This window comes from Bicyclus anynana, chromosome 1 (genome assembly GCF_947172395.1).
Source record: "Bicyclus anynana chromosome 1, ilBicAnyn1.1, whole genome shotgun sequence".
Taxonomy (NCBI): Eukaryota; Metazoa; Arthropoda; class Insecta; order Lepidoptera; family Nymphalidae; genus Bicyclus; species Bicyclus anynana.
The window spans coordinates 18,171,826-18,275,353 of record NC_069083.1 but is presented as its reverse complement, the minus strand read 5'-3'; the positions used below and the strand labels follow the sequence as shown (position 1 = coordinate 18,275,353).

Genomic DNA, 103,528 nt, shown 5'->3' with positions numbered 1-103,528 from the left:
GATGAAGATTAATTTTATTTAGTTAATAATTATATAATATGAAATATGTATTATATTAAATCAAATATTGTTAATTTTTTTAATTTTGTGAACAAGATACGATAATAAACTTTACTTATCGATAATATGTCTTTCATTGTTACACCCTTCACTAGACGGCTCCATAAGACCCATAAGTGCAAGCGAGATAGATATAGAGAAATGATTTATGGCCCTAAGACTCAGTTGTTAATGCTATTAGTATAAATACCAATGAATGCCATTATGACATTTAGCGCCGCTTCTACGGACTTGTTTCGTGGCGCGGTGTATAAAAGTAAATGAGTCTTGCAACTTTGTAACATAGCTACTTAAATAAGTATTTTTTTCATAGAATTCTAAATACTTTATGTGATCTTTTCGGCAACTATTTCGACTAATTTGTTAATGTAGGTATTGTAGGGAAATTAAATGGAAACGCAAAATAATTTCTTAAACTTTATTTTCTATGCAACATAAAAAAATATTCACCGTAGTTACAATAAATTATCGTCACTTAATGCGAAATAAAGAGAGTAAATTAATTAATTCGTAACTCAATCGTTCCGCCGACGCCGTAAGTAGCGGATACCACTTACCATTTTGTCATGTTTCCGCTTTCAATGCAATCGAAGATAAACAGTTTTAGAAAATACTTCAAAAGTGGGCTATTTTTCATATTAAAGACACATTGTTGAAATGTTTAAGGTAAATAAATTAATTACTAAAACGAATGAAAAAGAATCATGACTATTTATCTACATAATTGTAAGGATGCCAACATATTGGTATAAGTCAAGTCAATTAAAAAGAGTGCTGAGGACATTGCGCTGCGCAAACTTATAACACTAAATTCGAAATAATACCAGCAATGTTTCTTTCTGAATATAATTATTAATTATTTTTTCAAAATAAACGTTATCTTTAAGAAAACACAAAATATTATCGGTGGGCAAATTTATTATCTTCTCACTTATGTCTTCTTCACGTAGGTGATTTTGCGTACCAAAAAATTATCTCGAATGAAATTAACTTTCATCTGGGCAGGTAGACTTCAGCGTTCTTTTTATGTGACATCACTTATACTAATCTAAATTTGATCTACTTAAATATGATCTCTGAATTATTATGCAATTTATTTTTGGAAGAAATATAAACATTAAAAGAATTTTGTTCAATTAATTTCATTTCTAAAACCCAAAATTTCAATACAACAAAGTGTCTTTATCACAATTCTCTATACAGACTTAATTACTTACTAAGAATTATTTTATTAATTGAGAATACACATTTCTAATGTTACTTATTTTGTTACATTTTAGAACAATTTACTTTAACTCTATTGAAAGTACACGTGAGGACAAATGAAAATATAAATCTTTTATTTTTCTATACTTTTATTTGACTTCAAGGATTAAACAGCGGTTTGTCATGTTCATAAATATTAATAAAAAAAAAATATTAATTCGGAATTTAAGAAATAATGCGGTACACCTTGTGACGTTCTATTCTGTAGATAAATGCATATATTATTTTAGTGTGCATTTGTTTACGAACAGTAAGTCTTTGTTAAATAAACGAAAATATCTCCTAAACTCAAATAAATATCATAATATAGAGGTCCTTTACAGATAATATATAAGGCAAGTTGACAAACTGTCAATTATCATAAACAGGGAAGTTAAATACGCAACGCGCTTGCAAATATGTAAGGAATTGAGCAATTACAATTTCAATGGATTAGAATTCAATTTGATTAGATACATACTCTCAACAAAGCAGTTACAATGAGATTAAATATTCCATTCTAAGTAAGAGAGAGATTTTTGTTCTAAGTTTTAGTTTAAATTCAGTCTAATCAGCAGTATTAAGAAGTTGTAGACGTAGAAATGATCGCAAGTGCGTTACGCATTTAAAAGATATAACTACAAAATGAACACAATAATATAGAAAAATCTCTAATTTATTCTTAGGGGAAAAGGCAGTGATCATGTATCACCGTAATTTTAGTGAATTTAACAATTAATTTTCAACGTTACTTCGCCATTTTGAATGTTAACAAATAGTCCAAGAGAGAGAATTTTCAATTATCAACAGCGCGGTATAAAAAAGCGACACAAAAACAGACGCGATTCGAACAAGGCTCTCCTACTATATCTATACTCGGCTCGATTATACTCTTTTCTGTTTGATCACTTTTTATGCACTTAGGTGTACCCATGTAATATTAATAACGATATTATTACAATAGTAATCGATATACCGATAACTATATCCAAATATTGTTTTGGCAGTATATTGTCGAACAGAAAGTAGTATAATGGAAAAAGTACAATTAAATATTACATAATATATATTAAATTCTTACTAGACAATATACATGATAAAGACTCCTTAACAAACAACTTAAAGGGGATATAATATAACAGTGCTATCCAAATATAATAATGCAATGTTAGAATACAAGGTACCGATGGTTACACACAGTAAGCTCAAATGAGAACAATATACATTATGTTAGCAATTCAATATTAAAAGTAGCAACTCGGGATCAGTATAAATATACCAAGGCTGAGGATATACTAGTGTTTTTGTCACTGTTACAAAATATAACAGTTATCGAAATATTTTTCTGTTAATTCATTAACAGTTAAACTATATCTTCACTAATATTTTTTGTCACAATGACTGAAAGTCACTAGAACTGTCCTCAAATTAAAAAAAAAAAGTAAATAAGTTTGAAACGCTGTCGTAAAGTGATTCTGGTATTTAGAAACGTTATTCAGATCTCATCTGCACGTTAACATATTATAATTTTTGCAAAATTAAAAGAACGGGAGATTTTCATCAAAAATCAACATGGTTTGACCGCGTGGAATGTATTATTTAGGACCCGACACCTTTCAGGCGTATAAATAAATAATGATAATAAATAGATTATTAATAAATAAGCTGTCGTGTGAATTATTAAAACTGTTGAACAAACTCAACTGTATCCAATATTTTATAGAACATTTTATAAACGTATCATGCATTTCTTTTATTAAAATATATTTTCATGGCTAAGGACATAAATTACGCTTTCATTTGCAAGTGATGTAGCTTTAGACTGAATATAAGTAACTTTATATTCAGTATATTGTATAAAAACTCCAATTACAATAACCAGTTAAGTTTGACCAACAGTGTACAAATAATGTACTAAGAAAAATGGTAAAATACAAATAATAAATACTTAGTTAAAGAGAGGTACATACAATAACTACATTAGAGCGACAAGCGAACGCCTTAGCTGCCTAACATTAGATAACACGAAACCCTTAACTCTAACACGAGATACAAGTGAGATACGCTGGAGCGAGACGGCGAGAAACGCGGCCACAGACTGAGACAAGACCGTGGGCCGGTATACTCCGCGCCATAAAACAAGTCCCGTAGACGCGGCGCTTATGTCTTAATGGCTCTCATTGTCATTAAGTAATGGCGGTTTTTTTTTATTTTGTATAAACAAGCGCTTAGCTGCAATCACGCCTGATGGTAAGCGATGATGCAGCATATGAAACGCGCTTGCCTAGAAGATGACTATTCACTCACTAGAACACCGATAGGTCTTATTGCCATTTGTGTAAGGAGCTGTCAATTTTAGTTCAGGTTTTAATCGCGAGACTTCTTTCGTGGCGCGGAGTCTAGTTTATAAACTCTGAGAAACAAAATCAATTCAATGGTAATAGATATAAACACTGATAGTCTATGGTTAAATCAACTAACTTCAAATTGAGTTTTTTAGAGCAAGTAAATCCATCACGTCCATCGCGTCTATGCCTACTCCATTCTAGACCGCGTTGCTCTATGCTTTGTGTATAACTGTATGGCAACACTGGTGTGACTCGTGTGTATCAAGTTAATCCCGATTTACACGTACACTAGTTGACTAACCAAGTGGCCATAAACGATTCAAGGACAATCTTGCTTCATTATTATTATACATGAGATATGTATAATAATAATATACTAATGAACGTGTAAAAGGGATTTTTAAGGATTTAAACTGGAAACATCAACTTGTCATAACTTAGTGAGGTGCATAATAAAGTTTAATAAACTGGGAGATACAAAAAATTGCTATAACTAGTGGGATATACAATTAGTTTTTTGTGTGATGAGAGAATGCGCTTCATTTTGACGTCAGTTTTATAGAAAATATCACATCCCAATGTAAGCGACAATAGCGCCGTTCAAGTAAAAGTTTCATTCTATTTTTAAATAACACCATAATGTCACTAAACCTTGTGCTATGTCGCTATGCTGACGTCAAAATGGGCACCATTAGAGTGGTAACATACTCTTAACGCCTCCCAGTATCGCATTACGGTGCGGTTTAAAAGTTTGTCACCACCATAAACCTCGTCAACGACACATAAAATTAAACGTCAAGTCTTAGCTAGCTACGTACAGACACAGTTAGCTGTGAATCGATAATATTCGAAGGTAGTTAGAGATTTTCTGATAATATCATTAATACATTAATGCCATATACAAAGGCGGCTTTCTCAGTTCCATCCAACACTTAACAAATAACCGGTGTTTGCGTACACATGGCCTAATATACTAATTTCTGGTTGAGGAAATGCATATTTAAGATTAGATTTACAGAATTAGATTACAAAATCTTCTCTTGTATTTAGTGGTATGTCCTACAACAAACATTTAAGTTACATCAATTTATTATACAAGAGATTTCTTGTTTCTGTATTGGAAGCTTTTGACCATAATTTGATCAAATGCCTACGATTTCAAGGAGAAAGTATTATATCAGGATAGTGTACCTTACAAAAGCTGAGCAGATAGCATCACCGGTGAACAGACAGACAAACAAACAGCACTAACTCTACGTAGTCACGACCACAACATCGAATACAAATCGCTCTCGACCACGTCCGCAAAGCACCAACATCGCCCGGTGGCCAAATCGCGCGCGCACATATAAAAATACTCAAATACTCCACCGCCCATACGAAAATAGATTCAATATGCAGTAATTGATATTAATTAACGCGTAAAATCCAAGCATTATCACCTTGTTAAGCCTGATTCACATAGGGAAAGTCAATGATACTCAACCTAATATAAATAAATGTACCTAAGTTATGAGTAGTATTGAACAATGTATAACTTATTTATTTAGTTATCTTTCGGAGGTAAATTGACATAAATCCCTTATATACACTTATTGTTGACTTGTTGTGGTGATGTTCAATTCAATAAAAACTTAACAATTATTCACTGTTCCTAGTGGTCTTCCGCAAAGTAACGCCTATTGAATAGTTTATATAGAAACAGCATAAGATAAATATGCACTGTATTTAAGTCAATACCACTCTATAAAAGTCAGCTTTATTAAGAGCGTGAAGTCATTATCTGTCTCAATGTAAATCAGACTTTATTTATATGAAACATTAAATCTCTTTGGAAAAATACTCGAAAAATTGTGTGCTATTAATACGAATGACATCATTTTAAAATATTATATAGATGCTAAAACTGAATACTAGATGTTAATAAGAGCTAAAGAGAAAAATTGATAATGCTAATAAGTAATTCTATAAATAAAAATAGTTATTTACTTTTGCCTACATAGAAGAATAGTTGTTAATTTTTTTTTATTTTAATTTAAATCTTAAATAGTCTTAAAAATAGAATTACTCTTCGTGGTCCTAAAGAATTTGTTAGTCGTAGAAAGATATGCATTTGATGTATAAAAATAAACGGTAGAATAGTGCCAGGTCATGTTATAAGGACCGTGACACGCACGTGTATGGCATGCCAGTCACTGACAGTACAACAACCCAAACTGATCAGTTTGGTCATGAACAAGCTCATGGTTAAGAGCCCAATTTTAAGTTATATTACTTCAGTATTATGGATGCACTTGAAGTCAATTATCATAAACATAATATACATACAGATATGCTCTGTATGCCAGTAATAAAAAAAAATGAGATTCAGATTGCGGGTCCTACTCAAAATGCACGGATCCAGAATGTGTCAGAAAAAGAGTAATGGTAGCCATGTTTGATCTGTTTTATGTACTGTGCATTTTGTACATACATATTAGCAAAATGTTAAAGATTAATTTTTTTTTTCATTTTTTTTATTGTAATGTGTGTAAACTACAAACGACACTGGCATGCTATACAGACATGTGTATCAGGCCTTGAATTATTATTATTATTTATTGTAGGTAATATGAAATAGTAAATATCGATTTGAATATCTTCTGTGATAAAACTATTGGCCTAATATCAACGCCACTTTGAGCTGCATTTTACATTCTATACAAGAAAGAGTAGAGTATTCTAGAAATTAAACGCGTCTGACCACCGGTATTAAGAGCAATCTTCACTTCATAGTGTAAGAGCCCAAACGGTATTTACTGAAGGAGACAAGCCTCATATGAAATTATCACGATTTACTTATATCATGTAATTGTACAAATTAACAGATTATATCTATTGTTTTCTCAAATGTTACCCTCAAGTGCCTGAGTTCCCCATTTGGTCTCTTAGGCTACGAGCTCCCAATAACTTAATTCTCTCTTTATTTTTTCTGTGACAAAAATAGCATTTCTTATACACCAAGACTTCGCGATCTTAACCGTATCCTTATTATTACAAGTAATTGATATCGAGCCGAAATCCGTCTCCTACGTTCTAAGCGAGCCCTCGCTAGCTACATATACAGGATGTGCAATAAATAGCAGACATAGTTTTACCAAAATAGTACAAGTTTCTTTCAATAAACATATGATTCTGTAATTAAAAAAGCCATGTATTACTGTTACTTTAATTCTGTATTATAATGCTCGTTGCTGAACATCCTATATATGCATACCACCTCCATTTGTAAGTCAAGAACACATGGTCCACAAACGAAATTTATAATTTTTCACGAAATTCATGAAATTCAACTGTCTGTTGTGCGTTCTAAATAATTTTCGTTATCATTACAATAGTTCCATAACTTTTATAAATGTTTACCATATGTTCTAAGCTTAGAAACATAATTGAAATTTTTAAACCACACATACAACGTGTCTAACTGGATAGCAAATTTAGACAGCCACTCTTAGAGTATTTATTCAACCCCTTTCGCAAGATGTTAGAAATAAAAATTATAAGGTGAATTTCAGGGGTACAGTAACTAGGTGCGGTTTGATGTATCATAAGATTTAAATATTCAAAAACGTAGTGCCAGGCTATGAGGAATATTTCATTATTTTACTTAAAATCAGTCTCGTAATCAAACAAATCCATTGACCCGAACAAATTAACTAGACACTTTGGGTTATATAAACCTTATGAAAGTTAAATTTTCATAGAATTTCCTCAAAATGCAAACAAGATAACTGTAAAAAGGATGACGGGGTCTGCTTATTGTTAATTTTCTTTTAAAAATATTTAGTATGACTAACATAACAAAGTATTTTCAAAAAGAAAATTATAAATCATCAAGTGCCTAGTTAACTTCATGTATTTCGTATGGGCATCTAACGTTTTCATGTATAAATGTATCAAACAATAATGTATTTTTACTTCAATCTAGCCATTTAGCCGTTACTGATACTCAAAATGATAAGAAATCATATCTTTACACTGGCGGCTCCGTTTCAACTAATATATTTAAACTAAACTCACTGAGATGATAATCTTGTTTATGAATTTATATTTAATATTACGATGAAATTAATGGCAGTAATATTTTTATAGATATTCAGTATATCCACGTTTAAAAAATAGTGAACCATAATGTTAAAAACTGTCAAATTATTATATTTAATTGTAATTTTAAATGAAGCAGATTCTGCGTAAGTAGCGCCAGATTAGTCAGATTTTGAACTACATATGTCGTTTATTGAATAATTTATTTCGTAAATTTCGAAATTAGTTTGTGTTACACCGCGTAGTACGAACAAAAGCTCATGACTAAGGGCTTGTTCTGGGATAATTTAATTTAACCGTTTTACCATTTCAATATATTTATGTAATTTACATTCAGCTCAGTCACTATTTTATAAACGTAGATAGAGACACACGTTTGCAATATCGAGATTCAAAGTGCACTCGTGTTTATTCATATCTGAGATTCAGTATTGAATTAAAACAATTTCCACCTTTAGTGATACATTTGAAATCGACCACTGATCACTTTGTTCTTTATCAAAACCATTTTTCATCAAGATTTTGGAAAATGATTTTGAATTGTACACTGAGACACTTAATAGGCCCGCAGGACTTCATCGAAGCAGTCCTAGATTAGCCCATAAGCTATTCAAGCAATTATTTATGACATCTCGTTTAGACCCCAAACGAGATGCCATGAGTAATTGCTTAAATAGACCGAGAAAAAAATCAGTACACGAAAGATTAGGCAAATACAAAATCAGATTATTTTTTCTTAAATTAAAACTTTGTACTTCGCTTATGGATACAAAGGCCTATAGGGAAAGATTGTTTAGGGCATTAAATTTTCATAATCCGGAACTGCATCGAAGCGTCGAAGCCAGTAGTGTATGTTGAATTAAAAGTCACCGACGATCAAATAGTTTGATTTTTTTTTTCATATTTGGCGAAGTCTTATAGAATCTCAGACCAATTATTGTATAGGACCTGTCTCGCTAGACGTTACTTTTCTGTCAAAGTTTATGATCAACGATCTAATGCTATTATAGAAACTGTCTCTATAGTGTCGATGTTAAATAGTTGTAATCGTGTTCGTCGATTAGAGAGCTCCGTAAAGATACTTCTAGTTTAGTATAAGACATATACCAAATCTAAGCTCGTTTTCTTTAGAAAATGACAGACAATTTTGTTCGTGACTATGAGTGCGATACAGGTCCTTCCATAATTGGTCTGAGTGTAGAATACATCCGTGTCCAGTGGTCGATGTGTCACTAGCTGCGGCGTGTCGTCTACACGTAGGTGGGCGGCTGCGCCAGGCCGGCGAGCGGCGTGGCGGGCGCGGGCGGCGCGGGCGGCGGCGGCAGCACGCGCGCGCCCGGCACGTACTGCCCGATGAACGAGCCGTCCTCTGTGAAGCGACCTGCGCGCGAACGAGATCATGTTACTGATCGTATCAAAACACTCTCTTCACTTGTTCAAAATATCCTATAGTGAGGATAACATTTTCATTCTACCCGCGGCAAATAAATCTTCTTTTTTATGTAACAGTAGAGTCAAATATTATAAAGAAGTAAAGTTCATGAGAAAATTCTTTTACCAATTTGCCACGTTATTTGTGAGTATCGTACACTATACTTATTCCCGTATTCCCACGAAATATAGAAATGAAATAGGCTCCATGTATTTAGATTCTCTCACAATCGAATTGTAACGATAGATAACTCGATTTCCGTTACTTTGTCGGTAATTACCTCGTATATAATTTTTTCATTTGATTCCCTTATATAACAAACTACTTTTATTCTCCCTCAATGTAATTAAATCTATTTTGGTCTTCTATTTTATTAACGAATGCCAACAAAGTCTGTTTTTATAACAAAGCTTCTTTTCAAAGTCTGACACGACCGAGGATTGCAACCAAGATCGGATATAAAACTGGAAGTTTAATTAGTCGTACATTTTTGCAGCTGCAATTAATAATATCAGTTCAATTAGACAAAGTAATGACGTAACTAAATAAAAAAATAAACATGATTGTAATGGGAGATGGAAATTTAAAAAAAAATGAAAATCCATAAAAAATAAATAGCAAAACAAAACAAAAATCATACCTTACAGAAAAACAAAATATAGCGGCTCGTGCAGGCAAAAAACAAAAGGATGTAAAGAGCGGGACGGATATATGGGTACATGTCTATCTATGCTACTCTAAACAATAATTATGTATAAATGCAAAACACAAAACAAAAACTCGTGCTCATATTGTATAATATATCGAATAGACTATATTATTATCATAAGAATAATAGAAACATTCACTGCACTTCAAACTGCATAAAATATCTTTTTTTTACAACCTAAACAACTTAATACCTAATGTGTACTTAAGAACTAACCTAAATGTTTTAAAGTCGACAGACATTGCCGGCGAGGCAATATATAAAGATCTAAGAAAGACGCATGTATAGCAGAAACAAACTAAATTAGTTGCAGAAATATGCATCTTATTCATAACCGAATAAAGTCGTTTATTATGAATTATCATAATTCATCGTCACTGCGCCGCCAATGAGAGTCGACGCTAAGTATAAAAGTACGCCTTTCCATACTCGGGACGTGTGAAACGGCCTTTATTACAACTATTTTTGAAATAGTAAAATAAAGACTATAACGCCCTCGTCGTCAATAATAAAATTAGCGAGAATTAACGAGATTCAAACACAACCAGATCGAATAATATAAAAAAAAAAACAAATTTTGTCGGACGACTTCACTTACGGACCAATCGGAACGTAGAATGTTACACGGACCAATCGGAACGTAGAATGTTTCACAAACCAATCGGAACGTAGAATATTTTACGGACCAATCAGAACGTAGAATGTTTTTTTCTGCGGCGATTGGGTCAATACATTTTTTTTTTGTGTTGCAATGGCACTGCGGTCACGTCGAGCTTAAAAAAACGTATAAAGCTGAGCGCGCATGACGGGTATAAGCGGCCATTTTTAACTATCCTTTTGTTAAAATAAAGCTGAATAAATTTTAAAAGTTGCCAAACATTTCTAACTTTTACACAATTACCACATTATTTTAATAAATATCGTCAAGCTAACAATATCAAATATCGCCATTCAAATAAAATCAATTAAATAGATAACATTGCCAAATAGTAGATCTTATTGAAGGATTTAGTAGTGTATTTCGTCATGTTTGAATATGCAATTACTTTTCAAGGTAGCGAAATAAAATAGAATTTTGTTCGCATTTTTCGAAAAACAAAGCTTTTCAAATTAGTGGGATGAAAAAATACTTTAATTTACCAACACGTAAATATATGTTTATGAAACAATAATGTGGCAACAAGTATAAAGTATTATGAGCACAATCAAAGCAGCATATAAGGGATGGTGAAGGGTACGGGGCATGGGTATGCGCGGGAGGGGCTCTAGACGAGCGTGGCGAAGGCCTGCGAGGCCGAGTCCTGCTGACCGGAGGCCGGGGGCCGCCGCTTGCGCCCGTACTGCCCGATGAACGAGCCGTCCTCGTTCATGCCCGCTGCAACGCATGCGTACACACGGATAAAAACATGCGGAAAATTAAAAAAAAAAAAAAAACATGAATTTAATGCAAACTGAAAACTGATTTAATAAGTTAAAGTTCTTTTCATTGTTCATTTTTCTTAAATTTCATTTGGCAAATTTTCGATATAAATTTTTTACTAATAACTCAATGTACTATTTAGGAATATAATAGATTACTACTTTTACTACTTTATAATCTTCATGGTAGTTTATAGTATGTATACAATTTTAAAGCAGTTAGTTGAAATTAATTGTAAAATACATAATGTAAAGAACTTTCACTTATATCTTACTACGCTGCAATTAAAAGCAACATTTTACCAAAAAAATAAAATAAGAAAATGAATGATTAATAGAAATTCAAAACTAAATTTTAAATGCATGTTACAATATTATTTTCATAACTACTTTAAGACCGATTTTACCACCTTCTTACAAATGTTGGACAGCTTTGTCTTTGTCACCTTTCAAATGTAAGTATTTGAGTCAAAGCGTGACAAAAATTACGTGTGGTATACAAATGTGGTAAAACCGTCTACACTAAGTAAAAATTGAGGAAGATTAAAAAAAAAACAAAGAATGATAATGGTGGTAAAGTAACTCAAACGTATGCATTACATGTAAAGTCCTTTTCATGAAAGAAAAAGTCCCCCCAGACGCGGCGCTAATGTCTTATTTGGTAATGGCAATCTTATTGACATTTGTGTGAGTGACAGGTTTTAGCCGCGGAACTTCTTTCATGAAAAGGACTCTACGTTGGTGGAACAACATACCAGTTTCGCCTTCGCCGTACTCCGCCATGGAGTCGGTGTCGCTCTCGGGCCCCGGCTTGGTGCCGCTGCTCATGGAGTGGCGGGACTTGTTGTCAAGTCTGGAAACAACAAAAACACCATGATTGTTTTGTTTTTTTTTTGTTACCCTGTTTATGCCTTGTGTTCAAAGCGAATTCGAAGTTTGACTTTTACTATACAATTACACGTTTTGCATTCTACTTAAATCCTAAACCCTACCATTTAATATTCGCATCAGAAGAGTGTATCAATAACTGAAATGGCATATTTGAGAATCCGCCATATTGAATCTAGAATGACGTCATTGGATCATGGCCAAGCATCATTTACGTACACACACACATACGTACACGTATAGTGTACGCATACTATTATCTGGCTATATAAAACTGATTTGAAACAGTAAGGCTAGCTAGCTGTGCAGAGGTATATAATCAATCTTATATGGTTAGTCTGTTTGGAGTTTAAATGTAGTGCGAACACAGACATGTATAGTAAAGCGCGTTTGTGGGTATAAACTAAAGAAGCCTAACGCTGCAGACAGTTTTACACAACAATCCACCTGTCAAATGCTTAACAGCCATAATGTCCTACAAATTGCGTGGTAACTCAGTTAGCTACCAGAATCAAGTATTTTCGTAAATAAAAAATTTGTTTGTCTCATCGAGATGAAACTACACTGAAAAATTAACATGATAGTAATCAGGGCGATGGAACGAGCTATGTTAGGAGTATCTCTGCGTGATTGAATCAGAAATGAGGAGATCCGCAGCAGAACCAAAGTCACCGACATAGCTCAACGAGTTGCGAAGCTGAAGTGGCAATGGGCAGGGCACATAGTTTGAAGAGCCGATGGACGTTGGGGTCCCAAAGTGCTGGAATGGCGACCCCGCACTTGTAAGCGCAGTATTGGTCGACCCCCACCAGGTGGACTGACGACATCAAGCGAGTCGCAGAGATTCGCTGGATGCAGGTGGCTCAGTATCGTGATATTTGGAAGTCCTTACAAAAGGCCTATGTCCTGCAGTGGACGTCCATCGGCTGATATTATGATGATAATGATGAGTAATCGGTTGTATAAATAATAAAATGTTGTACGGATCCCTGACTGTAAGTAGTGAAAGCATACTGACGGGTGCGTGTACTCGTGGAAGGCGGCGTCGGGGCAGTCGGCGCGGCCGTGCGCCAGCTCGCGGTCGTGCACGTCGTACTTGCCGCCACGGTTGCGGCGCGCCACGCACACCAGCACCAGCACCAGCAGCAGGAAGGCCAGCGCCACCATCACGCCGATGAACCAGCCCGCCGTCGCCGTGCTCTGCTCGCGCGGCCGCACGTGCGGCCCGTCTGCGACACACACTCGTTGCATACCACAGGAATACGCGGTAGTGTAGCTTCCCAACAGTGAAACTATTTCACAAATCGGTTCAGTCGTTTCGGAGCTTACTCAATGCAAACAAACAATGAAATCATTCTCATCTCTTTATCACGAGGATACCTTGCAATTTACACGTGCCGAAAGAAATCGCAAGTTAACCACAGAAAGTGATGAAATCAAAGAAAAACGAGTGTGCTTTAAACCGCACAATTCAAGTAAAACTTCTTTCAAAAGTAACAATAAAGCGCCATCTATGTGCCTAAGGCATAACTATTTCGCAACAGTTTCTTGAAATGCACGCGCAGGGACCCCCATTGAACCCGGCGCTGCCCCGACGCAGGATAGCGAGGAATCGCAGTCCGCGCGGGGCCAACGGGTCCAAAGCCCAATCCCTTAGGCTGAAAAGCCTCAACCCCGGGAGGGGTTGGAAGAAATTACCGGGGGAGAAAGTTCCCCCGCGACATGCCCGGGTAAGGAGGCATTGCCTCGAGGCCCGTACCCCCGCCCCGTGTACCACGGGTCGGAGAAGACCCGACATATATTGAAATGCACAAACAAGGATTGTATTCAAGTTCTCTAAGAACACCATCTATTGGTAGTTTAAAATAACAAACAGTATTTCACTATGTTTTTATATGACAGCACCCATCATAAAAGCCTCGCCCGATTACATTTTCGTCAAGAGTAAAGAAGTTTTAATGCATAATATAGTACATCGAGCACTAATAGTTTGACTCACCAATAGTAGTATCGACGAGCCGGACTTCGCTGTTGCTGAAGTACTCGCCGTCGTGCGCGGTCACCTTCACCTCGTACTCCTGCCCCGGCTCCAGCCCCGTCAGGATCACGTAGTCGTCCTCCGTCACTTCGTTGCTCTGCAGCCAGTCCGGGTGCCCCTTCAGTCGGTACCACGCCACGAAATGTGACCCCGCGTGGCCGTCCAAAGACGGGATCCATCTGACCAAAATATGAGCAGTCCCTTCCTTGGCGGGTAACGTACTAGTTTCAAACAGTGGCACGTCAGGAACGGCGTTGACCATCGCTTTGGTGGTCTGCTCCACGTAATACTTGTCTCCTTCACCGGCTTTCGTCTTTGCGCGAATCTCGATCCTGTACTTCGTGTTGGGCTCCAGTCCCGCCAGCTTTGCGCGGTCGAATTTTGGATCAATCTCCTTCTTCCTCTCTTGTAACGGCCCAATGTTAGTGCCTGTCACCTTCTGGTAGTAAATCTTGTAGCCGGTTAAAATGCCGTTTTCGTTCATGGGTTTGTCCCAACGCAACAGCATGGCGGACGATCCTATGGGGTACGCTTCGAAGGACCGCACGGTACCCGGTTTGCCTTCGGGAGTGACGAAGCTCAGGGTCTCGCTTGGCGGTCCGTTGTACCTTCCGTTGTAGACCAGAATCCTCGCGTTGTTCTTTCTGAACGGCTTGAACTTGGATACCAAAGCGCTGGAGGCGTCCGCTTTGATGAGGATCTCTTTGGGCCTGTCTTCTTCCCCGTCGACCCACGTCTGGATTTTGTAGCCCTTGAAGTGTCCCCGGACGGATTCAGGGGATACCGGGTTCCAGCTGAGCAGAGCGGTGGTGCCGGTGGTCACTTGCACGAGAGTGAAGTTGGAGGGTGCTTGCGTAGGCGTGTCTTCCCCGGACCATCCAATCACCTCGACCGGTGCGACGTTGGAAGTTCCCTTCGCATTGACGGCGATAACCTGTAAAAAAGCAAAGGGGATGATCGATCTGCAATTCGCGCACATTTTAAGGAATGAGATGGTCATTGTTTAGGGGTGATGATATCATACAACGAAGAGGTAGGTGGGTAAGTCTGGGGTACGTTCCCCCCTCACCTTGATCCGGTAGGGCTGGAAGGTGGGCGTGCTGAGCACCACGAACTCGGTCTGGCGCCAGTCGCGCACCTGCTGGTCGCTCCACGCCGCGCCCGAGATGTTGCGCCGCCACGACACGAAGTAGTAGAAGCCGGGGCCGTTGTGCTCGATTTGAGCCATTTTCTGATGGAATTTATATATACAACTTTTAGCAGATTCAGAAGTGGTTTACAAACAATAAGAAAGCCAGAAATAAAAGCTGCTAATGAAAATATAGCTATTTGAAACAAATTCACAACATTTGTCAGGACAACTTAATTAACAAATCAAACTGTAACCAAAATAAGACCCTAGAATGGCAGAGAATTGTCAAGGTGATGACCTTGAGTGGAGTCACGCACTTGTGAACGTTGTGTGTAGGATTAAAGGCGTCCTTTTCCACTCAAGTCACTCTCCCCGCCTATCCCAAGTAACCCATAAAGTGCAAGTAACTATTCATGAAAATAATATTCTTTAAAACTCGCTGTATGCAGGCGCAAAGCCTTTAAATTACAAACTACGAGTACATATGCTTTTTATTTTAATACTAACAACTTACCGTCCAAGAAATAACCATGTTGGTTGGATCGCGTCCCTTGCCCTCAACATTGTCCGGGTTCTTGTACGGAACGTCCGGTTGGGTGGTGCACATGTCGGAATGGCTCGACGGGGTGGAGGCGCCGATCTTGTTCCACGCTATGACCCTGAAGGTGTAGTTGGCCCAGGGGGTGAGCTCCAGCGCCCAGGAGGTGTCAATGGCGGGCACGGACTCCGCGGCCAGGTCCCAGGTGTCGGGGGTGAAGGTGGTGTTGTACTGGATGGAGAAGCGCAGGATGGGAGCTCGGTTGTCTCCCATGGAATGCCAGCGCAGGGTCGCCATCCTCTCGTGACACTCGATGCCCTCGAGCGCGGGTGGGTTCGGTTTGTCTGGGGAGAAAATTGAATTTATGATTGATTTGAGCTTTTAGTATGTAGCGAGGCGCTTCGTGTTCGAACCTCAGGTCCCTTGACTCGGGACAAAGATCGACAAAAATCGGCGAAACGATTCGATGGCGGTGCGGGCGATGTAAGTGTACTCGCCCGAGTACAGCTCGGTGGTGTCGAAGATGAGCAACTAGTGCAGTGAGGGTGTTACAGTGACACGTTCAGTCCTCAGTGAACGTAGCCTGCGCTCTGGCATCGTCGATGGCGGTTCGCGCGATGCAAGTGCACTCGCCCGAGTACAGCTCGGTAGTGTCGGAGATGAGCAGCGAGTATTGCATTGGGGGTGTTACAGTGACACGTTCAGTCCTCACCTTGCACAGTGAGCGTGGCCTGCGCCCTGGCCTCGTCGATGGCGGTGCGCGCGATGCAAGTGCACTCGCCCGAGTACAGCTCGGTAGTGTCGGAGATGAGCAGCGAGTATTGCATTGGGGGTGTTACAGTGACACGTTCAGTCCTCACCTTGCACAGTGAGCGTGGCCTGCGCCCTGGCCTCGTCGATGGCGGTGCGCGCGATGCACGTGTACTCGCCCGAGTCCAGCTCGGTGGTGTCGGAGATGAGCAGCGAGTAGTCGTTGGTCATGCGGAAGCGCGGCTGGTTGTCGAAGTCGATGGGCTGGCCGTCGTTGAGCCAGATGATCTCCAGCTTGAGCGAATCGTCCGCGTTGGCGTTGCAGCGGAATGTCGCCGACGAGCCCGCGGCCACCTCGTAGTGTTCCGGCTTGTCGGTGATCACCGTGCGTTCTGTAAACGAAAAAATTTATAAAATAAAGCTAGTCTGTAACTCCATTATAAAGGGACTAGATTCAAATTTAAAAGCTTCTGTTTGAATTTAAGTTACATTACTTAATTGAGTCCTCTGCCGCGCGGTACTGCGGCGTGGGGCCTACAATAACCAAGTTGAAGTAGTAGATATAGCGAAGTGCTTTGTGTTCAAACTTCAGATCGCAAAAAGTCTTTTGAATCGAACGAGTCAAGGCGGTTGCACGAAGCGAACCGAGGTTTGTTTAAATCATGACATAACTTGACTTTCAAAAGTGCTTGTAAAGTAAGCCTAATTGAAATAAATTAAATTCGAATTTGTTTCTACACCGTTGTATTCGATTAACTTTGATCAACTTGGCGTGTAAAGCGTAAACCCCTGACTTACTCTTGACGGTGAGTGATCCGAAGGCTGACTTCTCCCCGAACTTGTTCTTGGCGTAGCACTGGTAGGTGCCCACGTCGGTGTACGACACGTCGCGGATCACCAGGTCGCCGTCCGTCGTTATGTTGTACCTGATCAAGTACATCATAGAACATTCATTAATACAAAAATACTAAACGTGGAAACGGTACTTAGGCAGAACGAGAGGTAAATAGATATAAAGATTATAGATATTTATCTCTTGTTTTAATTTTACCTGGAAAAACAAATGTATGTATTTATATTTTTTATTTTATTTTTCATTTTATTAGGACACCAACATACTGAAATAAATAAATAAACATAAGGGTAGGGGTAGAGTAGTGTAGAGTAGAGTAGGGATAGGAAAGAAGTGCACCTAAGTCAAAACGAAGCTTGACCGGGTCAGCTATAGTACGCGCGTTAACAACTGAGTCTTAGGGCCATAAATCATTTCTCTATATCTATCTCGCTTGCACTTATGGGTCTTATGGAGCCGTCTAGTGAAGGGTGTAACAATGAAAGACATATTATCGATAAGTAAAGTTTATTATCGTATCTTGTTCACAAAATTAAAAAAATTAACAATATTTGATTTAATATAATACATATTTCATATTATATAATTATTAACTAAATAAAATTAATCTTCATCTGAGTCTTCATCATCAGAATCTTCGTCTTCTGCCAAATTTATTATAAGCGGCGCGTGATCTCTAATTAGAGCTTTTTGTAAATCTTTGTTTTGAAGTTCTTCGGCATGCCTAACACATTTGGCCCAGTCTTCTCGTGTGACATTTTCTATGGCTCGGTGGAGGTGATTTTCGACATCTGCTATCTTGAAGGTATTATTATTCTTCGCAACTTCTCCCTTTACTTGTGCCCAAATTAATTCTATTGGGTTATATTGACAGTGATATGGAGGGAGCCTTATTACTTCATGACCTCGTTCATTTGCCAGATGGTCTAAAGCGTAGACCTTCTGCGGGTTACTGGCTTTTACTTTTCTTATTAATTCTTCAATAATTTCGTTGCTGGAATATGGAATCTTTTTCTTTGTCAACCATTCTTGAATTTCAGCTTTCCTCGTGTTTCTTGTGGGTATCTTTTCCAACTGTATCGAATGATAGCTTGCGTTATCGACAATTATAACTGAGGGCTCTTCAAGTAGATTCAGGAATTCGGAAAACCATGCCATATATGTTTCGCCATCCATTTCTGTGTGGTAATCAGCATCCTTTGATTTCACCGCTTTAAATATTAGCTTCGCATCTGGAACGAAGCCAGTCCTTGCAGAACCCGCATGGCAAACTATTAATCTTTGGCCTTTTCCCACAGGCTGATTCTTGAAACCTCCTTCATCGTTGCTTCCAAGCCACATCCTCTTTCTTGCATGGTTTTGATTAATCCATGTTTCGTCTAGATAGAAACGTGGTCGCTGATCGTTAGTTCTTCTAAGTAAATCCAATTTCCTTAAAAAGTCCATTCTAGCACAAACAATATCAGTTCTTTCCATTAAATATTTACGTCCTTCGCTATTTTTCTTATACTGGAACCCAACCTCCTTCAGTAGTATTCTCATTGAAGTGTTGCCGCATTTAAAATCGGGTAATTGTTCACGGAATTTTTCTAAAATTTTCGCCACGGATGGATACTCTCCATTCTCATAAAATGAAGCTACAGTTCGCTTCAACACACTTTTATCAAAATCGTCAATATTAGTGACGGTTTGTGGTTTCTTAAAATTTGTTCTTGGTATACAGGTACTGCCTGATTGTGATACTTCCGTCTTGATTCGGTCCACTGTCGCTCTGCTCACACCACAAACAAATGCGGCCATTTCACGTGGTTTGTTGAAATTTAGAGAAGCCACTTTATTCGGATCACTTTTCAATTCATTGAGAAACAGGAATACGTTGTGAATCAGTGTTCGAGCTTGAGGGCTAATATCGCCATGTAATTTCTTCAGATCAACGTTAGAAAATAAAGTATCCATAGTGCGCAACGAGTAACACATGAATGTATTTATTTAATTGCAGTAAACACATTTATAGCAAAAAAAATACGCAATGCAATTACATTAGAAACCGACCAATCAGAATCGTCCAAATCATTATTGACTCATCATTAGCACGTGCGCAGGTAGCCGTTTATCGATAATTAGGGTGCGCAGGTAGGCGCGCTGCACATTCCTATCTTTTTTGACTTTTATGACCGGACGACTCAGATGATAACGCGCATACTATAGTCTAAACTAAATTATAAAGAGGTAAAGTGAGGTTGTAGGGGGTTGTTTCGGGATCTATTGAACCGATTTTGGAAATTCTCTTACCAATAGAAAGCCCCCGTTGTTATATTTTATCCCTGTATTCCCACGGGAACGGGAACTAAGCGGGTGAAACCGCGGGGCGCCTGCTAGTACAGTTACAACAAAAGGCCACTCACTTGCCGCCCGTGACGTCGACGTCGTCCCTCATCCACTTGACGATGGGCTTGGGCGCGCCGAACACTCTGCACTTGAGCACCGCCTCGCTGCCGTCCACTTTCGTCAAGTTGTCTGGACCTTCCTTGATCTCTGGCGGTATTGCTGGGAAAATACGTACATTTCACTAATAGGGAATGACCATCCCCGGCCCAGGCCTACCCTAACCACCCGGCAATTTACTTAAATCCATAATCTTGATAATTCTACTTCAATAATGAAATCAATAAGACTTTGCTACAACGTTTTACGACATTTTTAATTTATCTTTAATTTGTCCACAACCGGGACAAGCTAAGATTGTTGACTATACAGCCTGAGTTTTACGATATTTTTTGAAGAGTTATGATATGAGTTGTGAGTTATGATTGGTTTGTTTGTTAAGCTTGTTGGTAACAGAAAAAATAATACAGCTTCAAAAGTTATTCGCCGCTTTATTATTAATATTTTGCCCTAGAAGAGTGATAAAAAAATGTATTTTATTAAGCCAATAATTTGACCAGATTCTTATTTATACATCATATTATAATCTCCATATACGTTTATACGGGGTTTTAACTGGGTTCCCTGTGCCGAAGTTGTATGGGCCAGTGGCCTTAAGATTTTTTTAACCGACGCACATTGTTTTATTACTATTGGATATATTGAAAAAAAAAATCCGTGTCATAATAATGATGACACAGAACTTTTTTTCAGTATTATAATTGAATTTTATACTATTGAATTATTATTAAATGGCGTCAAGAATTAACTATTTACTCGTATATAGATCACACGCAACTAGTTTGGCCAGTTGGTTAGGTGCAAGAGGGGTGATTTATTTAAACCAAGGTTAAGTACAGAAACCTTAACAGAGATCGATTTTTAGCGATAAGGCCGCCTATTGTTCCTGTATAACTTATTTCATTTCATTTATTTTTTATGTATTCTTATTTCTTAATTCATAATTATGGTGTACAATAAAGTGTATTCTAATTTCATTTAATGTTATATTGGCACTGCGGCCAACTTGTTGCGCGGAGTCCATAATTACGAGTGCAAGGCTGTTATAATATTCCAAACAATTATTTTTACCAAATGGTCGTTTATCTAATAAAAAGTCGTACAAGCCACAGCGCAATTAATTCGTCCTTCATTTGTAATTATTCTGCTGATTGCTATATGTAACTTCTTTACACTAGATTATGATGAATGATCTAGTTTTGTGGACATTCTGCACTTAAGGCACGTACTCATGAGCGAGCTGTACCGTAACTGTAATCGAACAAATACTGTAACAAGCTCTAGTATGTACGCTTGAAACTATGTTCAAGTAACTTGAAAGTCTTACTATATTTTCTATAGTTATGAAATATCCTTTCTTCAAAAAAGTTGTCAGCAAAAATTCTCAGCCCAGACTTATGAAATTGGAAATGTGGGTGGGGTATGGACCTCGGCTTCCTTCCTCTTCTAAAAACAGGGAGACCCAACCCAGCAGTGGGTCCTTAAAATAGACTGATAACAATGATGAATGTACAATAGTTAAGCAGTTACAGCTCGCAAATGAATAAGCGCCTTTAAGTTGTTAAATGAATGCACTGAATTGCTTTAACTCGTTGTATATTATATAACATATTTGTTGTCGGAACTAACAATTTAAACTCGCCAAGAAAATCAAATCTTTTTTGTAAGCCAATAATAAAGTTCAATGTATATTTAATTACTATTACAAAACCCAGAGCCAAAAACAAAGCAACTAAGAATTGTAGCTACACACCAGTTTTCATCCAGCACAACCAACGATAAAATATTAAGAAATACAATAAAAGTCGATGTAAAAAAAATACATATATTACATCACGTAGCTTCGAATAAATAACAGGGGGGCAATAAGATAATAAGATACAAGAAAATTTTAAAAACATTTTATTAGAGTTACCAGAGAGATATTCATAACAAAATTTACGACAGAAAGATGCCATTTCTTTAAATATGCATAGCTAGGGTACAGTGAGACGGTAAAATAATGGCATCCGTTACATTTGGTAGATTGGGCAGTAGGCGTGCAGCTCTAGTCGGCCGCGCTCTACGGATGTGCTAATACATCTCGCATAAATCATTTAGGCTCAAGCACAATTACTAGGCCTACTTCTAAGGGTATTTAGTTTCACAAATGACAGAGGTAAGCACAACTAGAACTATTGTAAGCTCGTTACGAACGGTCTCCTTGGGATATAAATCATTTCCTTATGTATATAATCATACCAATAAAAGAAAAGTATCGTTTATAATAGTATCTTGTTTATAAACTTTAATAAAGTTTTGATATTAAAACATATGTTATATGTTCCATAAGAAGATTCTGGCAAAAACAATATCTGTTCTTTTCATTAAATATTTTCGATATTGGATACAAGCGGGCATTACTTTGCGGAAGTTCATCATGAATAGATAATATTTTATTTATTTTGCTGTCATCTGCGAATAGCCGACGAACCCATGCGACAACATCACCAAGGTCCCATAAAATACGATTTACCCTTTGCAATTGCACGTTTGTAGAGTCAACATCTCCTGATGATGCTCCGGATTCGGGGTGAAACGTACGTAGAGAGTATTTTGTCGGACCTGGGTGACGTAGTCGCAAGGGTTCGTCGGATTTTCGCGGACGATAGCAAAATAAATAAATTATTATCTATTCAATATAATATTTGGTAACACAACGTAAGTAAGGCGTTTACCAGTAATGATCACAAATTAGGGGGTAAAGCTGATTAGAAACGAAAGATTGGTCTCCAAAATTAATTATTAAAATCAATATTTATATTACGTTTATGAGTCACGCATGGCTCTACATATTTAACTTGTAAATAAACAATAACCCTGAATGGCAATAGCTTAGGCAAGTATGTACGTGAATCTATTCCATAATTCGATATTACCATACTATTAAAATTCTTGAATACACGTTATCTTGGATATCAATGTTGCTGCAAATATAACAAGCGCATAAATGACTCTATAAAGTTGCAGAAATTGCTAACCACTGCTATTATAAGTATATCTCATTTTATAGCAATGATATATAAAAGTTAAATATTAATTAAATATCATGTTTAATCTATCATCGGTCCTAATAAAGTGCATTTGTATTATAAAAAAATACATTTGTATCATTATTAATATATTATTTACAGCCAGTCACAGAACTTCCTGTTCTTTGGAAGTCGGTTAAAAAAGAAATTAATTAGGTCTGTGACTGTGAGATGACGATCTGGATAACAATTTTGGAGACTTTACTATAGCAGTTTTCTAAGGCATTTCATACCTAATTGGTTTAAAACTGTTTTTAGTTTAATTGCCAGCTTCATTCAATTCCAAATTCGTCAGTTATACATAGATATACTTTTATACTAACTAAAGAAACAAATATTAAACGAAAAAATGGCACACGAACATAATTATGTATTAAAAAACAAATAGCAATATCTCTAAAGTAAATATCAAAAGAGGCAAAGTTGGATCGAATCGATAAACTAACAAAGTTGACAGGGGTGGATGATCCCGCAGACAAAAAAAAAATTGAGCCCAGGGGGATGACCGCGCGCCGGAAAAAAAATCGCCTCAGGGTGAACTCGGGGGTTGTGTGATTCATCCATTGCAGGTATACACGCAATCACATTCGATACGGTAAGAATAAGTGCAGCTGGTTCGGAAGCAATGCGTTAAAAAAATAAACAGTAAAGAGGGTCATTTATTTATATATACGAGTAAGTGATAATCTAGAAATCTTGCAAAAAAAAAACGAACTTGCTTGTACCAATATATTTCTTTAAAATTAACTCTTTCTCTTCAATTATACGATGAAGATACGATAATAATATGGTAATACTACGAAGGACGCAGTTTGAACCCAGGAGTATGGTTCAGCCTTAGAGTAAGGACAAAAAAAAATGTGTTTATGGCACCTTTTTTATTTTCTCTTAAAAATATCTAAAACTAATTGGTATATAACAACTCCATACGTATTTAAAACGATAAAATTCTTTTATTTAATTTTGTTAAATTCAACCCAATAGCACAAAAACAAAAGATTAAAACTCAATTTATTAGAAACGTCATGAATTCCATGGACTACATGGTCGTGATAGCCCAGTGGATATAATCTCTGCCTTCGAATCGAAGGGCGTAGGTTCGAATCCGGCCCGGGGCATGCACCTCCAACTTTTCAGTTGTGTGCATTTTAAGAATTTAAATATCACGTGTCTCAAATGGTGAAGGAAAACATCGTGAGGAAACCTGCATAACTGAGAGTTTTTTTAATTCTCTAGGTGTGTGAAGTCTGCCAATCTACATTGAGCCAGCGTGATGGACTAAGGGCTAAACCCTCTCATCCTGAGAGGAGACTCGTGTTCAACAGTGAGCCAATTATGTCAGTCAGTTGTTAATGATGATGACATGTTTATTATCAACTTATTGAAGTAGACAACAAAGTGTCATCTACATATTAAATGGTATACACCGTAAGTACCGGATGACATTTGTAATTTGTATCATAAGTATGTGGATGACATTTTGACAATTGATTTGTTTTTTATTTTGATGGGTTGATAATAAAAACCAAAATAGGAAATAGTCCAGATGGTCGTATGTCTTTATAAAGTGCATTTAAAGACGACGGTTATTAAAGAAGTGTGGGTATAGAGAAGGTACTTACATTGCACATTGATGTAGACATCCTTGTAGACGAAGCCGTTGGAGTTGGTGGCGTTACAGCCGTAGTTGCCGGTGTCCTTCTTCACCAGGTCGGTGATGGTGATGGAGTTGGCGGCCACCACGCGGCGCGGGTTGTGCTCGGCCTGCTCGATGGGCTTGCCGTTGTGCACCCACGAGATCATGGGCTCGGGGGTGCCGCCCGCCTTGCAGTGGATGGTGGCCGTCTCGCCCTCGGCCAGGTTCTGGAACTGCGGCTCCTCGGTGAAGAACGGCGCGGCTACAGACAGACAAACTTGTGTTAGTTATATCTATACTAATATTATAAAGCTGTAGAGTTTTGTTTGATTGGTTGAACGCGCTAATCTTAGGAACTACTGGTATGGTCCGATTTGAAAAATTCTTTCTTAGATAGCCCATTTATCGAGGAAGGCCATAGGCTACATTATCCCCGTAACCCTACAGGAACGGGAACCACGCGGGTGCATCCGCGTGACGTCAGCTAGTGTAAAAATAAATCGTTTGTTAGTCTCGCTCAAAAACTGCTTGCTTGTTTTTATTTGTTTGGATGCTTGTTTTTATTTGTTTAGAATATGAGAGTGGTTTAAAAACCTACCCAAAGGAGCAAAACTTTTTTAGCGTTCCGATACGATGTCGTGTAGAAACCGAAAGGAGTGTGGATTTTCATCCTCCTCTTAACAAGTTAGCCCGCTTCCATCTTAGATTGCATCATCACTTACCATCAGGTGAGATTGTAGTCAAGGGCTAACTTGTAAATAATAAAAAAAAAACTTGTTCCTTTACAGTTCATGCGATGTATCATGGTGCGGGTGACAGTTCGTTTTACTCTTGAAAGTTGCCGCGGTTCACGATAATAGTACGTATAATGAACATCATGCAGGCAACTGTCAGCGCAATTAGTATAGTCATATCTTAACATAGTAAACAACAAAGCCGCTTATAACTTAACATCCGAAGAAGACTTATTAAGTTGCGTCGTATTGCTGTATAATTATACTATACTCTTCAACGGCTTTGCCTCTAGCTGACACGCGCATGGCAGCTAATTTTAGGACATGCCCTTAGCGAGTATATGTAGTCGAGCTGTAAATATTTCGCATAATACGAGTTGACGAGTAATAGAGACGAATGACATATTTTGTCGACCCCACTTAAGTGGGATGAGGGAAAGGAGATGATGATGATATTTAAATAATACTTTATTTTTTTTAATCCACCAAACTTTATATTTTGTTTTAGCTGTATATTTGTTAAGTTGCCGGCGTATTTTAAACTGTATAAAAATGAATACTGGTGACATTTAAGTTGCAACGTAATGCTTTTCTACCCCGCACTGTTTACGGCTTGCGGCCCATTCGTTTTATTGATAGGATCGCAACCCTCCGCCTCGCCGTGCATCGGATTATAAAATGTTGCGTTTTGTGCCGACACACGGTTGCGAAAATAATAAAAAATATACGAACCGAAACGGCTGTCAAATGTAGAGCTTCCAAATGTCGAGGGGATGTTTTTGAGGACATTATTAAATTGTACACGACCAGAAATATAACAACCCTTGTCCGGAGTGTCCCAATAACTTTTCATCGTAATTCTCAGTATGCTAGTTGACGAAATTACTTCTATTTTTTACGTATCGCAGTAATAATTTTATTGTTTTAGTCGGACTATGCGTTAAAACAGTCATGTTGTATTATATAAATATAACAAAATATTTTTGTGTCCGTTAGCCTCGCTAATACTCGAGCAGGTTGACGGTTGACCGGCTTGACAATTTTTGATTCTAATACAAGAGTGGCTTAGAAAACAATATTGGTAATATCAGTTGGTACGAACTTCACCGGGAAATGACTATGTCTTAGGCCACCACATCGCAACAATGTCGACGAAAATATTCAACAAGTGTCTGTTTATCATCGACAAGGCGTAAAATATCCGCGAATGTTTTGTTACACAATACGCGAATATTCACATTATCGCCATGTGTGTGGCCGAGGTATTACTGATTAAGACTTTTACTTGTTTATGTTTTCATCTGTTGTATCTTCCTCAGTATGTATATTATTGAACATATTATAAAATATACCTACCTACTAGTATAGCTTCTATCTATAGAATTGGTTTTTACTTTAAAAAATAACAGTTTAAGCACCTAATCTTCAGGAATACTTGAACATTTTAATGTTTACAAAACAACAGTTTTAGCGCCTAACCTATTGGGATACTTAAACATTTTAATAAATTACTTATTAACTATACCATAGTTATGTACTCGAACAACATAATTAACTTTTTATATTCAAGTAATTTATGGGTATCCCCTTCCTGAAACACGTAAATACATCTCAACTTTTCAAATAAAACCTTAACAACTCCAACGAACGTCCTCCAGTAGGCAGTAAACGAGCAAATATCGCGTGTTCTATACAACGCATGCGATCACAGGCGTCAGGCCCACACTATATCATGACAAGTTCATGTTAAAGATATTCCTTCATATATTTTAAGTCCCTTCAAATGTCTCATGATTCACATCCAAAGATTCGAAACACCGCAGTCATCAGTACACATAAGCGAAGAGATAACATAATACAATTTCGTCTATATAAATGCAATGTGACGAAAAGTAAAAGATATGTAGACAAAATGTTCTTATATCTCTTGTTACACATTTTAGGCCTGCTGAGCAGGAGTTTGCTTTGGAAGATAATGGTGGAAATAGAACCACAGGTTACAAAGTAACTTGCTAGTTACTTTTGGTTTTTTTATTCAACGCCAAGGTTACCCTTCACGAAGATCTCATCTGACGTTAAGTGACGATGCAGTCTAAGACAGAAGCGGTATTACTTGGAAGCGGCACAAGTTTATTACACCCTTTGTCTAAATATTTCTACGCGGAATCATACCGGATAATTTCATAAAATCTTTAATAGATTCTAGCTAGGAACCACACCCAGGACCTCTCCGTTGAACACCACAGAACGAACTGTGCCAAAGGCGTAGTCAAAACTACTAACACGTATGTACAACTAAATTAACTTGTTATATCCCAGTAGCCCCCTCCTGAAACACGTGAGGTACATATGAACTTTTCAAATAAAACCCTTACGACTCCAACTACCAGCTACAATCGCGTGCTCAAACAACGCATGCGTTTACAGACGTACAATACCGTCACACCTTCATGTTGTGAAAGATTTTCACCTTAATTACTTTCCCCCCTGTGGTTTTCACTGGGCTTTTCTTTAAACAAAGCTTATCTCGCTGGGGGATCTAAAATTCGTATACCCTCGCTTTATTTCTTTCATGTGTTTCTTTAATGCAATAATTGTAGCTTTTAGGATTTTTAATTATTATGACAGATATTGTGAAATCTAATGTGTGGTTTGTTAAGTAATTTCGTTTTCACGTATACAACTCTAAAATAGTTGTGTTGTAAATTAATTTAAGTTATACACTAAACCATATATAATTTAAATTATACATTGAATAAAGATTGGCAAGAGTGACAGGCTATTCATACAATAAACTCTAAAATTATTTAAGGAGTTATTTTCATAGAATTATATTCGAGTAATAAATTGCTTGTTTCAAAAATATTGAACGTAGGCAAAAAATATAAAGGTATAGAACGGAAGTGAAGAAGTGTGATAAAGACAAAGTGTCAATTACGGACCAGTTGTATAACAGGTGAACGACCTTTAAAGTGCTTCCACGGTGACCGTCTTTTGAAGAACACTTTATTAAATTAAAGCAACTTCTATACTGACACTACTTTTTCTTTATGGTAGTAATAAAAAATAATAGTAAAATAATAAAGAACTCTGAACGCCTGGCCCGACATGAATGTTTTTTTTCTTTTATAGTAGTCTAGAATAACACATAGGCATCGTTTATCTCCATATTCCTTCAGGGAAGTCACAGCAAGCCAATTTTCATCCTACTTTACTTTTCTGGTTGTGTAATTTTCGTAGGTTCTTTAATGAGACCTCAGCGGCGTCACTTAGGCTTCGGCGAGAGCAAAGCATCGTCTGCTATAATATACATCTAATGGAGGCAAGGTACCATAGTCTTAGATCCAACTTACTAACACAATGCCCTTTTAACTCAATCAGGAAACGCAGCAACTTACAAACGGTATCAAACGGCAAGTGGTCAATCAGATATTAATACATATAACAAGATTTACTCGCGTCACCCCCACTTGGTGCTACACTAAGTAGACACAATTTACACAGGAATGTGTTTATTTATGACAAACACAACACTTGCGGGCCAGTAATCCCTCAATTGTCGCATGCAATGCTTACTGGACAGGGTTGTCTGATGTTTTACGACAAAACGCAGAATTAGTTAACCATAAACTGACGATAAATATAAATATAATATACGATAAACGAGACCAGTTAACCATAAACTGGTCTCGTTTATCGTAACCAAAATTGAAAGAAAGTAGGTATAGGTAAAGTCTGAAATAAATGATTTTGTGAAATTGACATAATTATCTACAATAGCATTAAATGTGCTTAGTGAAATTATAATATTACTTAGATTTTCCCGTGTTGTAATACGATATTATGGCGATTATATCTAATCCATGGGATTATAATACCAGCCGTGAAGTATAATGTCAGAGTTTATAAACCTGGGACATTTATAAAAACATATTTACCCAAATTTACATAGGCAGGCAATTTATATTTGCAATGTGTTAAAACAAACAATTACTTAATGATTATGCTTCAAGAGCTTTTACAAGTGATGCCCCAAAAATTTCAATTTTAGAAGATGGAGCCTTTTATAATTTTTTAGTCCTATCTTAGTATTTAAGATCTAAGAACCCGAGTTACATAGTTACACTGATCCTAAAGTATTTTAAAAACCCTTAGAACGAGTGATTATGAAACTGAAGACGACTGATTGACGATATAACCTGAGTCTGAGTCTTTCTCCTTGTTTCCCGCAGGCCCACGGTGTCGGCGCGTATTGGTGTTGCCAGCCCTGCGGCGTATATTCGCGTGACACAATTACTGCAGCGTGGTGACGCGTAACGTTGCAAAGCACTAAACAATTGCTCTAACGAGATTATGCGGTTGCGGACCTCGTCATATGTTGTAGCTACACACATGCCGACAACCAACTCCGACTCAGGTTGGTAACTGACATTTTTATACAACTTCATGTTCTGATTCGATGTTCGGTACCAAATCAAAACAAGCCAAAAACGCGAGTTAAAGATTATCCGAGGTTAAAGTCAATCAGAATAGTTGCTTAGAAAACTGTTCAAAGCTAACAATGAGTATTTTCATTTATTATTTGATTGATAACCAAATATAAATAAAGATTTTCTAGAGTAAGTCAAATCAAATCGTCTATTTGCTGATTTTTACAGTAATTTATAAATATAAATATACACTAGTAGTTGACACCACATTCACCCGCGTAGTCCCCATTCCCGTGGTAATAATACAGGGATAAAATACAGCCTATGTTAATCAGGGATAGTGTACAATTCTAATTTTTCAAATCGGTTCATTAGTTTCATAGTCTAATGAATGCAGTTTTGACTTTGACCTGATAAAAATAAGTAAATAAGCCATCCTATTTACAGAAGGAAAGAAAAGCGAGATATGTTATAAGTTACTTTGTAGGCGTAATTAGAAAAGTAATCTATCTGCTTGTCCCGTATTAGTAGACAAAACAATGATTTACCACACCCAAAATGAACACTTTACAATCAATACAATTTCCATACACATTAAAAGTCAGCCCGACGGTTGGTCGGTCGTCAAGTTAAGTCGAGCAGTTTGCGTGGGGTGATATAGCCGATCGGACATTGTCTCTGCGATCGGCGAGATTCAATGAGTTTGCATCGCATAAGCGCGTTGCATAAATTCATTGATATCGATTATTATGGATGTTGACATATCGGCGGGACAGAGACCTTCCCACGGACGTATTGACCCTCCCTAAATTTGATACTTCATGTAGTTTAAGGGTGGGGCTGTGTGTGCTATGTACATTTAGTACATTTTTACATAGCTAACGATATATCCATCATTATGTCTCTATATACCGGTTTGTTTGTCTTAATTTACTTTAAGAACGAAGATGCCTGCCTGTTTGTTTTTTTATATTCATGTTCTGATACAGGCGAAGGTTTCCATCTTAAAATCAAAAATATAGTCTGCATTTTGTTTCAGCTATTCTTCTATTACTTTATGTAAGTGGTAAAGAGTGAATATATAGCTGTATAGTTTATAGCTGGCTTCTCAGGGACTAGTTATTTCCCTATGCATTTATTACATTTTTATACATTAGGGCTATTGAAAAAACTTTACAAATTCATTTTAGTATCTTCCATCGTATTTGCCACGAAAAACGAGCAAATCGGTGCGGGTATCTTCCCAATACCAGAGTAAAGATAAATACTCTCAGAGCACGATCCAGCTCCTTTGCATTAAAGTTCTAAATCTTATTTGTAGAGCGTTTTCAGAAATCGTTATACACTGTAAATGAGGCAACGTCTTATGGCTCCACATGATTTACATGTAATCTATACTAATATTATAAAGAGGAAAGATTTGTTCGTTTGTTTGTTTGGATTGAATATGCTCTGAAACTACAGAACCGATTTGGAAAATTCTTTCACTTTTGGGAAGCTACACTATCCCCGGGTACTATATGTTATATTATTTAATCCCCGTATTCCTAAGGGAACGGGAACCAAGCGGTTAAAACCACGCGGCGTCTGCTATAGAATATAATATCATGAACGAATACCATTTTTTTCGATAGATTAATGTAATACACTACAGCAATTTTTTTATACGTCGATTAAAACCGGGCATGAATAACTGCGTTCGCGCGATCCCGCGTAGTGTTGGAATGCCGCCGCAGTGACGTAATTTCCCGATACAAAAATGCGCCTCGGGCCACGTTCCTATTGTCCGAAATATTTGGGCCCTTATATAGGCGGCCATGTCCATCGCTCCGACTCAATTGGGGAGTATTATTAACGTCACATTTCCGGACAACAGCCAGTTTACTACGAGTCGGGAACTAACCTGTTGGCACGTCTATATGCATGCCTCTAGGTCCATACACATTGTTCTTAAAATTCTGTAGTCGTAGTTACAAGTACGACAATGAAGATACAGAGTGTCTCTATGTTGGACATAATTACCTACTCGTACTAAAAATTGAGAGGAAGAGGAATAATTGAAAGAGTAAAGAATAACATGACTATTATCAGTCAAGAAATTCAATAGCTAATTGTCTACAAATTTTTGTTTGCATCTTTAGATGATAAACATGTAAGAGAAAAGAGAATAATACCCTAATCAGTTAGTGAAACTAGTCGGTAAAGTCGACCAATCTGCCGACTAATCGGCCTCTTTGCAACCGACTACTCGGCTAGTCGGCAAAAGTCAGAGTCGGCGCATATCTAATATTTTAAGCAATTTTCAACAAATTGAACATGAATGAATATAAGCTGCTTTAAAAAAGTTATTGAAATACAAGTCACAAATTAGGGCCCTTAGATCACAAGTGCGCCAAGGGAAGGGTCACATCAATTGGAGCGTATAAACGTTTCTCTTCCGGACCACGAGTCCGCAGCGTCACAACTAAATGACCGCTGGAGGCGTTTAGTTCGAAATAGAGCGCTCGTCAGTCATCCATTAGCTTCACAGCCACTTAAGTGAACAATATAGTTATAAATGAGGTACGTGATCATTACAAACATTATTCCGGCTATTTAGGAAGGGTCTCTTATACGTAGGAATTATTATCTGTTAAGTTAGTTATTGGATCTTGTTGTTGTAATAACTACAATAGTTTGTGTGTTTGTTTGTATGTACGTATTTGCTTTGTTTGATTATCTGCTCTAATCTCTGCAACTACCAATCGAATTGTAAAAACTGAACTTCTTCAATGTAATGTTCAAACCCCTTTATAAGAAAATCAGGAGTGTGATTTTCTTTAAAAGGGGTGATTAAGTAAATAAGAAGTCAGGGTTACTGATTACATATACAGCATGCGTCTATATGTGACAAACGACGTTTATAAAATTAAATGTGACGAACTATCTAATGAAGGTTTTGTCAATGAAGCAACGTTCTTGGTGTTAGTAATAAACAAAGTCACATTTGGTACGACATTAGTTTAAGTACTACTCAACCTACCGCTAGATAAATAGTGTAGATTTAAGACAAGGAAGCCAGTTTATTATTAATCAGATCATTTATAGCTTTTGAAACATGTTCTATTTTATCAATAGAACCTTCAAATATAAATTTGACTGTTGGGAACATTCGGCCGTGGCTAGTTTACCCATAAGACGTACCAGCAAGCGATCAAGCGATTCAGCGTTCCGCTACAATGTCGTGTAGCGGTTTCTACTTGTTAGGGTGGGGATTTACAACCCCCCCCTAACAAGTTAACCCGCTTCTTCTTCTTATCTTAGATTACATCATAATTGTGCCATCAGAAGAGATTGTAGTCAACGGCTAACTTGTAAAGAATAAAAAAAAAAACAGTATAAATATATCTATAACTAACAACAGTTTTGGTTTCCGTCAACAGCACTACTAGGTACTCGTATCTTCTGGCTGAGGGAATCTACGAGTACTTCTGTGACAGCTATATGAATTATATTATGAAAAGTCTAGACAGGCGGGCTGTATGTAAGTGTAGAGCTGTAGAGCGAGCCCTTGCCGTTTAATCTTTCGTTTCCGTCATACGTTATAATTATACCGCTTAAAGGGCATTGAGGTTACCTCGCGCGGAAGATGTACAAACTCGGAGCTAAAAATACTCGGATTCAGAAGAAAATTTTCCACTTACAAGCAAACCTCCCGGGTGCGTATCATCGCGGATTTTCTGAGACTTGCCGATTTTGTCAACAAAATGTAATTTAAGTTTTTACTTATTTATTTTATTTATGTTCACGAGACTAAGCTGCATATGCATGCCTGTGTATCCTACCACTAAGGAGACGGGAACTTCTGGGCCCAAGTTGTAATAGGTTGAAAGATAGCTTAAAAAATCCGTTATTTTTTTCTACTAAATCATTTAAAAAATCAGCTCAATTCACAATCTGGAAGATGAGAAATGTAAAAAATAAGATAAGATCAAAAATAAAATAGGTAATCGATAATTTTAATCGATTTGTATGCATATCAATTTTACATAAAAATATAGAAGAGGCTAATGGGGATATAAATATAGTAACAATATTAAAAACTATTTAGTTCAATTAAATTAATCTACTGTGAATCAAGAGATATAAGTAATAAATAGAAATCTAAAAATCGATTCTCATTTACAAAATCGTTTCACGACTCTATTTTTATCTATGTTGACAGTGACATGACACTGACAGCAGTCCCGGCGACCGGCGTATGCGTTTAAAAAACTTTGTTTACACGTTTGACTTTGGCTCCTTAGTTTGGATTTATTTGCCGGCTTATCGATTGGAAATCGACATCATGGGTCTTTGTGTGAACTGTGGCATAGAAAAGAAAAAGGAAAAAGCAACTACTAGTTGTAATACCACAGGCAGACGAGTCTTGAATGACGAAATGATTCTCTTAGTGATTCGTCGATGGCGTACACCGCAGCCTGTAAGTACTCGCGTATTTATTAGCTAACTGGCATCTATCAATTTAACCTATAGTTTCCTTACAATGTTTACCATCAATGATTGATAACATTTAAATAGTAAAATCAGCTAAGTAACATCATTGCCCTACATTCTACTGCTGCACACAGGCCTCCCCTTTAGGAGACGGATTTACAGTGTAAGCCCACGACAAAGCAGGTTACAGGTGGGGCCAAGTATAGAGTAAACAGAATTTGTTGATATAAACAATTTTTTCAATATTTCAGGTAAACAACAGTGACTATATTTGCTAAGCTTGCTGGAACAAACATCAGCTATTGATCAACCAAGACAATTTGGCCACCGTAATGTTTGCCTCCGCTGTGGTCGCTCTGTTGCATCACAAGTCACTCATCTGCTTCCTACAGGCTCATCTTGTGAACTGAGAATTTATAAGGCCATAGAAGAATGTATTATGCCTCAAACTGTAAGTTAAACCAATGTACATTGTTATTTATGATTTTGAAATGATAATATTGCATGTTTGTGACAGCCTCATTGTTTAGTTAGTTATATATCAGTCTATAGCCTTCCTCGATAAATGGGCTAACATTGAAAGAATTTTTCAAATCAGACCAGTAGTTCCTGAGATTAGCACGTTCAATCAAACTCTTCAGCTTTATAATATTAGTATAGAAGAGTGTAGTATGAATACTATAATGAAGGTGATGTATGTTTGTTGTAGATAAAACAAGGAAGCCACATCTGCCATAATTGTTGGGTGGCTGCAGACAGGGCTGCTGTCCATATAGTCTCAGGCCCATCAACTTCTTCCCGAGTTCTAACTGAGCCTCCTGCTAGCCAGCCTGGAGAAGATAGAAACAACCAACCAGAACCTACTATTGTATTACCAGGATATATGAGAGCTGTTCCTCTTTTTAAAGTATTATGTTCCTGAGAATAATCGTCTATGTGATATTCATTTAGTTATTGAAGGCTGGGATGTAATGATAATTTAAATGTTTTTCCCCAGCTAACCCACAGTGAACTAATTCTCATACCATTAGGTATTTATCAAATTGTTTCAAAAATGTTGTTTGCTTTGTTAAAAAGCAGGCACGTTCATATTATGGAGAGAATGTAAGGGGTAACGATGGTTATTTAATAGAAGTGTGCAGGGAGGTCAGCAGTAGCCTACTTCGAGAGCTGTCGGCTTCAAATAGCTCATGGCTACTTCGGGGATATAAGTCGAAAAACTTATTTTGTTTATTGGTAGAGAAGCAATATTGAATGATTATTTCAATTGCATTGTAGGCAAAAGGGCTGTAGGCTTCTGCGCACATGTTATGTCAATAATATAGTACCTTAGTCGGGCTAGGTATCAAGAAAATATAGTACCCCCTGCACAATTCTTAGATGATATATTAATTATAATTGAAAATGAATAAAAATCAACTAAATAAAGTGTTTTATTTTATCACTCTTTACCCTTGATCCTTACTTACCTTACCCTCATTATTTGGCTCACTGCTGAGCTCGAGTCTACTCTCAGAATGAGAGGGGTTAGGCCAATAGTCCACCATGCTGGCCCAAAGCGTATTGGCAGACTTCACACACACAGAGAATTAAGAAAACTCTCTGGAATACAGGTTTCCTCATGGTGTTTTTCTTTCAACGTTAAGACCTTACCCTACTTACCATGATCTCATCGGTCATTTGAATTCTATCTTATCATTCATCCAATTCGAAAAGTAAATTAACAATGGTCTAAGTTTAATAATAAAATCAAACACTTGAAAAATTAGCTATTCATTATGTAGGTAATATCAGCTGTTATCTTAAATAACCTCACTTTTACTAAATCTCGTATATCTCTAATTCCAGATTGTCAAATTCTATAATATTTTCAGTGAAAGTTTAATAATATCTAAGCTATTCATTGACACTTATTTCATCCTTTTACATTCGTGGCCCAAATTGTATGAAAGAGTTTCAATCTCCTTTACTATTTTTGTTTTTCTATTTATTTCTATCTTGTCACGTCCGTGTGCACTTCGATTTATTTGGGAGAAAGATCATTTTTCCTTTCGTTTGATTCCAATAACACAAAGCCTAAATGTTTCTCGAAGATATTTAATATACATGTCTAAACTGCATGGATATCTATCTGTTTAAGTAGTTTGAAATAATAGTGAATACATACAGTGTATTTATAAATGGAATTTTATAGTCGTTTAGCAACCTATATTTTCATCAAAGTTCAATCTATCTCTATGCGAAAATACATTGAAACTAGTTTAGCGATTTATAGCGGTAAAAGTATAACGTATATACAGACACCCTTTTACTAGCCGATCCAACGAATCTTTCCGATGATTTATTGAGGGTTTCCCAATTTGATTTTAAGCCATTGGATTATTTGGACTGTAAACAAAACAATCGTATTTAGGCCAAGCCGTTTACGTTCTCTAAAACCTAGCAAGATTAATGAAGAACAATTAATTTACAAATTTACAAACGAGTATATGAATAAAGAATATTACGATGCTAAAGTTTGCCTATCTAAGTCCATCGATACAGGGGGTCATCCCACGAACTTTGACTGTAATTCTATATTTCCCGGATATCGGAGGAAACTCCCGGAAACGAGTCTCACATAGTTGGCGAGCCTACCGGGGTGTTCGACCCCCTGCCCCCCTGCAACATCGCAACCGAGTTATTCCGCGCTTTCAAGTCGTACCCCTCAAGCATCGTTATACCGGCTCGCTATTTATAGTGGTCCTAGGAATATCATATAATGTAGTCTGATTACATCCGCTGGGTATACAAATTAGAGGGCACACTTTCCTTTGGTCATTATTTTATTTAATGAAACAGGAGAATTACTTTTTTTTTACAAACAACCCATGCTACTACCAAGTAGCCATGGTTTTTGTTTTTTAAGTGTTGCTTGTTAGTCTGCACCCAGATTTCACAATTCGACTAACATGAAAACTGAAGAGTTAATGTTATTATACATGTGCTGCGGTTTTAACGCAATACAAGTTATTTTTTACGCTATGTATAGAAAGACCATACTCTATTCCTTGTTTTGTTTGCGACGAGCGAACCTTGACGAGTTTTATTGGAATAAATAACTTAGATAGCGTATTCCTACTGAAAAATCGATGCTCCTTATGTCTCGGATACGCAATTGGATAAGGTAGATAATTTGCAAATTCCTGTATACTTTTTTTTTTAAAGGAATATTTGTCATATTTTTATAATATGACCAATATTCCCATTCCCCTCCAACTAGTCGGAAAAGACTGTGCTAGGAGTGGGTACTACAATAGACCAACGGGGATCGAACCACCACCCCTCGGTGATGAGTACGACCGCTCTTACCGTTGAGCTATTGAAGCTTAAACATTCCTCAATAACTTTCGACTTCGTTGTTATCAACGTCTTGCCGTAGTTGTCCTGTGTCAGCATAGTGCGCCCGTCCTGCTCCCACACCACTCGGTGGAGCAGAGTGCGAACTGTCCAACACCAGTTGTCACAACTCACCCTCAACGTTGAGCTCTATGGAGTAGGTCTGCGCGGTGCCCACGCCGTTGCTGACCTCGCACGTGTAGGTGCCCTGGTCCTCGTAGCCGGCGCGCTTGATGACCAGCGTCTTGCCGTAGTTGTCCTGCGTCAGCCGCTGCGACGACAGCATCGTCCGTCCATCCTTCTTCCATACCACTTGAGGGAGCGGCCTGTACAAAAACGATCAGTTAGAGTACATACTTAAGGACGAATTCATGAGCTACCAGGTTGCAGTTGCCGCAGAAATTAAAATAATTTTTTAGTAGTTCAAGGGTAACCATAGCATGTAACGAAAGACAGCTGTCTTTTTTTAATTATGCCATGATTTTTAAACTCGTGCGAAGTATGGCAAACACCGACATGTTATACGAGTATTTTTTTTTATAATTTCGAATACATATATGCAATTATTTATTTGACTTCGAGTACTATTCCTCATATTTCATCAAGGAAACCTAAAAATCTGTGCTAGGAGACTAAGTAGGTACGACATTATTGTCGTACTTACAATCGTACGTACAATCGCCGTTTGAAAGCCAAACGGAAAACTAAAAGAGTAAAACTGTCAGCATTTATACAAACATCAAAAGACATTACTATTAATAGAGATAATTAGATGCATACTGCATCTATTGTGATTTGTGGTTTTACTAACTTAGTACCTGTATACATACAGATCAAACAATAAAAATCCCTCATTGAAAATAATAATACAATTTCAATTAAATCGCAATCAACATAACGATAAAACTAAAAATAACTAAACAATAGCAATAAATCATAACAGCGAACTAATATTAGGACGTGCCCCAGATTGCAGTTATCCAAGGCCCATAGAGTCACAGGATCGATGAATAATTTATTTATTATTGAAAAGCACCAGTCATAATGACGCATACTGAACTGCATAGTGCGATAGCGCCACTGTTGATTCATTGGTGATACTGAAGTACTGCTATGAAAATACCCGCGGGAAACAACAAAATGAAACTAACGTTGGCCTATTTGTAAAGCTTACAATTTTAGTTATATTATTAATTCGTATTTAATTTAGTTAAATAATTATTATATTGAATTAAGTAAAATATTGAATAGAAGAAGACAAATAATTAATCCTCGCGAAAAACCGACGACTTCGATCGACAACGTCACTCAGATCCGACAGATAATCCTCAAAACTGAAAAAGGGATGAAGTTTTCCTTGCAAGCCCGGTTCTGCATAAAACTACAATCCAAAATGTTTGTTTTGATACTCGTATGTTCAAACATGTCCACTAAACAAGTACTTTTGAAATAACAATTATGTTAGTATTGACTGGTTGCTCTTCTTGCAAAACATACACAATATTTTTCACTATTCATTTGCTTCTAAGCATCTTTGACATTAAGAAACATATCATTTAAATACAATGTCGCAAGTAATAAATTATTTAGACTATATATTGTGTTAAACTTAAAGTAATATAATTAAGTAACTTCGTTCAAAGGACCGACCGTTGGACCTTTCAGATTTTCAGACTCGACCGACCATAAGCTATTGAGGTTTACAATTTGTAGGCGGGTCAAAGTGCGATTTATGGAACCCATAAAACTTTTCATACAAAACCGTTATTTTGATATGAAATACTTTTTCGATGGGGGAAATGGCAAATCTTTAGATGTCTTTCAGATATTTATTTCTATAGATATACGCGAAGGAGAGGTGATTCAAGTAAATGCACTATTTATATTGAACATCCAAAATTGACGATAAGTACTTGATTTATTTATTTAAGAAAGCCCTTTAGTTTTAAAAAAGAAACGCTTAAAAACTTCAAATTATTTCTATGTTGCAAAAAAAATGTTTTTACAAATATAGTAGTTAGAAACTGGTTCCTAATTGATTAAGTGGCTTATCTTCTAAAAGGTGGAGGTTATCACTATAATGACAGTATTTTTCGGTAATAGTAGGATGTTATTGTTACGATAGTATAATCTATTGGGTGATACAAAAAGGAACTTTAATTAATTTACTTCAATTATTTTAAATACTTACAAGATAAATATTATCAAAACATAGCAGTAGCGCGACTCTGGAAAATTTTTCTGTGATCTGTGACTTATTTGGCGTCACATTAGCTTTGGTATTTTGAATATTTAAGTTTAACAGTAAAAATTGCACTTCACCTATAGTAATTATCTTTAATAAGCACTAATTTGCTAAGCAAGCCTATCGGTTTGGAATCAAAACCTTTGAAATTCGATCTATTTTTTTCGAAATTTGAAGTCTATTGTCGTACCCACTACACACAATAGCACAGACTTTCCCGACTAGTTGGAGGGGAATGGGAATATTGGTCATATTATAAAAAATATGGCAAATATTTTCTGTAGAGTTTCTTGTTCGACTCTTCTATAAGAATGATCGCGTCTGGAACCCCTTATTCATTACCCCATATTTGACTTTAGTACATTATGCATTCCCATTATTTAATGATGCAAAAATAATTTATTGACAAATTAAAAATATCTCTCTGAACTTTTCGTAAATTAAATTTTACCAAAAATATGTAAATAAACTGTTCCATTCAACTAAAGGTTGAATGACACAATAAAATTACGCCTGTAATATAAATCTGGTTTGCAAATACTAGAGCAGGGTAAGACGACCTATTTGGCACGCGCGCTGTTCTCACAAAGCCAAGAGGGTTGTTGTAAACTACACCATAAAAGCATTAGCCCAATTTTGTTTTCATAAATTTAAAAGCGGAAAACGTTTTATGGTTTTTTCTCCGAACGGAACTCTATTGTTCAGTTAATTAGGTCGCATGCGAAAATTCGCGTCGGAATATTTTTTTTTGTACTATGAAAAGACACGCATATGCCGATGTAAGAAACAATTCTATTTCGATTTTCATATTTTCCGACGTTGAATAAAATGTAAATCATTAACTACAAACATGCGATTAGCGTGGGTCAAATGGTCCGAGAAATTAATTTCATCTTGGACGTGATCACTCGTATGCCGTAAGAGAATTGATCAGACAAATCGAATGACGATTGCAAAGGCCTTTGGATAATTCGAATTCAGGCAGATTTTTTCATTTGACCGATCTATTTTTAGAATTGTCGCCATCTAACTTGGCGATTGGGTTAACTTAAGATTATTTTTTTGTGTTCTCAGAAGCACTTCACCACCAGTTTAGTCTCTACCTTGCCTAGTTAAGGTTCCTTTTTGGATGCACTTAGACCTGCTGTAGATTCTAATTATGCGATCCTTTGTGATATAAACATCGCATTTTGCGATATATTACTATCATTATCCTAAGAGATATAAATTCGCACACGCCGAGTGAAATAGAAAAGAAAATACTCACGTTCCGCCATAAATACAGTAGAGTTCAACTTTCTTTCCACGCCATGCCTTCTCCACCCTCCGAGTAGTGTACTGCCGGACTGGTTCGTGTTTGTTCTGCGTGGGCGACACGCCCGTGTGTTGCACTTGCAAATAAACTTTATTGCCGAGTTTGTACTCGTTCCTGAACACCGACTTGGCCGCACAAGTGTACGCGTAATCGACACTAGCATCGAAGCGAGTTACGTTCGAGAACCACAAGTTTCCCTCAGGGTCCAAAGTCATGCGGGAATTGTTGATAGTTTTCAGCTGCCCCTGTTCGCCTTGCAACATCCAGTAGACATTCGGACTTGGGTGACCGTCGGGGGGTTCGCAAGTGAGCTTGAACGGTAAACCTTCTTGAGCGGTAACCGTCTGTTGAGGGCCATCGGTTTCCTTGAAAGAGTTCAGTTCCGCTTTCCTCACAAAGACGGAGTTTGAAGTGGCGGTACCCCATTCGTTGTAAGCGAAGCATTGGTACTGGCCGAGATCCTCGTTCCTCGGTTGGCTGACAACCAGGGTACCCCGCCCAGGTTGCTGTGAGATCCGATTGTCGTAGCTGGTGTACTCGAAAGGCTTCCCGTTCTTGATCCACCGGTACCTGTTGACAAGAATAAGCGGTTGAGTGTGACGTCATCGTATAGCGAGACCGTTTAGTATAATTGATCTTGATGGAGTGCTGAGGTTACGTGCACTCTTTATGTACTGGACATGACACTGGGACATACTCCAATTGGACACAAAATTTGTTTTCCATGTATAGGTAAAGCTTAAGAATGCAGGATCATTACACAAACTATCCTAATATTCTAAAATTGAGATAAATAAGAAGATAATTGGTGTATATCGTAAGATGGGACGCCATTCTATTCGTATAATGAGCAAGAAAAATGTTTCAACGCTGGTACATTAATCACGAAAGCGAGGACGACAACGCCAATTTACTAGAGACCTTGTAGGTATTTCTTCTTCTATACGGAGAGAAGCGTGCCGTGGCCTAAAATAAGCTCATAATAATTCATTAGTTTCATAATATTTTCAGATGATATGGTAGATATTCAAATCACAGTTTCTATAAGCTATCGAGATGAGACGCGTGACCTAAATTTAACATTCGACCAGCGGGGTCATAATGGGTCTATCCAACAAGTCAATATCAGTAATAGAACAGTCGAGTCGGCAATTTCCATCGGCCTTCGGTAGTAGGTTAATGACATTTTTTACCCTCAATGCACTGAGACACTGCGGCGCTCGCTAGCGCCGGTCACTCATTAGCAATGGAAATTTACTTTTCCTTCTTCATATTAGTTAACTTTTGTTGCATTGGCTAAAATATTATAATCCCGTAACCGGATCCTTCCTATACTTATTTCTTTTTTAATTACAATTGGAATAACTCTGTCTGTCTGTCTGTTTATTACCCTTTTATGCTTAGACTACTCAACCGATCAACATGCAATTGCATACGCATTGTCAGGGGTACAGAAATAGACAGGATAAACGTTTAAGCATAGTTGGTGTGAATCAACTATTATAACCATGTATCATCTAATACTGTTCCGCGGAATATGAAATAACATCTCAATACGACGATCATGAATCATTACTTATACCATAATTGACGCCTGACGGCATATACTCTGGATTCCTTCTGACGCTCAATAACCAGCCTTAAATATCGATCAAATTAAAATCGAGCTCGTAATCAGAAATTACTCACCCAGCTAGGCTTCACACTGGTGCTTTAACTTTAGCATAGGACTCCCAAATGAGTTTTAGTCATGGCGTACAATATTTTTTTCACACTACCCAGATGCAAGGGATATACGCTGGAAATATTGTAAGAATGCGTGCGCAAACATAACTTTCTATTACCTCTCATAGCTCGATAGGACGACAGACTAACGTGAATGGATTGAAATCATACGCAGGATGGACGGCTTTATGGTGGACGGATAGATGGTCTCCCAGGCACGGGGAACCTACGCCACCAACCTCCTAACTCTAAAATCCTTTTTAGATTTTCTTTGAAAGATACCAATCACACGATTTTTTGTTCCCGGCACTCGAAACATGGACTTCATCGTTGGTAGCCGATCTACCGAATCACGAGACCGACGAGGAAGTAACAGACATTATAAATCACAACAGGTGACCTTAACAAATACTTCAAATATGAAGGAACATAACGTTATTAACGGTGACATAATATATCCGACGTCTGCTCTCGAGATGGCGACGTTGAGTCAGTACTGACTCATGAATAATTTAACAGGGCTCGTCTCAGCGCCGACTTTCGGCAGTACGTGTATGGTCCTAGTGTTCTTATTGTTCCCAACTTGCCACCTAACTGAAGTTCGTTTTGCATCCCCCACCTAACTTAAGTTTGTTTTGCATCCCCCACCTAACTAAAGTTGTTTTGCACCCTTCGTACCTTCGTGTCAGCGTAAACTTTCGAAGGATTGCGTTTGGTCTTAAAGTTCTTGTTGTTGCCTCGTAACGAAAGTTTGTATTGCATCCTACGTACTTTACGTACTCGTATAAGACGTCGCTTTACAATACTTCTGCAATGTACGTATAAGTATATGTATATTTTCCTTAGCAACAATTAAAAAAGTTCTTGTATCTAATCTGGTAACATCGCCAGACGTCAGAATGATTTAAAACACAATTACTTCTTTATTTATAATTATTATAGTAGCTAACGGAACACGTAGATGGCCGATGTGATCATTATAAGTGGAAATGGTTACGGCCCAGGCACAATCGCAGCAAACATTGTATTGTAGGCTTCTTATGCCTGTAATTTGGCCATTAAAACTGAAACACGGCTCATGCTGCTTGGCAGCTTATCAGCAAAGTGGCGATACTTTCAGAGAAACCCTCAATCATGAGTGAATAGACTTATTCTAAACCGTAAGCTGCTACTTCCCTTACTATCTTCAAGCTCAAGCATAGTTTGAAAAAAGAAGACACGCTTAAATTTATTTGTGAACCTCTGTTATAACAAGTTTCCTTTTCACATGAAACAAGATACATCGTCATTAATAGTGCAAAACCATTTCTCCTTCTAAAGTCAACAAACAGAGGGAGTTTCCTCTGGCTTTAGGTTAAGATAGTTGCTCTTAGTGCCCCGTTTCAAATTACTACCGTATAGACGGATATACGGATACATCTACACAAACACTGGAGTTCAATTCTACCCCTTCATCCTTTATAAACGCAAGATTGTCATACACTCGACAAAGTCGTTACAGACAAGAGTGTGCAAATAGGAGCTTTCGGGAGGGAAGCAAACTATCTAGGAGTGACTCTTGCGAGAAGGAGCTCTCAACCCTCACTGTAACGATTCTTTGGACTCGAGTATTGTTCTCTAAGCATGCATTTCTAAGTTACAGTTTGGAGAAATGTGCAAATAGATTTATCAATATTTCGTAACAGTAATCCTAACTAATACAAAATTATAAATGCGAATATGTCTATTTTTATATGGAAATAGCCATTGGGTATTAACTCTTCTTTTGTAGCATCTTATGGTATATTTTATATCAATTTATGGTATTTACAATGTTGACGTTGTGGACAATCAAACTTATCGTCAAATGAAAGATGTTCATCAAAAAATTTGACCGTTTGCGGCTTAGTTTGAACCGTTTCTAATGATAAAGTCTGACAAGCAAGTTTGTCAAACATGTTTGTTCGTTTAAAGCTTTTGTCAAACATTTATTAATGATAAAGTCATGTTTAACAAACTTGCTTGTCAGACTTTGATCGTTAACGGGCACCTTCACGAAGGGTATTGTTCGACGTGTCTTCTTGCCTGTCCTGCGATATATTGCTGTGTTACATCGGTTTTGATACTTAACATCATTCGCCAACTATAGAAGGATTTTGATTATTACCATGACCACGCTTCCACTAACCTTGTATGTCGTTAATACTAATAAATATGAACTATACAACATTGTAGAGCTCACACCCAGTGTTCAGTATGAGGTATTAGCAATTAGAGTCACATTCGGTACACGCGCTGTGTTTAATTTACTAATGCATAGTGTTACCAGTGCGCCGGGCTGTGTCGAACGCGCCCTACTGACCCACAAGGCAGACGCTTTAAATTATCCGTTTTTAAAAATACTGTAAACAATTTAAAATTAAAATGAAAATTCTCTAACAGTCATAAATTTAGCTGCGCCAGAAATTCTTTCCATCATAACAGAAATATGTCGATGTCTTCGGATTAGCTTATCGGTTATCATAGTATGTTCATCGTATTAAAGCCATAGACAAACATGCCACTATAAAGTGGTTCGAAGCTTCACCAGACGGAAAGAAAAAAAAAGAAGTAATTCAACGGAAAGAAAAAAAAGAAGTAATTCAAAAAGCAGGTCTACCAATAAATAAAACTATTTCATTTCTGAACATCGAATCAAAATAAATCAGCAAACGTAAATAAAACACTGTTAAAGAAAACGCTCCAACTTTCGCTTTTTACCGAAATGAATCACCGGAAATATCCCTTGCAAACGACGTCAAAAATACAGAAATAACAATGGCTATATCCGATACGAAAACAAAGCAAACAATGCTAAGCTTGGCTGTATAACGAACAGCCGAAACTTTTACAAATTGCGACAAAACCGATCAATAGCTATCGGTTTATTGCATTTTTCTGCTACAAACATAATTTTGTCGTGAGTAGGTGTATTGATGATAGCCTAAAGTAAGTAAATCACACTTGCCTAATATGCAGTGAAGGAATAAGAAACAGAAGCCCTGAAGTAACCAAAACAATAAAACATAATTTCGAAGATGTTTGAAAGTTTAGTAACTACAGTAAATTGAAACATCTACAACAATCGATTATGGCAAATACATCAAAATTATAGCTTTTTCAATATAATTAGCACTCATTTTATCCTTAAATGACAAACTTTTCGTATTTTTTAAATAATTAAAAACGTAGATAATGGCAAAGATCACAAATTCCTAAAGGGAAGGAAGTATTGACCCAAGGAGCTCGCTCTACTAGCTGAAAGCACTTGAGAAAATGTTCAAAGACCACAAAGTTCCTGTGTATAAATACCGTCAACAGACCAAGTCGAAGATTTACTAGAATGCATTGTGTGTATAAGCGAAGGTGCACAGGATGCCAGCACTTTGTCAGCCAGTGTGCGGAAACCGGCAAGTCATTTAGCAGACTACTCGCGACTAAAAGAATCAGGGCTTGCATATTATACTGTCTTATAAGTTTTTATAAGAGAGTTTTTGTGTGAAAGCAAAATACTTAGGAGCTAGGACAGGAAATCACAGTGGAAAGCTTAATATAATATTGGAATCAAGTAATAAACCTAATAATGATTTTTCGGGAAAGTATAATGAAAATAAAGGAGAAGGATGGGGGGGAACTCAGAAACTGACAAAAGACTGCGACGACGGTGGTAGGCTGAATAGCAAGTACACCAGCGTTCTGAAGGTCTTTAGCCCGTATGAATCCAGCCTTACCCAAACGGGTGTCCATGGGATTTTTGGTCCTACAGAAAAAAAATCTTTTATCTTTCGTTGCGATAGGACGATAATGAGGCGCGCATCCGTAGACCTAATAAAGATGTTAAAAAACAAATTCTACCATACATTTTAATTCTTGAGAAAAATGTCTGGAAAAATGAAGAAAATAGACGATATTGAAGAATATTTTCAACACATGCAAAGGAGTAACGACCGGACGTCAGGTTGCGGGAGCCGGGTACGGTTTCCAGGAAGTAAAGTGATTTAGCGAGTGCTCGCCCGTAAGAGGATTAGATTCTGCTTACGTCTTGCGTTTCTGTTGCATGTACGCAGTGACGCCCACAAGGAATAACTAGATGGGGTATGCACTATACGTACAAATTTTACAAAATGGATTTTTTTGTAATTATTCCTCAGGGTAGGGAGGGCATTTTTGCACCTGTGAAATAAACATTCGCTATCGGATTTTAAGCTGACGCATACGTCTATGCATAACGTATGCGTTTACACTATATGTCAACGTTATACATAACGTAGACTTATTCTCTGACAAATACTTTAAAATAAATACAATAAAAAACTTCAGTTTCTGAAGGAATTACCATTTTATATTTCTGTAAATTAAATACTATTTTTGTAAATAGCAATTTAAAAAGTGATGTTTGATGTTTTCGATTTTAGCTCGGAAACAGCTTAGGTATCTGTTTAAAGTGAAACTTACACTTAGTTAAAATACATTACACTTTCGCAACAACACAAATAACGAGATATTTAAAAAAAATACAGAAACTCGCAAATATACAAACTTTATTTTTATTAAGAAGAATAACCCATATCTACGAGTAATTTAAAAATGTCTGGCTTACAAAACTAAGGATAAGGTTAAACATAAATAGGTTATATTTGTTTAGATTCACCTACTAATTAAAGTACTATATAAATAAATAAATAAATATACTTAAACAATACACATCACTATCTAGCCCCAAAGTAAGCATACAGAGTAGCTTGTGTTATGGGTACTAAGATAGTTGATATTATAATATTCATATACATTTATATACTACATATAAATACTTATATAATGTATAAATACACACAGACACTGGAAAACATCTATGCTCATCACACAAATATTTTCCAGTTGTGGGAATCGAACCCAAATATGAAACTAAATATAGAACCATCTCATCATCATCATCATATCAGCCGATGGACGTCCACTGCAGGACCATAGAACCATCTATTAGGTATTAAATGTAATATCAGTTACGTCAGGTCAAACTTCCAAGTTCCAACGCTCCAATAACAAGTTTTCCACGGGGGGAAAATAATTTTCAAAACTACTCTACAAGTTTAATACAACCCGAGGCGGATACACGTCGCTCCAGTAACGTGTGTGCCCTATAGGAAATTATTTCTTGAGCGCTCCGGTTACAGTGTATATTTTATGTGTATATGTATTTACGTCATGTTCTGCTTTTTAGTATCTTATAAGTCGTTGCTGTATATCTTTTGACCAAATTCAACTCATCACTCATTCATCAACTCATATTCGGCTCACTATTGAGCACGAGTCTCCCTCAGAACGAGAGAGGTTAGGCCTTAGTGCACCACGCTGTCTCAATGCGAATTGGCAGATTTCACACACGAAGAGAATTTAATTTCTTAAAATGCACATAACTAAAAAGTTGGAGGTGCATGCCTCGGGCTGGAACCGAACCTACGCGCTCCGAATCGAAGGTAGAGGTCAAATCCACTGAGCTATCACGTGAACGTGCTGAGACATGATAGCCCAGCGGATATGACCTCTGCCTTCGGATGATTCAACTCATCACTGTCAATCTAATATAACACCCCAATACTGGGCCCAATAAAGGGCCCAAACAGGCCTCCTGCCACATAGGAGTAAGTGGTAATGCTAATGACTAGTGAACAACCTCGTTGCCTATAATTATGTGGCGTAGGTTCGAATCCTAGATCGGGCTATGAAGCTCACAAAATCTTTCTTTTTAGAAATTGTCAGAAAAAAATATCAGCCCGGAGTTGAAACATTATTGGTATTTCACGCCGTACTTTGGAAGGCACATTAAGTTTTAGATGCTGGTCATTATTATCACTAACCCGTGCTTTGGAGAGTACGTTGAGCTTTCGATACCGAAGATTATTATAATTAACATCAGTGGTCGTTGGGACAGTATGGTGGGTCTAAGCTCCATAATATCCTCTCTCCTAAAATGGAAGAGGCCCTATAGTTGGCCGGACCGTTAAAATAATGATAAACACTGAATAATGTAAACGTAATTAATTAATTGCACAGTTTTTTTCGGATATGTTTTCCTCTACATCTAATTAATTACTTAGATTTAATAAAATATTGACTTACTCATGTCTTCATTCCTGAATATCACTTGTTATGTAGTTAGTTTTAATCACTAGCGTCATTTATGTAGAACGCGGTTTTGGTGACGTATTTTCGTAGTCGTTTGTTTCAGTTAACCTATACAGTACCTCGAAATTGACGTCATCAATAAAAAAATAACCGATTTGACTCTCCTGCTGGCATATTCACTATTTTGGTCTATATTATAAACCTATTAAAATAAACATCAAATCAATTGACAAAATGTCATTTACCTACTGTGTGATATCTATCAGTAAGCACCGGATGACATTTTTTCATAGAATCTCAATTTCGTTTAAGTGAACTAGCATATAAATAGTCAAAGGCCTGCTGGTATACGATGTGGTAACAATTATAATAGAAGCTATAATATGGTAAAATATTATTGATTTTTGAAAAAAAAAATACAACTAAGTTTCTTTCTCTACTCATTATCGACATCTGATAGTATCTATAAACAAACTAAACTTTATAACAAAGACAAAAAGTGTGAATGAAAACCGGTCAAGTGCGATTCAGACACGCGCACGAAAGGTTCATTATAAAACCTATAAAACGGCAAAAAAACACGTTTGTTATTTGTAGTATGGGAGCACCCTTAACTAGTTATTTTATTCTGTTTTTTTATTATTCGTTCTTATAGCAGCAACAGAAATATATAATTCATAAGATACAGGTGACTGACGGACGGACAGCGAAATCTTTAGTAATAGGGTCCGTTTTACCCTTTGGATACGGAACCCTGAAAATATAATTCTTCTAAGCCTCATATATTCGTCGTGTTCCCGAAACTAGAACAAGCTAGTTATTGTTTCGTTTCTAAACAGCGTTGTTTGTATAAGTTTCCAGCTCCCTTATAACCCAGAGCTTGTTGTTGAATAACAAAATAACAAAAAGATGAACATACTCATTACTCATAGCCTATTTTCTGACTTATTTATGTTACCCAGTATAAGAGTTACGAAAACAACAGTGGTACTGATTCAATTGTATCAGTTTCTTAATTAAACTTTGTTATCCTTTTCACAAGTTCACAACAGAAAAGGATAGCAATACTTTTCTTTGATGGTACCTCAAGTTTTGGCAATTTGGAAACATACTTATTCTATTTTCGATTATAGGTAGGTAGGATAATTTTGTAAAGATCTTATGGTGAACTGAATTACTCAATATCCAATGCCGATATGAACTCGATTGCTGAATTAATCCTTCAGCTAGCGCGTTGTTTGAAGTTAATTAATTATTTTTATTTCTATAACACACTTTTGTATTGATATTGTTTGCGAATAACTGCGCTGTCATATAATTTTAAATGATGATGCAAACTTAAATGTGGCACTGCATTATAAATAAGGTAATATCTTCGACTGGCCTATCTGCTAGAACGATAAATCGCGTATTTATAGGTAGGGTAGTATACAGACACACCTAAAGCTTACCACACTAGATCTGAACCATTTTAAACGCTGGGAATCAAACCTAAGTCTGCATACGCTACGCCAGTGATCTCGTCAAAACCTCTCAGCTCAGTAAAGACAATAGCATGAAACACCTACCCGCAAGTAATTCAAGCCTTTTCAAGCGAGCCCCCAGGAGAGCGCCTGCGAGGCTCTTAAGTAAGGAAGCGCAAAATGAAAGCGTTCCCCATATTCTATAGAGCCTTCCATCAAAATAAGTATACCGCTTGGTGCTTGAAAGCGTTTCTTTTAGAAAACGCTGCCATAATGGTGTCAGATTACTGGTTACTGTAGAGCAGTGAGCGCTGAAGAAATATTGGCATTTATTTGCAGCTATTTGTAGTATTGCAAATAAAACTGCTGTAACAATATGCATACAATGGTAACGGGTTTCAGATTATACGCAGATGTTAAACATAGCTTAACCCGTTGTTCTCGTTCCCGTAGGAATACGGGAATAAGGCCTATGTTACACTGAACATTAACACTAAAAGGCGCTATAGACCTACAGTTTAAATGTATTGCTTTAATCGAACTGTTCGGTTAAATCGTCCGTGTGTAGTGTCCGTCAGTTTTAACCGAACAAGTATTTCTAATGATTTTGATTGAAATGTTTTATTCTTTTAGATAAATCTGTAGAGTTAAAACTGATGGTCTGTAGCGCCTTTTATCATTATCTATGTTCTGTGTGAAAAATATTACAGTTTGAGATATCAACGCTCAGCTACGTTTTCAGCGAGTAACATAGGCTTTATCCCCGTATTCCCGCGGGAACGAGAAACCTCGCGGCATCTGCTTGTTTAATTGATGTAAGTTTTCCGCTGTACTCGACAACGAGTGCTTTCTATTTTTGCACAGTTGTAATCGAATCCAACGCCGGCAGTCGAGAAACCTAGTGAAAATAGGGTCATTTAAGAACTAGACCCTGCGCCTACACTACTTAGAATCACATCTGTAAGCTACCTCTCTTATTTATTCGATCAACTAGAGACTATTCGTGATTTTTTGGTCTTTAGGATACTTTCTCAGATATATAACAACAGATTTTCTAATTTCTCTATTGGGATGGGTATAGGATTATTTTTTTAAATCCAGAAAATAGTTAACCGTCAGGAAGTCTTCTGTTAAGTTAGGTTATTTTTTAAACAAACTAAAATGTCTGCGCGGTATCTAAAAATAGTTTTAAATTTAATTTCGTATTTGTAATATCAAATCTGAGCTACTTGTTATACTCTAAAAGCAAACCTCCTAAAAAGTAATTAAACTTTAAAACACCACATGGTGCAGTTTACATTGTAGTTGCATTTCAATGATGGATTATGCTGCCGAAAGGACTTATATGCTACAGGGACAACGTTAATAGAAAAAATATAATAAAAAAATTACACAACTTCAAAATATCGTTTAGCAAATGTAATGAACCAATGTCACGCACCAATGGAGTTAATACGCTCTGGGTCTCAGTGACCCTGACCTTTATAACGTGACTGCATTAGTTGCGTATGACATCACTGATCTCGTCATCCTGTCATGGACTTCTGACACTACTATACTACTGTTATGTGTGTCAATCGATTTAATATGTTTTGATTTGATGTTCAATATCATAAGCCATCAATACATAATTATACAATATACATATAAAGATTCAGTGTCTGTCTGTTATGTCAGAATAACTGTTTTTTCAAGTGCTTATAATTATTTACATGACACCTACTAAACACAAACGATTTTTTTTTTCAAAATTTCGTGTCTGTCTGTTTGTCCGGATAATCTCTGGATTGGCTGAATCGATTTTAGTGGGACTTTTACAAGAAGACAGATATTATATAGGGTACGATAAAGAGGTCGCTGTGACAACAAAATCAAGGTAAAATATAACAAACACTTTGATGATTTAAGTTTACAAGCACTTTGAAACATCGAAATTGTTTGTTTGTAGATCTACTTTGACTCTACTACGAACCATAGTAGAGTCAAATTCAACGTATCACAGTCGCAATCATCTCTGACTAGTCTTACGTATATCTGTGACGTTACCAATCACTTATTTGTGAATAACTTTTCTACAAGGATTGAACTGGGTGATCTCATCTATATTTTACTGGCAAAACGTTTAAAAAGCTTTAGATTTTAGAGAATTTGCAGCAATGTATCATTGGTTTTATATTTACGTCCAACGTTACCTAACACTGGAAAACAAAGTTGCCACACTAGACTTGCAACTGTTATTATACTTTTTGTTAAGTATAACAAAAAGTTAGAATACAGCGTCGACTATCACATTTGGTGGTTTTTCATAAATTATTATTTATGTGATGTTCAAATTACTGTAACGGCTTGTTACATTAAAACGTGTATGGAACGTAAGTCTTAGGTAATGTTCAAAATACTAATAAGAAACTAGTTTAGTTATGAGTTACTATGTAATGTAATTAAGTACAACATAATTCACATGGTTCCCGAAAACTGCGTTTAGGATGAAAAATTATACGACTACAAAAATGGACAGGAATTGAACTAAGGACTTTTGGGACTCGCTTTCCGTTGGGATATTACGCCTAATCTTAAACCACATCAGATACATTCAACTAATATCAGATAATAACGCAGTCCATTTGACAATTAGTCTATAACTGTACTTTTGATTACTAATTCTTATAAAGATGTCATGTTTGCTTCTAGAGGGTAATCTCTGAATCGACTGAACCGGTTTTTTTTTCGTTTTCCCAAATAGAATGCCACGTTATTTGTGGGTGCCACAGGCTATATTTTATCATTGTATTTCTACAGGGAAGAAGCAGGTGAAACCACGGAGAATTTATAATATTTGCTAGTAAGTAGGTACACGAGATAGATATTATAAATGCAGAAGTGAGATTGTTAATTGTTTGGTACGCTTTTTCGGCTAAACCACTAAACCGATTTTAAAAAAACTTTTCACCAGTGGAAAGCAAGTATCAGCTAGTTACATAGGCTGTATTTTATCCCCGTATTCCATCGGCAATGGGAACCACGCGAATTAAAACGCGGGCCGCTAGCTAGTAAAAAACAAAGCACCGAGACTTTGAAATTAATTATAACGTCAATATAAAAATCAAATATACTCACGTCACGTACAAATATACATACGTCAAATATACTTTTAATAAAAAATGTTTTTTTAAGTATATTTTCCATATATTTTAAATATAACCAAAATTCCCGTTCCCTTCCAAGTCATCATCATTAGGTGTTCTTCCAACTAAAGCTTGGCGGTCATGTGTAGAAAACTCTTCCGGTCTTTTGCAATATTTTTAAGCTGTGTGTATGTTAACTTGGTCAACTATTTGACATTTTTTCGCTGTCTTCCTAGAGCACGTTTTCCGGGTATCTTACATTCTAGGATCAATCTAGGAAACTCATAGAGGGATCCCCTTTGCAGATGCCCTGTCCTGATGACAATCATCATTATGAGGAGAAAAAAATCGCATTGATATGAGAATTCGAGACGAAGTGTTTCCAGGAAATTTTGAACATTTTTTTAGTCCCCACATCTCGACTATCCCAACTAGTCAGAAAATAGTGTGTTAGGATTAGATATTGACATTAGTCTAGCGGGCGGGGATCGAACCACGGCCTCTGGGTGGATAAGTCAGACCCCTTCACCTTTGAGCTATTGAGGCTTCGATTATAATATACATCATCTAGTTGCAAACATTACCGTAAAAGGTGCGCTACGAAGTTAGGTACAGAATCAGTGGAATGCAACGCGGGCGGCACCAAACGCGGAGGTTTAACGCTCGGCGCGTCCAAATAACGATTTTGCATCAAACGGTTCTCAGAACGCAACCTGTATCGAATGAGGTCATCCGAGCGCCGCTCGGTGCACCGCTGTAGCGACCAACAGCCATCGGACATAATGGACCTTCGATCGTAATTACTAAATGTCATAAATAACAAATTGGGTCACGTTTGGTACTTGTAGCAACATAACTTTTTTTCTTTACAAGTTAGTCCTCGACTTCTCACTTGATGGTAAGTGGCGAAGCAATCTGAGATGGAAGTGCGCTAACTTATGATGGAGGAGGATGAAAATCTACACCCCTTTCGGTTTCTACACGACTTCGTAACAGAACGGTGGTAACTAGCCACTGCCGAAAGCGAAAACACAAGAGATAGAGATAATTCTTTTTAGTTATCTTTACTACATTATTTTTATTTATGTTTCATGGTTCCATTAATGTAATGTTTTTTGCGAATCCGAAAAAGCTCTCGTACTTACTAGCGGACGCTCGCGACTTCGTCCGCGTGGGATTCAGCTCTTCGCAAATCTCCCAAAAAATTATGGACTTTTTCGGTATAAAAAATAGCCTATGTGTTAATCGCGGGTATTAGTTATCTTCGTTTTAAATTTCATCCAAATCGGTTCAGTAGTTGCGACGTTAAAGAGTAACAAACATACATACAAACTTTTATAATATTAGTAGGATTCAGTTTCTTTTCATTAACAGATTAGATAATTGCGTCAATGCCATATTCTCCCATACTCCATTTGGATGCAATCCAATAAGATTAATTAGTGAACCAATAGCTGCCACATCACGGGTGCATTCACAGGTAGGTATTCACACCTAACACGTAGACGTGGAAACTTAATTATCCCGCTGTCGCTATACACGTGAGCAGGGGGTGACGATACGTGGAGCGCATTCTCAAATGACCCAACACCACCCTAGCGCAGGGAAATGCATACCAACAAGTGACAAGGAATTTACTTATAGTCCGGCAAGTTCGTTGATAACACTCCCATGATATGCGGGCGACGAGGGAAAAGACTGCGCGGGTGTGAAATCGTGCGTGCGGGGAAGTGAGGTGCGTCAGTCGTGGGTTTTTCATTCATCGATACACGCCCACCGGCCCGCTCCCGCATCGGGAGTGTTACAAAAAGTTGACAAACTATAGACACCAGATAATACATAAAACGATATTTAGCCAAAAATGCGGTTTTGTATAAACTGAATTCGTTATTAAACGGTGAGTTCAAAGCCTCAAAACAGGACGACGGTGAAGTGTTGATGTACCAGTTAACGAATGTAGCTCATTAAGTTAAAGAGGACATGGTACCTCAAGAAAAACGAAGGCGGCTTTAAAAAAGGAATTTTTAATTTTGTTTTCTTAATAGCTTCGTATAGAAAAACTAGCTGCCCAGTTGGTCCAGTGACCTATGTGGCTTCGGATCACGAGGTCCTGTGTTCGAGTCTTGTTTCGGTCTATGAGAGACTAAGCTCATGGTTGTTTTAAGAAATTTCAGTTAATTACTTAGTAATTCACAGCTTAAAAAGTTGGTTACACTTCAGAAGAGCACGTTAAACCATCGGTCCTGGTAATTATCATTGACATCTGCGTTAAAGAAACATTATCACTCTAAGCTCGCCAACACGCATTAAAGCAGCGTGGTGGGTCTAAGTTCCATATTCCCTCCCGGCTCCCCCCTATGTGGAGGCAGGTCTGGTCTGGTCGTAGGCCGTTAAAATAAGCTGATGATGATTCATTATTAACGGCTTTTGTAGAACGTGCCTTATTTTACAATTATTGATAGATATATAAGGCACTGGCAGTGGCATGCACAAGGTTTTGCCTAGGGTAGGCACTATACGTACAAATTACATAAAACGCAGGGTCGTAAGGAGATTTCAGGGTAGGCAGTGCATTTTTACATTTATAATGTTCACGCCACTGGGCAATAGGTATGCAATGGTAATCAGGAAGATGGATGGAGGAACGCATGTGACGGCGCGTTCTTCGCAACTCAAAGCAGCTCAACAGTAATGGACACAACTAAGATACGTAAGCTAGGATAGGATCATGAATATTTTTACCTAAATCGCCTGACCTGATTCTACCTCGGCATTACACATTTTGATACGCGCTAGTTACTGTGCTCCCCGGGCAGTCTCAGCAGCGGAGGATACATTTAATTATAAATTACACATGACCCGGCGCTGGTGCGCGGCTCGAGGGAATTTTATGGCGACGGAAGCGCGCGCTCAAATGTTGCAACAAAGATTGCGACGAGCTAGGTGAGTGCACGCGCGGTTGGAAAAAATCATGTTTGATAAAATTATTGTGAGATACGTATATACCTCATTACATTTATAGATAATGTAGAAAATGTATCGGCCAGCGCTTGGCTGCCATAATGCCTGATGGTAAGAGATGATGCAACCCATAGGCTGTCATCGAAGTCAACAAAATGGATCGTCAAATAGAGATTGAATAGACACCTTTTAGACAATCGTGTTCTACCAAGGTGTCTATTCACCTCCTTATGGGACCTGGGTGACGTCAGATATCGGGGACCTCGTCTTCGCCGGCGAATCGATCCATTTTGTGGTAGGGAAAACGGATAATGGACGAATCCCGTAACTTCGCAGTGCGAATTTAAAACGTAAAGCCAAAACGCTTCGTACGATTCCAAAAGACATAAACTACGTAAGGATGCTTTAAAAAATCTTTTTTATATCTTATGTTACATATTATGAGTATCTTAAAATCTAAAGAACTGTAATAACTGTATTATCACTGATACAATTATTAACTCCCACACGACCGACAATTTATTGGTATTCAAAAGAAAAAAAAACAAGTAGAAAAAGTAACAGACAACCATTAATCAATCCTTAGCATTATATCTTTCGAACTTCAATAACACGACGAAGATTGTATAATATTTACCATTATTAACATTGAAATATGATTAAACATTTAAACATTATGGTGTTTCGATAACAGTCCAATGGGCAGGAATCTCCCTCTCTGTTGAGTTTGACTTTTTTATCATGGAGAGATTCTATCCTCAATAGGTTATGAAGAAATTATCAAAAGTTGACATTAAAAAACAACAATTAAATACCCCCACCGCTAGTAGAAGTATTAACGACAGCTTAAACAATCTTCTATTCAATATAAAAAACACAAAGGCAGTTGCGGCTAAGGGAATTTCGGTTGACAGACTCAAAGAGAAACTGTCAGTGCAGTGAATGGAACAGTTGCGACAAAGGACACCACTGCACACTGCACATTGCACACTGCACCGCAGTCCTGCAATAAGAATAAACTGACACTCCGGAAACTATTGTGTTAGCGGCGGTGTCGGGACGCATTGTAACTTGGTGCAATTATAACGACATTTTTATTGTACAAAGTAATATAGCTTGTAGTAAAAGAGCTTATCTGGAGAAGTACTGTCTGTCTGTTCTGATTTGAAGGGTATGTTTGTCGGAGTAATTCCAGGCACATGTACGAGTAATGTGTGTGAGTAAAAGAAGAAGCAAGCAGAGTGCATTGAAAAATCAGAAATAACAGACTAAATACTACAGAAACAAAAAAAAGGTAGGGATTGCCGCAAGCAATCTCTTATAGGCGAGCCTTGATGGCAGACATGACCTATAACAAATGGTGAACAGGTTGTTGCAATTTGAGACGAGGTTAACGTACGTTTGCTGTTTTTTCGACTCATTCTTAAAAAGCTTTATGTTTAACGCGAGAGCTAAAAGTTTACAAAAGCTCTATAGCTTTGTATTAAATTATAATGCCAAACCGGCGGTACCTAACATGATAAACCTAACCTAACAAGTTCAATCAACTGCCCTAAATAATAAAATGAAAAGCCTAAAAAATCCTAAACGCTGCAGCTGCCTAAAACGCTCTTCAATAAAACATGCCATCAAATTGGCGTCTGGTTTGTTAAACCTGACACGAATAAAACGAATAGGATTAACATGGAGCAAGTCTCAAAGGCTTAGCTGTTAGCTTTGAAGAGCGCTGAACGGAAAGCGCGCTATTACTCGCAAAACTGCAGGAAAGCCCTTGTGTGGAGCACCGACGTTATCCTGCACTGCGCCGCTGTAAATGTTAATTAAACTCTTCAGCCTTCAACAATCGACCGTCTACTGGCCGAGTTTCCAACACAGTTCCAGACTCTAACAATTACGGTGATATTATTTAAACTTGGATCTAAAATAGGCTCTCCTTTCCTATTGAATGGCGGAATAATGTCTAATTCGCACTGCGAAGATAGCAGGAGAAATCCCTTGTGCTTTGAGCGGAGTACAGTCAAGTTATTCACTGTACTCGTAAATGTTAATTAAACTCATCAAGCGTCCACTGGCCGAGTTTCCAACACAGATTTAGAGTAACAATTAAGGTGATATTATTTAAACTTGGATCTAAAATAGGCTCTCCTTTGCTGTTGAATGACGAAATAATTCCTAATTCGCACTGCGAAAATAGCATGACAAACCCTTTGTCTAAAAAGCTAGCTATAAGCGGAGTTCAGTCAAGTTAGTCGTTGGAAATGGTAATTAAATGGAGCGTCTACTGGCCGAGTTTTTAACAGAATTCCTATAAACGCTGATTCATAAAATTAAAATTTCATTTAAAATATTATAAATTTTATTAAAATTAATTAAAAATTTAATTTTATACTGATAGGTGTATTTAAACTGTAACAATAAGGTGTTATTTATTATTTAACTAGGGTCTAAATTGTATGATTGTCCCTTAGCTATTGAGTGCTAGTCTTAAATGTGTACACCATTACTATTACTCGATATCGTACGTTTATCTATATACATATAAAACGTTATGGTTCCAAGTTCCTGGTTCGCATTGTGAAACTCTGAAATGCCCTTGTTCTTAATGTATGTAATGGTCATAAGCTGAAAGTTTATATGCCCGCCCGTTGAATACTACAAATCGTTAAAAAGTTAAATGTTTGATGATTATTCTAAACCAGCGCAACCGATTTTACAAACTACTCAGTACATGCTACAGAGTGGCTGCAGACTACAAAATTAAATCAAGTTGATTCTGATTGGCATCATTAAGAACATTAATAAAGCAAATTGGTCATTTCCATTTCATTGTACCGGGAGACGGCGAACAATAATGCAGAATTAGATCCTACGGTCCTAGACAATAGTCGAGCCGAAATCGGAGCCAGATGATTAATAAGGTCAAATGCAAAATGAACGGTTCCATAGTCGTCTCGTAATGCCATTGTCCACCCACACTTTCCATTATTTTTTTTTACTTACTGATGAGAAATGAGAAAGTATTTTACTATATACTGATATCATTTCTGTCGACAACGACAAAATTATTTTTAAAATGTTAAACAAAAAATCATCTGGAAAAAGATCTCGAATATTTCTTCCTATAGTCTACTAAACTAACTAGCCAAAATTTAAATTTGAAAAACCCAACAATATTTAGATGTATTTTTTTTTATTTTGCAATAGATTACAGAATATATAAAACGCTAAAACTAGCTTACCAATTCCGTGATCTAATCTGATTTCTGGTTAAACAAACTTAACATTGTAGTTGAAAAACTTTGAAAAACATGTTTTGTTTTAAACTCCAAGCGCTATACAATTTTACATGCATCACATTAAGAGATTTACAATGTTATTTCTATCCACAGCGAAACACTACGTTCCATTTAGGCATTCAGCACGTGAAGTTGTATGGGGTGCAAAAATAAAACACTCCGAATAACCAACGAATCCAAGTGACAACGCTTCCCAAATCCCACGAAAAATCTCTACGATTCCAAACCCAAGAGATGTTGACTCTACATTGTTCGATAGCAGTCATTATTCATTGAACGACATTTCATTCCGAAACCAGAGCATCCTCAAGAAAGGATACAGTTCAATTACAGTCATTGTTCATTGAACATTGGAAACAGATTAAAAAAGAGGTCCTCCAATTCATCATTACGTTCAAATACTTCAAAATCGTTGAAAAGTTCGTCCTCATTCCGTGAACGTACTGGTATCCTATGAAATATGAATTTGCACTTAAAATCGCCGGGATCGATGTTCTGCTCCAGATAGTTCAAGAGTTCTACAGATTCGATCGATAAAACGTACTTACTTACCGGCTAGTGCGTAACTGAATCTACATTTTATAATTGATTGAGAAAAAACTTTAAAAATCTGAGATAGAGTGATGGTAAAGCGTCATTAGCAAAACATAAGAAACTTACTATTTTCCGCGAAAACTTAACTGAACGAAAATTAACAAAAATCTGATGTAATTAAAACAATAGAGCAAAAATCTTAAACTTGCAATTTAATTGATATGATTGTCAACTATACGAGTTCAAAAACTTCACACAAATGTCTATAAATTTAACAAAACAATATCACTTTATATAAAACTATTAGAGACAACGCCAGTCACCCACAAAAGTGCACGCAGTAACGTGGGAATTCATAAATAATAATGCAATAATAATGTAGTTTTGTTTTGTATGCGTCGACAAACGAGTACCTACCGGTATTGAAAAAACTGAATCTGAGTTAAATAAGGTGATGCAAGTTAACCGAATTATAAGCGGGTAGGTATACTTTTTGCGTTTCCAGTTTGTTTACATTGCGAGGTGCTCGAGGAAAACATCGCAAGCTACGAGGGAGGTAAAGTTCGACGACCTTTCCATCAATAAATATAAATCTACAGTACGAAATGTTACCTTGAATGTAATTTTCGCGGAAATGGAATTCTTTTTCAAGGGTTAGGGTTAAATGTTTATTGGAAAACGAATAGTGTTGGGCAGTAAAATACCTTTTGTATGGGTGTTTATGGGGAAAAAAATATTTGGGTTTCAAGGGCAATGTTTTGGAACTAACTTCGGCTATTTATATAAGTAACGGAACTATAGATCATGTAAGCTACTGAACTGATTGATGATTAATTTTGTGTGGGTTTAAGTTGGTTATGAAGTTATGAATGTACTCTGCGTATAGGAGGCATTACAATCAGTTGTATTTAAATTTTTTGAGGGTTACAAAGATAGAATTAAAAGTAACCAACTTCGGATAGGACAATGTCTGTCAGCTCTGCCGGTAGAGTTAGTAGTAGAGACTTTCTTAGCATTCCATTCGTCTTGCGACACGGGTGCAGGTCCTAATAGTGATCATCGTTATCAGCACAATTTAACTGCCCACAACGAGGCAAGGCCTTCCTCCTTATAGGAGAGGAAATAAAGAGCTTAGCACACCACGCTGCCCCAAAGGGTTGGTGGGCTTGAGGTGATAATCTTGATTTCATTAAATCAAAATATATTAATGATAATGATCGGGACCGACGGGTTAACATGCTCTCGCGCGGGCGTAACACCGTCAGCTTACTAAATCCAGGCTGAAAATGTAACTGAAAATTTCTTAGAACGTAAAAATGGCGCATCCTTCAGGAATATCGCATTTGTTTACAAGAATATATTTGCCGAGGTTTTCAATAAAAATTCCACTCCACGATAGATATTTACAATTCATAACGCGCTCTCCAAGGCAAAGGCAAATACCAACGAAAGCTGCATCTTCCTCTGGGGAACAATTCTGGTATATTTCCAACAAATGACTAGACTAGTTTGCTGCGCTTATGTAGCCTTAGGTAATAAAAGATGTATTTTTAAACTTACGAGAACATAAACTATATTACTACATACTCTTCAATGAAATAGAGTAACAATTATACAGTACAGCATAATTTTTACTCTATTGCTGAAGCAAACTAGTGCTTCTTCTGTTACTTCTTCCCTACCCCTACCCTACCCTGACCCCAACCCTTTCAATCGATTTGATCGATTTACAACATACAGTAGTCTGGTAAAATTAGATTCATTAATTTTAGGCAGTGTTCATTACTTTTAGAATGAGAATGAAATTCTGAGAGAATGACATCGGTCATCGAGAAGCTCGTTTTACAGAATAGTTTTCTCATATACATTATTATGGAAACAAATTAATGCCATCAAAGCTAAGGCGTCTATATTTAAGTTCGAGTTTTCAACGTGGATAAAAAAATTGCAATCGACGTTGCCTACTTGTGTATTAGGAAATGCGTCATAAGAGAACCAATGCAAAAACACCAGCCGACCAGTTCGAGTACATAGAATCATAACGGTACTAGTGTCGAAAATAACGTTTGCCGTTCAATCTCTATGCGTCCGATAAGATAACCGGTTGGGGATCCAATCTTGCGCCCATTAACGAAATTGCGACGGATTTATTGCCGGAAATACACGTCTGGCCGATAGCAATATACTGGACATCGATTTTTCAGTGTGCGATAGAATGACATGTTTGGACAGCTAATGGATTTCGGAGTTGCGGTCCTCTGCATATAAACGAACACATTACATAGTGTAGTAAGTCGCTGTTGAAATCCATAGCGAATTATTATGTTTTGCATTCGTATAATAAGTACGTATATACATACAACACATACCTAAGTAATTTTTATATCGCATACCCAGATCTAAGGGAGCTAACTCAAAAATCTCTACTTTTGCACACCGATTATTGATTTGGTTATGCACATCATCATATTAACTAGTGGACGCCCGCGACTACATTCGCCTGAAATTGTATTTTTTACAAATCCCGCTGAAACCTTGGATTTTTCCGGGATAAAAAGTAGCCTATGTTCTGCTTCAGGGTCCAATTTATCTCAATACCAAATTTCATCCAAATCGGTTAAGCGGTATGGCCGTGAAAAGGTAGCAGACAGACTTACTTTCATATTTATAGTATTATAAGTATACATATTTTTGGTAAGTGCTGAGATACAATTAATTTTTTCGAGTTACTTACGTACCAAAATGTTTACAGATATTAGGTAGGGACTTGTTGATGGTTTCGACACATGGCTAAAATATTGATCAATGGAGGTTTGAGGCTTAAAGTTTTCGACTCATCAAAGTTCAACATTAAGAGATTCTAGTACATGAGTAGTATAAAAATGTTATCTATTCCAATAAAGAGGTTCAACTTACTTGGGCGCCGGTTCTCCTTCAGCCTCACACTCGATGATGAAAGGCTTGTCCACCTCTCCGGGCTGCGCCACTTGGAACAGCAGCTCCTCCACCGTCGGCTGCTTGACGATCCGCGGCGGTGACGTCACTGCACACCAATACGTCACACTCAGTAACTTCCAATACATACAAGTACAATTTAACAAATAAGTAAAACTGAAACTTTGCTTCGGACCTGGTTCCTAGTTTCAAATCTTGGCTTGGGTCATGAAATACTTATTGAGCTTTTGATTCTTCTAAGAAATTCTCAGTAAAAATTCTCAGCCCTGAGTCGGTAAGTGGGTGGTGTTGCACCCCTGTGGCTTAGCTAGTTTTAATTAACCCTCAACATCCTCTAGTGGGCGTTAATTTAAGATTATCACCCTAATCCTGCCAACCCACATTGAAGCAGCATGGTGGGTCTATGTTCCATAACTACTCTCCTGTAAGGAAGCCTAGTAGTGGCTGATAATGATGATGATGAAGTAAAATCTCTTATCTTTTACTTATTATTTTCAAGTAGGTAATAATTCACTGATTATCTGACGACAAATGAAAGGGGTTTGGGTAAAAGTGGCTTGATTTTTCAAGTCTGCGGCCACTCATGAAAAGCAGTGTATTAGAAAGAATACAATCAGACATTATTTTTATTTCAATAAATTTTTTTTGTAAAGTGTATCGGGGCTGAGATATTGTGAGTTGAAAATTGTAAAAAATCATGCCATTTAGGTACTTTCTTTGTGTCTATTTCACTAATTAGGTTTTATGGTTACCATTTTTAGTCGTAAACAACAACAATAGAACATACCCTGGGCTCACCGACTGCACATTATCGCCTCGTCCAATCAGAACGCAGGATTTGTTTACCTGAACGAGTGAGCCGCCCTGTAGCCGTACTCTGGCGCATCACTCCACACTTTATTACAGTTTACTCTCCATTTGGTGTTCGTGTCGAGTGTTAGAGTGCGTTTCTTGTTATTGTTCTTAATCATACGACTTGGCTGACTTACTGGACTTTGTTATTTTCTTATTTCGTGACCTGGCGTTACAAACTGGACTATCGATTAGCTTTGTGATTTGGATTTTCTACAAGGATATGGAAGAAGTTAATATTGCAAGTGCTATATGTGTCGGTTGCCGGCGAAGTTTGAATCGTATTGGTGGAGCTCGCAGAAGATCAATGATCTTAACTGCCGAGCTAATGCAAAGCCACCCTTTTTTGATGTCATACTGTTTAGAAGTTATCAACATATATCAGGTAAGACGATTTTATCGATATATTTAATTAATAGTATAATACTCATCCTGACATTAACTTATGTACCTACAGCTACATTAACTTATGTAGGTACGATAGAGTCAGACTGCAATAACTCGGGAAACAATGATGTAATGAATGAATGAATGAAATACTTTGGTATAATTGAATTACTTGAATTATTATAGGTACTCATATTACTAATCTGTTCAACCTGAAACGCGAATTTCACTATGCTAAATATTATAATGATGATGTGTAGGTAGGCTCAAATTCATTTGTGAACGTTACGATTTATCATTGACTGTAATCCTGATATATATATAGACTGTAATCCGTTATTTTTATATTTTACAGTTTGATGGAAACAGCCAAATATGTCGTTTATGTTTTCAACGAGCACAGCGATACGGTATCCGCCATCAATCTACAGTTGACGTACCAGATCAAACAGGAGAACCAAATACATCAGCTGTTCAAGATATGCCTATGCAAATTATAGTTGAAGAAAATTCCATACCAGATCAACCTAATCTTCAAGTAAATGATAATATGCGCGATCAAGAAGTTCAAGTAAATAGACCGCAGATGATAGAGATACCCGGATACAGGCGAGCGCCGTTTAATACCCAATTATGTCTTCTTGCTGATTGCACAAATAGAAATCTTCGAAGAATCCCCATTGATATAAGGGCCACAGTTCTACAAGAAAAATGTTTTTATATACCACGTGGGACGCGCGTATGTGAAGAACACTCTGATTTTTTATGGCAAAATGTTGAAAATAACACACGCCGCGTGTATAATACTTTTTCGCCTACAAATGTCAAAGATATGATGGATAGTTTACGGAAACATAAGGTTTTTTTAGATTTTGAAAAATTATCGTCAATAAGTAATGCGGTATTTCTTTATTATATAGGATTTTCTAAAGAAAAATTCCAACAAATCTTACAGAGAACACCCAGTGTGATGCAGCGCTTCAGAAAAAAACCAAAAACAAGTCTTGCGACAGTCCTAGCTAAACTCCATACAGGTGAATCAAATCAAAGGCTATCTACCATATTTAAAATGTCCAGAAAGACATTCGAAAAGACGATGCGGTTGGTAAGAAGCTGTTTAATCAAAGAATTTGTGCCACAGTATTTGGGTTATAACCATTTAACACGTGAAGAGGTTATATCCCGATCTCTTTCTATTCCCAATACTTTATTTGGAAATCCAGATGCTTCTTTGCGTGACCGTAAAGCCATAATTATATTAGATGGCACATATATTTACCTGCAAAAAAGCAGTAATTATTATTTCCAACGAAAATGTTATAGTCTACATAAATACCGTCATTTGGTGAAACCTTTTCTATTAGTTTGTCCTGATGGCCATATCATTGATGTTTATGGTTTATACGAAGCTACTAAATCTGACGCAACTATATTAACTGAGATAATGAGAAATGGCCAGGATCCCTTTCATTGGTTTTTCCAAGAAGACGATGTCCTGATTTTAGATAGAGGCTTCAGAGATAGTCTTGAAGAAGTGGAGACTTGTGGCTACCGTGCATATATGCCAGCCACAAAAGGAGCAACTGAACGTCAGCTAACTGTACAACAAGCTAATGCCTCGAGAAAAGTTACAATGTGCCGATGGGTCGTAGAAACGATAAACGGCAGGTTGAAAAATCAATTTAGACAGTTAAGATCACAAAACTTTAACGTAGCGGCTCTTCATTTATTTGACGAAATCAAAATTGCGTCAGCACTTCTTAATGCATATGGCCAACCTTTAAAGGACCATAGATTAGTTAATGAAATAATAAATAGAATACCACGAAGTGATGGGAATAATAATCAGTTAAGTGAGTATGTGTTAACTAATAATTTAAACAGGAGACAAGCTCATTTCGAACCTATAAATGCTGTCTCTTCTGACAGAGACGAATTTCCTGTTATAAGTGCAGATGACTTGATTATTTTCGCGTTGGGTACGTACCAAATTCTGCAAGCCCGAAGTTATTATGGAGAGCATATTAAAAACGGGTCGTATTTCATTGAAATATACAAGGATACGACACAATATCCCAATGATCATACTTCTTGGCTTCTGAGGGGAAAAATAAGATCTCGTCATGTTTCTAACCGGACCTATTTTGTGTACATTCTAATAAAACAAGGATACCAAGGCATTGATGCCATATCAGAACATTATTGTTCGTGCATCGTTGGAAAACGTACTCTAGGGTGTTGCTCCCACGTTATGGCTATTTTATGGTACTTAGGATGGGGGCGATACCAACAAAACCTATCTCCCCCAGCGCAGTTTCTAGATTCAATAATAATTAGACAGGAAGTTGAAAATGAAGCATATGACGAATAATAAAGATCGTCCGAACATTTAATGTCCAAGTTCGATCGGCTGCACTAAGCGTTTTATGATTACATATAATGTATGTGTACCTGTAAATATATATTCATTTTTATGATTTATTGTTTTTTTTTAATATTCTGAAAAGGACGCCGTGAATGTAATTAATTGCATTTACAATAAAATATATTACAATTACGCCCACATTAAATGACTTAATTCTCATATATTTCCAAAACTTTAAGGTGGAATATGTCAGTTCCGATATTACTTAGACTGAAATTCTTTTTTAAACCTTCATTATTGTGCACTACCCTATACGTAGGCAATAATTTGATCGGTGGCCGCTAAAAAAAAAAATCAAGCCACGAGCCCATACAAAAGTACCCAAACCCCTTTCATTTGTTGTTGTGTGTTTGAACTGACTAAAACACACACACACTTCGCAAGGCATGAATATAGCATTGGCAGTAGAAATAAGTAAAGAAGTATTACTTTGTCATAAGAGATTTTTGTACCACAAAAAGCTCTTACTATTATGAAAAATCTTTGTTTTCAAACTCTTTAGTTCCTTGCTCAGATCAATTTTGAATTTTACATGTTTTCAAATTTCAGAAGTCACAAAACATTTATATAAAAACAACAATTATAAAAAAAAAATATTTATTTTAAGCCCTTCTTCTCACGAGAATTTTTTTGATCAACGTTAAAAAGCATTTAAATTTATAGCTATTTCCAACGCCTAAAATTGAAATTGCAACACTGCTCAAAAAAAGACATTGTGTTTTAAAAATGCTATCGTGTGAACATTTATTTTGGAATGCATTTGTTGTATTTGAATGCTTTTTTAATGTCTGTTAAAAATATTATAGTGTGAATGAGGTAACTTAGTAGTTAGATAGATAGTTAGCACTTTTAAAATGGCAAGTGTGACTTTTCATAGAGACTACCACTAGTTCAGGAGGAAGAAACTTAATATATTAACCCTTGTTGAAAGGAAATCAAAAATGTCTGTTCTATTGACCTACAACTGTGAAATATATTTGTAATTAAATAAATAAAATGCAAATTAATCAAACATTTATAGAAATTAATCATTGTAATCAATTATTAAAGTTAAGCAAATATAGACCTACAAAACCCTCAGTGGGCGAGTCCAACTTACACTTGTCCAGGTTAACTTAACTAGCAGTAGTAAGCAATTAAAGCAACTATTGAAAACTAGTTTCCATGTAGTCTGCAACTAAACAGTCAATGCCAGTCAGGGTTGGCCATAAAGTTGTTACTAGCATAGCTTCACTCCTTGTGCTTAATTATCTCTAACCAAATAAGGCAGGACTATTAGAATTGTTTAGTTTTTACTATGCTATGCAGTATGTTCTGTAGAATACTATTTGTGATATTATGTTGCATTTCTGCACTTTTATGTTTAGCAATGACATTGATTAGAAAATAATAATTTTTATCATGGCCATGCTGTATTCTTTTTTCCTATAAGGTCAATCTGTCTTATACTACAGTCCTATTCAATGTGTACTGTTAATCAACAAACAAATTAGTTATTAAGGTAGAAAACGCACATCATTTCATAACTTATTTATTTAAAATTAGGCATTGCTTGTTTATAAAATGCATAGACTTATTAAAAAGTGGATGCACAATCAGCAACCAAAAAACGTCCCCACTCAATGAGTGCCACATACAACTACTTGGCACTCAATTCAAGTAGTTGAATTTGCAAATTCAACCTTAAACTCAATCTTTAAGGTTCAATTTGCTCTGAATTTGGGATTTTATTGAATATTGAACTATATTTAACCTAACCTAACCTAACTATATATATAGGCTATATTTTTTTTATAATTTTCTTTACCAATAATTCTAAAACTGTCAAAGTAAAATTGGCCAGTTTTTAAGTGAAATTTTCTACATGATTGTGCGTCCTTTTATTATAAGAGGTCAATCATAAAATGTTATAAAAGAAGATATTCAAATATCTATAATAAATGTTATTCAAAATATATTAAAAAGAAATCTTATTTAAGTATGACCAATGTTCCCATTGTATAGTTCTATTTCTAGACATGCCAAGATCTTTAAGCGGTAAGTTATAGAGCTATTTTGCTGGTAAGCATCTCACAACTACTTCTACAGTACGTAAACTAACCACACTAACAAATTTTAGCAGGGCCGGCCCGTCCATATGGCAAACGCTCCAGGCGCTAAATCCTAGAGAGCGCCTATAAGATAATCCTAGTCAACCGTAGGGTACTGCACCTGATTTTCAATTGGTCACTGCAGAGTATGGTGGAAATCTTCGCATTCCATTCTTAATTTACACTCATAATTTTGTATAGGTATCTGCATATTAATAGGAGCAAACAGTTAGGCGCCATAATTGGATCTCGCTCTATTTTAAAATTTACTTCAGGCGCTGAATTTTAGTTTAAAAAAAATTCAAAATTCATTTATTTCAAGGCTCAGTTTACAAGCACTTTTGATATGTCATTTATTTCATCATCATAATTATCAGACTATTTTAACGGCCCACTAAAGGGCCAGGCCTTGCCTTGCAGGCCTTCTCTATAAAGAAGAGACAACATGGAGCTGACATTCACCATGCTGTTCCGATGCAGGTTGATAGATACTTTATTTATACACTTTTGTAGTCGTTAGGATTTTTAGTGTTTGTATTCAAAAGCACAATGCACAGCTCCACAAGTACTATGATGTGTGATTTATTTAGAAAAGAGAAAAATGTCTGATCTAGTTGTTGAAATGGGATTTTATGTTTTAAAAATTAACTGTGTTGTAAAAAAAATACTTACAAGCTCAGGGAGAAAATATGGCTAATAAATTGCTCAGATGTTTAAAAATGTCAATGATCTATTAAAACATGAATGAAATAGCAATCATTAGGATATGGATTTATATATTATAGTAGGTAGTAAGTACATCTTTTTTTTTCCTTCTGCTCACCAATGACCAAAAAAACTAAATAAACAAAGTGTCAGCCAAGGTTTAGAATTATGCTTATAGTAATGAGAATATAACACACAAAGTTGAATGAACCTTTATTCATGAGAAGCTTATGCAGTGATAACAGTTCATTCAAGTTCAACAAGCAAGCTCTATATAGCAAATAATCGGGAACACTTACACAAAGCTGCGGTTTGCGACAACACCGCCAAAACACATATTAGTTTAATGGTCTCCATGGTTCCACCACTCTGCTGCTTCACAGATCTAATGAGAAATCAAACAAGTCCTATTTAGTGAGAAAACACTTTTCTCCGGCACACATGTTCAACACTCGATGACCTAATCCGTATACCCGGGCACAATGACAACACCCACTAAAAATAGTAACAATAACGCACGGACGCCCAATTATAACATAAAAACTTCTAGTGTACTCTACACAGGTAACGGTAAACCCTCAGCCCTTCCGAATACACTTGAAAACGAATGAACATACGCAAAAACACTTACAAACTCACGTTTACTACGATACCACTGCGGTTGGTAAATCGATAATCGTTTTTTGATACATTCAATAGATCTACTAACACAATATCAAAAATTAAACGGATTCTTTTTAAAAAATCTTTACCTATTTATGCCTATTTTATAAAAGCATCATCGCGAAAGCCCGAGTAAATTATATTTACAGGATTTATAGGCGGGGCCTTTGAGATTCTCGTTTCGGTTTCGACAGAAGACAGTGATCAATTTATTCAACTGCTTTTACTCATAGACAATGTTTATGGCGGCGTCGTTACTGTCAATGTCAAAGTGTCAAATTCAAACTGACGTAACCGCTGTCAAAGTTTAGGAATTCTACATACGGAGCTGGAATTTAGAAAATGTGTAATTATTTTTATTGAGTAAGAATACAATAAATAATGTGTAAATTGATTTCTAATTATTTTCTGTGGTACTTGTGGGCTGAGTATGTCCTTAAACCAAATTAATTGTAAAGGGAAATTAAAAAGTCTGGAGAGTCACAACGAAATTATAAAGAAACTCTATTAAAAACATTGCTAGCCTGGAAATGAATTAAATAGCTATTAACCAGTAATGCTTTCTATTCCGTGGTCATACTTTGTTATGCGTTGATGGAAAATAATTTATTAAAACTTTCGACTGTAGACTGCCTAAAAAAGGTTTTCTAATCTGTTATATGCACATAGACAAGTCATTATTCTTAAACAATATTTGGTTTTTATGGCTTTGAGTTCTAACATGTTTGGGCCCTTGGATTGGATTCATGAACTTTGTAAGAATTTTAGAGAAAATAGCAAAATATTAAAAGTTGTATCCATTTTATTTGTAATGTGTTGGATTTACAAAAATTTTAAGAATTATTCAACACTACATTAAATTACTCACTGGCCATTGCTCCATTCTTAGGTTTGTCTTTACTCGGTTTTTTTACCATTGTTATCTGTTGTTTCTTAGGAATTTGGCGTTAAATTTAAATATAACATGTTGAATTACATGTTTTCTTTATTAAAATATTTTCTTTAATAAAACATCAATTCTTTGCATATAATTTAAAATTATTTGTTTATTTTACTGTCTACTACTCCTGTCTCCATTTCTACTCAAAATGGGTTTGTACTTATATTTTATTAATAGCTTACTTACCATTTGGCGCTATAGACATTACACAATCCACATAGTTTGTACCCTCCGAATACAGTTTGTGTACACCCCGACACTAGAAAACATTGGTGTTTTCCAGTGTCGGGGTGTGTTTTATAAGTATTTATAAGTAGTATATATAATAAACTTAATACGTAGATACATTATATAAGTACTTAAACTATAGTCATATACCTACATTTATATGCAATTTACAGGATGCTCCATAACTTCAAGGTGTTGAGTCCACATAAAGGAGCCAAACTGTCTAGGTACCCAATATTTTTTTAAATAAAAATTAAAAACTTTGTTTTCATACAAAGTAGTTCAAACTTCAAATAATTCCGACCATATGTAACACACGCCTATATCTATCCTAGCATTATAAAATACGTAATAGTAGTGGTAAGACTGGCGATATCAACGAGATATTGCAACTCGCACTTCGCACTTCACTAGTAAGCTAGGTATAAAAAAAATATAATACTTCATAATATTTAACAATAAATAAGTTTGGCTAGATCATAAAATAAGGATGCATTGTAAGGCACACAATTTAAGATCTCGATATTTACAAAATAAATTTTTGTTAATCCGGAAATAGTCATTTTAGAACACAAGTTCCTTAGACATTTTTAATTAATTTTCTTTAAAGAACATAAACCTTTAAGAATAATAACCCAAGAGTTACATGAAATACTTACGGGCACTCTGTACATTATGTACAAATATGTAGACTAATAAATTTATTATGAAACACAGCTAAAACGCGAGTGATACAACGTCGGAGTATGCCCGACTAGTTTTGAACCCATACGTATTGCATTATAACCGCGATCATGAAGGTTACGAGTTACTCGACTACGGGTGGTATTAATATTCATCTATACTATTATTATAAAGCTGAAGAGTTTGTTTGTTTGATTGAACGCGCTAAAATCAGTAACTATTGTTCTGTTTGAAAAATTTTTTCAGTGTTAGATAGCCCATTTAACAAGGAAGACTATACTAATAAAGGTGTTACATGAATAATCGGAATTATTTGAATTACTTTGTATAAAACATTGTTTGTTTTTAGTTAAAAAAAAATAATTATGCAGTTCGGCTCCTACAAGTGGACTCGTCAACACCTTGAAGATATGGGAAATATTCCGGCAACACCCTGTATATCTGATGTTATAGTACAGATGATGCTTATTGAAAATCTATCTATTATAATTTCCAACTATCCTTAATCGTTAACGATTTTAATATTTCACCATATTTTAGGCGATGTTAAATCGGCAGCGAGTGTTAAAAAGAATCACAGTCATTACTCATTTTCGTCTGGGCAGACGAATTCCCACGTCATATGTAAATCGGACGCTAATGTTTGTTATACTTCGAAGACTCAGAGCGCCAGTTACATCGGCTCCAAGGGTACCAACTCAGTATCCAATAAAGAGTATTACAAAAACTACGAGCACGATGAAATTCCCGTCAAGGATGATAGCAGTTTCAACGACCACTCGTTCAGTGAGGACAACAATTCTACATCAAGAGACCATAAGGACTCCCTTACAAATTCAGATCTCGATAAACTAGAAATGAATATATTCAGCAAAATGTCCCAAGAGTTACAAACCGACGACGAAGTGAGCAGCCTTGATTCAAACATTAAACTCTTCAAGTCTACAGTCCAACAAATCTTTGACAATTTTTATACCAACATGAACGACTTTGAACTGTATAAGAAAAAGTTTAAAGAAATCTTGGAAAAGAATAAAGGAGAATCATTCACAGAAATGGAGGATTTCATTAAAGATATGATTCACAGTATAGGATCGTCTAATTCGGTTAGTGACAAAGAAATACCGGAAAATCAACAAATTTCAGACCAGGCGGTAGTAAAATCGAGCAAAGTTAACGTAGAAGATTCAAAAAAATCTGATAAAGAAGTTTCTGATATGGATAGTTTTCTAAACAACAATTATTTGACGGATTCTACTTTTGACGACAACAGTTCTAAGTTTAATCCTGACGTTAAGCCAAAAGACACAATTTTTACTGTAGATCTAGCGTCCTATATTGAGAGTGTGGAATTTAATGTAGCAAATCGCAAAATGCTTTCTGAAATAAACATCAGAGCAAAGAACATTGGTATTACAGAAAACCAGGTGGCATCTGCAGAAAACATACAAAAGATAACAGCTAAAAAATTTCAAATAGAAAACTATGTGAAACTAGAGCAAGAGAGTCGTGCCAAGGATAGAGAAATACCAGTAAAAATTGCCAGTGTGAAGAAAAACATACACTTGGATGAAAATTTTAATTGTGAAATAATAGAAGAGGAGAGTAAATTCTTCCTTTTTAAAATATGTAATTATATCTGCAGAAAGCTCCGCAGGAGTTAACCCGGTTAACCTTGTATTTCTAATAAAACCATAAAAAATTTCAACAAATTTATTTGCGACTAGACAATAATACATTAACAGGTAAAATAAATAAATTCAAGTATCGCCGTTTTCCTCAAAATGATCTATACAATACCACTTAATCATTGTAATGTGTTTGCAAAGTTGAATTGCATACTCTTTTTTCATATGTAAAAAATCCGTGATTGTGGGCAGGTCGAGCATCACGAACGCTTCTCCGTCTATTTCTTCTTGCTTCATTTTGTCGGCGATAAGCTTGCAGTCCTCTGTGTTGATGAGATAATTGTATACGTCGTCAATGGACCAATTTAGCGGGTTGCGGCTCATTTTCATTTTGCCCTTCATCAAAGTCAGTGCTGTGTCTTTCTCAAACATTTTATTATCCGTCGGCAGCGGATCATCTGTATGAAACTTGAGCTTTTTCAATTCAGGTTCTTCCGAATCCGACACATCCGAAATATTTTTGGCGTCCCTCGAATTGCAACTGCTTTCGTTGGTCTCATTTTCTGTATCACTATCGTTTTGTTTTTTATTTGCGCAGGAATTGCCATAGATTGTCTCTACGTCCTTTTTATCCCAGTGCGCTTCTTTCATTTGTAGAGCAAAGTTAGGTAGTTTAGCTCCACGGGTTTTCATTTCCATTTTGGGGAAATTGTTTTTGGCTTCGCGTTTTCTCCTTGTACTCCTTTTGTAATCTGTGACACTGTCTGGTGAGTTGGGTCTAGTGCCGCTTTCCGAGGGTGGTGTGGAGCCCGCACTGTGTTCGCTTTCAACTGACTCTCTGTCTCTGATGTTCTCTACCTCTTGTATGGGTGGTTGTTCTTTCTCCCGCTTCTCTGGAGCCCCCTTCTTCTTTTTTCGTTTCCCATTCACACTACCCTTCGGCCTGCCACGCCTCTCTGTACCGTTATCTGGAAGTTAATAACATTTCAAAAATTAAAATAATGCCAGAGATATTTTCCATAGTAGATTCCATAGTTGGGAAAAATTAATCCAATAATTATTATGCCATTCAATCTCGTTTGGCAATAAAACGTGAGAGCAGAGCGGACACTTGTAGTGATGTACAGCACTCTTGTCGATAACACTATTTAAAATCTATAAAATACTAGCTGACTCCCGCGACCTTGTCCGCGAGTTTTTCACAAATCCCTCGGGAACCATGGATTTTTCCGGGATAAAAAGTAGTCTATGTGTTAATCCAGGCTATAGTATATCTTAATACCAAATATCAGCTAATTCGGTTCAGTTCGGTTTTAGTCGAGGCGTGAAAGAGTAACAAACATTCATATCATCAAAATCATCACTTTTCGCAAATCTCGGGAAACCATGATTTTTTCGGGATAAAAAGTAGCCTATGTGTCAATCCAGAGTAAAATCTATTTCCATTTTTAATTTCAGCGGCGTTAAAGAGTAACAAACATGCAAACATCCAAACATCTATACAAACATTCGCGTTTATAATATTAGTAGGATAGGATAGTAGGAAGTAGGATAGTAGAATGTAAAAAAACACAAACTTTCGCCTTTATAATATTAGAGTGATACTGATACCGAAGTACAGTTTAACTTACGGAATGTAGACTTCTCAACTTGCTGGCAATGGTTGGGGCACTGCTCCTGGTACTCCACGGGCCCGAACAGCGTGGGGCACGCCTGCAGCTTGACGCACACCTCGCGACAGAACGACGACACGCGGTCGGACGTCGTCGCTATCGGCACGTACGCGTGGTATGTGCTGCTTTTGAGTCTGTGGAATGGACAAGTTTTTTTTTCATTCTTTACAAGTTCCCACGACTACAATCTCACCTGATGGTATATGATGCTGAAATCTAAGATGGAAGCTAACTTGTTAGGGGGAGGATGAAAAGCCACACCCCTTTCGCGACATCGTACAGAACGGTAATTCGCTTAGCAGTACGTCTTTGCCGGTAGGGTGATTACTAGCCCCGGCCAAAGCCAACGAGTAGAAATTAATCATTAGGTAGGTACATTTTAATAAACTAGCTGATACCCGCGACTTTGTACGCGTGGTATCAGGGTTTCCACAAATTGTTTCGTGACAAATCGAGACATTAATTACAATTAGTTTTTGAAAATCTCGCGGAAACCATGGATTTTTCGGGTCAAAAAGTAGTCTATGTCCAAAATTCCCGTGGCCCAGTCATCAGGTAACGAGTTGGAACACCGTGGGGTTTTAGTTGAAGTCCGACATAATCTCCTCGTGGCGAGAAGCTAGGAGGGGGACAAAATCTATCTCCGCCTGTCAGTCTGTTTGTCTTGGGCTAATCTTTGGAACGGCTGAACTGATTTTCCTGGGACTTTGCTGAAAGGTAGAGGAGGTTATTGACAACAAATAGGCCATTTTTTATCTTGGAAAAAATACACGGTTCCCGCGGGATTTGTACATAATTGAATTTCACAAAGACTCAGTCGCGGGCATGCGCTAGTTGTTAATAAATATCGTGGCAAGTCGTGGGATTGATAGATCGATTGTACAGCAGTGCATTACGAGTATGTGTATTAAATTATTCATTTAAAAGTTCAACATTATCACTCAAAGCTCGCCAACTCCCATTGGAGCAGCTTGGTGTGTCTAAGCTCCATATCAATACGCGACATGAAAACAATGAAATATCGTCAACCAATAGCGGTGAACCGGAAATATCGCTCTCTCCTTCGTTGCATTGGGAAGATTGGGAAGAAAAAGAAACAGAGCAGCTCCGATTCGACGGGTCGCATCTTAGACCTACAGATCTCCTAGGAAGGCCTGGCCATAATTTTACTTACTTGGCTCTAAGCATTTCAAGCCGCATGCCTTCCTCCGGAGGTCCCTCAGTCTCCCAATCCTTGAGCAGCTTGGCCGGCTTGTATGAAGCTGATATGATTTTGTTCAGCACCTCTTTGAGGACCAGCAGCAAGGGTCCCGGACCGACCGCTTTCGGGAGTTGAGACAGCTTGTTCCTACTTATTGATGGACCTACAATAAAGAAAAATCACTCTACAATTAAAGTATTTTATTAAAGTCTTGTAAGAATGAGTAAGTAATTATAACAGTTATTTCTACTGCTAATCCATATAATATACATCGTTGGAAATCTAACGGATGTTTTCCTAATTTGAATTATATGACCTCGAACTCGAAATATAAGAAAAATCAGCAAAAGAATTCTAACAACAACCCGATTACTGAGTAAATCTTATACAAAGCTTGTCCATCCGCGATGCTTGTGTGTTTCGTCCTGAGCAGATGTCAGAAACTTATAGTATACTAGCTGATACCCGTGACTTTGTCTACGTAAAATTGTGGTTTCCAATTTTTTTCTCCAAATAACAGCCAAATCCAGTCAGTAGTTTTTGCGTGAAAGGGTTCATACCATCATTACAATCAGTTTTTTGCAAATCTTGCAGGAACCATAGTTTCTAACAGGACAACTTGTGCTAATCATATAAATATTATATGGTCTATTTTCAATACAAAGGAGATGGTCTAAAATTGTATGGAGCCCAGGATCAGTCATTGTACCCTGGCGGAAATAAATGAAGATATTTTGTAACTATTTTTGATTATACAAATCTACGAATTTACTTTAATTCTGTCGAAATAATATTCAGCATATGACTATAAACACTTACGAAAACACAAATGAAAACTTGTGCTAATCTATTATATGGTCTATTTTCAATACAAAGGAAATGGTCCAAAATTGTATGGAGCGGAAATAAAAGAAGATATGTTTTAACTATTTTTGATTATACAAATCTACGAATTTACTTTAATTCTTTAGAAATAATAATCATTATCTCCCAAGAAATGCAACATTAGTAAAAGTAATAATGGCGGATAGATGACGTTTTCAATGCAGTAATCGATTTGACGTTTGCTGTCAATTGTCATGTCATAGTCGTTCTATGGGCGCCATCTTGATATAAATCAAAAACTTGGGTTTTTATTTTATTTATTTAAATTTATTCACTTTAATAAATTTTAATAAAATTCTCGTATTTTAAAATTTTAATGATACGGGGTACAAGAGTGGACCTGAAATGGACCATCTCCTTTCAGCTAAATCGGTTAAGTAATCGCGGCGTCAAAGAGTAACAATCTCGGGAAACCATGAAGTGAGTCGACACACTTGTTTATTTACTTCTCTGTAAACAGAGTGAAGAGAACAGAGAGAGAATAGGGATGATGACAGTTTTTTAAATTGTATATAAATTAAGAGTATACTAATAGCAAAGCCAGCAATCCCTGAAAAACGCTCCATACAAAATGGCACGATTTAGTGACGTCGTTGGCTCGCTGATCGTTAGGTTTGTATGGGCGTTCAAACAAAATTACTAATATCTTTATTATTTGTGCGTTTATGTTTATAGTTCATTTATTGAAAAATGTCACATTTAATGTAAGGAAGCTAAAACTGTATGAATTTTCATCTAATTAAGATTAAAAAAAATAATAGATTTTGAAATTTTATAATCTTATTTATTTTCCAGACAATCTTTGCTTTTTATGTATAAATCAGTTAACATTGACCTTATTTACCCGAATGTATCATAAAAATCAATATATTCAAACCTAGTCATCATCCCCATTGTTATGTCATAGTTTTTTTTTTTTTTTTTTAATTTATTTTGTACCAATATTAGTAACACACAAAAGTAAAAAGAAAAACAGTGGACAAGGAAACACTTATCTCTATAAGAGATCTCTGCCAGTGACCATTGGCAGTGGGAGAGATATTAAACAAAAGAAATGGATAGGTACAACAGAAAAAAAGTGAGGAAACATATTATACTTTATACATAAATAATAAAAGTAAATAATATTAAATACATTAAAAATAACACTAATAAATAAATTAAAATAAATATATAAATTATAACAGTACATATCAATACTATATATAAATAATAACTAAATAAATACATATATACATACATACATACATATAATATAACGATCTATGATAATAAAGAAAGATAATGTTCATGAAGTCTAGTAATGTTCATAGTTGTTATATGGGCGCAACTTAGGGTTTTTATTTTATTTAGTTAGATTTATTCACTTTAATAAATTTTAATAAAATTCTTGTTATTTTTTAAAATTTAATGATACGGGGTACAAGAGTGGACCTGAAATGGACCATCTCCTTTTAGCTAAATCGGTTAAGTAATCGCGGTGTATTTATACATTATATAAGTATTTATATGTAGTATATAATTGTATATTAATATTATAATATCAACTATCTTAGCACCCATAACACAAGCTACTCTGTATGCTTACTTTGGGGCTAGATTGTTTAAGTATATTTATTTATTTAAAAAAAAAATAAAGTGAGTCGACTCACTTGTCTATTTACTTCTCTGTCTACAGTTTAACATGAAGTGGCATTAATAAGACTAGAACCTGCATAGCACTTGTAGTTGAAGAAGATCCGGTCGCACCACTCGTCGGGCGGCCTGTGGTCGGGCGCGCGCGGCTCCGGCGGCGGCGCGGGCGGCGGCTGCGGGTCGGGGATGTGCAGCTCGTAGCCGTTGCTGTCGCACCAGCCCACCGGGAACAGCAGGTCGCTGTCCGCAGAGTACCTGCAGCACGTGGGACATCCATCGGCTCCTTTAATTTATCCCACTTAATTTTTTTTTTTCCTTTATTCTTTCCTGTATGGAAAAGGCAAAGGTATTATACCGTACAGCCATGTCTTAAGTATATTATCCCACTTAAGTCGGCAAAGTCATCATCATTATTATCAACACCCAGACATTGACCAATTGGGTTTTTGAAAAATATTTTTTTGTGATAAATGGAAAGACTATATATTAGTTTTATAACAAAACTATATTTTTTTTTTCGCAATAATTCAAAAGTTATTTCAAAATAAAAAAAAAAAATTTAATCCAATACCGAAGACACGCCGACAACTCTCGAACAAACCCGAGCGCGTGTGACGTCATAATGTTAGTTTTCACTCATTGCAGTTGATAGAAAAATAATAAATACAGTGTTTTGATCTATTTAATTTTGTTGTCATTATTAAATATTTAAATTTATATTAAATTTTTTTATATTTTTATTCTTTACAAGTCAGCCCTTGACTACAATCTCACCTGATGGTAAGTGATGATGCAGTCTAAGATGGAAGCAGGCTAACTTGTTAGGAGGAGGACGAAAATCCACACCCCTTTCGGTTTCTACACGGCATCGTACCGGAACGCTAAATCGCTTGGCGGTACGTCTTTGCCGGTAGGGTGATAACTGGCCGCGGCCGAAGCCTCCCACCAGCCAAAAATTATATAATATATAAAAATTATAACCATATTCATCATCACCTCCTTTAATTTATCCCACTTAAGTCGGCAAAATTATCGTCATTATTATCAACACCCAGACATTGACCAATTATATAATAAAAGGATGCACAATCATGTAGAAAATTTCACTTAAAAACTGGCCAATTTTGGTTTGACAGTTTTAGAATTATTGATAAAGAAAATTATACCTAAAGGCCTTTACATATAGTCCAATATTTAATAAAATCTCAAATTCAGAGCAAATTCAACCTTAAGGATTGAGTTTAAGATTGAATTTGCAAATGCGATTACTTGAATTGAGTGCCAAGAAGTTGTTTTTGGCACTCATTGAGTGGGGACGTTTTTTGGTCACTGATTTTGCATCCACTTTTTTAATACGAGATCGATGCAGCCGATGGACGTCCACTGTTGGACATACGTCTCTTGCATGGACTTCCAAACACAACGGTCTCGAATTGCCAGCTTTTTCCGACTTCCTGCAACCCGCTCGGTGTACTCGGTCCACCTAGTAGTTCCACGACCAACACCATGTTTTCCGGTGAGGCTATATTTTATCTCTGTATTCACAGAAATATAGCTGTGATAGCCCAGTCCATATGAACTCTGCCTTTAATTCCGGAGGGTGTGGGTTCGAATCTGGTCCAGGACATGCACCTCCAATTTTTTTGGTGTGTGCATTTTAAGATTTTAAATATCACGTGTCTCAAAACTGTGAAGGAAAAACGTCGTGAGGAAACCTGCATACCTGAGAATTTTTTTAATTCTCTGCATGTGTGAAGTCTGCCAATCCGCATTGGGCCAACGTGAATATTGGCCTAACTCCTCTCATTCTGAGAGGTGACTCGAGCTCAGCAGTGAGCCGAATATGGGATGATAATGATGAGGCGGACGAAGTCGCGGGCTTTCTCTAGAAAGTAGTAAAGCTACGTACCAGTACTTCTCCCCGATGGGCAGCAGCTGCACGCACAGCATGTGCTCGACGACAGCCTCCACGGACGCCACGTGGATCTCCTCGTGCTTCAGCGGGTTCACGGCTTCCAGCTTCATGTTCACTTCTATACCTGTACATGATGAGAACATAGCAAATAAGATTACGCTATTTCTATATAATATAGCTACCAAATAAAAAAAAAAATATTAAAATCGGTAGAGCAATTTTAGAGTACGATATTTATATATTACACTAGCGGACGCCAACGTTTGTCAGCGTGATAAGTTTTCCACAATAGTGGAAACTATTGGATTTTTTTCACGATAAAAGTAGCCTATATATTGCTCAATTACCTCTTCTGTCTTCTAGCGAAAGTCTCAATTAAATCGGTTTAGCAGTTCCAACTAGTCTACACAAATATAAGACAGAGACAAACATTTTTTTTTTTGTTTTAGTATTGTTTAGTGTACACAACATATGACTATACACACACTACACTTACGAAAACATAAATCATATAATTTTTTTATATGTATGTATTGATTCATTGACTACAATTTATATTTGAACAATTGTGGTCCAGATTGATTACAATCCAAATACAATTGGGGATCAGATTGGACCTTTCATCCTTTCTTATCTGTTAACCCCGCAAAGCAAATTATGCTTCAAACTCCTTAATCAATCAATTAATCAATCAATCAATTTTTATTTCGCCAGAATATGATACATTTACATGGCTCATTTATATTATATTTAAACACATATCCTGCCATAGTTGGCGTGCAATGGCAATTAAATAGCATATTACGCAATAATAGTACGCAAATGACCTGGTTATCTATTAAAGAATTTTCAAAATCGGTCCAGTAAATTACCCTTTACCTGCAACACTATGTGAATCATTGGTTTAATTTTGATGAATTTGTTAAATTAATAAATTGCCTGATAAAAGAATTACATATTCCCTCTTATATAGCTGTTTTGATTTTCAACCCACAACTGAGTGATATAAAGGTAAAGAAAAGCGAACCTTTGGGCAACTCCTTGTTCCCGAAGCAGTAGTCGGGCGCAGGCACCGAGGCGGTCATGGTGAGGTACTCCTCCCAGTCGAACGTGCCCTCCTTCCACACCTTGGGCGGCTTCAGCTCCAACTTGTTCCTCTGCGCCCATCCTAAGGTCACAAGACTCCTAATTAACCTATTTTCGAGTAAAACGGCCTACTACAGAACCTGGGCCTGTAGCCTTCGCTTCGAAAACTAGCAAAATGCATGCAAATGACAGTACGTGACCTGTCGTTGATAGCAAATGTCATTCCCATACATTTTTTAATTTTCGAAGAGTTAGCGTTTGTAGAAAGTGTTTCGACGTGCCACATGGCCCAAGGCCCAGGCTTGTCTCCTTACAGGAGAAGGGATATGGAGCTTTCACTCAACACGCTGCTCCCATGCGGGTTGGTGGGCTTAATGGGTAATAATGTGAAATTAATAAAAAATTATTATCACATGGTAATTTATAACGACGTGGACCGACGGGTTAATGCGTTAACCTAGGCACCGGGAATCACATTAGCAAATTTTTAACTCTGGCCTGAGGATTTCAACTGTTTTAGAAGAAAAAAATTTTAGTATCTCAACTGAAGGCATGATTTCTAATAATATCTTATACAAAAATATCAAAAAATTGCGTTTCATACTTAATAAATGAGTATCGGTCTAATCATAAACATTCAGCCTTCCTAATGTGAGCTAAGAAGGCTCAGTCACACAGCGGGCAATGGAACGAGCTATGCTCAGAATTTCTCTGTGAAATCGAATCAGAAATGAGATCTGCAGAAGAACCAATGTCACCGCCAACGAGCGAAGCTGAAGTGACAATGGGCGGGGCACATAATTCGAAGAGCCTTTGGGGTCCCAAGGTGCTGGAATGGCGACCCCTCACTACAAAGCGCAGTGTTGGTCGACCCCCCACCAGGTGGACTGACGACATCAAGCGAGTCGCAGGGATTCGCTGGATGCAGGTGGCTCAGTATCGTGATGTTTGGAAGTCCCTACAAAAGGCCTATGTCCTGCAATGGACGTCCATCGGCTGATATGATTATGATGATGATGATGATGATGAAAATTGGGTATGTTTGGTTATTTGACCCTATTTCCTAGAGGTGACACATAACAAAGCCAAGCAAATGTATTCAAGAGCTCGTTTATATTTCATCCTTCAATACATATTTGTTACATTGTAAATCGCGATAAGTGAATTAGTTAACTCAAAATACAATGCTCGCTCAGATGTGTTGTGTGATACCAAAAAGTTATTTTTAAATTGAAGAACTGTATTGTATATTATCTATACTAATATTATAAAGCTGAAGACTTTGTTTGTTTTATTGAACGCGCTAATTTCAGGAACTATTGGCCCGATTTGAAGAATTCTTTCAGTGTTAGATAGCCCATTTATCGAGGAAGGCTATAGGTATATTTTATCCCTATATTCCTACGGGAATGGGAACCATGCGGGTAAGACCGCGAGGCATCTACTAGTTTGAAATACTTAAAAACATTTGTTAGAAAAAAGATTTGATTTATTGCTTGTTTCCTATAGACTCTGAAACCGAATAAACCAATTTAAAAAATACTTTCACTATTAATATCCTATATTAACCATGATGAACATAAGTTAATTTATCCCCACGGGAACAGGAGAAACCGAGTGTGGATTTTCATCCTCCTCCTAACAAGTTAGCCGGCTTCCATCTTAGATTGCATCATCACTTACCATCAGGTGAGATTGTAGTCAAGAGCTAACTTGTAAAGAAAAAAATACCTTTCTCTCTCTCTCATAACCCTGCCCCAGGACCTCGTGATTCGTAACCACATAGGCTAACCAGTGCACGAACGAGGTAGTTAACCTGCTAAATTTTTGGAGTTTACTTCTTAATAATCGATTTTTCATAAATAGACCCCGGTATGAAAAAAATATGGGCAGTAAAATTCGATGAATGAATGACAGCGGTACGTTTTCTGTGCGCAACCTATTCTGCGCACCCTTCACCGTGCGCTGTTGGCGGAAGTGCACGCAGCGGCCTGCTGCACCTCGGTTGCGCACCTTTCACTTTTGAGGCATCAGTATTGAGACGTACATAGTGTATGCTGCGGGACAACATACACCTATTTAGACAGTCGATTCGAAAGAGTAAACTCCATTCGTGCGTTGTTTTTTCATTACCTATAGGATATATGTACGGATGCATGTTGTCGCACAGCCACGCCATCTTGGTCTCCTCGTAGTCGTCGTGGTGGTCGTCGATGACCACGAGGAAGTGCAGGTTGTTGAATATCTTCAGCACGGTGGCGGGGCGCACGCGGGCGAAGTCCCCGGGGCAGAGCGCCTCCAGCTTCATACCGGTGGAGAAGCTGTGAGCCTCCAGGGTTTGGCTCGGCTGAGGGTGAGAAGCTTAGCATTGAAACACAATCAAATTAAAATATTATAAATTTTTTTATTGACCACTAGCGGAACCATTTCGTCCGCCTAAAATTTAGTTTACAAATCCCTCGTGAACAATGATTTTTCCGGGATAAAAAGTAACCCATGTGTTAATCCAGAGTAAAATCTATTTCCATTCCAAAGAAGAATGCCCACCGGCCCAGGTATCGTAGGTATACTCCCGTAAAAGTATTTGGAGATGATAATATGAGGTTCTCTATTACCAACAAGTAAGAAAACAAACAAACCAATCATAAGTCTTCAAAAAATATCGTAATACTCAAGCTGTATAGTCAAGATCTTAGCTTGTCCCCATTGTAGACAAATTAAAGATGAATTGAAAATGTCGTAAAGTGTTGTGGCAAACTTTTTTGATAAAGTAATTATTTCATTATTAAAGTAGAATTATCAAGATTTTATTAGATATTTTCATTTTTAGAAGCCTGGGGATAGGCATTCCCCTTTCAGTTAAATCAGTTCAGTAGTAGCGGCGTTAAAGCGTAACAAACATCCAAACTAACATCCATACAAACTTTCGCGTTTATAATAAACAAAATCAAATTAAAATATTATAATTTTGTTGTCCATTGTGAGGCAGCACAGAGCACTTGTGACCTGGATGTACACATTATTTCTGCTGAACATGAGCTATATTTTATCCCCATATTCAAACTGTATTAGTTACTTATTTATACTTAACTTTACTTATTTATATTTAACGCGGTTTCGGTAAATACATGAAACCACGTTAAATATAAATAAGTGGGTATATTAACTATAACTAGTGTTTATATAAATTATGAATAAATGAATAAATTGATAAGTTGACAAGTTCCCACTAAACTGTACTTAGGTAGGTTCACTGTACTCTAGTAGGTACACTGTACCCTATTAGGTACACTGTACCCGAGTAGGTACACTGTACCCTAGTAGTACAGTGTACCCGAGTAGGTACACTGTACCTGATTAGGTACAGAAGCAGTGACTTCTGTACTCACCTGGAACAGGTCGGCGGGCGTGGGCTCGCTGATGGCCTCCTCGGCGCTCTGGCGCAGCTGCGCGCTGAGCTTGTTCTTGCACGAGAACTTGTTCACCTTGCCCGGGTACTTGAACTGCCACGGCGAACCCTGACATTGGGGACAAAACGATAACTTAATACATCCTTTTATTTATAAAAAGCATCAATACACCAATATTATAGTTTTTTTGGACGTTAATTGTCTTTTTGTATCAATATTTGAAGGCAAGAGAGAAAACATAATAACGAAATCAGGGAGTTGCACCTACATATTTATCATCTAAATCCAGCATAATTACGAGTAAGTATCTACACTAGTAAAAAGAACAAATAGGAAAGAGCGACTATTCTTCATCTCGGATTATGTAATGTAGCTACTGATACCTACGTTGTGACGAATTTTTTTGGCCCAAAAATAGAACTCGTTATTCAGGGAGGACCAGGAGACCACAAAGAGAACTACTTATGTCATCATAATCAATCACTTCAAAACTGAAGAAAAATCGAGTTGGCGCTAGGCTCTCAAGTATCTGTTACCTGAGAATTTAGAGTGTTTTTGGTCAACTACCCGCCGCCTTCCCGATAACTTGGAAAAACTCATAGTTGTAGGCAAAGTTGAGAGCAAACGATCGCGCGACCTATCATCCTTCGCTCAGCGCTTATGAATCAATCAATCAATCAATCAATTTATTTCTTTGCAGATACATGCATTATTTATACAGGTGGTTTATCAGAAAAGCAGATCACCGGAATGAGTGGTTGAAAACAGTGGAGAACTCAACGAGGACATAAATGGGACACGACAGCAGTGAAGACAACTACCACGAAGAGAGATTCAGGGAGGTAATAAGAGGAGCGAAGAGTCCCACCTTGTTGGTGACGTAGCCGAAGCTGCTGAGCCGCGGGTTGCAGAAGAACATCCAGCACTGCGGCAGCTCCTCGTCCGCGCCGTCGTAGCGCAGCAGCAGCCGCCCGCCGGCGTTCTCACACACCTGCAACGTTATGTAATCACTTATCTAAAAAGAAAGAATACAATAAGGAACTTAAGCTAACTTATCCTAACAACTATACAAATCATGCCCACGTGGAATGGTGGCAAGAATACTGGCTGCATTTCCGCGTCGGACAGCCAGGCTGATCCTTTGCGCAAAAAATGTGCCAGCCCTTCTGTCACCAGTTGAGACAACTAGCCGCGGTGAAATGGTACGGTAAAATTTTTTGGCACTGCGACTCCAAGGGTCTGCACGGCAAAAGGCACAAATATGTAACTCTCTGTCAGATAGTCTTTTTCTTTTTTCTTTTTTTTATCTAATAAGTTTCAATGTTGAAAAATTATGTAGGTAATCACTAATATAAGCTTCAATTTTGAAAAATTATGTAGGTAATCACTAATCTAATAAGCTGCAATGTTGAAAAATTATGTAGGTAATCAGTAATATATGCTTCAATGTTGAAAAATTATGTAGGTAATCACAAATTATCTAATAACCTTCAATGTTGAAAAATTATTTAGGTAATCACTAATCTAATAAACATCAATGTAGAAAAATTATGTACGTAATCACTAATCTAATAACCTTCAATATTGAAAAATTATTTAGGTGATCACTAATCTAATAAGCTTCAGTTTTGAAAAAATAGTGTGTGAGAGCTTGAGAAAGTAGAAACTTTAACATTTTCAGTGAAGGGTTGCCACAAAGCTACAAATAAGTATCCTCAGTCACCAGACTAGACAATTTAAAATAATCACACTCTCTATTTTCGACGATTCACAAGGTAAGTCTAAAGCTCCTGGTGTTACCTTTAAAATTCACCATGATTTCTATAAACAATGCAAACTCTATAGTTGTCTACCACAATTACCTTCTCTGGATCAACTGAACATTTTTTTTTATTATTACTAGAAAGCCTCCTTATTTTTTATTTGTATATTATAATACTAGCTGACACCGCATGGTTTCACCCGCGTGGTTCCCTTTCCCGTAGGAATACCGGGATAATATATAGCCTATAGCCTTTCTCGATAAATGGGCTATAAACGATTTAATAGTGAAAGAAATCGGACGGACCAGTATTTCCTGATATTAGTGCGTTCAAACAAACAAACTCTTCTGTTTTATAATATTAGTATAGAAGTATAGATTCATTTATTTAAATTAGGCTTATTTAACAAGCACTTTTGAAACATCAAGTTATGTCATGATTTACGAGTAATAGGGGTAAGTGAAGTCGAAAACTTAAAATTAAAATTACAAGGGTTCCAAACTTTGGTGTTCCAAACGCAACAAACTCATTCATTCTCACAGTAACGGGAACAACACGGGTAAAACGGTCATAGACTACTAGTCATAAAAGGATAGTCTGGCAAACGCGATGTAAAAGTGACTTGTCATAGTATTCACCGTAGCGATCCAGTATCGGTAAGGGTCGATGATGTTCTGCATCTCGACCTTCATGCCCTGCTTGATGCGGTCGATGGGCGACAGGCCCTTGTTGGCGAGCGCGTCGGCCGCCACCGACTGCCCCACCAGCAGCGCGCGCTTCATCAGCTCGATGATGCCGTTGCCGCAGCGCGCGTTGATGTCGTCGGGCGGCTCGACCAGCTCGTCGCACTTGCCGCACCAGCCCAGCGGGTGGACTTTCGTCTTGGATATGTCGCACCAGAAGTCCGTTTCCGCGCCTACAGGAAAGCATTATTTAAAAAAAAAAAACAGGACAATTGCGAGTCGGAACCGCCGAGGGCCGTACGTAGGAATCGAATTGCGCAGCGTTTTGCTTTTCTCGAATTTCAAAACATCTGTATTTTAAGGTTTAAATACAAATGCATAGTTTTGAGAAAAAATAAAAAGATAATGATCGTTTATTTAGCAAAAAACGCGAAATATGCGTTTTTTCCTGAATTATCGGTCGTATATTTCTTTACGTAAATTTAAAATTTATGATTTTCTCATAACTTCATATGAAGATCTGAAATTCCAATTTGATACCTCCATGCATTCCTGAAATAAAGGGTCTTGACAAATAGACAGACAGACAGGACACCAAAACGATCTTATAAGTGTTCCGGAATTTCCTTTAGTGGTACCTAGGGAACGCTAGAAAATACGTGACGATATTCCCACAGGAACTACGCTAGGGAAACGGCGAAACAGCGGGGCGTGTGCTAGTAAAGAATAAATGCAACTTGCCTATAAACTTGATCCGCAGCAGATGTCCGCAGACCATGGTGATCTCTGCTATCCAGTACATGTCCGGGTTGGTCTTGTGGCACACTTCCAGCAGCATGCCCTGCTTGATGCCATTGTTGAGGCTCGCTTCCACCTAAACGTTATTATCATCATTATCAGTACTACGGGGCCAGACCATTGGCGTATTTAGGAATATTTCCTGGCTCCCAGAATCAAGGCTATTATTAGTATCATAATAGAATTCCATATTGGTAGCCCATGGGCACAGGTCCATTCTAGGGTGGGCACGCCTCTCTCCCTCACCTCCTGTATTCGCCTATAGGCCAGACCTCCTCCTACACAGAAGGGATATGTAGTTCATACTCATCACGCTACTCCAATACAGATAGGGGAGAACAAACAAATGAACTAACTATAAATGGGTTAGTCCGTATGTCGTAGAACCTTGGCCTCTCTAAAACTGCAGCCAGTTCTATATTAGAATGGTTATCCAAAACTGCTCTAGTAGGAATTTAGGCAGGGAGAATAACACTAGCTGAGCAGGGCAGTGTTAATCAATTGTCAAGGAATTCCTTTCGTCACAAGTCCAGGACTCTGCTCGGAGTTTTTCTCTCTGCCACGCGATGGACTCGACACCCGGTGATTCCATGGAATGCTAAGATATTAGCCTCTCTTTTATAATTGTTTTATAAAAGAACTCAAGTAATATTTTTATAATAAATATGTTAAACCCCTTCTTTTCTTTAATTTGTCGTAAAAACAGTGTTAGAGCTTGTGAGGAGTGAGTAGAACAATTTGTCTTTCTGGAAGGATCCAATTTCTGACAAACAAAACCTCTCAATGTCACAAGTATGAAGTTTGGTTGGACTATAGTTCAACCAGCAAGATTATAGTACTATTAGTACTATGGAACCAACATTATAGTGTACTATGGAAATCCTACTGCTTGGGCTTGGGTTACACAGGACACAAATATTTTTTAAAATATTTTTAGTGTTTATTTATTTTTTTACCTTGGAAAAAAGGTATAAAATTAAATAAGAGAATAATAATATTGATGGTAATAGCCTTTAAAGGCCATATGAATATAATTTATGAAGGTTGTAAAGATAATGGAAGATTCTTTGCACATATAATTACTTATGCAAGTAATATTTTTTATTTGTTGTGTTTTTTATTTTTCCAAGAGAAACCTTTTGAACTCTACATGTGGATTAAGAAATATGACATACCTTAAACCTTACATAAGACATACCTCTTATTCATATTGTACCTACAATAGATTAACAGATTCTTATCTGTCAAGGCCTGTAACTTTATTCAGTTGCAGAATAATATTATTAAAATAAAGCCTTAATGGCAAATGGCCCAGACTTAAATTAGAAAGCTCTAAGATTCAATTCTTGCCCAATGAATTGCATACCCAGTCTTCGAATTGCATCTATGACCAAATATGAAAAATAGGAAAATATGAAGTTTAGTCTGAAATTTTTATTATTCTAAATTTAAATATTTATTATCCAACTTAAAATTCAGTTTTATATTATACTAGCGGACGCCTACGACTTCGTCTGCTAATAGTTAGTATAAGCTTTTAATCCCCATATATTTATCTATTACCGTAAACATAACTTGATTTGAAAAATGACAGACTGACATAAAAAAGCTCAACCCCTGCTTCAACCCAGGTTGAATTTTCTTAAATTTTTTAGATTATTATTTTAAAAGCACAAATTTTTATAACCGTAACTCTAAAAATGGACGACTTTCTATAGAAACTTTCAACCCCTATTTCACCTCCTTTTCTTTTTATTTTATAGATAAAAAGTAGGCTATGTTCTGCTCCAAGGTCCCATTTATCATAATACCAAAATTCATCTTGATCGGTTAAGCCGTTTAGTCATGAAAAGTTAACAGACAGTCAGACTTACTTTCGCATTTATAGTATTAGTATAGAAGTAAAGATTTTTGATAATCTTTCTATTATTTTATGTAGTCTGTTAATTACAGATTACAGAATTTTCTTAATGCTGTGATATTTTTTTTATATCTTGTATGTTCATAATTCTGAGCTACAGTCAAGACATTTTTAAACATTCCAATTAATAGTGTTCCTTCCTTTTAAAAAGATTGAACAGAACCACATATTTATTATATTAGCAGTACACTACTCTATACTACCCCTTGACTCTTAAATGTTTTTATGGAAAATAGAATTCCTAAAATCCTGGCAATTATTCTAATTTTTCTCACCTATACCTCCACAAACATTTCAAGACCTAGATAGGATACATCTATTCCGCCGAATTTTAGCTGGACTAACAAACAGCAATTCATTTTTATAAATATATATTATTAGATTATTATTAAAGATGTCATCAAAGTTATCAGTAAAGGAGTCAGATTTTTCCACTAGTATGAAGTCACAGGTGTCTGCTAGTCTTAATTAATATTATACAGACTTTATTTTTTGTTTGTTACTGATAGGCTCCCAAACTACAGAACTGATTTTAAAAATTCTTCACCAATGGAAAACAACATTATCAGCAAGTGATCAGTTATATGCTATATTTTATACTTATGATTTATGTATCTTTTGGAATCTCCATATTTCCACTTCTATAAAACATGTATATAAGTACTGCAATGTATTGTTAAATTCAGCAAAGAGTTAGTCACCTTGAAAATTGAGATTAACATATCGTGCATAATTTTAAATCCATGGTCACATCATAACAAAGAATAGGAATAATTTTTATGATTAATTTCAAATTATACTTACAACTAACAATACTACATGTAATAATTAATAATACTTACAACATTATACTAGTTACAGTATAATTAATCACATAAAGCAATATTAATTTCACATTTTTAATTATTATTTCTATGGTAGTTACTAGGTATATCATTCATCTGTGATTTTTATAGTAATTATTTAAATATTTTTCTTACTTATTGTGAAAAGTGGATTTGAATCATAATGTTCTAGTAATGAGTTATTAGTTAATATTCATGAGGCTAAGTTTATTGCAGAGGTAAGTTTATTGAACAGAAAGATGTTACTTAGGTAATTATTTTAAGATTATAGATAATTTATTTTATTAAGTAAATAATTATAATGTATGTGTAATAATTATTATATGTTGTAAACTAACTTTATTGCTCAGTTAGTTTACAAAATATAGGTAAGTTATTTAATTATAATATACACAAAATACAATTAGTATATTTATGAAATTAATTTTCCTGTAATTATTGTAATCCTAGTTTCGTTATTATTCAATTGTAATGAGTTGGCACACATAAATAACATTTGATAGTGCTTTCCATATGGTTAATCATAATTCAATAATAATTAAAATAATAGGACCAAATAAATTAATTAATAGAGATTTCCTAGTATATTAAGACTATCTTAATAGTTTTTGTACACAGCGATCTAAAAATAGCTTACCCATGGCCTTTGTCGCGAATCTGTTCAAAAAATATATTTCAGCAACTTTTCTTAACTCATCTAAGCTATCTCTAAAAATTATTTATTTTTAGCATAATAAATAATCAACAAACAAATTCAAACAAACCATTTTTAAACAAATAAAACTAGATCTAAAGTACTTTTATCAATAATAATTATACAACATTAAACAGCAGTTAAAAGTCGCAACTTACATGAGAAAATAATTCTTCGGGTACAGCGACGCTTTTTGTATCTTCTAAATAATTATTCCAATCGAATTCCATTGTTTAGCAAACTACGGTTTAGTTAGGGACTTCATTAACTTCATTGGTTTAAAATTGATTTTAATTTAAGCTCTACATGAAAACGAAACTTCAGCACCCTTCCTTTGGAGTTTTTTTACTGAATGAAATTGAAAAAATATTGAAGTTCATTCGAATTTATTTTTCCATCTGGTAACTCAGTTACAGTCAAAGATACATCCGGTTTCCGTAATTTCCGCTAAAATACGTAGACAGAGAAAAAAGTTTTTTTTAAACTGGGTTTGCAGCTCTGAGTTCTAACTCATTCGAGCCCATTGGTTTGTGCTTAGCTGTACCTCAGACGAGTTATATAGGGACCTGCCTCACTAGCCTTTCCCCTCTGTCAAAGTATGGTCAACGATCCAACGTTAAATATTTTCGATGGCTGTTTAACTCGTCCCCTCAAAAATGACAGACAAATAATTAAGATGTCTGAATTTGAGAGCGATACAAGTCCAATGGTAAATTGGTCTGAGAGTGGGTTATATTCTTTAAGTCTTTTAATAATTTATTATTCAGAGCCGTAAATATATTAAAAAGTTAAATACAATGCATGTACACTGTATCCGTTACGACAATCCAAAGAAAATATCTATCCATGGAAAATTCTTGATAAGCAAAAGCATAGACTACTATTTATAGAAAAAAAATTCAGGCCACAATATAATACTCCCAATTCAGGTTGTTTGTCTGTAACTCTAATTTTTTATTTGATGAGTTGAGTTTTATTTGATTATTATCTATTAATCTGTGGAGTTGAGTTTGATTAGGCAATTTGTCATTCCTGTATTTATTTCTTTGTCAAGATAATTAATTTTTAAAAGGAACAATATGAAACCAGTATTGTACAGTTAAACAAGTGTATAAGTGTTAGCAACTAACGTGACTAATCAGTTAAGATATCGCAGTGCGTTTGTGTCCAAATTATGTGATCACTAAACACTTTCTCTTCGCCGATCGAGAAGTAACATCAAGAATGCAGGACAATATGTTTCAGTCTTTAGCAGCCAACATTTCGAATGGGACCAACGACGAGGGCTGTATGCTCCTGAACACATCGCAGAGTGTAATAATTACGGGGGCGTACAATGGGATACCGCAAACTTTGATTCTTAACGTGATATCATGGACATGTTTGATATTATTGTTTACGGTTCTGCGGCGCACGGCGTGGAACTACGGGCGTATGGCGCTCGTGCAGCGGTCGAAGAGCAGGTGGACGAATTTGTTTTACCGCGGCGGAGATAACGACGCTTTGGTAGAGAGACGACGGAGTGCAGACGAGTCTCTGAGCATCGACGAAGGGTTCTTCGCCTGGCTGCCGGCCGTGTTCCGCCTTACCCGCGAGCACGTCCTCGCTAAATGCGGCCCAGATGCCGTCCACTACCTCTCCTTCCAGAGACACGCGATAACGCTTATGTTCATCGTCACGTTAGTCTCCATAGGTATAATTTTACCAATCAACTTCCAAGGATCATACCAACTGGACGCAAACACGTTCAGTCGCACTACTCTATCCAACATAAACGGGCAATCGCCTTGGCTATGGGTACATACACTGATGAGTATTTTATTTTTGCCTATATCAGTTCTAATCATGAGAAGATGCACTGGCAGGAAACCAGTCCCCACCTCGATGACTGGTACTATTATGATTACAAACATTTCGAGAGCTGATAGAAACGAGGCCACTATACGAGGATATTTTACACACAACTTCCCACACATACAAATTGTGGATCTCCGCCTTGCTTACAACATCAACAAGTTGAATGAAGTACAAGAGAAGAAGGAAATGGTGAGTGAAGCTCTGATATACACAGATACATATTTCAGGAAGACGGGAAAGAGGATTACTGTCAAACCAACTCTTTGCGGGCCTGAAGTTGATGCCTTAGAATATTACACAGTGGAAGAGAAACGTCTCAAAGATGAGGCCAAAAGATGTAAAGCTATGGTCCTCAATGACCCGTTAGGCATTGCTTTCTTAACTCTACCTTCCTACCAACTCGCTGAGCATGTCATCAACCATTTTAGCTTACATAGGGGTTGGGTTTTAACCCATGCCACAAACCCATCTGATATTATTTGGGAGAATTTATCAGTGCAGCCCGGTATCTGGTATGTCAAGGCCATCTTAATCAATTGTTGCCTTTTCATAGTCCTGTTCTTCTTGACAACACCAGCTTTTATTGTTAACCTCTTTAGAACAGTGGTTGTAAAGCCAGAGAGCTTGGACCGCATCAGCACCGTGATTTTCGAGTTCCTACCGACTTTGCTCCTGTGGACTATGGCAGCAGTGATGCCAGCAATTGTGGCATTCTCCGATAAGTTCCTTTCACATTGGACTAAATCTCAACAGAACTACTCCATTATGACCAAAACTACATCATATCTGTTACTTATGACTTTAATTCTGCCATCATTAGGGCTGGCCAGTGCAGATGCCTTATTGCGGTGGACGTGGCACCACGAAAACGACACAATGCGATGGGAATGTGTCTTCCTCCCTGACAAGGGTGCTTTCTTTGTAAATTATGTGATCACCTCAGGTTTCATTGGTACAGCGCTGGAGTTGATTCGTTTCCCGGAGTTGTTCCTCTATGTTTGGTATCTTTTGCAGTCTAAATCAAAAGCTGAAAAAAGTTATGTAAAGAAGGCTATCCTATACGAATTCCCGTTCGGAGTTCATTATGCTTGGAGTCTGGCTGTTTTTTCGATAACCATGGTGTACAGTCTGGCCTGCCCTCTCGTGGCTCCGTTTGGGCTCATATACTTCTGTTTGAAACATGTCGGGGATAAGCATAATCTGTACTTCGCTTATGGGCCCTGTGATATGAGTGGGGTTGGCGGGGGGAGGATTCACGCGACTGCAGTTAGATTAATTCGTATGTCAGTGTTGCTGTTGTTAATCAACATGGCGGCATGGGCCGGGCTGCGGGCAGGGTTTGAAGCGCGAACGATTATTTTAATAATGGCGTCCATTGTTGCGTTCGGCACGTTCTTGTTACTGAGTCCCTTCCCTAGCTGCACTCCACCGGCGCCCCTGCAAACGGAGACCACTGTACGGTTCCCGGAGTACGTGGCGCCCGTGCTAGCGAAGCCCTTGGACACTCCGCCCACTTCGTCGCCGTCTACCCCTGACTATGGCGCTTCGTCACCAGTCGTCAACCTCTCGTACAGCCCGGACCCAATCAACATATAATGCTTTGTCTATTAAATATAATCCCTGGTGGATTCATATCACAAGATAAAAGAAAATATCTTTGAGATATCGGTCCTGTTTTGTGATATTGACTAATGCAAAGAGTAATGTATTTTTAGCAATGTAAATAAATAATGCAATATTTTTTTATACATCGATGTAGTCCTACACGTGAGGGAATTCTTAAAATCTTAACCATTCTTTTTGATTCCTTATATAGTTTGCTTTATAACTGCACCGTCATAATATTATATAATATGTTGCACATAACTTTTTTAAAAAGAAACTTTAACATTTTAGTACCTAATCAAAATGTTTTACGATATTTCTGAAGTAATGTGTTTTGCGCTAAATTTTGTATTACTTGTATAGTATAATAATTTGTTTGTGATATATAATTCTAAAAGCTATATTTTTGGATCAGCCCGCATTGTTCTTTGTATGAATTTAATCAAGTAAACTGTAAGACCATTAGATCATTTTGTTTATAAATCAGACAGCCGATGTTAGAGACGTCAGCGACCATATCTGCTTTAGCTGATTATAATAATGTAATATATTTGTATCTATGTATAATATTATCAGTAGATATATAATATACCTACGATCGTATCTATTAGGGACAATAAACAATACACTCTTTTTTTGGCGATGTCTTCGCGATGTGTATTAAAAAAATGTTGAAATGAATCATTTTACATTCCCTATTGTAAACATGAGAAACCTTTTATCTGCACCTAAAGATAATATTTTTTTTAAATTATTTTACTAAGATAACTTTAAACTTCAGTACTGAAATGATATAAATCGGAATTAAATTCCTTACTTGAAAATATTACATAGAGCATTTGTTTGAAAAAAAAATTCTTGCCTTGTGCTGCTTTTCTATTATAGACGTCACGTGAAATTCTTACTTGGTTTTCTTGCATCCGACCTTTCATGTAGCAACGCTTATATTATATTGCTCCAGACTTGAAAATGAAAAAACCAAATGAAAATCTGATCAAATCACATACAATGACACACAAGAGTATTCTTTTGTATTTTGTTTACTAACTTGATTTTTAGTAATTTAATTTATTTTAAAGTAAACAAAAAGAAAAAAAAATACAAAGGGTTGCACTCCGGGAGTGCCGGCAGAAACGAAAACTTTATTCATCTCAGTCGTCGCAGAATTACTTGGAAGTATTTTGCATTGAAGTTTCAGATTGAAATATTTAATCTGAAATTTTATTATATTTGAAAGTTAGATTAGGCATTTTCATTGTTTATTTTAATGTCCGGCAATCAAATACAATCAAAATTATTACATCGCAAGTCGTATGTTACAACAAACATTTTGTTACCAATTTCACATTGTGGTTAAGAATATATTTGCGGCGTGGCCGATGTATTACCAATATTAGTAGAATACGGATCAGGGTCACGGTCACGTGACATGATAGTTCATAAAATAAGGTGCAAAATGGGTCTGTATGTTTTCTACAAAACTAGTAAACGTAAGGCTGTGTAAATTAGATATTAAGGTCGAAGATTCGAACCTTACTCTACCAGAATGAAACGAAGCCATGAAAGTGAAGCCATATTTATAGTGTGAAATACATAACGACCAACGCATTCACTCGGATCTAATAGAAAATGCGCGTTAATACCAGATATATAAAGCGAAAGCGATACTATAAATAAAATAAAATAGATAGGTAACTATAGTAGATATTGTTACTACAAGTGTCTCATCGAAGGTCAGGTTTTTTCAATTCAGAATGTATTACTTTCATTGAATAGGAACTTTATTTTCGTTCCGACGTTTGACAAAGTATGTACCTACCTACTAAATACCGTGCTAAGAAACTTGATTTCGGTTACCAAGTTTCTTAATGACACATACTATTATGATAGCGATGACGTAAACAAGTTTGATCAAACGGCATTGACTAAAACCTGAGGTTGCGTCAAAGGATTTTGAACTTCTGGCCTTGATTTTAGTGCTTTTTGGAGTATACGTTTTAACAATCGATAAAAGTTTACGTCTTAACAATCGATTTTATTATATAGCACAAGGTACGCAAATAACATGCAGATTATAATCAAACGCTACAAATACGAAGTCACTTTTAGTATCGCGCTACGTGTTCGTGCAACTTGCGCTGGAATCGTAATTATACGTTTTTTATGTAACGTGATTTATGTAATAATCCTATAAAATTAAATAGAACATGCTTTCAGTATTTGGCCAATTCTGATTGAACGAAAAAAATCTTCGTGCATTATTCTTGCCCATTAATATTGTGTAACCATGAAACATGATGCTGGCAGGGGTCGCAAACATTTTCTCTTGTTGCTTGCTCTCTCTCTCTTGACTCATATCCTGAGTATCAGGGCTCCTCATTGAAATTCCCAAAATCCCCGCCAGCACGTCAAAATCTAAAAGTTTGAGCATATTATAAATGCCAAAGCACGCACGCACTCTTGCCCATCGGTGTTAATAGCGACCAAAGAATGCTCGAGCTTGCGGGAGGAGACTTCCATTAAGTTTGAATTGACCTTAAAGAGGCGTTAATATCTCTATTTTATCTTTAGGAAATAGCCTGTCGGAATAAAATTTTCCTTTTAAATACATCGCGTCTTTGCTTCAATAGAGTGAATATAAATAAAGTTGACCATTTTACGAGAGGCTATTTTTTAAGTTAAAAAACTAATGTTATTTTCGAGTAAATTTAAAATTGTGGTACCTACTTGAAAACACAATAGTTTTGACAATATACATTTTAATATGTGGCTGTCAGCCGTGATACATTTATATGGTGACGGCGAGTTCATTTATAATACTCTTTACGTATGTTGTATGAAAAATAATCTTAAAAACTAGTCATCACGGGTAGCTGTGATCGGAGACTTTTTTGCCAAAAAATTAAAACAGTGATGCTTCCCTGAGGACACATTACGAACCTTTATTGTAGAATGATATTTCCATTTTGTCTAACATGTACTTACAAGTATAGTGCCTATCATAGTAGAAAACCGTGTGCACGCCACTGATATCAAACAATTACAAAACTGGCTAACTTAATTCAAATTGAATGCAGGCAGTGATAAATTACTTCACATAATAAAAAAAATCCCTCTAAACCTTTTTAATTTATTTAACTTATAAACATCTTAAAGTATGAAACGTAACTAGCTAGGCGCCTTACCAATTATTGCCTGTAAGTTGAAACCAATTTTTCTGTAAAATCTGGTGGTGTTTTAATTTGTGACAATGTAATAAATAATAATATTAGACAGTCGTGGAAACAGCCGACAAAAGTAAAAAAAAAAATATATAAAAATAACTGTGTTATTTAGTTTTTAAATGGATTGTAGTAATTTACTTATATCATATTATTTTTGTAATTCGATAAAAAAGATTACTAATCCCTGGATATGTTAATCGTATAACGTAAACTCAATTCGATCCAAAAAAAAAAACTAAATTGAAACGTAACTTCATATTTCACACCAGGAATTCATCGTTTTATAGCCACCATAGTCCTAACTGGACCATGGTGGCTTTGGGAGGAAGTGGATTCTAAGTAGAAGACGTATTATTGTCAACATTTTCCGTACTTGTACGTAAATAGCGTTAGTACTGGTACGTGGTATTAATTACTTTACTGGTGTCCCATAAATATGATACAGGATGATAGCTAACATGAAGGCATACTTTAATAACGAAATATATTATCGGTCTTTAAGTTATATTGATTATTCTACAATACAAAAAATACAGAAGCGTATTATATACCTAATGACTAAAATAATCGGCTAATATATTTCAATTTCGTTATTTTAGTAGGCCTTGATGTCCACTATCACCCTGTCAGTATGTCGTGCTATATACGGGACATCCTGTGTATGCTTAAAAGAAATATTCTGTTGTTTATATTATTGTCTCGAACTTACAACTAAAACTTTCTAACTAACTAAAACGTGATTTTGAGAACATTTCACGTCTTAACAATTATTTTGAAATAAACGGAAAAAATAAAGTCCTATTTAGGAACTATTTTTTTTTCTTGTAATAGTCCTGTGGTCCAGTCGCATTAATATAAAAGCTTATTTCAGTATTTTTTCTGAAATATGTACTGCAGGATACATCACAAAATATGAGGGTACCAATTTCTTTTGTTATTATGTCCTACAAATCAACTACTTTGTAGTTAAATTACAACCCTAATTTCTTAGGATACTATATATTTATAATCAATAGGCAAAATTGATTTACATAAAATATAAATGTACATAATTATTATATTTATAAAGATCATTATTATTTTGTGATTATCACGGCGGCTGTCTTCTAGTTATTGTACGCTTAAATACACTTTTATAATATATAATTATTATTTAGTTTAATAATCTTTTTTGTAAATAATGTTACAGATGATTTATTTTTGTTTATATGTACCTATTGCAGATATATTTTAATTTTATACATAGAAAGATTGTGTTATTAATAATGCTATCACCATCAATGTAGTTCATTGTTTTAATAAATAAATGACATCTTCAATATGACATACTTGTTTTATTTTTAGGCATAACTACTGTGCTGTTCATGTACCTACAGGTGCATAGTCTTTTTTTGTTAACCGACTTCCAAAAATGAGGAGGTTCTACGTTCGGCTGTATGTATGTTTTTTTTTTTTTTTGGACCTTATGTTTAGACTTGATTAATTTGTATTGATGAGCACTTCCACCTAGATGGGTTGTGACTGTATTAAGGGTCTGGTGATGAAGACGAAGGACAGTTAAGAGAACTCCTCAATGGTTCACAGTAGCTACCTTGTGTTTGGACTTGATAAATTTGTATTCCTGAGAACTTTCCACCTAGATGGGTTGTGACTACATAGGGGGTCAGCTCATAAAGACGGAGGACAGTTAAGACCACTTCTCATGAGTTATGATACCTTTCACGTTTATCTGGATATTCATATTACGTGTGGATAAAGGGGGAGTGAAATTTTGTATATGAGTTAAGGTAGTATTTTTAAAATTGGGTTTGTAGGACTTAGGCACTTATCATGACAAAAAACGTTTTAGCTAATTGCTTATTAATTTTTGTTCTCAATCAGTAGGTATGCTAACACTAAAAATGAAAAAATAAAAATTTTAATAAAAAAAATTCAACCGACTTCCAACTCAAAAACTAACCTAAACTAAAAAGCAAAAAATAACATCTTACCTATGCGCTACCTTCTGATCAGTTTGAAGGCGGTGCCAATCCAGTGTCATGTTTTAATTAAAGCCGTTTCTGAATAATCCACAGATATTTTGTAATTTAAACGGCTTTAATTAAAATATCACTGGCTTGGCACCGCCTTCAAACTGATCAGAAGGTAGCGCATAGGTAAGATGTTATTTTTTGCTTTTTAGTTTAGGTTAGTTTTTGAGTTGGAAGTCGGTTGAATTTTTTTTATTAAAATTTTTTATCTATATCTTTTACTTACTTCGATATAATTATGCAAAAAATTGGTATGTATTTACCAAAAATATACTAAAAAATTAAAAATAATGTTTAAAAGGGGTCTCTAAAAGGTTAAAAAGGAGAAGAACTTTTTTGTGTATCCTCTATGCTTTTAATGAATATCGAAGTATGTGAAATATGTGTCACAGTTAAAAAGAAACTGGAATTAAAAAATGCTCAAATAGGTCTACGCACAAAGTGCCTGGCCGCCTTCTCAAGAATTTATAAATTGTTTTGTTTGTAGTGCTTCTATCATAAGATTCTTTATGTAATAAAGCCGAAGAAGCTAGTTTTCTGAGTAGTAAAATATGACTTCGGAGACCCTAATTCCTAAAAATAGAGGCATTTATAGGTAGGTACTATTAGACTACCTATACTTCAGCCTTTCTTGATGAATACTGTTTACCAACAAAGAAATTGGAAATGAAGGTAGAAAACGCATGTCATTTCATAACTTATTTATTTTAAATTATGTATGGTTTGTTTATAAAATGTTATGTAAAATATATTAACCATATCTAATTGTTCTAAGCTTATTAATCAAATTTATTTTCATCAATTTCAAAACAAGCTAATTATAATTATTATTAGGTGTGAAATGACTAGTCATACCTTCATTTTTAATTTGTTTGTTGGTAAACAGTACTCATCAAGAAAGGCTGTAGTATAAATATAGCATCGTATTAGGCATATCACCTATTTGTGCTTTACAAGTAGGTGTTAAATTATTGATTTGAGAAAATATTCCTTAGCCTCGCGTGCTTTGTTTTGATAATTAGCTTTAAAGTAGGATGTTTACACATGCGCAGTATTACGTCATCATTTATCGTTATTTACAACACTTACCTGTGTATAAATGCGGAACAGTAATAATTTTAATATCTACTTTTATAGTTACGGAAAGTGGTTTAACTATATGCTGGCAATATGCTACGGGCCCACGTCTCGAAGGAACCCCGAGGCCGTCAACCCAGAATTTACGTTTTAGAAAAATTACTTGTGAATATTCTGAGGGCCCTATATGCATACAACTTTGTGGGGTCCTTCCCATATTTAGATGAGGTTCCGTACCGATCTGTCTGCTATCATTATCAACCCATATACGGGTCACTGCTGAGCTCGAGTCTCCTCTCAGAATGAGAGGGGTTAGGCTAATTAGTCCACCACGCTGGCCCAATGCGGATTGGCAGACTTCACACACGCAAAGAATTATGAAAATTCTCTGGTATGCAGGTTTCCTCACGATGTTTTTCCTTCACCGTTTTGAAACACGTGATATTTAATTTCTTAAAATGCACACAACTGAAAAAGTTGGAGGTGCATGCCCCTGACCGGATTCGAATCCACACCCTCTAGGATCGGAGGCAGAGATCATATCCACTGGACTATCACATCCGTACCATACCGACCTGTCTGCTAAGTAAATTATAATTATTATCTTTATCAACCCATTACACTACAGGGCTACAGCACGGGACGACGGGTTAAATTCTTTATAGGTACCTACTATCAGATAATAGTAGGTACTTACAAACACCGGGATCAACGGCTTAACGCGCTCTCCGAGGCACGAGCAAGGTACATATTTATCACGAGGATGTTACTCCTACTTCCAAACTACCGAACTGAGAAATTCAACTGAAAATTTCTTAGAATAAAGAAAATCATCAAAAAAGTCTCATAGCTCGACTCAGGACTGAATCATAGATCTACCTAGTTACTAATAATCAGTGTCTACAGCCCTACCTACTCGATTTGTACTGTTTACCAAGAAACAAATTAATAAAAAAAAAAAGAAATCGCTAGCTCATATCGCTCATTTCATACCTAAAAATAATAATTAACTTGTTTCGATTCGATTATCTAGATGATGTCTGATATACCTACTTGGTCTGGATTCACTTAACATCAGGTGAGATTTTGGAATTCTGTTCAAGGGCACAAAATTTGAAGTGCTAACTTTGGCAACAATCTAACAATTTAGGACTAATAGGTAGGTACCTACCTACTTAATTGGATCTAACGATACG

At 36.5% G+C, this 103,528-nt stretch overlaps 5 protein-coding genes and 1 long non-coding RNA gene across 8 annotated transcripts; 4 read left to right on the top strand and 2 right to left on the bottom strand.

Annotated features, from left to right (window-relative positions):
• Positions 1-464: 464 nt before the first annotated feature.
• On the bottom strand, positions 465-70,797 carry LOC112048362 (neuroglian). Of its 3 annotated transcripts, none has more exons than XR_008251180.1 (16): positions 70,640-70,797; positions 70,187-70,272; positions 63,390-63,516; positions 41,178-41,795; positions 37,801-37,991; positions 24,634-24,909; positions 19,901-20,042; positions 17,441-17,568; positions 16,753-17,034; positions 15,869-16,236; positions 15,292-15,453; positions 14,184-15,156; positions 13,203-13,413; positions 12,052-12,149; positions 9,809-11,252; positions 465-9,117 (listed from the first exon to the last, which is right to left on the bottom strand). XR_008251180.1 is itself a non-coding variant. In XM_052884026.1 (16 exons), exons 2-16 carry the CDS (start codon positions 70,242-70,244, stop codon positions 8,987-8,989), a joined length of 3,831 nt encoding a protein of 1,276 aa, XP_052739986.1. In that variant the 5' UTR covers positions 70,245-70,272; positions 70,519-70,556; the 3' UTR covers positions 465-8,986. The 3 variants fall into 3 exon arrangements, 1 of the variants encoding a protein (XP_052739986.1); XR_008251181.1 differs by having other exon boundaries at positions 70,519-70,753; XM_052884026.1 differs by lacking the exon at positions 70,640-70,797 and adding an exon at positions 70,519-70,556 and having other exon boundaries at positions 11,187-11,252.
• On the top strand, positions 33,171-35,640 carry LOC128198468 (uncharacterized). Its single transcript, XR_008251191.1, has 3 exons — positions 33,171-34,273; positions 34,539-34,738; positions 34,997-35,640. It is a non-coding gene; the product is annotated as an uncharacterized LOC128198468 (long non-coding RNA).
• LOC128198466 (uncharacterized) lies at positions 64,301-68,982 on the top strand. Its single transcript, XM_052884028.1, has 2 exons — positions 64,301-64,665; positions 65,023-68,982. Exons 1-2 carry the CDS (start codon positions 64,504-64,506, stop codon positions 67,036-67,038), a joined length of 2,178 nt encoding a protein of 725 aa, XP_052739988.1. The 5' UTR covers positions 64,301-64,503; the 3' UTR covers positions 67,039-68,982.
• Positions 70,798-71,508: 711 nt separating the features above from the next.
• On the top strand, positions 71,509-74,106 carry LOC112056719 (uncharacterized). Its single transcript, XM_024097198.2, has 2 exons — positions 71,509-71,642; positions 72,943-74,106. Exons 1-2 carry the CDS (start codon positions 71,639-71,641, stop codon positions 74,064-74,066), a joined length of 1,128 nt encoding a protein of 375 aa, XP_023952966.2. The 5' UTR covers positions 71,509-71,638; the 3' UTR covers positions 74,067-74,106.
• On the bottom strand, positions 74,102-92,900 carry LOC112056718 (scm-like with four MBT domains protein 1). Its single transcript, XM_052881186.1, has 12 exons — positions 92,698-92,900; positions 89,023-89,155; positions 88,237-88,514; positions 86,704-86,826; positions 85,815-85,943; positions 84,559-84,772; positions 82,367-82,507; positions 81,334-81,463; positions 79,501-79,679; positions 76,878-77,067; positions 75,662-75,837; positions 74,102-74,998 (listed from the first exon to the last, which is right to left on the bottom strand). Exons 1-12 carry the CDS (start codon positions 92,767-92,769, stop codon positions 74,163-74,165), a joined length of 2,601 nt encoding a protein of 866 aa, XP_052737146.1. The 5' UTR covers positions 92,770-92,900; the 3' UTR covers positions 74,102-74,162.
• Positions 92,901-93,471: 571 nt separating this feature from the next.
• Positions 93,472-100,549, top strand: LOC112044278 (CSC1-like protein 2). The gene has a single exon (XM_024080075.2). The coding sequence runs from the start codon at positions 93,764-93,766 to the stop codon at positions 95,990-95,992; it is 2,229 nt and encodes a 742-aa protein (XP_023935843.1). The 5' UTR covers positions 93,472-93,763; the 3' UTR covers positions 95,993-100,549.
• The last annotated feature ends 2,979 nt before the right edge of the window (positions 100,550-103,528 follow it).

Bases quoted from the DNA above. Each gene is read 5' to 3' on its own strand.
- LOC128198466 (XM_052884028.1), top strand. From the start codon at position 64,504: ATGGAAGAAGTTAATATTGCAAGTGCTATATGTGTCGGTTGCCGGCGA. The intron at 64,666-65,022 runs GTAAGACGATTT...TATATTTTACAG, and splicing joins AAGTTATCAACATATATCAG to TTTGATGGAAACAGCCAAAT.
- LOC112048362 (XM_052884026.1), bottom strand. From the start codon at position 70,244: ATGGAGACCATTAAACTAATATGTGTTTTGGCGGTGTTGTCGCAAACC. The intron at 37,992-41,177 runs GTGAGTATTTTC...GTTTTTGTACAG, and splicing joins TACTGTATTTATGGCGGAAC to GCCGCTCCCTCAAGTGGTAT. The intron at 13,414-14,183 runs GTGAGTCAAACT...TGTGTGTCGCAG, and splicing joins GCTCGTCGATACTACTATTG to ACGGGCCGCACGTGCGGCCG.
- LOC112056718 (XM_052881186.1), bottom strand. From the start codon at position 92,769: ATGGAATTCGATTGGAATAATTATTTAGAAGATACAAAAAGCGTCGCT. The intron at 86,827-88,236 runs GTGAATACTATG...ATAACGTTGCAG, and splicing joins ACCGATACTGGATCGCTACG to GTGTGTGAGAACGCCGGCGG. The intron at 75,838-76,877 runs GTAAGTAAAATT...TCCATTCCACAG, and splicing joins CTTGAAATGCTTAGAGCCAA to ACTCAAAAGCAGCACATACC.
- LOC112044278 (XM_024080075.2), top strand. From the start codon at position 93,764: ATGCAGGACAATATGTTTCAGTCTTTAGCAGCCAACATTTCGAATGGG.